Consider the following 144,179-nt stretch of genomic DNA (forward strand, 5'->3'; position numbering starts at 1 on the left):
TACACAGAAATGAGTAGATAGACTGTTTCCCCATTTCACCTGCATATGTTGATTAGCATACCAGTAAACCAGAATACGTATGATGCTTCCAGGTACACCCCTAAGCATGAGTTTAGTAATATCTATTACTCATTTTTACTAACACAAATGGCAAATAAAGTAAACTCACTCACCGAAGCACCATCACCCGAGTTGGTGGACATGGCTGATCTGTCCAGTGGAGCGTAACTTGATTGGCTGCCGTTGGATGAATTGAGACAGGGATTGATTGCTTCTCCCTGTTTACCCGGACGTTGAGTCTGGTTCTTTTTCCACTGAATTTTTTGAAGTTGAATTTTTTTCACTGAATTTTTAATGTTGAATTTTTTTTTAGATGTTGAATTTTTTTATACTGATTTTTGTTTTTAGAATTTTTCTTTTCTTTTTTACACTCTTGGTTTTTCAAATTCAAAGTCTGATTTTGATGCTGTAAAAATTCAATATTAGAAATTCGTATTCAAACTCTGATGGCACAGAAAAACTTCCATAGAAAAGAAGGTGTAATTTTCACAAAATGACCAAAGTAACTACTTGTGAAATCAATTACATTTTAAAACAGCTGTATTAATACCAAAGGGATGTAGGGAGAACATGTTGCCAATCTGTCTCAGTGTTTGAAATGCATTTTTAAGTCCTTGACTTCAAAAAAAGCAAAAACCTTAATCTGTTAAGTGCCGCATTGACTAATTTGGCGGGTTTTTGATACTGTCCCTTTAAGTGGGAGCCATTTCCAGTACGCATGCGCAGGCTGTATTTAGTTTTCACCAACCTGAGGTACTGACTAGTGTCGCTGCGCTAGCAATTCCATCGCAGCTTGTTGTGTACATGTTTTGTCGGAAACTGAAATGTTTTCTTTTTTCCCACTTGAGTTGTAAGGAGTCAACAACACACACTGCCGCCAATGAAGTCTACATCTGAAGATGCTTAAATCGCTGTGGAGAAAGACCGTTTTGACCAACAACAGTTGAAAGTGTTCGCTCAATACCCCCCAGTCGGCAGGAATAGCCCTCCAGTTCCCACTTCACACCACATCCATGTTGACTGCGGCAGCCTGCTCTCTGGGTCCGTGGCCGAAAACGCCACAGCCTCTTTGTTCGTGTGTGGATAAGATCCGGTTAAATCATAGCAGCTTGTGGAAAAGGACCTTCGCCTGTTCAAGTGTTCATCCCAGTTTCAGTATGAAGGATTGTTAACGCATTAAAATGGCTGCTGAAATGGCATTTGTGGGAGAATGGTCTCGAATCAATGCAGTAATGTACCCAGCAGAGGCCAAACTGCAAATAAGCTACATTTGCTAACAAATTGTGCGTTCTCTAGTGACTAGTTTGCTGTTCAAGAAGCTTTAATCGATGCCCGTTTTTTTAGGAAGGTTCTTCCAACAAGAGGTAGGGTGAAGGGAATTCCTCCCACTCCAAATCTATGCATGCGGTTAACCGAGCAGCTTTTGTAAACACTTAAGCTAACATTGTATCGTTTTTTTTTTTAGCCATATTTTCTTCTTCAAAGCTTCGTACGCAGGCTTAGCTAAGCCTTAACCAGAGTATGACCAATACTTGGCGAATATGCAGGACTTCTTTGTTATAATTGAAACATCCTGAGTAACCGAGGCTTTCTCCGAAAGTAGACCTCGAGGCCCCGGTCTTCTCGGTTTGGTGAGCAGGAGAAAAGGCAACAAACAAACAACAACACGACAAAACGATGGATCCTGGGGGGAAATGTGAGACTAAACTCTTTATTTTCGGAGCTAAATCAACCGCCCACAGTGACCCTCGGGGAATCAACAAATACTTGGTGGTCTACGTGTTGTTTTACTTTCTACTGTACACTCACGCCTCCCCGGCGAAGCCGTGTGACAAGAACTGTCTCTCGGGGAAATGCATCAACGGGTCCTGCGTCTGTGACCGAGGCTGGGTTGGAGATCTGTGCCAGCACTGCCAGGGAAGGTTCAAGTAAGTGGCCTGAATCATCCGATCCGCTGTTTAATGTGAGCGCCTCTCCTCCCTCGGTCTTGATAATGTCACACCAATGATCTGAACCAATCAAAGCGGGTTAGCACACAGTACTGCTGTTCACCATTCAACAGAAGGGCCAGTAAAGATGAGTGACATTCAGTTAACGCAGCTGTTGTACATCTTGATAATTGATTTCTTTGATGAATTTGTGAATACTTGTGAGCATACATTTACAGATTGAAAACCAGTGTGATATGTAATTTCCATAGCAACCTTGTGATAATTTCTTTTAGCTAATCGTTTGATCTTTAAAATGCCAGATAAATTGTGACATCTGGACTTGGACAGTCCGAAACTCCAAGAGATCCAGATAAGGACATAGCCTTTGTGAAAAAAGAAGCATCAAGTGGATGCGGTTCATAAGCTGCCGCCAGCTAGTGTTGGCTTTTTTGAAGAATAGTTTTCATAATCTTAATATATTTACTGTGCGTGTTGATGAGTTACAGTTTAATGCACACAGATCTATTTTGTTTATTCTATCTTTGCAAGGTTGTGTCTGTTCACCACACCTGTTCAGACTGTTTACATCAGACCTTTGAGAACAGGCAGTAATATTAAGGACATCTGAGGTGCAGTTTTGCACATTTCTACAGTATATATCATGCTTTTAAACAGTCTTACAAAGACAGAAGAAAAGTGTTTTGGTGGATGAATCGGTGTCATTGCATGACACTCATTTGGCAGATGCTTCCATCTGGAGATACTTACCAGTGAGGAACACGTTAGTTGGCAATGTGAGGGTTCAGTGTTTTGTCTACAGACACTTTGACATGTGAGCTGGGGAATAATCCAGCCACCATCCAACTGAAAGACACCTCTTGAGCTACAGCAGACCTTGAATGTCTTTACTGTAGAAGTTTACAAGGATTGCTTCATGTAGGATGGTTATTCTCTTGATCAGATTTAGCTTTAGTGTGACGGTGTCTTCCACACAAGAGGAGAAAGTGGTCAGTCAATGAGAGCCATTGCTGTATTCCTTTCTAGTTTGCGCATGAGCTTTTATTCCAGGCAAATTGCACCACACTGCTCCGGCGTATTGACTTATGGTCCATTTGCAAAAATTCTAGATAAAATCCCTAAAAAAATAAATTGAGTGCACTTTTGTGGAAAGAGAAAGCCCACTGTAGCTTTGTGGAATTATCTGTAATCCTCTTGATTTTACATAAATGCTTCAACCCCTGTTAACAGAGTTTAATGGCTTATTCCTCAAAAGGGGGAACAAATGTCAATCAGCCGAGGCACACACCATGACAACACAGTAACGGTGAGTTGACGCCCCTGAGCGAAGCACTAATTGAAAAGGCGGGGATGCAAAGGCGAAATTGGTAAATCGCTTCAAGTCGCATCGTAACGGTGTCCATCTTGACGGGAGCTTATAACGTCCTTTCAGTGCACCTGAGCAGCACTTTGTGGCACAGAATTACCGCAATCACAGTAATTCCCAAAGCTTCATATGTGTCTGAGGTTTGGTGTTCGGTGGTTGCCATAAGGCTTGTTGTTGGTATCAAGAGGCAAACGGCTGAACTGCTCTGAGAAATGATACACAAACATCTCTGGAGTGGAAATGTGTACATAGCTGGGTGTAAATTCTATCTTGATTAAATAATTACCTGGAGAAGGTGTCTCATAGTAAGGTAGAACACACAGACTCCTGAACAGGGTAGTGTTTCTCTGTGAAGGCCAATGTGCCACATGAAAAATTAATTTTTTTCCTGGGTGTCTGTACATCCCTGACGTGTCGCCGCTCAACTAAAGCAGTTAGTGGAAAGGGTAACGATGCTTGAATCAGAGAACAACCCGATGTATCATTTTCTTAAAATCCCATTTTTTGCTGTTGCACAGTTATGCAATTACAGCCCTCTTTAATCCCTTATCCTATTCAATCCTCTGACATGAATGCAGTTTTATGTCACATTATTCATCTTAATGATGAACACTGAGGGACACAAAGTGAGCACAGGTCACTTCCTGTGTTTCTCAGACCACCTCTAAGGGACCTAGCGCGTATTTGCAATGTTCCCAAAACAGTTGACTGTTGTCAAGTCTTACGGGTACAGATTTGTATACATTTCACTGAGTCACTCCGCTTTGACACCAAAGTTAATTTTAACAAGGAAAAATGTGTTGCAAACGAGTTAAATGCATCTCAGTGTCACCAAAACATTCTTACGTCTGGGTGGGAATCGTTTAGCTCCGATTGTTGTGATATGATGGGATGTCTGTTGAAAAGCCATTTATCTTTCTAACACTCTGCTGGAGTCTTTCGTGTGAAGAATACTTTTTAGTGAGTGGAGGAACCTTTTTCAGGAGGTCAAATCTTTTGTGTGCATTGGTCTAATCTTAAATTCATTGGCTGTTTTTTTTTTTTTTTTTTTTTTTGGCACGTTTTTTACAAACAAGTTATTCTTTGTTTACTTGAATGCACTCGAAAATTGTTTGGTCAAGTTATAAAGCGATTTCACCGAGCAGTCTAATAAAAGTTTTTACGACTTCACGCTCATAATGCTGTTCGGAACAACGGCACGGCTCTCGTCTCTTTTTCATTTTATGGTTTGAATGCTCTTAGCATCACTCAACCTCATGCTTTACTAATAGAAATTGATGCCATATGACAGTCTGACAGTCGAAGTAGTGTTCGATAATTTGCAGATGACATTGAATTTCTGGTGATTGTCACTTGGTGATCTTGCACACAGTACATAAAGATGGGCAAGACATAAAAGGACAAGCTAAGCTAAGCGTTGAGGTCAGCTTCTGCGGGCCTAGAACAGAGAGCAGTCCCAGCATAAAAAGGGATCATTCACATCTTGCATTGACTTGCGGCGACTATTGCTTCAAAGGAAGCAAATAGATCTAAATCTAGACAACAAACCCCTCCCCCTCCTCCTTATCATAACAGTCAGCAGATCCCCTCACTGTAGGGGGTCGAGGAGTTTTTTTTTATTCGTCACTTGTGTTTATGTACCAGCCCACGAACGGCCAATTAAATTACTCTTTTTGTTTCCGTCTTTCAGGTTGACAGAACCCTCAGGATACCTCACCGACGGTCCCATCAATTACAAGTACAAGACAAAGTGCACCTGGCTCATTGAGGGCTAGTAAGTACTAATGATGATTCTTAGTTCTGCCGAAGCCGAGCATTCACAGCCAAATGTAGTTATCTAGTGGTAACTGAGTAATGTCATTAAATCAAGCTGATAATCATCTGTGTTCAAGAGGGCCCGCTTACGCAGTGCAGCTTAAACCGTGCGTTGTAAAGCAGGGTCTGGCACTTTGAAGGCTCAGTATTTCACTTTAATAAGCATCATCAGACACATCAAGAATCCTCTTATGTGTAGATGCTTTCAGTTGCCGTGGCAACCAACACCTCCAAGCGTAAAGACTTGTTTGAAAAGTTTTTTTTTTTTTTCCAGCCAGAGTGGTAATTAACAAAGGGCAGCCTGTCACTTCCAGGTCTTTTCACATTTTGGTAAAATGATATTTTAAGGCCACAACGAGATGGAAACATACATAACTTGCATAACTTAGTTACTATGTTGTTGCGTTCTGCTGGTCAGCAATCTGAGGATCTGATCAGTCTGAGAGTTTATATGGTCAAATGTTCATCCATGTTTGTTCTTCAGCCCAAATGCGGTTCTTCGGTTACGATTCAACCACTTTGCCACAGAATGTAGTTGGGACCACATGTACATCTACGACGGAGACTCGGTGTATGCTCCCCTGGTTGCTGTTTTCAGGTAAGAAACTGAGAGACTGGCTTTTGTTGTTATACCATAAGTGGGTACATGTGTTGGTGGTAATGCAAATCTAAAGCCACTGTCTGTTAGGACAGTCATTGAATATTTTTAAAATATCAAAATCCAAGATACAGAAGCAGTTTGTGTCCACCCTTACTGCTTGTGTGTGTGTTAATGCTAAGGACGAAAGATGGCAGCAGTGGCAGGTGGGGTTTACAAAGGCATTTCCAGACCATTTGGAGTCTGTGAGATTATTCACAAGTGGCAAATATTCAGGACAGTTACCAGTCTCGCCAGGAGTGGATGTCCCATTAAGTTCACCCAAAAGTCAGACTGTGCAATGTTGAGAGAAACTGCGAAAAACCAAAGAGCTCCATCTCAGACTCTACCAGCCTGAGTTAAGCACAAACACCCCACACCATCTGTCAATCATGGTGGTAGAGGGGTGATGACTTGTGCTTGTTTTGCAGCCACAGGACCTTTGCATCTTACAGTTGGTTGACCACAAAGTATTTTGAATACCAAAGCATTTTAGAGTCAAATGTGAGGCCACCGGTCTGACAGCTAAAGCTTGACCCAAAGTGGGTCATGCAGCAGGACAATGATCTCAAACACGGCAGCAAATCTGCAACAGAATATCCGAGAAAATAAGAAAAGAATCAAGGTTTTTTCCCAAAGCTGAAGTCAAGTCCACACATCAACTTGATTGAAAGGCTGAGGTGGAACCTTAAGAGAGCTGTGCATGTACTAATGCCAACAAACCTCAAAAGACCGCTGTAAAGAAGAGATGACCAATATTCTGCAATGTTGTGAGAGTGACGACATACAGAATATGATTGCTGCAAGTTATTGTTGCTCAAGGTGGTTCTACACTCACATTTTGGCTTATTTTATCTGATAGCGACATGGCGTACCACGTTATGTGTTGACCAGTGTAAGGACCAGTTGATTCCTTATCACGTGTCTGTCAGAGCAGATACTGACTCGTGTGTTCTGTAGCTCTGACTGTATGTTTAAAAACGTGAGCTTAACAAGATTTTTGTAAATTGCATTTGTCATTTATTGCGGCGTCTAGACACTCTGACTTCATAAAAGGCTCTGGGTTTGTTATGGCAACTTAAGACTGTGTGTCAGTTTCGAGGCAGCGACGTCAACGCATATTCTGCACATTTCCACAGCGGCCTCATTGTGCCAGAGGTACGAGGCAACGAGACGGTTCCTGAGGTTGAGACGACTTCGGGCTATGCACTACTACACTTTTTCAGCGATGCTGCCTACAACCTGACAGGATTTGAAATATTCTACTCGTGAGTATCTCAGGTGAAACGTAAAAACGCAACACAAGATGATTTTTTTTTTTTCATGTCTCATATCATGGCAGGAAACCAGCTCCTACATACATGTCCGCCAGTGTTTTACTGTTAAGTTTACTTTTATTCCAACTTATTATTAGGCTACAAGGAGTTTCTTTTTCTGTGTTGTTTTTTTCTGGTTTTTGTAGCAAAAAGACTGATATGAGTTATTTTTCTGGCTGGCTGAATTCTGTATCGGCAGCAGCCGTTGATTGCTTGATTCAACCCAAGTAATGACCCGCCGAGCCGTTTTTCATGTACTACCAAAGTTCATATCCAGCTCACATTTGCTATAAGCAAACTGCATTTCTATCCAGGATCAACTCTTGCCCCAATAACTGCTCCGGCCATGGGAAGTGCACCCCGGGGAACTCGGCTGCCAGCAGGGTCTACTGTGAATGTGACAAGTACTGGAAGGGCGAGGCCTGTGACATCCCCTACTGCAGGAACAACTGTGGGAGCCCCGACCATGGCTACTGCGACCTCACCGGGGAAAAGCTGTGTGTCTGCAACGAGAGCTGGCAAGGTAGGAGTGAGCTTTTTCCAGATCTTTTAGGTCATTCAAGAAGATCAAGTGAGTATCCTGAAGCTTACAACACACAACGTCTCAAACCGCTGATTCATTGTTTGGAGCTTGCTTCAGCAGTGACTAGTCATAAAGTTGCGCCACTTCCTCTTGTGTCTGCAGGGGTGATTATACAGGAAGATGCGTTACCAAACAAGCACGAACAGCTGTGTTATATCACACTATTACACTTGAATGGTAACATTTTGCCGAGCTGTAAGACACCTCCTTATAATGTGGCTCCAGTTGTAGGAAAGCAAATACCTTTGCATGATGAAACTTGACAGAATCATCGGCAGAGAAATGCCCTTTTTCAGCATAGCCTCCATTCACACAACCTAACATGCTCATACCTCTTTGTCTGTTATCTCTCTTAAGGAGCAACCAGTGCTTATGTTTCAGTGTGTTGGTTTAAAAGAGGCACGTTTGCTGTTCTGAGTCACTGTGAGGAAAAATTATATTTGTAAGGAAAATGAAGCATCAGGTGGCCGTAGTTCTCTGAGATCTTGTACGGAGAATGGTTTGTTACATTGCGTTGTTGGAATTTAACCTTTTGAGTATATCCAGCTATATCGTCTTTGCTTCCTGTCCTGTTTGTCCCTGCAGGCCCAGATTGCTCGCTTACCGTACCTTCAACTGAGTCCTTCTGGGTCCTGCCCAGCGTCAAGCCTTTTGGTACCTCACTGGCCAGAGCTTCCCACAAGGCCGTGGTGCAGGAAAAGGTCATGTGGGTGGTGGGTGGATATACCTTCAATTACAGCTCATTCCAGATGATTCTTAAGTAAGTCACTTTCACCAAAGTACTGATTTTTATTTTTATTTTTTTTTATTTTTTTAAATCAAAATCAAAAGATGACCACAGAGATTTGAAACCAAATCTATCAAAGAAATGATAGAATAAGACGATTACCAAGGCTTTCTTTTCTTTTCTTCTTTTCTTTTTTTTTTTTTTTTTTTTTTTAAAAATGAACTGTGGTGGCCTGTGTCAGAAAAGTTTGAGCCGAAGCCATTTGTTTTTTTAAGTAGTTTAACAACCTGAAGGACGCATTCAGCAGCACTGACGAATGGTGGGAAAAGGAAAGCGAGACCATTTTAAACTGTCCAACAGTGAGTCCTGACCTAAATCCCACTGAAAGCCTTTTGAAGTGAGCTTAAAATCTGCAAACTCAATTCCACTATGCGGACACCTTTTTGTAAAACTTTTGGCGTTTGTTAAGAATTTCATATTCTACAAAACTGGTTCATTTGCTTCTATTTCTGAAGATATTCTGAGTTCTGGGCTGAGTCATGTCGTGTCTCAGACTTTCCGAGCCAGCTCTCTCCATCCGCTCAGTGTTTGCTCGGCGCCAGGTGCTTTGATCCCCGATGCCTCCGACAGCGTCTTGAATAAATAACAAATGAGTGTTGATGTGACCAGGTGTTCCGTCGCGTTGTAGCACACTCTGCGACCGGTGTGTCCTCATCATTGTGCAAAGCTCGTAGCTTAACAAAAGCATCATTTGTGGCTGGAAAAACTCAAATGCCACCTTTTGGCATGAAAGACGCTGCTACCATTTTTTTGCTCTGACGAAATCAGCAGACCATGAAGTAAACATCACTTTTACGTGAAGTCACAGAGGGACAAACCAAGCGTGTGCTTTAGTGTGTGCTCTGTTTATTTGCTCTTATGTGCAATTACATGATGTTTGTTGGGAATGTAGTTCAATTATGACATTCTGGTGCTTTGCTCCGCAGCTACAACCTGGAGAGTGGCATTTGGAACACGGTTCCCATCAGTAGTGGCCCTGTGCCAAGATACGGCCACTCGCTTGCTGCCGACCAGGTAAATGCGCGCACACACACACACACACACACACACACACACACACACACACACACACACACACACACACACTGAGAAACACTCGCACAGACACGGCTCAACCCATCCGGCTACAGAGGGAATAAAGTAAAACCGTAACTACAACTTGCAACAATGTTTTCTCACAGAGCAGGAAGCTTTCCCTCTCAAGAGGAAATTGCTCATTTCCAGTGTGAACACGTCAACACTGAATAACAATAAGCATCTGAGGGTGTTTTTTTTTTTTGTTTGTTTTCACACAACCTCCATTGGGATCAAAAAAAGAAAAAGAAGTGTTATAAGACTGGAAATCTGATATTGTATCCTTTTAGAAGTTGAGGAAGCTTCGTGGTATGTCGCTCTCTAAACTCAACACTAAGTTGATGGATTATGCACTACTTTTATCACAGCAAGCGTCTGCTTTTCTCCATGCTTGTCTAAATAAGGCTGTATTGGGTATACGCCACAGCAAATTTCTCCTTCCTCTGTTCAGGATGATATTTATATGTTCGGTGGGAAACTGGAGGCTGGCTGGGCCAACGTGACGGACGAGCTGTGGGCGTTCAACGTGCCCAGTCGCACGTGGCAAAGGAGGAACCCTGTTGTTGGCTCACCGGGCCAAGCTCAGATCTATGCTGTGGAGGGACACACGGCCCACTGTGTCCTGCTGGACAGTGGCGAGACTATCATGCTGGTCATCTTTGGCTACTCCCCCATCTATAGCTACATCAGCAACGTCCAGGAGTACAATCTGAGTGAGTAACATCTTGTGATCTCTGAGCAGCTTTCTATAGCATTGGGTTTCCAGTAAAATGAAAAGCTTGTGAACCTCAAGCATGGCTATATCATCTGACAATTGTTTGTTTTATGTGTTAAAAATGTGTAATTTTTCTCATGCACGAATAAATACGAGCTTAGTTTCGTTAACTGAAGTACAATAAATGGATACCTTGTCCTGCCAGACACGGCCAATATTTGATTGCATGAAAGAATAAACGCAGTGAAAAAGAAATCTTAAAGACATCCCTCCACATTTCTTTTGAAATACGATCAAAGCAAACTGGCTTTACATCTGACAGCTACTCCTATGCTGTTTATTAACCCATAGTGCAGATGACGCTGCATCTTAGTTTATGCATTCCGAGCTAGTAGATGGTTTTTTTCCGATGCTTGCTTGGAATTCACTTCTCCACTGGATGGAAACCCAGCAGATTTGATCTCAGATCGAGTTTTTGGAATATGAATTTGGAATGAGGTTTTAAGAGTGAAGATCTGATGGAACTCCAAATAACGATGGCTGGAAGTATTCTTGATTCCACACGGATTGAGGGAGATTTTTCTGTGTTTAGTAGTTCTGTGTGTGTTCTCTCTTGTTAGAGTCCAACACATGGTTGGTGCCTGAGACTAAAGGCGCCATTCCCCTGGGAGGTTACGGCCACAGCAGCACATATGACGGTGCCAGTGGCAGCATCTATGTTCACGGTGGCTATAAAGCTCTGCCAGCCAACAAGTACGGCCTCGTCGATGACCTCTACCGATACGACGCCAACACGCGGACATGGTAAATCAGCGCAAGCACTTCAATTCACCGCTTTCACCATTCAGTCTGCCCTCCAGATCGCGTGTGGCACTTTGTGCTACGCCTCATCTTGTTCCAGCTGTCTCCGACACACTTGTCATGCCTTTTGTTCCAGGTTCATTCTGAGAGAAAGCAGCTTTCCGCGGTACTTACATTCAGCTGTGCTACTCAGCGGCACTCTGCTCATCTTTGGGGGCAACACACACAATGACACATCGCTCAGCAATGGAGCCAAATGCTTCTCCGCTGACTTTCTGGCCTATGACATTGGTAAGGACTCCTGTTGATGCTGAGTCATGGTCTCTCGTTGTTTTATCAACTCAGAAAGTCAAGAGTTTTGCATGTGCTGGATTCATTTTTCTTGTGGGCTGACGCAGTTAGATTTTGCTTGCTTTGTGACATGAAAATGCATAAACAAGCTAAATATTCTTGTACATTTGGCCTGTCCTTCTCCTCAGCGTGTGATGAGTGGAGATTCCTGCCGAAGCCGGACCTGCACAGGGATGTCAACCGCTTTGGGCACTCTGCCGTGGTCAGCAACGGGTGAGTGTACTGGCACCTTCATCACTACCAACGCTGGACAGTGTTCAATGAGGTTTTAATTCATGTTTGTTGTAGTAATTACACCCCTGACGTGAGAATGCTCAGAAGCCGAAAAACGTGAAGTGGAAGTCAAGTTCCACCCGACACCAGACGGACAATTCAACAGTTTCCTCTGGATTGTTGCATTGTTGACTTGGTCATTTAGTCTAAATTAAAACTTTTTTTTTTTTTTTTTTTGTTTGAAAGAAGCCACATGAAGGCACTTTTTGCAATGATTATAGAGTAACAAAAATCTCTAGTTTCAACTAAATCCATCGTGTGGCTTGCAGTTTTGAGTAAAATAAAGTTAAACGTTTCCATAACAGAGCGGTCAGGAGTTTCTCTGTGTTGCTCCTTATTGTTCACACTCTGTTCTCATTTATTTCTTTGATTTTCATCGTCAGGTCCATGTATATTTTTGGGGGATTCTCCAGCGTGCTGCTCAATGACGTGCTCGTTTACCGACCTCCCAGCTGCCAGGCCTTCTTGGCAGAGCAGGAGTGCGTAAAGGCTGGACCGGGGGTCCGCTGCGTCTGGAGCAGAGGTCGCTGTCTCCCCTGGGAACCCAGCATGGCTAATGGCAGCCTCACTCGTGCCTCATTCTGCCCTCCTAAAGCAGGTCAGACAAATGTCCGAGTCTTTCAGTCCAAATCTTTTCTTTGAATGCTTCTATAGCTTTTATATTCTGGATGTTTCGTCACATGCGCCTGATCATTTTTAGACATTACAGAAATTGTAATTGTAATCATACAAAGTGTTTTTTTGAACTCTTACGTACTGATTCTTGTACTGTTTTCTCTCTCTCTCTCTCTCTCTCTCTCTTTATGTCTTGTTAGTCACAGTGGATGAGTGGTGCTACAGATTCTCAGACTGTGCCAGCTGCACAGCGAACACCAATGGCTGCCAGTGGTGTGACGACAAGAAGTGCATCTCTGCCTGCAGCAACTGTACCTCTGTGAGTGTTTCAGCAGGGGGCAGCAGAGCACTTCTGGTGTCACATTGAGCGCCTTAAAATACTCGCACATGCACAAAGAAGCACATTCTTTTCTCAGGATTTTCGGGGTTGTGCATATAAGGGTTTGCAGATATTTATTGTTATTCTCCAGGCTATGGTTTTATCTTTATTTGAGATTACATACTATCCTCGCATCTTGGTAGATGATCTATTGCATTATAGCACAAGCAGGATTGTGCTTTTAAATTTGTCGATTTGCAAACCTGATGTGAACTTGTTGATTTTATCTCGTAATTAGACCCTTTTATCACTCTTTACCTCCTCTCCTTGCTGTTGCAGAATGTGAAGAACTTCACACAGTGTCCAGTGCGGAATGAGCAGGTGTGCAGCAAGCTTGCCAACTGCAAGAGCTGCTCTCTGAATCTCAACTGTCAGTGGGACCAGAATCACTCACAGTGCCACGCTTTGCCCGGTAAGCTGGTCGATGGACCATGAATTACATTTTTGGGCACACGGACATCTCATTGAATGTTTTCGGTTTGGTTTTTACACGTTGGAGATGCAGGCTGGGGGTTTAAATGTTCCGGTCAAGGAAAGTAAATAAAGTTTTATGCTTTTCGCTGCGAGTGAGCCATTTACGGTTGGGAATACTCCTATTCTTGATCTAGTTTGTAGACCCTGAAGAGTGAGTCCTTTGTAACACACAACAGCCGCATAGACTGTTACGATCACTGTAATGAACAGATCCACTGACATTCGCAACGAAAGGGATTATTACAGATATTTCCTGAATTTTGTTATCATAGTTGGCTTTTGTGATGCGACCAACTTGAATAATTATATGTGATAATACGGGCTGAAAACTGCACCGGGTATTTGCAAAAATGTTGTTTTCAAACTGTCCCCTTGATGTTGTTTATCAGGTCTGCCAGTGCATTTAGTTTACCTCTCACCAGCTACATCCCACCCAGCCTTTGACGCTGGCTGAATCGGTAGAAAAAGTGCTGTCACTTTATCCGTAATTTTCAGCTTGTGAAGCTTTGTTGCCTTAGGCGAGAGCAGTGGGAGCAGCAAATAATATCTGTGCGTGTGTGTTTGTAGATTTCTCATGCCTGAAAGGGAGTTACTGATCACACACACACACAGCAAGCATCAGTCTGAGGCCAGTAGATGACAATTACGGTCCCGCAAAAGCAGAGACAACCAGACACGCGCTAAGCCCTAAATCTTCAGTTCCCTCTGTGGTTTGTTATGTTCGCTATGCTCCCTGTTTGCTTTCTTTTTTTTTTTTCTAAAGGAGCACAATACCCTGTTGAGCGGCACTTAACTTAACACCTTCAGAGAGCTATTTAATTATTTCCTTCACAATACAAGTCATATCACAGTAGGTTCTCCTGCAGAACTAAGGTTGGATGATGTCTGTCCAGAAACATAGTGGTGGGGCGAGGGCTTCCACCATCAGCCCAGCCCTGCTGCAACGCTTCCTATCAGCTCCCATCATCTTGGCTTTTCCATTTCTCTCTTCCAGCTCAGCAATGTAGTGAGGGCTGGAGCCAGGTGGGCGACGCCTGCCTCAGGATCAACTCCAGCCGGGAGAGCTATGACAACGCCCAGCATTACTGCAAGAACCTCAATGGAAACATCGCCTCGCTCACCACCTCCAAACAAGTGGATTTTGTACTGGAGGAGCTCAAGAAACTCCAGCTACAAGACAAGGTAAAAACTATTGCCAAATCAAAATGCTCTGATTTAGGCTGCATGAGAAAACTGGATGCGTGTTGGGTTTTTTTCTGAGGGACCCCTCCTGATGAATGAGACTGCGCTCCCCACTCGTGTTTGCTTTCTATAGCCAAACACGACCACGTGACACCGTCTGCAGGCACAATCATTAGCACATAGTGATATTTTAGGGCTCATGCTGTGTCTAGTCTGCTCGTTTTTCCTAGGGTCAGAATATTTGTCTCGATGTAGGGCATATTCAGAGGTGATTTTAGACATTTATTTTCTTTTTCCTGTTTTATACAATGTGATGCGACTTGACCGATTAAAAGTGATTTTGTTCAGAGTCTGGGTGGTGCCCCACAACAGCCTTATGGAATGTGCTTAATAAGCAAAAAGTGGAGTTTTACAGAGCACTAAAGCCAAATAAGGCCTGTTTTAGGCAGAGGCTCAACCGAGGGGCTGCGTAATAGGCAGTGCAAGATGCATATTAACTGTGAATAATGCAAAGCTACTGACAATATGTCGTGTCCCAGAATCAAAAGATATAACTGAAAATAAGTGTAAAAGGTTTTAAGGAGAGCATAGATTAGAGGCACAGATAAATGTAGACTGAACATGCTCGTGTTTGTAACATTCGAGCAGGTTCATGTTTAAATTTAACGAGCTGCTTTGCTTCAGTTTTTTTTCTGTCTTCATTTTGATAAGTAATAGTAAATAACTTTGGTTTTGTTTCTTGTACAAATCCTCTCCTTCCTCTACCTCACAGCTACGTATTCCTCTTGCAGTGATGGAAAACGGTGGAGTCCACTCTTAATTTTTGTCTGGTCATGCCTCTGTATTCATGAGAATATAATTTGCTGTCAGTCTGCTTGGTTTAAACTCGGTTGTTTGCTCCAAACAGAGCCCTCGACGTGTCATTCCGCATCATTTATTCCATTATATTAAATGTTGCATCCTGAAGGCAAATAAGTAATCATATCTGTGAAATTATTTTTAGTAGACTTTTAATGGGATCTTTGGTTTCTTGGTGTAAATGTAACTTTATTCATTTATTTTTTTTTGATAACATACCGTGACATGACAAAATGGGAAGTACACTTATTCATTTTTATCTTACATTTGAATACTCTGTGACATTTGCTGTGTTCCCACAGCGGCTGTCTCCCTGGGTTGGTCTCAGGAAGATCAATGTGTCATACTGGGGTTGGGAAGACATGTCTCCCTTCACCAACAGCAGCTTGCGCTGGCTACCCAGTGAGCCCAGTGACTCTGGTTTTTGCGCGTACCTGGAAAAGCCGCAGGTGTCGGGCCTGAGGGCCAACCCATGCACTGCCACAGCCCATGGCCTCATCTGTGAGAAAGCTACTGGTGAGACACACGTGCAACCTCGCACCAGCTAATAGTGTTTATCATTTGAAAAGTTTCTTTTTTTTGAGGTTTTTTTCTTTCTGTGTTTCGTGCAGGAAACCCCAATCAGAGTACCCGCACATCTTGCAAGAAGCCTTGCTCGCTACACACCAACTGTGCCAACTGTACCAGCCAGGCCATGGAGTGCATGTGGTGTGGCAGCACGCAGCGCTGCGTGGACTCCACCGCATATGTCATCTCCTTCCCCTATGGCCAGTGTCTGGAGTGGCAGACTTCAGATTGTGTGGGTAAGTGTTTTTCACTGAACCTAATCTGGACGAGGCTTCTTGGACGTCTGTTGTCTGGCATTAAGGTGGCAGACAATGAGCTCTCCTAGACTGGCTTCTGTAAGTAGTCGATATTCATCATGGAGAGGAAAGAGGTTGGGGAAGGAAAACGGCTTAAAGTGGAACGTGTTTGATTCAGAGGGAAAATCGTATTAGTGTCCTGTGACTGACTTTGGAAGCTGTTTTTGGCTTTTAATGGCCAATTAGTTTTGCATATAATCTCATGCCCAACTGCTAGATTTCCCTGCTGACTGAGCTATAGATGGGCTCTTTACTATTAGTTGGCTTTAAGTGGTTTTGCATCAGTGGACAGCGGCTGCAAGTGAATGAGGAGCAGGCACAAGGAGGAATTTCTACATTTAATGTTAAACTAAATGTTTTTGTTTCAGTTTTTTAACAATGTTGCATTTTGTGCTTACTTGGTTTTATCTTTTCGTGACATGCTCTAACTTAATGTCTCCCTTTCGTGAGTACCACAAATAAAGTGAAGCTGGTGCTTAAACTTCGTACATCAACATCATCCTGACAAACTGAGCACCGCATATACAACTTTGACATTCACTCAGTTCATCTCCCATTGTATCGACACATTCGTCTTAACCATCACAAGATTCACAGCGTTAGAAAAGAAATAAACAGGAAATACAAAAAGGGTCTTTTGAATATTATAAATGTTTACCCACCACTCGGTGATTATAGGCTCACGCTAACAAATGTGAAAAATTCCGAATTCTTGAAATAATGGCAAGCTCCCTCATGAGCTGTGGTTCTTGTCTTTGGGATGCAACTTGTTAAGAGGAGAGAAGAAACAAATGTACACCCTTTAAAACCGCTTGATTTGTCTAATTTTCACTTTTTTTTTTTTTTAGCCGTTAAATAATGCAACAAGAAGAAAAGGAACTTTGAGGTGAAAGCTTTCTGCTTCAACGATGATATAGAATATGATGATAGGTGGCAAATTGTCTTTAATTTGATATTAGAGGGTGATAAGCCCAAAGGCCTTTTGGGGGGAAAAAAACCAAAACAGAATTAAAAAGTTTGTATAAACAATCTTCATACACTGTAATGCCATTTATTTTTATTTTTTCCCCCTGCACACTTTACTGTTGCACAAGGGGATGGGAGTCGATAAGTTTTTCCTTATCCCAAAACCCCATTATCGGTTTTGCTCAAGGGGCTGATTCTCTATCAATCCCCTTGCCAATTTCTGATCAATTTGTTGTTCTGAAATGAAATCCCTCGACACAAGTTTCCAGCATCTGCTCGACTGCGCCGTTATCTGTGAGTATGAACATGCTGCAGAGACGCAAAAGAAGAAAATTTGCTTGCAATTTGCTTGCAATGGCATGAGGGGGCTTTTATTGGTGAGTTAAGGTGGTAGTGGCCTGAGCGCTAAAGTAGCAACACTGTCATGATCTTAAGATGAATGAAATGCTGGAGTACTTGCTGTAGAAGCATTGGCTTTCATTTGGATCGTCTCAGACTGGTAAACGGCTTGCACGGCGCTGGGGTTATTGTAATTGAGGTATTGTTTTTAACAAGGCAACAAGCAGTTTGCTCGGGAAGCAGCAGCAAATCATAATTTTGACAGATGCTATAATGAGACTCTCTTATCGTCTCTCTTTGCAAAATTAGAGGTACCGGCTGTACGGGTAAGGATGTAAAGATTTGTTTAAGGCCAGAATACCCTGCGAACGGGAAAATCTGAGGTGCACAGTGAACGCACGCGGAGCTGTAAAAATAAAGGCCCTGATTGTGATCACGTATTGGACACACACCAAGGTGAAGCAGCGTTTCTCACCCCGCGGTAAGTTGATTGGGGAGCTCCTTCACCTGAAGGTCGACGTCGTCGCTCAGGATCATGCTGCTGTGCCGCGTGATGTATGAATTATCCCCACGGTTGTGTCACATTGTAAAAACATCTCAGATCAGTTTAGCGGGTAACAAATTTAGGGAGCCCAAGAGTGCTGTAATTCATTTGTGTCTGCTGGTGTTGGGTAACGCAGAGATTCGGCTCACAGTGGATATTTGTCTTGACGAATTAGCCTCTGTTGGCACGAAGGACAGGAAAGGTTGTTCGGTAAATTCTTCTTTTCTTTTATTTTTTCCACGCTCTGTTTACACGGGCAAAGCCAAGAACGGCTTCAATCACCAATTAGGTTTTGAAATTTCACATCTCTTCTTAGTCCTTCCTTCCCCTGAGTGTTAATAGACGTGTGCTTTAGGCATAAATGCATTTGAAGCCACAAACCCGGGAAAATATATCCTGCAGTGGCATTGCCAGCTGGGAGGTTTGAAAGGGCTGTTTTTTGTATTCGATGCCGTCGGTGGCAAAAGAGCTCATTTTGCAGATCTGAGCTCGTACAAGTGGTTATTATTTGTTGGCTGCTGAGAGATGCTTCACTGTGGGGTTGAATTTTTCTACTACTGACGTTTCTATTAAATGTTTCTTCACTGTCTGCGCAGCCATAACTTTCCAGTTTAAATAGCCAAAATAAACACGTGGTTATCTGTGCTGCGAACGCACAGTCTGTTTCTTCACGGTGGTTAAAAAAAACAACAAAACACAAACCCCCTCAAGCTGTTTTTAGTGTTGACAGTCCATTTGAAGCCTGGGATTTGTCATGTTACATTATTTGTGAATTGAGCTATTTTTGATAGCATAGAATAGCTGAAATCAGTGATTTTTAAAGGGGAAAACTGTCTAAGTATCAGTGGTCTGATTTAAAGTATCTTTAGATCTGAGAATTTATAATGGACATTTTTCCAAATTTTTATTTAAAACTACAGAACATGTTGCAACATGGAGCAATTGGCAGATTCAATGACTAAACCAGCATCCAAACATGATATTTGTTAGCAACTTTGATGCGTTATCTTAAATAAAATGCTTACAACTTTCACACAGGAGGGAAATTAAGATGTTTGTAGGTGCTTGAAAATTACAATAATAATTATACCATATGAAAATATAGTTTTACTGGATTCCATATTTTTCTAAAGGACACATTAAAAAAAAATATATATATATATATATATATATATATATATATATATATTTCTGTACAAAAATGTTACACTTGAGGAGCAATTAATCGAAGCTGCTAGAGCATCTCCATTTAAAGGCGTTAACCTACTGACTTGCAAGGATTCTTGTTCATTAAAAACTGCATTAGTCATGTGTCAGAGTCCTTTTTAGAGGACAGTTGTGCAGTTTTCCTCACAGAACTGTTTATTTCGGTGTCACATTGATGAGTTATCGCCGCAGTCTCTGTGACATCCGGGAAGAATCATTTTGAGGGTGTGAATAATTTTTCAGGCTGAGACGGGACCGTAAAGCAGATTTGCAACAAGCTGATCTTATACAATTCGATCATCTTGAAATTGAGTAATATTTCAGAGTGATTTATAAAAACTAAAAGCATATTTACCTCAAAGCTGTAATCGGCTGATTCCATCGTGCCGGTATTTTGACGGATTCAGCTCGAGACGGAGGACTTGTACTCCTAATCACCTTCCAATTTGTCTAACATGTCTAACCATCAGATGTAGTCTTTGGTAATCCACGTGACAGATGTGAGACTTCTATTTTAACAGGCTTTTGTGTTGTGGAAAGTCAAAAGCCCTCATCCAGCTTTTTTTTTTTTTTTTCAGAAGGGCGCGTTCCACAGAAATTCACCACTTATGGCCTGTTTTCGAAACAAACTGAAATGGCTTTACTTTGCACTGATTGCTCTTGTGTTGTCATGGTTTCACATCCATTAGCAGAATAGCTGGAGATTTGTTTGACATAAACCGAAGTAAAAGCACTCAATGTTCGTCTCCTATAAGATGGTGCTGGCATTTTCTCCGCTGAAGTGTCTGTCTGGCAGGCGAGTGGTCGCTCGGAAACTTGTCAAGCAATTTAGTGGCCTTAAAGTTCATCCCTTCAGCTGACAAAACTATATTGCTCCCTTGGGTTTCTGAAGTTTGAAAGAGGTGCCACTTCACACGGCACATTTAATCCTTCTGTGAAAGTTTGGGCTCAAATCCCAAACTTTTCTGTTTTTCCTGGTATGTTATCACTCATTCCCTGCCGCCATTAACTGCTAAATGCTGGACACTTGTATTCTCTTATCTGCATTCAGATCTGTTGGCTTGACACCTCGCTAGATAACCGGTTTGTGTCTTAGTGTATAGCACATTAAGCCGCCTTAATCTGCAGCCTCTGTAAGGAATAAGAATATAGACTCCTGCAGGGAGGATTTTGCTAGCTGCAATTTGCTGTTGTTGCTGCTGCTGAGTTGTTTATGTGTCTATTTGTGTCAAATGCTATTGTGGTAAATAAACGTAAAGTTGAAAAGAATTAGACAAATGATGACTTTATGAATAAATACAAACTAACTAACAAGCTCAGATATTGAGACTGTCAGCGGGGAATCTGGAAAGATGTTTAAGCAGTGAGCTAAAAACACTTATTTTCTCCTTTTAGCCCAGAACTGTTCAGGACTGCGGACCTGTTCCCAATGTTTGGAGCAGCCCGAGTGTGGCTGGTGTGGAGATCCAAGCAGCACAGGAAAGGGCCTGTGCATGGAGGGTTCCTACCGGGGACCCATGAAGAGGCTGGCAAAACAGGGTCAGCAGAGCCAGTCCCATGACATGAGCCTGGAGCCAGGCAGCTGCCCAAAGGACAAAGGCTTTGAGTGGGCCTTCATTCACTGTCCTGGTGAGTGATAAACTTCCTGGCCATCTTACTAAAATTACAGATCATGTGTTGCATGTGTGTCTATGTCAGAGGTTGCTGTTGGATATTGACCGTTGGGAAGTTTGGAAAGATTTTCTTGGCCTGGATTCCCGTTTCAGCTTCCCAGTGCATCTAATCCCTCCCTGAGGACTCCGTGCAACCTTATACTAGTTCACCATTTAGTGCTCTCATTGGTCCACGCAGCCACATCATGTTAGATGATAATGTGCTCATTTCCAGTAGTCATGTGAAGAGTGTTGAGTGGTTCATTGGTACAGATTATTTTATGTTAAAAGGTGCTATGGACTTCATTAACTTTAGTCGAAAATTCAATACAAACAATGCTAATTTGCAAACGTTTTTCCATTTGCAGATTTAATTCAGGCTAATTAAAAGTTTGTTGCCATAAAATGATTTTTAAAGGGCTGGGCTGATTAAACAATAATTAATATGACATGGCAGACACAAGCTGCTGGCAGCTCTAATGGGTCTTTTCTGGGAAACAAGAACTATAGCTCTAAAATCATTTTGAGATACTTTAATGACATTCAGACAGGTGCAACGCAAAGCGGTAAAATAAAAGAACAATCCCCCGTCTTTTCTCATATTTTGCCACATCCACTCATTTCTTACTCACGAAGTTAAAGGCGGCTGTGGAAAACCAAAGCCGCGTAATGAACCCTGACCTTGCTGTTGCACTAACGCTAGTCGTCCATTGTTCCGTCAACGCAAGCCGTATCCAACGCATTCAGTTCATTTTCAATGAAATCCGGCCGATCGTTGTCGCCGTGCTTGCAAAGCATGCTGGGATTCCGGCACGGCGAGCGGGGGACCTGCGGCACGTCAAAAAGTTGGGCTCGCTCGAAGTTTATGCAAATTTGCCACGGCAGACGTAGTGCGTTACCCAATGACAGTAGATCATGTAGTTTTTTTCCCCCTTTGTTTATTCACCCCTGAACGTTTCGGGTATTGCTCATGTCATTACCTCCGCCAAGGAGGTTATGTGATCGCCCGAGTTTGTCTGTTGCTTTGTCTGGATGTTCGTCTGTTCGTCTGTTCGTGCTGCAATCTTGCGACCTGCCACAAGGTGGCGCGACCTCCACAAGGTGGCGCGACCTCAAGGTGCCAAAGCCAAACAGAGCCAAAGCCAGACAGAATGCATAGTGCGCGGATTGAATGCATATTGCGCGGATTTGCTGTAATTAGCGCAACAAAAGATTGCAACGGCAAGCCAGTGTGCATAACTGCATATAGCGTGCCCAAAGCCAGACAGAATGCATAGTGTGCGGATTTACTTGCACGGCAAGCCAGTGTGCATAACTGCATATAGCATAATAATAACGGCGAACACTGCTTCCCGACAGAACACTGCTTCCCAACAAAACATTATAATAATAATAATATTAATAATAATAATTAATAACGGCGAACACTGCTGTTCAATAATGAATAGGGAGAAGGGAATGGCTCTTCTGCTGACAGCGCCAAACAACAAGTAGCCCACATCAGGAACGTATGTCCATACATGGCTCGCTATCCACAGGTAGGTTGGCGGTTGGAGGAGGTCTGCACTCTCTGAGTGCATTTCTAGTTGCTATTGCGGGCAAAATGAACTCAGCAGTGGCCAGAATGGCTGTGCTAAAACGATTGCAGGCGAATAAACACACCTAAAACATCAGGCAATTGTGAGCATCTCCACTTTTGCAGTAAAGTAATGACCATCAAGGAATAGAGGTTCAATCCAGTGCATCAAATTCTTTCATGGGCAGAGGTGGAGTAGTGGATTAAATGTTATCAATAATTGTGATAGGCATTCATTTCAACAAAAGAACCAAATCACACCCATGGCCATGTTTTCACAAGATGTCTTGTTCACGTTTCATTTTCAAATCAGAGAAAAGGTGCAGGGACAGGTGATGCAGCGAGAAGGAGATCTCCTGTGTCACAGCAGCAGCACAATAGCAGCTCTCCTCGCTCGCAGATCCACATCCATGGTGCAATATGAAATAATGTTCCATTGCTGACGATTTATACACATTAATTTCCCTCCAAAACTCCGAAACTTCGGTTGTCTAAAATCACAAGTTATTTACTTTCCCCCGGAGCCATTCTACCGTATGTTCTATCTACAACTTCGTATACACGCCCACTGTAGTAGCAACACGGCGACACTAGGCATCCAATCCGGCGAGTTAAGTTGACGTGACGGAACAATGGACGACTAACGTAAGCCATCTACCCTCTGTTTCCTTTTCAGCTTGTCAGTGCAATGGCCACAGCACGTGTGTGAACGGCAGTGTGTGCGAGCAGTGCCATAACCTTACCACCGGTCCTCACTGCGAGACCTGCATGTCTGGTTACCATGGAGACCCAACCAATGGTGGCAAATGCCAGGGTGAGTACCGCATCGCTTCAGACATTAGTTATTCTGCACATATAAGACTTAATGGATCCACTTGTTGTCGTTTTGGTGAGGCAGTCATCCGATGTAGTTTAACCCTTTGCCACGTGAGCTCTTCCCCATCATCTGTATTTGCTTTCAGTGCGGGAAACCGACATTATTCATTACCATCTCTGTCTTCTTTTTGTGTAAATACTGATTAAGCTTTTCCATGAATTTGACCCTATCTGAACACTGAGCAGTAATTTTTACTGATAAACGCCGTGTCTTACAGGATCATAACCCAAAGAGGGAACTAAAGTGTATTGGTTTGAACTTGACATTTTGACTGTTCTACCCGATTTAAGTGTTGATTTATTATTTTTTTTTTCTAAGTGTTGAAAGAGAAACGATTATTAGAGGGGTAGTTTAATTTTTGTTGATTCTCAGTTGCAAAACCTCTAAAAAAAAAAACATTTAGAACATGCAGTGTGTTTTTTTTTTTTTTTTTTTTTTTTTTTTCTTCTAGGGAAATTTGTTACATTTTTCAGCAAATGCAACTCGGTATCTTCACTATTTCTCACATTTCCACAGTGTTGCGTTCGCTTTTTGTGTCCCAAAGCCTACCTTCTTTATTGAGGTTTGGATTGGACAAGATGTGACACTTATATTCTTTCTTTTTTTTTTTCTCAGTCTCCTCTCTCCCTAAAGCTAAATACATGTTCTGAAGCGAGTGCAATCCATAATTTATCCAGCACTCCTGTTTTCAAAGCACAGGCGCGTTAATGCCTGCTGAATGCAATGTGGAAACTGGTTGCAAGCACAGCAAAGGAGAAGGCGTTAAATCAAATACAAAGTGACAGCATTAGTATCTGATGACCGTGTGAGTGTCTCTCTATTGAGTGAATTTGCTGGTTGACTGAAGGCGGGTGATACGGGTTCCCCTTCAGGAGCAGATTTACCTGCTGTCTTCCCTTATGAGACATGAATAGCATTCCTGTGAAATTACATGTAGGCTGACGTTTGATTTCCCAGAAATTGGAGTCGCCCACACTCAGACGCATGCAGACGTGGGAGCTCTATGTTTTCAGACACCAATTGTTAACACGTAGGCTATAGTCATAACCTGTAAAGTGAAACTAAACAGGTGAGCACCTATGAGTATCCTTCTCAGTCCTTCAGGGCCCGGGGACAGGAATCATTATATGTCCTTATAACATGTGTTGGAATGCATCTGTGAATTAATTTGAAGTGAAAGAATAGCCTCTGGTGTTTGTTTCATGTAAAGTGGGGACTCCTTAACAAGGGGTGTTGTGTGGGAACATGGTTAAAAGCATTTCAGTCACCTGAAATATTAATATGCGTAATCCTGGAATACAAGATGGAGAGAGAGTTAGAAGGTCCAGCGGTCTTTCAGGGAGGCACCTTCCCAATGTTTTAAAACTGGGTGAACTGAAGGAAAGAGGCCTTTTTCTTTTTTTTTCCTTTTTTTTTTTTTTTATATCCTTCAAATGCGAAACCTGAAAGGCTGACGCAGTAGAAGCACTTCAGCAGCCAGTTCACTCATCTTTCACACATCTTTTCCTGCGCTTTGTACATTTCACACTCACACATACCTGGCGGCTATTGTAGCCTCCTGTCTTGTGCGCGGGGGGGGGATCTAGTATTAAATCTTTGAAGTTCAGCCAATCTTTTGGGAAATGCAGTTGTTTACCATCTCATCTAGATCAATATCAATTTCCCCTGTATGCGTTTGGTGCAGCAGAGGGGATATTTGTGGCCTAGCTTAGCACAAACACCACGAGCCGTGGGAAACTGCCGTCCAAGTCCTTAAAGCGGGAGAATCATTGTTGGGGCACACATTATGGGAGTTGAAGGACTTATCGTGCCCTCAGGTGGCCTTCAACTCAAATGTTTAAACTTAGGTTTGTCATGACTAACTGGTCACGTTTCCGTACGTTGGGCTATATGTCATTCTAATCAATAATGTCTTTGCACCTGTGTTCTCCTTTTCGCTACCCTTTCTCCTACCAATCTTCTCTCCATCTGTGCTTGTCACTCGTTCCAGCTTGTAAGTGCAACGGTCACGCAAATGTATGCCAGGTGTTAACTGGCAAGTGCTTCTGCACCACCAAGGGGATCAAAGGAGACCAGTGCCAGCTGTGAGTATATTTGCAACATTCTCTCACACACGAACCAAGACACTGCAGTCTTGTATCTTTTTTTTTTTTTTTTTTTTTTAACAAAAGAGCTCATAATCCCATTCCAGGCATAAGATGTTACTCTTGGGACATAACGAAAACATTTAATGGTTTTTCTTTTCATTGACTTCATTGTGTTACAATTCAGTGAAGGAAAAAAGAATTGTCTGCTCATTGAACTCGCTGTCGGCTTTTTACCTCACATTAACCTGGCTGCATCGTAATTGTGTCTCGTCTCAGTTCAGTAATTTTGGGAGCTGTTGACTTCCACATCTTGCACTTGACTCTCCTTTTTCCCAATTATCAATTCGTTTATAAGCGCTCCGTTTGCCTCAAAGACTCAGACAATGTACAGACGATTTTCCCACAGAAATTCATGACTTAACAGGATGTCAGTCAATTCCTCATCAGGTCAGTCATCACTTGGGATCATGGAGAGCTTGAGGCTGTTCTGAGCTCTTACTGGAGCCGCTAAGTGCTTTTCTTTTTTTCCTTTTTTTCCTTTTTTTTTTTTTTAGGATAACTCATTAGAAGCTGAATATCATTAATGCAAATTCAGGATAGTTATGATCTGTCTGCTGTGGATACAAAACAGAGCCGCTGTTATAAATCTGAATTGTAAACTCAGCCAGGAGATTTTAGAGAAAATAGAAAGTGGAAATTTGAATGAGGTCCTGGCCTCCTGCTAAGAGTTTGACCGGAATGCTTCAATCGACAAGTCGGACAAACGCGACACATAAATGAACTTGCGCTAATTTTGTTTTTGATTTTATGATGGGCGTAGTAATTTTATGATTAATTCACTGAAGTAATTCCTGTTTTTTATGAAGCTGCTCTGAGCACTGATGTCAGATTTCTGCTCATGTGGAGCCTTGGATGTGCTGCAGATGCCGTTGATTTGGTGGGGTAAAAACAGAGAGGGGTCAGTTGGCGTTATCGACCACAAAACCTTCCTCCCGGCTGATTTCTGCTGACTTGGTGGATTCCAGCGGCGTAGGAGGACCATTTTCTCCCAACTGTCTCTTTTCTCCGTTATAAGCAGAGTGCACTTTGTTTTTAATACCAGTAATGCAGGAAGAGTTATGGAGGCCACTGGCAACGCTAAACACACATTCCTACACCCACACACAATGAAATGGTTTTTCCCCTCTATTATCTCTTTTCCTATAGAATCAGCCAACAATATGTGCTCAGAATAAAATCACCTGTTCTCTAGCTTTAACATATCTGTATGTTTAGTCACACAGTTTTTTTCCACACGTCTCACAACTATATTTGAATTAATTTCAATGCTTGAGATGGAGAAATAATTTGTCATTTCATAAGATTTCACTTGTAACTGATTCAATTGAGACTTCTCCTCACTGTATGTAATAAGATGACTTCTGTCACCAATGGGATCAGACATAATCATGATGCCCGTAAAGTGCCCATTTGCATAATGTCTCGCTGATTCCTCAAGAACAGAGTAAGCAAGTGGCCTCGCTCTTTGTCGGACTACGAGTACGCTTTGCTTTTTTGGAAAGTAGACTTTAAAGAGAGGGGAGCCAATTGTTCATTTGTCTTTATTGATATTCCCTGCAACGTTTACTTGTAAACATTAGCAAAAAAGTTTTTGTTTTAAAATGCATTCATATTCTCCACAACGAATAGATGAACAAATATGGCAAAGGGCACCTTCCCTACACGCTTTAAAAGTTCAAGAACCCCGGAATGGGACTGAGAAAGAAACTCGGGGAATGGAGAGAAGTTTTAAAAATGAGTGGAAGGAAAGCAAGCTTGAGAGGGAGAGGGAGATCTCGGTAAATCCTCAGTGGTTTCTGTCAACTGTGAGAGTAAATATGTTACACGTTACACATTTGACAAAATGTCACATTGATTTCAGCTCCAGATGGAATGCAGCGCAGGGTGGTGTTGATCAGCTCGGGGGAAAGCAAGTGGCCAAAGTTGATACAAACACTTCATTTTCTACTTTATAGAAACAGCGTAAGGTATCAGAACAGGATCCCATTTACGGCCTATAATCGTGTTAGGGTTGAGAGTGTGTTTAGAGTGTAAAATGCATTTTTACATTTATATGGAATGTGACATCGAACAAGTAACCTGTGAAGTGGAGTCTCGTCACTAAGATTAAATGTTTGGTATTTGCTTTTCCCCTTTTTTGTAAATCGGGTTTCATGACATGTAGTGTTTTCTCTATCTTCACTTCTACACAAGGGTAGTCCGTGCACAACCGCACTCATAGTAACCTTTACAAGCTCTTGCACTGCGGCCACCAATGCCATTAGGACCTCGCAGTAATAGTTGCACTAATGAAATAAAGTGTGCACTGGCGCAGAATAATAATTGTTCAGAGAAAAACAAATTGAGGACTACTTTGCTGCGTCACAGCGGTGAGTATTTCTTCCCTCCTCTGCTCATTTGGATGCCCATGTTAGGCAGAAAACTTCCTATGCAGCTGGTAACGGGGTCTGGAAGGCAGTGCCTGGTGCGGCCAGCCTGATACCGTGTAGGTTCACAGCACATCTCTTTTGTTTGTTGTGTGTTTTATAGAGAGAGCACAGGCACAGGTTCAAGCCGAATGTAGATCAAATTAAGATACAGTGAAGAGGGGATTGCCTGAAGGGTAGATGTGTGCACAAATGCATGAAGGTGTAGATTATATTAAGATACAGCGCAGAGGAGCAGCATTATACAGATGAGTGTGCAGGTACTTTTGTTTTGCCCCCTCCAAATGCCAGGCTGTTGAAATACTCCAAGAGTGATGCTGTGCAAGGTTCCAAAGCCTGTGGCGGCATTTGTCCTCTGTCCTCTGTACCGTGGTAAAAGAGCACTCTCCCCTGTCCTTGCTTGTTTAACATAAAACAGAGAGTACAGCAGACACCAAGACACCACAGCTTTGTGCCTTGGCCCTATTAGGTCATTCGGTGCATTGATCCATGTTCTTTCGGATTTGTTGGTTAAATATGAAGTTTGCGTCCATCTTGATTCGGTCAGTTAGTGTTGTTACTGTATTCTGTGTCTCTGAAAAGTCAGCAGCTCCAGATAAATCAGCAACAAAGCTGTTGTCTAATTAGTAAAACACCGACTTTAGTCGTGGTTTGAATTTCTTTTTCTCTTCTCTCTTTAAATGCCGTGCCACATTTTGACGGTTTTGGCTCTTATGATGCGGACGGTGCGCGTCAGATGCATTAGCTCCACCCTCAGCGGGCCGATTTTTGACAGCAACATATCCTGACTTATTTTAAGAGTCAGAGTCATCCCCTGTCTGATGTTACATCACTAACAGCCGCCTCCTCCTCAGTGGCGTGCATGTCTCTCAGTCTGCCTCCCTCCCCCTTCACTGTCCTCTCCAACTTATGACATGTTGCACCTCTGATGTTCACATGCTAGCAAGTTTAATTGGTTGTCTGTAAGATAAAACGACTGTGAAACACAATTAGTGCGATGATAAAAGTCTAAAGTTTGAATTGCCTTGACATTTTTTGCTTTCTTTGAGCATTCCAGTGCATGTGTGATATTAGTCACCCAGTTTATCAAGTAGAGAAACTGAGCAGTGACGACAGTGCAACTCGGAGTGAATTGTTGACATTTGACCACATAAACGTTTAAGAGACGGAACAGAGAGATGCATTTAAGAGGATCGAGAGGACAGTGTAGTCCAGTGACCATTGCCACATGCTCCTTCCTCTTTGCAGGAATTGGAAATCCATCAGTCTGATTTAAAATAAACAAAAAACCAAACTCATGCAGGCTCATATTCTCAGAACAGTTGATTGCACTAATGTCAACTAATTATTTTACCAGGCACTTGCCTGTTTTGGCTGATGCCGCAATATTGCTGTTCTATGCAAAGGTCCTTGCTCTGTCAAGCTGCAGTTGTTTAGGAAGACTTTTGAAGACCATATGAACCTATTTGAATTCTTTAGTTAAGCAAACGTGCAGGAAAAGCTTGTTTAAGACTCTCACTTCAGAAATATGATTATGGAATTGCATCTTTCCCAGAGACTGCAGTTACTCTCCATCGGGGTGTGTTGATACCCAAGCTGCTGTATCCCTTGTTGCACCTGTCAGTATGTCTGTATATGAACGACGGAGAATGTGAGTGCCTGCTGTGCAGTCCACAACGGGCGAGCTTTTAGGCTTTCCTCCTCTAAATAATACATACGTGATCTGTTCTCTCTGGTCAGGTGGAGGGAAGAGTCTGTTTCATTTCAGTGTGTTGCTTTAGTAAACTAAAAAGCAAATGAACTTTTGCCAACTATCACGAGGCTTCCTCTTTGTCAGAAGTAAGAGTCTTGATGAAGCGCCAACAGCAGGAGCTAATGCGCTGGCACTTGGCACACACAGCACCTGATAAGAGGCATTTTTACTTTCAGTCTGTGAACACTCATCTTCATGTTGTTTTCTCCTCTCTGTTTTCTTCACTGCAGATGTGACTCAGAAAACCGTTACCTTGGCAATCCACTCAGAGGAACCTGTTACTGTGAGTAATTCTCCACTGGACAGCTACTTTCTGAAGCAACAGCTCATATGCGCTCGCGCACGCACGCACGCACACAGAGAGACCCAGACAAACGCCTCTCTGATTATTATTGGCTATTTGCTGTCTGTTTTTCTTTCTCGTTCCACTCCTCCACTTGCACTCTTCCTCTCAGGGCAGATGGAGCATCTTAGCGCTTTGGCACCAGGGGCGCTTGTTCGGTGACAGAATGACTTGTCGTGAAAATGTCAAGTGCATCAGAGGGAGTGAGTGATTGAGCTAATCAGAGACACGGAGGAGTAAAAATTCTCCACTTGTCCACTCACTCAATCACGCATCTACTCATTAATCCATTTAGAAAGTCGGGTAAATGATGGCGTGACTTGTAGGTAAAAAGAAATCTATCAAGGTGCGAGACGTCAGAGGTTTACACAAAGCTGACACAGAGTGCTAAGGTTTGGCACAAGTCTGCTCTACATACTGTACATCCTGATGTTTGTGCTTTGTGTGTTTGATTTGCATGATGTGGTGTCCTTCATGGTGCTGCAGTACTTAGTGATTTGTTATCTGCCTCTCTGCTACTGACAACACAGCCTTTGCCAGGGTTTTGTCCCCTCTGAAATGCCACCGCCTGACAACAGGCTCAGTGAGAGGAGCACGGGAATCTACAAGCCTGAGGCTCGTTTTAAACTCTGGACACCACTGGAACTTTGTTTTTAGACAACCTGGAAATACTACAGAATACAGTCAATCAGGAAAGCATGAGCAGTTGGATGCGATAGACTGTCAATAACAGTTAGTGGTATTGATCCTCAGGATGAGCTTACAGACCCACCTCTGGCCTAAATGTTTCTGCATATGAACAGTGAAGGGGCTAGTTCGGCAGCCAGTATTTCTGCAGCATTGTAAAAATGAATGTAAAGTCGGAAGAATCCTTCTCCTTAAAAGTGAATGACAGTATGCGCATCTGATCCGCATGTGAGGCTTGTTTGGCTTAAATTTCTACATCCAGCACTCGTCTGCGAGAGTCCATGGGCTACGTCTGTGGCTGACAGCATGCAGCCCAAATATTTGTGACTGTGTGGAGTGAGCACGCTGGCTATGTTTGCTCCAGGAACAGGCTCCATTAAAGGGAAAAAAATAAAACTAAACCATATGAAGCAGAGAAGGCAAGGAGCAGCAGAACAACAGTGATGCTCATTTTAAAGTCTCTGTTATCCACACCTTTACAATGTAGTGTAGACTGGTTTAATGCCCATCTATGTGAGGCTGTAGGTACTGCTGATCCAAAGGGAAGTATGTTTAGGGCCAAAAGCATCTACAGTACTATGCGCAAAGTGTCAAAAGAGATTTAAGTCCTTTTTTTTCCTGTCTGATTTTCTTGATAGACAATCTCCTGATCGACTACCAGTTCACGTTTAGCCTCATCCAAGAAGATGATAATCACTACACTGCCATTAACTTCATGGCCTCCCCTGAGCAGGTAACTCTCGACAACTTGCATACAAAAGCAGCGTGCCGTAACTTCCTTACATTTTCACAGTATTTTTTGGGTGTACTTTAAGAGTCTTTTTGTGTACTTTTATTTATATTTACCCACACCGATGTTGCGTTTGTGTTCTTTAATTAAAGGCAAACAAGAACTTGGACATGTCCATCAATGCATCGAACAACTTTAACCTCAACATCACGTGGTCAGTTGGATCCACAGGTAATGGTTTGAATCCTTTTGCAGTATTATTGAACAATATCCAAGGCTCTGGTTATTGATTCCAATCGTATTAGTAATAATCGGATTACTTGTTTCGCGGGAGACTTGTTTGTTGAATTCTCTGTAGGCTGCTGGTGAATTGAGTTTTAATTTCCTCTCCTCAATCACATTTTCAGCACCTTAATGGTTGAAATCACAAGTGTGAGTTGGAATTCTGAATAATTATATATATTTTTTTCACATGTTCTATTTAATTAAAATATTCATTTAGTCAGTCGGTATAAGACATCAAATATGAACAGTAATCCATCCACTCTTCTTAGTGTGCGCTGTGTCACTGTTGAGTAGATATTATTGGCCCCCTGAGAAAAGACACCCAAGGACACTGCAGTCGTCAAGTCTCCGCCGTTTATCTGCTGCCCTCTTTCCTCCCAAGTCGCTCTGGCACGCTCTCTGTCCCCACAGGACAGACATTTTTAATTTTTTTTTTTAGCTACTGAAACTATTCAACCCCACCGGTCCCTCTCTGCCACCTTAACCTTTCTGGAGCACCGTCATTAATATTTGAAGTTGGGTCCGCTTTCCTCCGCAAAGATATTTTGTCTCAGAAAGGAATGAGAGACTCTTCACAATCGACAAGAGCGCAAAGCGCCTTTAGGCGGGGGAAAAGGGGGGGTGGGTGATTTCAATTAAGATAAACCTGCTCACGTAGCTGCTCTCAAGCTGTCATTTTCACTGCTTTTGTTTCAGAGCCGTGGGTTGGAATGTCAATGATGAGGACCCACTGACATGAGGAAGAATGAGAAATTACTTGGAACATTAAGGCTGATGGAAAATAGCTTTTTTTTCTGAAAAAGGAAAAACAAACAACTTTGGTGTCATGATGGGTATAAAAAATTGTGGCCATTGTGATGTCTGATAAATGGTAGTTATTCTAAGCAGACTTTTGTTGCCCTTCTGCGGTGCAACCGCGGACATTAAATGCAAAATTCTAGGTTACAAACATGCTTTAGATGGCGTTGATATGAATTTGAATGATGGAAGTGTTCCAACATGTCATAACCTGCAGTCAGCAGCATGTCGGTCCATTTTTAAAGTGGCTCTTTTATCCCACGTCCTTTTAACAAAGAAATATGATTGGTATTTGCAATTATGCAATAAAGCCTCACACTGTTTTGGGTTTGCGGAGAAGAAGTTAAATGCAGATAGGAAATAATAATAATGATTGCACTTGAGTGCTTTCCTGTTGTTCAGAGTTGCTAAATAAATCCATTAATGCATTTATAATGATATGTTGCTGCTGAACCAGCTCCATCTCTATGGATACGCTTTCTGAGCGCCAAATGGCATTGTGCTGAAAACGAACTCTTTGTCCCAACAGCTGGAACCATCTCTGGTGAGGAGGTGCCCATTGTGTCCAAAACAAACATCAAGGAATACAGAGACAGTTTCTCCTGTGAAAAGTTCACCTTTCGAAGCAACCCCAACATTACTTTTTATGTGTACGTCAGCAACTTCTCATGGCCCATCAAGATCCAGGTAAGATCCGCTTGGGACTTTCATCTCACTCATATGCTGCAGATTTCAACAAAGATTTATCCACTTTTAAATATCCATGTGGTCCATGAGCTTGAATTGCTCAGTTTTAAGGAAATGCACAAAGATCAGTTATGTATAAGAGGTCTAAAAAGTTTGAGTTTGGAGTTGCAGCACTCCACTGTTGTTCTTCATTGTAATTCCAGATTATATGAATGGTATTTGGCATCATTAGCTGCACAGCTGTTACGACATTTCTCAGTAATGAGAAAGAGAGTTTGATCAGTGCACAGGGTGGCAATTAACTCAGGGGCTTTTAATGTTGTTGGGCTTACAGGTTAACTTCTATCACAGTGTTATTACATATACCTATGGTCAGGTCTTATTGTCAGATTCATATCAAGCTGAAAGTCACATGCACTCGCATACAAACGACTCGGGCAGTCGTTTTAAGAAATTCAAGTCTTTAAGCGTAATTTGGCGCTTAAAAGTTGGTGAACCTCGATACATTTCCAACAAATCTTCAGAAACATGAAATGGAGTACACCGGAATTCACACAGTCCCAAAAGCAGATAAAGAAAATCCTCACACAGCAATGAGACTAGAATACTACATTTGTTTTGTTTTTTTATCAATTGTGAAAAGCGATCCAATCATCTCTCGGATATCGATATTCTCAATATCTCTTGATATTGAATTTTCTGGCAAAGTTAAAGTCAGCTGTGTTGAATCAGTGCGATGACAATCAGGTGTCAATGGCTGGGAAAACATTTGATCTCTAAGGATTTCATACAAAAAAGAAAAGGGAAAAAAAAACATTTTTTCATGCCCATCAGGCTGTTAAAGTTTACAAAACCATCACCAGGATACACTTACAATGATTGAGTGCATGTCAGATTTGAAAGGAGATCTAAATGCTGATGTCATAAATCAAATTGACAAGCAAATAGGAAGGAGTGGAGGGATGGATGGATGGATGGACAGACGGACAGATGGATGCTTTGTTATTCCCACAAATGTTTTTATGTCACAGCAGCTTTAAAACGAAGCGTTTCCCACCTGTTAGACACGGTGGTGGCAGTATCACGATTTCTTTACCTGGTTCAGGATGGATTTTCATCATTTATGAAAACACCCAATTCAAAATTATACAAAAAAAGTGTTTCGGATATACTAAGGCAGGGATGGGCAACTTCCATGATAAAGAGGGCCAACATTTTTATAGCACTATCATTAGAGGGCCACATGACACGCACTTCGAATAATTGGATATGAAAGACGCTACAAATGATTCTCAATAAGAACACATTTTATATGAATTTATATCTGTATGTTTATTGCACCACCATACAACTATTTTCTGCATATAAATGCATTTAACACGTCCTTAATAAGCAACAAAGACAAAACATTTGCTTAAAAAAAGTGCAAAAAGGAATTTCAACTCCTTCATAATAAAGAACAAAACTGAAAAATGTGATTTTCTCAGTCAAGTTTTCTCTTTTTGCCACTGCTAGTGGCCATGGCACTTGACTTTCCTATTCGCTGTTGCGGAAAGCGGCCCGGGCCCCGCTATTGTTTGCGAATGGCGCTATCGGTCAACAGTATAATTACAATTTATTTATTTATTTATTTTTTGAATTATTAAATTATTATTGATCTATTTGCGGGCCGTACTGAGTGAGGACGAGGGCCGTGTGCGGCCCCTGGGCCGCCAGTTGCACATCCCTGTACTAAGGTCTTCCAATTGTTATCATGTGTAAGGTCTCACTTATAATAACATGAACCCGCTAAAAGGCAATAATTTAAGTAAGAAGCAAAAGCTTTTCTGAAGAAATATGAGACAGTGAGATAACAATGGTGATTTTTTTTTTTTTTTTTTTTAATACACACAGTATCCATTTTGCTAATCATCCCACTTCCAAATATTGATTTTTATATACTGTCCCACCTTTCCACATGGTAGATGAGTGGACCACCTTGGGGTAATAACATCTTTGGGGTTAGTCCATCTGTGGAGGTGGCCCGGTAATAGTTTTCTATTAGATTTCCCAGCCAACAGTCACTTACTTATTATGGACTGAGCTCAAGCTGTAAAAGCAAATAGCTCTGTAACAGGATAAGGTCCCTCTTTCCTTGCTCGCCTTTATGATGCTGGGCGGAGAGTGGAAGCCTGGATGAGATGAGGCAGAATTTGAGAATGCACTCAGGAAGCCTTCATATTTAAGATTCAAGCTCACAAACCAAGCATTTAAATGTGAATTAAGATAGCAAAGAGCTATCATGAGGTGAAATCTTTCTGGGACACCATCATTTGTCAGTATAATTGCAATCCATGGGACTTCTCTGTGCCATGGCAGTCCACTTGTGATAGAAGAATGCTCTCAAATGATGCCATTGATTGGTTGAGATGACGGGATTGAAATTAAATTAACCCTACACATATTGCTTTGAGCTCATATCATGTGAAAAGCTGGTTTGCACGCACAAAACAGAAATGTCCCGTTTACGAAAAAGCCTGCAAAGCATCTGCGCTTTGTGTCTTGTTAGCCACGTCAGCGAGCATCTCATTTCAGATCAGCGATTCTCATTTTTCTCGTTAATAGGGTTGAGAAAAAGTCAAAGGTGGCAGAAGTTTGGGAGGGTAATGGGGTTGTCAATGAAGGACATCAGCACAGTGTGGAGTACATCCTAAACATGTACATTCCTCTCTTCCTATTACTGACAAAGCCAAATATTTAGATGTCTGTAGCTTCTCAGTCGCTGATAATCAAGTGGTACAATTTAGGAATTCTATATTTCACCTGTAAATGTCTACATTTATAAATCACTACCTCTCTTCCACTTCAACTACCCACAGTCGCCTGTGTCTCTGCTTTTTGGCCATTTCAAATCATCTGATTAATCCACTTTTAAATTCAGCACTCATTCAGCAACAAATATGACGCAAATAATCCACCTCTAAAAGCACAATTTGTGCCCTATTACCCAACTCTACACGTTGCCAATCCGAGGCACAATACAGCTGCAGACATTCTGTTTGTGTGTTTAAATGCTTTCAGGGCAGAATGGCTTCAAAGCATCTATAGCAGATAATGACTTGTCACCGTGATGTGGCCCATCATAAGTAATTTAGCTGCCAAGCCTGTGTGTAATCTCCTCTTTAATGAAGATGAAACATATCTCTGGCCCATTATTCACCGGCCATGCTGCCTTTTGACATGTATGCACAAATCGGCTATATGTGTCGTTCCCATTGAAATAACAATGTTTGATACCATCTATGTATCTTGTATGTGCTGTGTTTATGTTTAAATTTGTGGGGATAAAAAAAATAGTCTGTGTAAGTTGGCCTTTGACCGAGTTTAAAATCTATGGGTTTAGGTTCAAGTACAGATAGATCTGGAGATGTTTGACCACTGCAAAATAAAATGCTCATTTTAGAAATTCTTTGTCTGGAGTTTGGTTTTGCATGGACGTACCTCCGTTTTTTCCTCTTTTTGTGATTTCCTGCCGGGCATTCGATGCAGCTAACCTTCGTCTTGTTGTTTGCTTTTATGACTGGACCACTGCAGAATAGTTTGCTTTTCACCTTCGTAAAGACAGGGGTTGCTGTTACAGAACGTTTCTGGGTCATTATTCATTTATACTGCGAAGTGCTGTCCGCTGAGTGCAGGCTGATTTTAGTTGAGTTTTTTTAGTTTTTTTTTTTTTTTTAATGTATTGTTTTAAAGGATCCCCTTTGCACAGATGTTGTTTCTTTTTAAGATGTTTGGTAAAGTCTGATTTAGCCTTTCTACTCTTTAGATTTCTGAGAGGTTTAATCCTCGTGTGTTTGCCCTTATGAAATCGTCCATTTACGGTGGATTTGGATAACGATATGCCCTTCTGTTGGAGAGTGTTCTCCACTTGGCTAGATGTTTTAAATGGGGCTTTTCTGTATCACGTAAAGGATGCTGTAAGCATCCGTTGCTGCCATCCTCTGGGGGCATCAAGGCCTTTTTAAGTTGCAGAGTTCATCAGTGTGGTCTTCTTTTTTCTCAGAATATACCAAACAAGCATAGATGGCCCCCACTACCTTCCATATTTTTTTTTCTTCTTCTGTTTTTGCAGTCTAAGGAATCGTCTGTTTCGCTCGCTTTGAGAGCTCCTATGGCCTGCGCTGTGGCAGCAGCTGACCTTTGACCTGCTTGTTTGATAGATAACTATAACACAGGGACTGTTCTCAAATTAAAGCCATGTTCATTACAGAGCTATGATTTGAATATGTTTCGGCAAATACCGCTGACGAGCGGGAATCCAGTAGGGTAGTCGTGGGTCGGCCCATTCCGTCAAACCACATCCATCCAGTTGATAAATGAATTCTGTTGTCTCCTGCCATAAACCGGTGCCCCTGCTCTCGTCTCGTACCAATTCATCTAAACAGACATTTTTTTCACAGACAGTTTTAGTTGCAGGGCCTCCAGTGAGTCGGTGACCTTTTAACGGGTCCTCTTGGTTTCTTCATGCTGACTTGAATTGTGGATGCCATATCACATTAACCCCTTTCCAATGTCACGTATCAAGCCGGAGAGTTCAGTCGGAATTCACAGGATGTTCCTGGTGGGCAGGTTGATTGTTTTTGAAATGGGAATCCTTTAGACATTTGTAGATGTTTTCTCACAATATGTATTTGTTTTAATCTTGAAATGTGGGTTGACGAGCAAAAACGGCATATTATGACCGACGCCCTTTTTCCTACGATAATGGCATCAAGCTTTACCCGCATTTACAGATTCACATAAAAGATTTAAAAGAAGAGTTGTCTAAATTATTTTCTTTTCCTCAAATAGATCGCCTTCTCCCAACACAACAGTATCATGGACCTCGTCCAGTTCTTTGTTACGTTTTTCAGGTAAGTGTTTCAGATGCATATATTTATATGTATACAACCTTAATATGCATGCTCAGTCATTTGTTTGAAAGTTTTCATCAATCAAGAAATATGATGCACCACCTATTCCTTCTTCGCTCTTGTCTCTCGGGGCGTATCGAGTTACTCAAACATGTTTATAAACTGAGCACATGTCAGTGCTTTTTGTCTCGAGGCAAATTTGATTATTTTTTATTTTTTTCCATTTTTCAAGTGGCAAATTAACAGCCACTAGCAATTTAAATAGGTGCACATTACCCTGCAAGCGCCATCTAAGGAGAAGGCGTGGGCGATAAAGGTATGATGGCTCTTAATGAGTTTTCACCTCGAGAGCTGCGACGGAAGTCTTTCATCGTTGTTTCAAATTAGTCCTTTGGACGGTTTCAATGCACATTAATGCCTGAGTGTGTTAAGAGAAATTTATACTTCAATTTAGATGTTGGTCTCCAAGAAAAACTGTAGAATTGGGCCCCACACGAAGGCCTGATTCCTGAAGTTATACCTGCGGGCGTCCTGAGTATCCTTGATCTCTGACAAAGAGCGGTCAGTAGGTTTGGTCTTCGTTCTTGTATCATCAGCAGGGGCACTAGCTTTGACACCAAACGCAATGCAATTTCTGCATATATGTTTATTTTACTTTAAAGGTGTTTAGCTCACAGTTGTATATGTGGTAACATAATCTGTGTAGGTGTCACATAGGGACTAGAAAACCGGTTTTGCCCGCGGCATCCGTCCATCACCCCCATCTCACAATACGTTTCCAGAAATACTGATCATATTGCAGAATGAATAGCCAAAATCAGGAGGAAAGGGGAGAAGGACGAAGCTTTTTTTTTTTCTTATTTGAAACGTGTCTGACAGCTGCCGACATCATCTGCACAGGAAGCCGTTTTGAAAAGAAGTCTTGTCCAAAATCACCCACTCACTAATCCCTACTGACTACTTACGGAGTTGTTTGCAGAGGACGATAAAGTGGACTCTTGAGGCTTGATCGTCATGCTTTTGTGTTTGGTTTTATGCTTTATGGTACATATATATTTCGTACACTGTGAGGGGCACAAGCAGACAATTCTCAACAACAACATCAACAATTTTCGGTCCTCTTTTTTTTTTTTTTCTTCTCGGGAATTTTTGTTTGAATAATAACATTAAACACTACTTGCTTAACTTTTTTCCCCCTCGTCATTAAGTCCCAGCTTTCCACACAGATTTTTCCTATTGCCTACCTAATTTTATGCATCATTTCCCATTAGTATGCATTGGCTTTTCCTTTTTTTCCCCCATTGCTTGGCAGGTTATACTCATTCTGTTTTATCTTTTTCTGCATATTTGTTGTCCAGCTCTCATTGACCCATAAACTGAGGAAAAAACTTTAGGGCTTTGATGCACTAACAAGCTGTTGTGTAAGTGTGTGTGTGTGTGTGTGTGTGTGTGTGTATGAATGTTAGTGGGGAGATTTAAAGAGGAATGAACCTGGAGGAAACATAATCAGCCTGATGACAAAATGTCAAATTGTCCCACAGGGTTTGTAGACCTCCTTGAATGAGAGATGGAGGGTAAAGACATGACATCATGACCCTTGCTCTACTATTCTTTTCTCCTTAGAATTTATTAAATAAACCTTTTTTTTTTTTTCTTCTGATAGGAGGCTTAATCATAGTTGAACGTTTAAAGAAACATGCATTTAGAAAATGCTCACCTTGTCCATTTCATACATTAAAATATAAGGTGCAGTTGATTTACTGAATTACACCATATCATAATTATTCTCAAGCACTTTGTGATTTATCTATTTTTACTTGTTAAACCCCCGTTTGAACTTTACTTGCTGATGCTACACCAAACTCCTGAAAGTCACTTCAGTAACTGGTAAAAAAATGTCTTCCAACCCTCGTTTACTATTTTAATGAGCTGCTTACGTTGTGTTTTTCATCTGTTTAGCTGCCTAGACAGCAGGTACTGGTAGATATCGATTGTTTTACCCTGGTGCAACTGTAGCCCTGTGGTTACAGAAATCACTGTGTAATTGAAGCTGCAGAGCCCAGTTCAGTTTCATTTCAGTCAATTTTCTTTTGAAGTTAAACATTGCGGGACACAATCGCCACAGATGAAATGGAATATTTGACCATGTACCATTAAAACTAAAGGTAATGATACAATGACTATCTAAGCATTGGTAGAAAGTTTAGTGCTTCGGGTGTACAAAAAGAAATCCCAGCTGCTGTTTCTTACTCTGCAGCTCAACATATCGCATAACTTTCACAGCATTAAGGTGCCAGAACCTCACTGACAGCATAAATGCTTGTACACAAGCGGCATTAGTTTCAAATTATTACCTTCTTCAAGCATCAAGCCAAATTGATCCAGCATGCGTGGCTATCTACAGTTTACATATCAAACGTATATTGGCCCGTGATATCAGAGCCGGTTGTGTGTCCCTCGTTGAACATCCTCATTATGTCCTATAGTCCATTACAGGTTTGTGGCATGTCTCTAAAGACAGGAGCCTGCTGCTCATGTTGCAGGATTAGTTTCAATTCCACACAGAGTCGTCTTTGTTCCGGGACCTAAAGGAAAAACTTCATATTCTCTTCGAATTAAGAGATGGAAGAATGATCTGAGAAATGTTCAAAATACTTTATTGTTGTGTATGAATAGATCACAGAATAGTTGCAAAGTTTAGTTACATGTTGTTTTTTTTTATTAGTTTAAATGAGAATCAACGGACATTAAAACTTTTCCTTTTGACTTGTTTTTAGATACGTGATTTCTTCCTAACCGTAATGTATTGTAAAAAAAAAAAGAAGCGTCAACCCGTTTAGGTGCTCTACATCCGCCCTCCGATCGGCTCTTTAAAGTCTGCCAAATGTCTCTTTAGCACAGAATCATCTTTACGTTCTCATCTGTCACCGGGATAATGAAGTGGAAGCTCTCAATCAGTCATATTTCTCTATCTCAGTCGTGCTTGGACCTTTCTGGATTTCCCATGACTAATGACCACGGCAGCGCTTTTGGGTTATTAAGTGAAGTAATCGGCCAAAAGTTTCGGTCTGCTGAGACGTCAGTGTGATGCCTCTTCAAATAATCTTCCCTGTTATGTGTTTTTAGAAGTTAGAAACTTTTTTTTTTCAAGTCCTCTTTCATCTTTCGATAATGTTGTGTTGATCACTGCCCCATTAAAGTTGTAAGCACAGAATTGTATAAAAATGAAAGGAATAAATAAATGAGGTTTATATGAGGAATAAATAGGTGAGCTGTTTCATTTACCAATACAACTGAAATATTGAAAGATATGATTTCTCTTTCTTCGCAGTTGCTTTTTGTCACTTCTCCTGGTGGCAGCAGTGGTGTGGAAGATCAAACAGACCTGCTGGGCGTCACGACGCAGAGAAGTAAGTCCCTGAAACAAGCCGTGTGGACGAGCTCAACACCTAACTGTTGGTGTGCGCGAGTCAACAGTCCCTACTGTTTCAAAGCTTCTCTATAAATGTAAATCGCCTACTGGAGCCCAAATTCATTTCAAAAGGTTTTTCTAACAGAGATTTTAGGCCGAGTGCTTACATTGTAGGAGTTCATGAACTTCGTTTGGCAGGGTGCTACTTGAGAAAAATTGGCAAACAGAGCGATGAATGTGTGGTGAATTGTAGCCACGGTTTCAATGATGAGAATAGAAAAAGGTGTGCGTTTATTTTTTTGTCGTATTCTTTCAAAATATACAAAAAGGTTAACAACCGTGACAATACCCAAGTAGTAGTAGTAGTAGGGGTGGAACGGTACAAAAAACTCACGGTTCGGTACGTACCTCGGTACGGACCCCACGGTTCGGTACATTTTCGGTACAGTGCCGAAGGAGGCGTGTAGCCAGGTTCGAGCACATGTAATAGATATCTGAATCCTGCCTCTTCTACGGTGGAATATGGGCGCATAGCAGATGCGATGTAAATTCCAATTGCTTCGGTAATTTTTTTTGCTCTGCATGTATTCGTATCCAGGGGTTGTTGTAATACATTTGGGAGACGTAACTGGTCGGGTCTTTTCATGGTTCTATAGCACACATACACATCTGACGTAGGTGTGTGGTGGTCGGTAGCTACGCCCCATGTCATGCTATCACGGCTGAAATGTTTCATCATACCACACAGACAGAACCGGCGCGTGTTTAATAAGTTAAACTTACACGTTGTCTCCTTTGTCTGCAGAGCTCTGCTCTCCTTTCTTCCTTCATGAAATGAAAAAGTATCTCCTGACTCTCTCTGTGAGCTCTTCCAGCCTCGATATTAGACGCCCGATGTGATTGTCCATGATTAATATCACCATCATGCAGACCATGAACATGGTGGCCTCCCCGCTCTCCATATTAGCTTCTTGGTGGTGTTTTTTCTTCTCTCATTACTTTCTGTTTTGTTTTGTTTTTGAATGTAGCGCTAAACGGCTAACACGTCACTGACGCGGACGGCTGCGCGCGGCGCATCAGTCCCGACTCATGTGCGAATGCAGACTGAAACAGTTCCGCTGGGGAAGGACAGTTATCAGAACCAAATTCGAGTAGGACAGTTCTGATAACTTCGTTCTTTCGTCGTGTCTCAGCAACTTGCGCCGGTAATAGTAACTACTCTGTCCGAAAGCGTATATCTCTACGGACCAATCAGAGCTTGCATGTGGCAGTGTTTAAATGGGTCCTAAAGGAAACTCTTGCAAAATAACAGTTCCGCGTTCAGAAAACTTCCGTACCGTGTGTATTCTGCGTGGAAATGCGCGTACCAAACCGTGACCCCCGTACCGTGACGGTTCGGTACGAATACATATACCATGCCGGCCCTAAGTAGTAGGGTACCCAATTTTTCTTTTGTCATCAGTTGCCATTTTGGCTGTATACGTATGATAAAACTTCTCTTCATCTAATGTAGAGTGAAGTAAAGTGTGCATAAATCACAAACCAACCAATTTTCTTTTTAAAGGGATAGTTCGCCTCTTTTGACATGAAGCTGTATGACATCCCATACTAGCAATATTGTGCATGAACATTTTCTTACCCCCTGCTGCGTCCTGTGAGCCGAGTTCCGGCCTCGTTTTGGTGTTGACGAAGGTAGTCCGGCTAGTTGGCTGGGGTTTAAAAAATAAAGCGTTTTGCTTCTCAAAACAATATGCGTTCAAAAGATTAATACATTTGCATCACAAAATCGTTGTCCAGGAAAACATCAGACCTCACAATCGCTTGGCGCTATTTTCTCTCCCTTCGTATCACTGCGTGCTGCCGATAGCCGCGTATCTAAAATGTTCATGCACGATATTGCTAGTATGGGATGTCATACAGCTTCATGTCAAAAGAGGCGAACTATCCCTTTAAGACTCAGTCCCACTCCGACACAAAGATCACAGCCGGGCAAAGCTAAAGTTCCAACAACAGCACAGTCCCAAATAAAAACATTCTTTATTTGATGTTTTTACTTTTATTTTTGACACTTTCCTCAAGTAGCAGTAGAATTTACAACGGGTTGCATTTGCAAAACTGTGCGTAGAAATGATACAAAGCAAATGCAGTACCATACTGCACAATCCGCCTCGAGGGCAACGGTCAATATTACTCATCAACCCTTTTGCTGCCCATACTGACTGTGCATTTGGCAAAGCCCACTGAAACGTCACCACTACTTGGGCAAAAAGAAAAAGAGGGGAAGAGGAAAGCTACGGATACAAAAATCTTTCCTTAATCATGATACGGGTGATATAATAATTCAGGTAAGAGAGTTGGTTCAAATTTATATGACCCATGGAAAAAACATTTGAAGGGAGCAAATAGAGATGGTGTGAATGAATAAGGTGAGGGGATCATTAATATTCAGTGTTGGAATGAAAGATGGGACTGGGAAATGTGTGGAGTAAAATAGGGGGAAAGATGAGATGATTGGCAGTAGAAATTATAAAAGCAGGTATGGAAAGATACAGCGTGGGAAATGGAAAAAGAGAGCAAATGCATGCAAATTTACCTCACTGCTCTTCACCCAAACTGCACTGGATGTTTTGAGGTCTTTGTAAGCAGCCATCATTTCCATCTCTTGAAGCTGACTCCTATATTATTCTGCGTGCTGTTTGATACTCAACAGCGGGACGTTTCATTTGGCCCATCTTTATGACCTGCAGTCGGCTAATAAAGCTCTCACAATTCATTTAGCCTTCAAGGATGACATTCATATAATCAGGACCAAAATTTCATATCCTCTAATTGATATATGAAAATAAACAAAAATGAATGATGCCCATCAAAGGAATTAAAGTCAATGAAAATTAATGCAAGCAGATGGGCTCATGGTGTTAACATTCTGCTCACTTTTTGTGTCTGCTCTTGCTGTTCGTATCATCTGTTTGTTGCTGTTTTACATAGTTAAATGGAAACCTTCGTGTCCTAATTGTTGTCACAGCAGGACGATTTGATCACACGTCAGGAAAAACGAGATGATTTATTTGCTGAAGACGCATTATGAAAGAATATCTAAACCTTACTGCTACGTGATGCCACTGACCTCCGCTACGACGCTCCGTCCCTGAGATTTATGTTTGGGCTCTTTTAGAAGCAGGCATATTTTTCTCTCTTTGGAACACGATGTGTTTAATAGATGAACCTTACATTCCGTATTGCTGGATTTGAATCCTTGCTACGCCATAAACTCTGCTCGCAGTCCATCTGGATTGGCGGCGAGCTTTTCTTGGCATTACAGGCGACGCTCTTCCAGGTTTTAATGGAAATGAGTTTCGACCGGCCAAGGATATAAAAATTTTGATCAAATACTTGGATATCCTGTTGAAAGCCAATGAAAGAACAGGTTTTGCACAGCTTATTTGTAATGAACACGAACGTGCATTAATGCCATTTGCTCTTAAACTGTGTTATTCAGGCACAGTGCTTCACAAACATGGGATGCGTGATACTCAAAGCTTTCTGTTGTGGCGTTTTCAGGTGCCCTACTTTTAAAGAAACAACGCAAGGAAGAAGCTGTGTGTTTGTAACCTTTTCCTGAAAGCTCTGGAAGCCTGGAGGATGTTCTTCAGTGCAGTTAGTTTTTTTTTTCAGTTTTGCAAGTAGCCTTTAAACTACGTCACATGCTTCCATCATGGCCAATTTTCCATAATATCCAGATCAGTAGAATCACTTGTAGAAATCCTCACCCAGCCAGTTAATTTCTTTTCTTTATACCCTAACACTGCAAAATGTTTTCATGTATGAAATAACCCACCTGGTGCTTAAATAAACTATTAAAAGCTCCAAAACTTCCTTTTTTCCCAATTCTGTATATTTTACAAGGCAAGGAAAGCAGACCTTTCACGCAGAGCCAGGCCTTTTTTTTTCCCTTCTTTTGACAATCATTTTTAATGATACAGTGCTTATCCACGACGGTTCACCTTAAAAATAAGCATTTTTTGTAGATTATTTGGCATTTCTCCGGCTTCCAAAAGGAGCTTTCAACAACCTTCACTTTGCACCCTCTTCGTAACTTTGTTTAATATTCTCTTGTCATCGTCTATCAGCATCAGACATAATCAGGCCCTTTTTAAATGCTGCCCCAAAATCAAGATGTTCTTTATTTAAAAACTGGCTAATCAAAAGACAATTACAAAAAAAAACCGTCCTAAAAGGGGTTGATGGGTTTTTTTTCTGATGGTTATGTACATGCTACAACTGAAATAGAAATGATAAACGGTCAGTTGTACAATGTAAGCGTAAATCCTCAATCTTAGTAAACGTATTGGTATTTTTTTTCCAAATGTTTGACCTTGTTTGTATTGGCTAAAATACATATATACTGGGCCACAGTCTTACTTGCACAAATGTTATCAACATATTCAGATATCCACCATACTTGGCCTCCATGTGATACGAAATGATCCTGACTCAAATGGGGCTTTTTTAACCCCCCTGGGCGACTGCCAGCCCTCAAAAAAATAAATCAATCGATTTTAAAAAAAAAAAAAAAAAAAGAATACACGAGCCCTTTTAATATACTTCGACCTGAGTAAAAGGGATTCGAGTGAGATTGCAGGAGTGTTATGTTTTCTGTTGCAGGCGTGCATCTCATAGACCAACCAAGGTTTTAAAGATTTTTATCGTGAATATTATTCCTAATGATTTATTTGCAACACTGCTTCTTATTTATAGATGCATTGTGTAATGTTACATGCAGCATTTTGCTTGTAACCATTATGAAGTTCTAAAAGATCATTTTAGAGTGGAATTTGTGGTCAGTCTTTTGTGCCAAGACATTGCCAGGTTTGGTAGAATATCAGATTAAAACAGATCGGGTCCGGTCAGTCTCACCGTTGAACTGATTTGCTTCTCACTGAACATTTGTGTCCAGTTATTTTGCAAGAACTTGTGAGAGCAGCCCTTTCACTCACCAGGGGTGGAAGGATTTGTGCTGGGCACCAGTTATAAGCCTCCGCTGGACATACTGTAAGTGCGTGGAATGAATGAGTTGTAATGAGGCTTTCAGAAACAGCAGGGTCAATAATGAGACTCCGATCCAGCCAAGTGCCATATGGAGATCTGATTTGAGTGTTTTTCACTGGCCTTTCTGGTGTAAAATTTGTGTCTGTAATTCTCGATGGCGTTGCATCTAAAAAGCAAAGCGTTTAGTCGAACCAGATTTTCTTCACAATTCAAGATTTTTCCTAGAAAGATATTTGAAATGAAGACTTGTATGTAACCAAGCAGTTGTTGTCTATTCAATTCTGAAAACTAGAGCTCACTTTTTCTTTTCTTTTTTGTCTGGACTTGAGAGAACACGGTCTCTCGCTGCTGTATGTGAATAATTTTGGTTGAGGTTTTGTGACCAGACTTGGATCCCGAGTGGGGGACAACGGCAGTAAATGCCACAGTGGAAGACGAGGGCTGACCTCTTTGAAGCTACCTGTGGGGGGAACAGAGGGGAGGGCGTGCTGACATTTCACAAGACTGCAACCCGAAGACGGTCCAGTCACGAACACATGGATTTATCTTTCTCACACACTCGGGCAGGTGCATGCACAGACACACCTTCTACACCCACAGCTACGCAGGGCGGTGATTCTGAAAGGACCAGAAGGACCAATGCATTATTGCATCATTACACTAACACGGCATTAGTCATTTCTGTGTCCAGTTCTTAAGGTATAAACCTGCCTTTTGTTTTGTAAGAGGACTGGATAGATGTACAAGTTAAAAGCTAAGAAATTTATCTTGTACTCGTGCCTGGGCTCAGATGTTGAATGGACTGCTGTTGTATAGATTTTGCCGTATTTTTGTGCCTCGAGGTATATACTACATTGACATTGACATTGACAATATACTACATTGACATATCACAATGAGAAGTTTGTTCAATGAATAATCAGAATACTGTTGGTAATTAGTGTGAGGATGTAATCCCAAAAAGTGCAGCCAGATGCGGCCACCCTTGTGTATAACCTGACATCATTTCTATAACCGGCTAAACGCTTAAAAGGACCAGAACTTACCACTAAGGTTGTTGCTGGGCTGTTTGGCTCTAATCATAAAAGTTAGTTAAATCAAGTCCTCCTTTGACAAAGTTAATCTTACACTAAAGTGGTTCTGGGCCATGGACAGAGTGAGAATCATTATTTCAATGATGCCTAAATTCTCTACGTGTCAGACGTTGCTGCAATCAGTCGCCCTTCTTTTTTTTATTATTATTCTAAACTCATCAGAAGCCTCCTCTCGCCTAAAATCTCTGTTTGATTTCTTAAAAAGTCTCCTTGAGTAGGCCAGTAGGCCTCTGCACTTTTTTTTGTTTGTTAGTAAACTCAAGTTCAGGGACAAAGGAGGTGAAAATGTGGATCAGCCTTTACTGATTTACTAAAAAATGTTTTTGGTTTTTTTTTGTTTAAAAGTGCAAACTAATTAGAATGTATAATTATCACTGTTACTTTAGTTTCTCGGGTTGCCTTTCATTTCTTCCAGATAATTGAGAATAATGTATCGGTGCGTTCTGAATAAGGTCCTCTGTGTCATCTAATGCGCTTTCTCTGATCCCGGCTGCACCTCCTTCTTGCAGCCTCTATCAGCCTTTCCATGACTCATGGCTATGACTCCTCCACCCAAGTTCTTCACACTTGACATGCAAACTCAGACTTAACACTTGCGCAAAGAGCTGGCCACAAAAATCCTTCTGCACACACCTGTCACGGATAGCTTTCCATGTTTTTTTTTTTTTTTTTTTTTTTACTAATAACCTTTAAGGATCATCAGACACCAAAACTGCAGAGCTTGTTATATGCCCAGAGCATTTTTGGAGAAGTTTTGGAAACATTGGAAAAGTCTGTTTTTCGTTGAAATGAACCGTCTTGGTTGTCAACTTGACTTATTTTGATTGACACATGGGAAAAGAAGACGTTACTAACCAAAGTATTTTCACATGGGCCCCTGCAGAAAGCCCCTCGCGCTGCTCTTGACGTGCACAATCAGCAGCCATCGATTGCCTCAAAAAGAAATGATCTCAATCTTAAGCCCCTTGTCACCTTGATTTTCCTTTGTTCAGGGTGAAGTTAAGCCCTCTATAAATTTAGTTACGCGCAGAGCGTCACTGCGATCAGCTCTTTCTTAAGAGGAATGAGTTGTTTTGTAATTTAACCCTATAACTTTACAGTGCAACAGCACATGCTATTCATGATTTTCTTTAGTTCTTGGTGTCTCAGCACAGTCACATCAGCCTTATATCAGCACTGTAAACAATAGCAGGACGATCAATATTATTATAACGATATATATCGATATTTCGTTTCCCGATAAAGTATCGTTTTTTTTTTTTTTTTTTCAGCCGCGAGTATTTATTTATTTATTTTTAATTAGATTTTTTTTTTTTTGTTAAAGCAAACTTTATTGAAAAGTCAGACGTTACAGTTAGTGAAAACACAGAACATTAAGGTCATACAATACCATTCCAGGGGGTCACATTATACAAAACGGTGATAAATTAGTTCATAAAAATGTTGTATAAAGTGCACAGCTCTCACGTTTGTTTCTGTTTGTCTGGCTGTGTTGTCCTTCTGGTTCAAAGGTTGGACCACCAGTCCAATCAGCGACAATTCATGTCAAATCACACTTTCCCTTTTTTTCCCCCAGAAAATGATGCAAGTGTATCGAATCGCATTGTATCGTATCGTATCGTATCGTTGGCTGAATATCGTGTCGTATCGTGAGATTGGTGTATCGCTACAGCCCTAGACTCTTGGCTGAATATCTTCACCTCCTGACCTTCATCCCATTAATCCACAGTTTCTGTACAGGTTTTTAAACAAGGACCATCAGAATAGTCTAAAAAAAAAAAAAAGGGTATTGGTCACAAGAAAAGTAAAACAGTGTTGTGTTTTTCTATTTTTTCACATGCGCATGTATTTTTTTTTTTTTTTAACTCCAGGACAGAGCATATAGATGCAGCCAGTGGGCTTTGAAAGGGACAGAGTGACCTGCTTAGGGTGAAGAGCAAGCTCAGAGGCAGGATGACACCCAACCCCTCATAGAATCCAATAAAGGGAGGAAAATGCTGTATTCCCTAGACAGATAATTCATGCCCTCACTAACCGAATTAATCAAGTTGCATAGCAATCCACTCCATGCCCACCCTTATCAAAACTGTGAAAGGCTCCAGCTTGTATTCTAGACAAAATCAGTCTGTCATTGCACAAACGTTAATTGGTTTTACTGAGTTCACTCTTGCCTTGTGTGATTAACTCGGCATTAATTTCTAGTATCTTTCAGGTATTGTGGCAGCCCTTTTGATGATTGTATTCCCAGTGCATTTTTGATGACATACGGCACAGCACAGTGCCAGCATTCCCAGGCTTTGCTTCTGCTCCCCCCTCTTGTGCTTTGATGCCTTAAAATGAATTCTCCAAACATGATAAATAACATTACAGCTATCTGACATTTAGGATGAATGTTGTTGGATTTGAAGCTTTAGTGTTGCAAACCTTAATAAGCCGTAAGCTGTTTTCTTGTTTTGCAACAACCTCGCCGGACCCTCCACCCTGCGTTTATCTTTCTGGAAAAGGGCAGCATTTTTCATTTTGACCTGCCGTGACCCAGCAGCTCAAATCTATAGGTTTTTCTATTGCCGGTTTGATGTTTAATGGTAGAGACGTTCAGCAATTTAACATTGGGCCTCACATATAAAGTTTTTTTAAAAAAGAAAAATCAATCAGGTGATCAATGTCAATTTCATGTGGCAGCTGTTTTCTTTTCTTTTTTCTCCACTTTACTTCCCCTGAGGGAATGTTTTTTTTTTTTTTTGAGAGAGAGAGAGAGAGTCAACAAAGCAGTACAACTCTGCTCTCATTCACTCTTTACCAATGAGTCTGTACGACTGTGAAGTAATGTCAGAGTCTTCAAAAGCTTCAACAAGGGCCGACCATATTTCTTATTTTTTTAACTGTTTGACAAAAACATTTGGGCCCGAATGACGAATACGTGTGTGGATTTATGGTTTGTTGACTTATCCCTGTGCAGTTATGTGTTGAATCCAGTTGGATAGTGAATATAGATTTTCCTGAACAAAATATAGTCTATTAACTTGCTTGTCAATAAGATCTTTCTGCAAAACGTGGAACATCATGACAGAATCCATCTCACTTGGTTTCATGTTGCGTGTTTTTCGCTGAGGCACAGTAGCCTCACGATTGGTGTCCTGCACTAGCAGCGATATACATACGTTTCTGGTGGAGCAATGGCCTTTATTTAGTAGGGATGGATCCTAAAGAGTAGGGCGGAGACTTGGAGAGTATTTCTTTAGTGAAAGATTGGCACGCAGCTGCTGCTGCTGCCTGTTGGTAATGGCATGCAGATTGCAAACTATCATCTGCCAAATACAGCCAGAACTGGCTCGTATTAGGTAAACATAAGTATGTAAATTGGAAAACGCACAACATAAGACACTGTACTTGAAAAATGAATGCATGGTAGAATAGTTAGAGTTGTCTAGAAAAGGTTGGAGTGCTTTACACGATGAGTGAAATATTTAAAGACGTCATCAGTTGTTTTTTTGTGAACTGATGTGAGATGTTTAATGTAATCCAAAATGCCACCAGTGATTAAAGGTTGTACACTAAGAATTATCTTCGAAATGGGTCACTGTTTTCCGGGTCCAGCCTTGACAGAATGAAAGCAATTAATGCAGAAAACTGATTTGCTCTGATGAGTCCTTCCATAACCCTGCCGTACAGATTGCTTTCGTACACACACCTAGACACTGATTCAGATTGTCTTTTCCCTTGGACCTCTCTGCAATGTCAACCTCTCCAGACCTCATATGAATTTTGCCAATTAATAGCCAGACTAATGAATAGCCAATTATATTCGGAGTGAGTGAGTGAGTGGAGGGCGGGGACGTCTGCACACAAGAATTCATGGGTTCATTTCTACTTCAAGGACAAATTTTGGTGGAGAAATGCGACCACGAGACAACCTAACTTTCCCGTACATCTGACCCAAACAAGCACACGCGCCGTTAATGCAAATGGGAGATATTTGGAAACTCCTCTTTCTTAAAGCTTTCTTTGAATTTTGACAAAATGGCAGCAAAGTCTTTTTCAGTGATCTTATCTTCTGCACTATATGGAGTGTCTTTGTTTGTTTGTGCGCACCCAGAGCTTTATTTATTAAGTACAGAAGGAGGGCAGGTTATGAGGCCGACCACTGCCACCACTTGAAATGCTCCGTAATCTGAAACCCAATTAGATCTTAATGCGGTACACTTAAGCTCATCCCAGATCCAATAGCAATCAGCGATGTCCTTGGCACTAAAATGGCTGCCTGTTTAGATATTGATCAGACGTTGCGTTGCTGATGAAAGTGTGGCAGTAGTTGTTTTACAATATTGATTAGGGGGGAACAAGAAAAGCTATTTTCTGTTTGATCTAAGCCCCTTGAAATTGTGTCACTTTGTTCCACGAACCAAACCTGGAAAAAAGGCTTTGGGATAACTTTTTGGTATTGCAGGCTGTGCTGATCAAAAGAGTGAGCATGTATTCATTTGATGATTTTTGATGAGGAATATTGATATAAAATGTTATTGTACGGTAGTTCGCACACAAATGGGCATGTTTGTACACCATAGATGGGCTCACAAAAACGGTTTATTTAAAAAAAAAAAAGTTTTTAATTATTTCATTCAGTTTTAATGCAAAACAAAAAGCAGCCTGAATTGTTGCATTGGGAACAGATGCTGTAAGTGATTGAACATTTCAAGCAAAAATCTGACCCAAAGCAAAGATAAATGACCCAAAGCAAAGTTTTGGTCATTGTTTAGGACCGATCAGCAAACGTAAGAGCTTGCAAACTTACTGTATCCAGTTAAGAATTTTTCATTTTTAGCATTTAGTGTATTTTCATCCACTTCTCCTGCAAAGACAGGACCTCCTAGTTCAGTGAGACTTTTACTACTCTCAGCTTTCTGATTGCATTTAGATGAGGGGACTGTCATCATAGCAAAACCTAAAGGTTGTGCTTCTTAAGGTAATCCATTGTGGATTTCACTGTGCCCTTTTGGATCATTATACTGATGTAGAAGGCGTCCACTTTTTATTTTCTACTGTTTGCAACACAAACCATGACCGATCCAGCCAGCAGAGTCAACAGTTCAAGCGGTGTTGTTTTGAAATATACCTTTTTACTCATCGCAGCCAAAAAGGTGTGTTACAGCTTTAATGAGTCCCCGGGGCTGGTTTTCACAATGCATGGGGCTTGATTAGATTGTCTTATTCTGACGGCGCATTGTGTGGTTTGGATGTGGGACAGACTTTCTCCTGATGAGGCATCTGATGATTTAAAGGCTTGAGACTTTATTGGGAATTGTGTGAGAGCTTAGATCCTTTAATGTGCTCATATTTTTGCATGGTACTACGTTCTTTTTTTTCACGTCAAAGATGGTACAAAAGACGAATCACACCAGTCCTGCTAAGAATGTGCCACAGAAAGAATTGTTCATCTTGAACTTGAAGCCTTTTTAGAGATCATGCAAATTTCAGCATACGTGTCTATTGTCGAGCGGAGTTTTATATGTTTGGTTCATGTGTCATCTGTGTTTGATATTACAGCAGCTGATGAGAGAGCGTCAGCAGATGGCCAGTCGTCCGTTTGCGTCAGTCGCTGTTTCGCTGGATGCCAGAGGAGAGCTAACGGAAGTGTTGCAGCCTGTGGTTGAAGTGAGTCTAAGTAGATTGCTTACTCACACACACACACACCTATTACACACGTAAGCTTTACTTTATGTGTATTTTTTAATTCAAGTTCAAATATTTTCAGCTTAAAATAACCTTGATCTCTTTCATGAAGCCATTTTTGCATCAGTGTTGGACACTTTTTGTGTTATTTTCATTCATATTCTGTATGCTACGCGCAGGTTGATATTAGAAGGTGCTTCAAAGGACGTAAACTAATATGCTTCGGTTTTTCACTGCCACATAATCAAAGGTTATCGGGCTGTGCTCAGCCTCAAGCCCTGTGTTCCCAAAACGCTTGCCTTTCATCCAGTCGTCAATAAGAAATCTGGCGGTCTTTACTCGCCATGTCTGTCATCTTTTTATGAAAATTGTCCTCTTGGCATCAATGCAGCCCTGTCAAAGATTTTTATTTTTTTATTTTTTCATAGATTTAATTTTTCAGCTGTTCTTATTTCCGAGCAAGATAAAGAAAAACAGTCACAACTTTGATAAGTGTCACTAAGAAAGGAATGTGCTCATATTATTTCTGAATGGTGATTGGTTTTGTTATCATTTTATGTCCCAAATGATGCGATTTACTTTAAAATGAGCGAAAATGTCCTTTTGGGTTGTTTGCTGTATATAATACGTTGCAGCCTTTACACTCAAAATGAGGTTTTATTTATTATTACAGTGCCCTGGATGCTCGTATGCTACTGCTCGGTAATATTCTGCATTGTCCAGTTTGTCCTACTCTTAGTTATTTTTCTCGTACAGATCAGAGTGTCTGGTACTAAGTACAGTGTAGGGCTCGGTGCCCAAGGAGGTGAAGCATATTTTAAAGAAACATGCAGCGCTACATAGAAGTACTAACAGTGATTCCTCAGCCTGGCCTGCTGTGTCACCTGCTTCTGCGAGAAATAAAATCGCTGTGGCAACGTTTGAAGAGGCACCGCATTAGCGCTGAGTGTAGTGTTGAGTGGTACTCACCGTGCATTATGGTGTTGTGAAGGGCAACGTAAAGCGCATAAGAGGAGAAAAACAATGCTTCTCAGCTCCCTGAGTGCACTATCCAGTTGCGTTTTTAAAGCAGACTAAATCAAAGCAGCGTTGCAAGCAGGGCATTGCCTTGATTAAAGTAAAGCGTTAATTGCATCCTTGTCACGGGGACGGGAGTCCACCCGGTGTGTGATGATTTATTTCAGCAGCGCTTTCCTGCACAACAATTCAAGACCGTGTTCTTTTGAGTTAAAGTGAACACGGTCTTGTGGAGACTTTGCAGAATGCTGGAGAGAAATCTGCTGTAAATGGCGTCGCGCATCTTCTGTTAATCGACTCTTTCAAGACGCAGAACAGACGTGTGAATCCGTAACTCTCATTTTTAGATTTTCATTAGGGCTGCATCACACTGAAAATAAAAACAACTAGTCTTGCAGTGCAGTGTTTTTTATTTTTTTTATTCAACATTAAAAAGAATTGGGAATTTTTCAATAGAATATTTGAATAGGTTATTGAGAAAAGAGGTCGTTATATTTAGATTGATAGTGGGGATTTTGTACGGGAGTGCACCTGTGGGCCCGGAACGGCTGTAAATACTTCCTGCGTGAGCAGCCAGCCGGTTGGCTCATATTAATGAGTAGACTCATTTCTCCCGTCAGTTATGTGTATTCCTCCTCAGCATTTTTTAATACAGAGGCTGCGTGTCGCTCATTGGCAGCAAACTGTTTTTTAACGTGGAGTTTTAAAACATCTTTATTTCTAACAGCTATGAAACCACACAAAGAATGTTTTGACAGACATCTGTAGAGTAGTCATGTCAAAATCAGGATATGTAGACTTTCCCATTTGTATCTAGCAGCAAAAAAAGTTGCTGCATGATGGGTTTGAATGAATTTGTCCCTACTTAGTATCATACATCCGGTGATGTCACTGTTACTCATGCGCACGTCACAGTGTCCACACATCCCCTATGGTACGTTCTATACAAGCACTGCTGGGAACAAAAAGCTTATATATAAGCTATATACTTTGATATCCTGCAAAAAAATGTTCCAACCGGTGGCCTAAAAGGTCAAATTTGGATAATTGATTGAAAATGTTCTTCTTTGTTTGTAAAGGAAAACGATCGTTGCAGTAATAAAGATGGCAAAGTGTTAAGTTGATGTCGCGTTCATGAATATGTGAAGGCAGCATTGATGAGATGTTAATGCCAGAAGGGCACGATCCAAATTCAACAGCAACATTTGCTACATCATTAAACGTACCTTGCAGGGAAACCAAAAAAAAAAAAGAAATGATGCTAAAAAGCTCAGGTTTTTCAGAGCTCTTGAAGCAAGTCGTGCACTTTCTTTGACAGTCTTTACAATTTGCATCTTTTGCACCAGAATACAACATCAGCCATCTTTAGCATATTGATAATTTAGTCTTTTTTTTTTTCTTTTTTTTTTTTTTAAGCTTTCATCTGTTAATTTGGCATTCACAAACTAAAACAATGAGATAAATAAAAACTGAAAATGGTTCCTGATGTGCAGATGCACGTTTTGGAGGACACACAGCTTCATTACATACCTTGGCACCAGCTGAAGGTGAGCCATAGGAAACCGCACTAATTCTGTTTCGTAAAGGTTAATTTGTCAGCATCTGCCACCACTTAGCTTTTGCAAATATTTGTTGGTGTCAAAGAGGACACGGATGCTGCGTTTTGTCGTTTCAACGGCTCTATCTGTGCTTTTTACTCTGACCCAGTTCTGACTGTAAAAGTGCAGCCCTGTAAAACTTTGACGGGGGTACTCTTTTGAATATCACAACTGCACTGAAAACAGCAGTTTGTGTAGGAAACAGGAGGACACACTCCTGTCTCTGCCTCCACCATCAGCTCCGATCGTACTGCGTTAGTTGGTTGCATTTCTCTGTTGCTACCTTTGAGACTCTTCCAGCTGGTCTTAGCGGGGAAAAAAAAAAAAAATCATCACATTCTTTCCAATTGGTTGATGTAAACCCCCAAGATGGACGTTGCTTTTAGTGACCAAGATGTCAGCAGCTGCTGGACAGAAAGACATTCACTCCCCGCGCACTGCAGACCAAGATGGCTGGCATTTAACATATGGAACTACTAACGAACAGCTAGTATGATTGATGACACCTGTCAGTGGGGAGAGGGAAGCAGATACAGTGTACGTGTGTGTGTTGGCGTGTGTGTATACAGGTTTATGAGCCTGGAGGGTTATAAATGACCATAATACAGTCACGATTGATAAATGCAAAGTAAAAAAAAATGCAGGCCGTATAATCAGAAGATCTAAGAATTGGATACGCAGTTTCAAACGTGTAGATATACATATGTATATATGTTCATATATGTATAACAAAAACAACAACCGTGTGACTGAGCTGGAATGAAAGGCTTTATTGTTTCTATTTTCTTTCTCTCATATTTAGGGAAAACTTCCACTATGTGGATTTTCCAGGTTAACAACTCTAAGTGCACAGGCATCAGTAGCCAGTGTAAGAGGTTGGACTTTGATATTACAGCTTAGTTTATGGAGGTTGGTCCGGTACGCTAACTGGATTAATCATCTGGACCAAATCCAATGCTGCATAGTTAAGAACAGCACTTTTTTTTATACATTGAAGTAAGATAAAATGATTAAGTAACTTAACAGCTGGTTAATAGTTGTTCCGGTATTTCTATTGTTGTGTAAAAACTGAGCACTTTCACATATTCCACACGGCAGTGTTTCAGTAAGTGTCACTTGACTGTGAGTCTGAAACAGCTGTAATAATGTTTGACCTCTCAGTTCAGACAAGGTTTTGCTTACAAATGATCAGAAAACCCCTTAGATAAGCTATGTGGGGCTTATGCAGCTATTCATTAGCAGAATCACTTGAAAGGTCATGAGATGGCAGGGAACTTAATGGCACCCGTTATGTCGGAGGTAGATTTATTATGTCCCTCTCAATCATGAATGTGCCTGAGCAGATGCATGAAGAAAAGAAAAAGGAAAAAAAGCCTTGTGACACAATGTACAGCAGCAATCTGTGCAATTTCATTTGAGGCTTCCTTTGCTTCCTTTTTATGGTTCTTCTGAAGTGTTTGACTCATTCAGGGTATCAGATTTGGTCTGGTTTCATGTGCGAGGCTGAAGAAGATACTCGAGGCTTCCTTGACCAATCCCAGGTTTTTACTACAGGTTACCTGTGCTCTGTGTAAATCAGTTTTGATGCTTTTAAAGACATTTATGGTTAAATGAAAAATGTTTGACTTGGCAAATGTATCTAGAATAAATGACCAGAATCTAAAATGCGTTGTCTTTATTGTACATTCTGTTTGGATGCTCTTTCTGGTCTATCCTAATTTTAATTTTTATTTGTTTTTGCTTTATATTCTCAGCCTTTGCCCACCTTCCCCTTCTCTTCTTTCCATCTCTGCGTACTAGTCCCAGATGATTAGAAATACGGGCAAATGGAAAGCAATGGGGACCAATGTTGACAGCTTTCATAACTTGAGAAAATGTATTTGAATTCTGCTTTGGGGACTCTTTTGTGATGAGGGATGAGTTTTGATGCTTCTTAGAATCCTCATTCAGCAACATATATACATGGAAAGTGTCATCATGTGGACGACAACAACATGCTCCCGATAAAGGGGGAAGCATTCAAAGCAAATAAAATGGGAAGTGTTGCCAAATCTTCTCGCCATATTCTACTTACGATTTCTTGACACGATGAACTATGTTTAGTCGTGCCACCAGTCCGCATACCTGCTAAACTACAAAACTAAGTCATCTGACGCAGATATTCTCACATTGAAAATGGACTTTTTTGTTGGGACCAAGGTGCTTCATGTGGCCACGGTGATTGGTAGTTGTGCACACTTCTGTGTATCATCGGAAACGAGGCTGTATTTTTTTGAGCTTATGATGCTCCATGTGTTTTTTCCGCTGTATGTCGAACCCACTGGATATATTGGTTATGTTATGGCGTTTGAAGGCATCGCTCGCTTCAAACGCACACATCTGCGTCAGGTTTTTGTTGGATGAAATTTACTACAAATTTCAGTGCAGAACGTTAAAACAAACGACTGCATCCCACTTGTAAAAGACCTCGTTTTTTTCTTCACATTTTGCCCCTGCTGCTTCTGTTATCTCCATTTTAAATTCGGCTACACAGGAAAAAAACCAACAACAAACAACTCCCATCTACTCAGACATGCAGTTACTCCACAATTTCTGTCCTTTCATCCACAGCATGCTGTGAAACCCTTGACAGTCATTATCAGGATGACATGTTTTTCACGCTTGGGACGAGCAGTTTTGACCATTAAGCTCGAGGGTAGGTCATTGCCTCAGCACGCGGACCGTCTGACAGGAACACTCGCGTTTTTGTTGTGTGACCATTCAAACCATTTGTCTCAGGAGGAGGGCATCTCTACTTCAATGCAGCAGCTCCAGCAGCTGATATAAGTGACTTTTAGTCTGCCAGTTCCATGAAAGGGAACTCGTCACACGTGCCATTTCAGAAAAGATGGGGCAACAGAGGGTGTTGTCGGTGTGCCTTACCGCTCCGTTATGCACTTTTACTGCAGCATCTGTCATTGCGATAATTATCATTTGTGCTGTCCTCTTTGAGTCTCAACTGTAAAATCTGATTTAAGATCTGAAAAAGTCTTTCTCAGTAGTAATGCTGCTGCACAGCTGATCTTTAGTTAGTAACTTCAGGCCTCAGGTCAAGCCTCCAAATCTGTTAATTCTTTCTTACAGGTCTCTTATTAGTACTTTGATGCTGAAAAAAAATTATTAACTTTTGTCAATAAACCTTGGGATCAAATATATCATATATCAACTTTTCCTTCTGTATTATGTATGTGCTTGATTCTTACTCTCTCGTTTGTTTTGAAAACATTTTGAACACATACACTCAGTCTCAGTGGAGCAAACTCGCACACTCTTTTTCTGCATTTCTCCAGTCTAATTTATCTGTCCCTCGTTTTACTTCTCTCCTCGGGACCATTTTCTTCCATCTTTCATTCAATTTTTTGTGACATATTTTCGAAAGTTATACACGTGTTATTCAAAGTAGCCTATATGGAAGACGTAATTGCCCAAATGCTGAAAGTAGTGAAGAAACTTCTACGCAGAACGCTGTGTTCTGTGCGCTCCACCTCTCGGTTACCCCACTTATCAAAGCATTTGTTTATTCCAAAACTTTGGGTCACACCATAAAAATACTGATTTCCCCAAACAAAGCGACCCGTATAGCACGCGCAGCCACTCGTTTTTCCCCCTTTTTATCTATGCCAACCCCAATATTGAACAGAAACCACTCGAGATCTGCTGGCGCAGTCAAATATCTTCGAGCGGCGAACCCCCCTCCACAGTTGCATGAAAATTAAAAAATCTGACCCTTAGTATCCTTCAAGTATAAATTGACTCTTGTCAACCCGACTATATTTTGGTTTTACAGACTTCTTCGACCCCCGGAATTCTCAATCCCACGTTCTAACCCTCGTCAGAGGAGAGACTTTCCCGTTCGGAATTCTAATTAGTTGACCCATTCAAGATGGGCTTTTATAAACTACTTCGTATCACTTACAAACAGTGCACGGACAAAAAATTTTTGAAGACAAGCTCCACAACTGGGATATTCATTTATAAAATGAATTTAACTTGTCTTAATTTCCGAATTGACTTGACAGGACACTTATTTACTTTCCCTGTGTGTATGTGTTTTTATACTCGACGTGTCACCATTCAATTCAAATAGACAGACAGTACATTAACACTCGAATTATCATGACCAGAGGACAACTTAATTCAGACAACTTCATTTAGGTTCTTCAATATGCAGAAATTTTACATTTAGACATTAATTGGTGTTCTGCTCACCTTTTTCTTTGGCGCCTGATTGTCTGAAAAAAGCTGTCTCTCCTATCACCTCGAGGCGTCCTCCCTCGGACGGGGTCGGTCTCACGACACGGTGGTCCTTCAGCCTTCCAACCTCGTGTCACGGCACCATTTATTAGATTCGGTTCTTTTAGTAGGAGGCTTAAGAACGGACCGCAGTAATTCAAGTGAAAATGAAGTGTTTATTGGTAGTCACACATCCAAGCATATCAGCGCTGGGCTCAGTGGAACAGAGCTCCCGCAGGAAGTCTGTCAGACTGGCCATGATTTCCGGTTATCATCTGTACTTATTGCATAGGTTGGACTCACATTCGACCGAGTATGATTGGACATGAGTAGGTTCAACATGCTTCGTCATATTCTCTGGATCAGCCCAAAACAATGTGTGTGTGTGAATCTGCCCTTGCTTTCCCAGGCTTTCCTAATTGTTTTGTCTTTCTACTCCTGGATCACTTTAGTCTAAGAACAAAGCCAATTTTAACAGTAGTCCTGAAGTTGTGGTGTTTTTTCCCGTCCCTCTTGTTTCCTCAGGGTGCACCCAAACCTGTTGCAATGGAACCGTGTTCCGGAGGAAGAGCTGCTGTGTTGACTCTCCTCGTGCGTCTGCCTTCTGGACCCTCAGGCTTACCTCCACCTGGACAGTCAGGTAACGGCACACACGGATAACATTAATATTACACAGCAGACCTGTCTTTTCTCTCTCGTTATCACGCAATACTAAAGTTGTGAAATGTATTCAGGCCTGTTGACAGTTTCAGGATGTTTGGCGGGCACCTGGGGACCTTTTACGTTGTTTCTCCAGGTTGTAGTGGACCCAGGGAGATTTCCTTTGTCGTTTCACTTTGTAGTCATGTCGTGCTTTTTCTTTAATTGTTTGTGATCGCTTTCTCTGGCTTCTTTCTCTCAAACTTGGTCATATTAGTGAGGTTAAAAGAAGCTAAAATGAGCTGGTTGCTCGTGCAGTGTGTGTGTGTGTGTGTGTGTGTGTAAATCCTGCAGCTTGAGAACAACTTAGTCTGATTGGTGCACAGTTCTTGAATGGATCCTGTGTCCGGTGGACACTGTTTTGACGTTATGTCAAAACCACATATCTGCACTACAGCAAAGATGTGGCTCTGATCTCCACATGAGAGAAGAACCGCGTCCAGTAAAACTCACTGTATGCGCGTTTAAAATGTCACACCTGGAATAGTCGTGTATTTGTTTGGTTAATTGCTTGTTACTGTGTCGTTCAACCCACCTCTATCTTCTCTCACTCTTCTCTGCCCTTCTGTAGGACTCATTGTTGCCAGTGCGCTGACAGACATTTCGCAGCAGAAGCCATACGATTTCAAGGACAAGTCGCAGGCTTTAAAGAACCGAAAAGCCCTTCCTCCAGCGCACCAAGGGACTTGCGTTTGACTCTAAACCTCTGAGTCCATCGGTCCCCTTTCGACACCATCTGAGGTCACATCGTTCCAACATGTCTCAGGTCCTGGTTGGAAGCCTCTCAACAGACATAACATGTATACATGTGGAACATTTCATTCAGCTGCTACCACTGAACTTTTCATGCTCCAAGAGCACAACACATGTTACCTTTACTTGTCTGTTTGTTTGTTTTTTTTTGTTTTTTTTGCATACTTTAACTTCAGAAATCCTTCACCAACTTCTGCTACAGCCCCCACCCACTGGGCTTCTTCCCTTTCTTCCTGGGCAGCCATTGTGACAAAGCAAAGTGTCTGCATTAAGTGGACACCCAACCCTGTGTGTGACTGGTTGTGACATCAGAGACGGATTACTTAGTCATAAATGCTTTGTGACCCCATCTCTTTGCTCACCGTGAGAGAAAAGCAAAGCTGACTCTACTTTAGGTGAAGTCGCTATTAAATGACCTCCCTCCCCTCCTTGAAATGCAGTGCAACAGATGATTGAAAATGGCTGATAGATTCCCAGTACACACACTGCCTTCACAAATGTTTGACCTTCTTTTTGCTTGCTAGAAGCGTTTCACTTTAAAGACTCGCTGTACGGGCTGATTTCATTTAGCCTTTTTGTGAGGAGGATTTGACGCTCCATAACTACATAGATCATGACAGCTTGACCATTTCGTTACACTACGCTTGTCAAATGCCGTCATTAATGATTTGTCTTAGCACCTCCTGTACATATGAATTATCCACCCAGCTAGCGCTAAAGTCTGTATTTTCTGTGGAACACGTGTACTAAAGCTGCAGAGACTGCAATCACGACTAGCGACGTGTGGCTGAAGTTGGGAGACTTGAAGAGGGCACGAACAAGTCATTCATACAAACAACTAAGGCATGTGAATCTCTTGGGAGATTTTTCTCGTGAAAAACTTGGGAGAAGTAAGACGCATTTTACTAAGCAACTGGAAGTTTCTTTTGTTTATAAAAAAAAAAAAAAAGAAAAAGTTTTGTTTTCCCAGTGCAGTTACTGTTTAATAAGTAAGGCAGAAAAACACTGAAGTTCTGGTTGGTTCTTTACTGTAGTTTTGTAATTGCATCATGTTGCAACCTGGACATTTTGACGCTTTTGAACTTGCCCTTGGATCAATGTGGTGGATGGACCTCGTTCAGGAGTCTGCTTCATAAAATCAGACCAGGGACATCATGATCCTCTGGCTGTTTACTAGTTTGTTTCTTTTCTTTTTCTTTTTCTTTTTTTTCCAAATATTCCTCTGAAGCTATGACTTTGTTTAAATCTTTGAGTACTACCTTTTTTATAATGCCTTGGCTTTTCCGTGAACTCTTATAGAGGGAAGGCGAGGATCTGAAGATTTTTTTTCCCGAAGCTGTACAGTGTCTTGCTGAACAAATGTCTTTGTCACTTTTGTTTCTTGAAATTTCATGTGTTTTTGTCAGGTTTTTATGGCAAACTGGCAAAAAAGTCTCGGTTATTTTAGGCCTTGTGCCCTGATACTATTATATCTATAATAAATTGTTTTTTTGCTACTCTTGTGAAAAGAGCATTTCTGTTAATAATTTGTTTTGATATTTAACAGATTCCTGTGTAATGGCACATTTAACTTGAGTATCTCGTGGGCTTAAACCAGTTATACTAATGTCAGCTTCTCTTGATTTGTCCATCTTTATGAACAACTTTTTGGGCATTTTCCGGATTTTTGTTGCAGAAGGGGTCGCCATGAGGATGGTATGCCTGCTAATGTGTTTTTATTTCGTCTTTGTAGGGCCATCCTTTAATATTGTCATTACACAGGAATCAAGAGTCCCACTGTACCGTGAAAAAGATAACAAACTGCATATCGGTGACTGTCGGTGTATTTTAAAAATGGACAATGTGCCAGAAAATTAAAAAGAAAGAAGAAAAAAAACAACTCTGAACTGAAAGTCTTTTCTCAAACCCTCCTCGCACTCTGGTACTGTTCTCGAAGTTCCCTTGCTTCTGTGTGGCTGCCTTGATGTCTCTGAAGCTTAAACCTTCAATCTGTGATTGCCTTCCCAGCTAAAGATAATTGCTCACTTTAAAAGTGATCAAATCTCAAAACTCAGCCTTGATGTATTTTGTGTTGGTGCAAGATAATTACTTTCATCATATTTGACAGTGCAATTTAAATTGAACTTCCCCTTTTTAAATGTGTACAGTATAAGTATATGATGTAAAGTAGGTTCTTTGTACTTTAATAAACTTTTAGTTTAAAGGGATTAATCCAAACTGTTTTATTAGACACAGCTGACTCAAAGTCGAAGACCAAATTATGCTGTCTATTAAAAGATAAAAACGTTTTGCAAATGGGAGTTGAATAAAGCTTTTTTTTTTTTTTTTTCCCATAAGCAAAGGGTCATATTAACCTTTGTATTGTAACTTTAAATTTGACACGTACAGTATACGTTTGCATTTATATTTGGTCTAAAATGACATTCCAGGCACATTAAAATCCCCTCCTTTTGTAGGTGGTTTGAAATTTCATCTTTATTATAACAGATCTGATAGGAGGCACAGCACAAATGCAAACACTGCTATTCTTACATTTAATTATTTAGCATACATGGACAAAAGAATAGGAAAAAATCTTGCTTAATTAGACACGTAATAGAAATCTAATTGTGTCACTAGACTGCGTGTGCTGTAGTCGAGACGTCAAAGATGGCAAATTCTGGTGAGGATTTTACTTTCAATCTGCATGGTGCAGCTCATGCTCGGCACGTAACCAAGAAGAAACGCACTCCGTTTGTCCTTTTTAAGTTTAGCTCCCCTATCAAGAGGTTTGTCCTCCAGGATGTTTACACCTTTTAGAGTGTTGGTGCTCCCTGTTCAATGTCATTGATGTGCATTTGAATGAGGACATCGGGAAGAGAGAGGCAGCCTGCCAAAGTGCTACTCTGGATAATCCTCACTTATTCTTGACAGTGCACTTATTAGCTGCAGGCGCTCTTGGAGAAAAGCCACGAGTGTCCTAGAGAAGTGTGCAAGAGCTAGATTAACCTAGTTGGTGTCGGCGTATGCTGCATACAAAGGGCATACAATGGAACGTTACAGTGTCTCTCAGACTTCTAAGTGGGATTCGATCCGGCTTTTTTCTGTCAACATGTCACTTTTGACTCGAGGGCCAACGATGCACCTTTTGCTGAGGCCTTTTTTAGTCTGAACAGGTCATCTCAGCTGGACAGCTGTGAGTGAATCAACATGTTGTGTTTTAAAGTGATGTGACCTGTGGGGTTAACGCTCCACTGTTCCTTGCCACTTTGTGTCACTTGTGGTTGCCGGTTTTGCACATGAAGCTGTATGACTCCTGCCGGTTTTTATAGTAACGTTGACTGTAGAAGTTATTGTCTTGTGTGCTAGAGCCAAGTTAGGTCAAGACTGCATGGTAAAGGTGTAAAAAGGAGTCACATGTTAGGACAGATGAGTAAATCCCTAACTTTAATTGTAAAACTAAAAAAAATCAATACAAAATATTCACAAGAAGGCTATTTGTAAAGTAGTAATCCTTATTATACCTTACAGTGACCATCTGAATAAATTCAGTAGAAGATTTGCTTATGTGTAACACTTCTAGTGAAATACATCAATTAAAAAGAAGTGGAAGATAATTCCATGGATGAAATGGGCCCAAAGTTATGGTGTGCAGAAAGAGAAAGAGCAGAAGGAAGCTTCAACACAGATTATTGATTCATGAAGACTGGTTCAGCAGCTGAGAGGTTTCCACATGACAAACGTGCTATTTTTGGTCTCTGTCAATTACTGATGGCTGTAAATGTTTTTGTTCCATTTCAGTTGAACAAAGACATTTCAGCGTTTCATTGATCTCTGCAGGCTGAGCAGAGGTTTCACCGAAAATGTTCATCCAAGCACTTTGTAACTCTTGCAGCAAGACTGATGAAAAACGGATCGAGATTTTCCGAACAGAAATCCAGAGTAGCTCACCTTGTGTGTTACATGCGAAGGACTGACACTTCCAAAAACAACAAGCCAAGTTCTTCCCTCCACTTACTGAAAACCACACGATCAGTGTTTGTGACTAAACTATTCTGGCAGAGAGAAAGAAGCAACCAATGACTGCTCCATGGCTGGAAGATCTGAGCACAGCAGTCTCCGAGAACAAGAACCAGTCACCATCACGGCGACAGACATCCAAGAAAGGGTCTGAAATATGACGAGTTGGACTGCACCAGGCCCAGGCATGATACACACCTTCTGGCGAAAGAGACTAACTGATCTCCACAAATGTCTAGCACCACAAATACACTGGCTGCTAATGGATGGAACAAACCCAGACTGGTTAACCCGAAGTTGGACAGTCCTGATCATGATACCCTGAAGGCGATGATTCCATCCAACTACCAGCCAATAACCTGCCTCTGTACAAAATGAAAAGTCCTCTCAGGCAGTGGATGTGGATGACTGATTAACAGAACCATCACCCAAAATGCCAGAGTGAAAAGGGAAAGCCAACCAGAATAGAAAAGCCACCAGGGCTAATTTCTACTTTCATCTGGACCACAAAACCGAAACGAAGGGTGAACACGCTCTTAAATCCACCCTTTAATTGTCACACGGTATATACACATATATAATATGTGCAATATCATGTTTGTGGCGGTTTCACATCATGAAAAATGTAAACATCTAACAATTTGCATCAGAAAACATAGACACGTCATGTTTTTGGAGTGTTGAAAATGTAGCAATTTCATCATTTTCGAGCATACAGTTTAACATCATTCAAAACCTTTGGCGCGTCACAATTCTGTAGCCCAGAAAATGTTGCAAGTTTACAAACTTTGAGCCTTTGTTGTGAAACTGCCATGCTTTGCTCTGCGGACTAACATAGCTATTTCACATTCTGGTGTGAGACTGCATTAAAAAAGATGACAAGTCACATCATCATCTAAGCCTTTCCTTGTGAAAAACATTAAACAGCTCAAACAACATTTCTAAGATCAGAGCTTATCGCAGAAAGTGAATGTGAAATTATTACTATAATATATATAAAACAAAAACAAGTATTAAAGTGAAAATGCACACTCAACAGCTGTTTCCCCTGCTGCTGTGATGGTAATTACATTTAAACAGTGATCAAATGCAACATTTATTCAACTACTAGTCATCTTTTAATTACATCACATTATGTGATTCTATTTTATGTTAATATAAATTTCCACTTTGTTTCCAAAAATAAAGAAAAATTGTTCTTTCTGCTTCACTATTAACTGAGCATCTTACTTTAAAAATATAATTGTCACCTTAGTGGACGAATAAATGAATGAAAAATGAATAAATGACTAAATAAATTAATGAGTCCCTCTCAAAATAGTGAAGTAGATGCAACATTGATTAAAGATTAAACCAGACGTCCACTTCCTTGGATAAAGACAACATATACGCACCTCTATATTGTTTTCATTGTACAAAGTGGGGTGGGGTGGGGTGGGTAGTGGCTGCCTCCAGGTAACCTAATACTTTAGTTTTGCAAGAGGAATTTGTGTCCATCCTTGGTGAATAAAAAATGACAACTGCTGAACAGTCTGTGTTTATTGTTGTCTAATTTTAATCTTTGTGATGATACATACATTGTTGTTGTAAGTCGTACAGAGTGAGGTACCAAAGCATTTAAACATTTAAAAAAAAAAAACAGCCTCACTTTAGGCTTACTGCATCGAATTTACATTTAAAATCGGTGAAACAGCAACATGAGGAGGGGAGACCATCAGTATCCTTTGCAGTGAACTGGATGTTTTACTGGCTGCGTCGTTCCCTGATCTTTTACATACGCACATATCACGCAACAGACACACCTGCAACAGGTCAAGTTAAATTAACCACCATTTTTCACCCCACTCTCAGCGACTGCAGCCGTTTGAATAACTTTCAATCTTATTTAAAGACTGTTGGACCTTTGCACGTGTGAAAACCCGCTCCCCGTATGCCAACTATGACTCCAGGACAAGTTTGTTGACAAATGTGGCGCTCCTCACCCACAGGCTTGCACTCAAAGCTGACATGTTTTCTCTGGGACTGGCAAACTTTGGGAGGTCTCTGTTGAGATGAAGATGATGTCCTTCCCTTTAGGAAGGTAAGACCTTTCCGTCAGTTTGTACAGTGAGTTAAAGTCTGCTTCTGCTCTGTTTGCGTTTGGCTATTATGAGTGTTGCGGGATGACTTGCCGTTATTAATTTCCCATCTCGGGTGTGGCTTTTGGTTTTGGGTCTATTAATGCCAACTCATTTATGCATTACATTATATATTGATGTTGCATAACATATTTTGACCAAGTTCACATTAAAAACCACACAACATATCTTCACCAGATTATCCTGCAGTTAGTAAAGTCTTTTTTTTTTTTTTTGATAGTTCAAAATTAGTTTTGTTCATAACCAGTTCATGTTCATGGTTCAGCATTTGAAATTCTGAAGTAAGTTGGCTCACAGTCCTAAAACAGACCAGGTCACGTTTCTATGGCTTCTAAATTCCATCCATCCATCCATCCATCCATCCATCCATCCATCCATCCATCCATAACTGCTTCACCTTATGCAGGGTCGCAGGGGGGCATCTTTGGATGAGAGGCTTGACAGGTTGCCAGTTTATCTCGGACACAGAGACAAAACAACAATGCACGCTAATTTTTACAGTCAGTTTCGAATAGCCAGTTAACCTAACATCCAAACTGGTGACAATGGAGTAACAGGTCAGCAATATGCTCCAGAGCAAGATGGTCAAAGTGGGCCCTGCTCATCCTAATGCATCCAAATATTAAGTGAACAAATTCAGTCTGTACCTGCCATCCTCTTTCCTCTTGTCCCACTGTCTACAACTCTACATTTTTGCACAATAATTACAGCACATTAATCAGTGGAGGTCCAATAATAAATGCTTCAGTCTCACAATTAACAACACATTAAACAGACTAGCAGCTGTGTGAGAAAATCATGTGTGAGAGCACAGCAGAATAAATCATACTCTGTGGCAGTGTATGATAGAGATGAGGACAGTCAGCGAACATACAGCTGTCTGCTAAAAGACCAAAACAAAATTTCAACTTGTATTATACAGTATGTACCTTCCTTTGGCTTTCTGATGTGCATAGTGGATCTGACCTCCTTCGGTTTCAGCTAGCAGAACTCACTAACTCTGTTATAGCTCTCTTGAACCCTGCTTTTGTTTTAGAACGCCACTGTTTGTCATTTTCTGTCTTGCTGTCTGCTATGGATATTGTTGCCACAAAGTTCTACACAGGTGTAGTGCACGTCTGTAATTGTTACAATGCTGTTGTATATAGGTATACAGTAGTTACTGTGTGGACAGGAATGTTGTTCAATCCCCAGTAGAGCTGCACTTTCACATTCACCGGATAAAAACGGCCATGTTCATATAAAAATATACAAAAAAGTATGAATGCCACTTCTGCATGAATGCATTAAAACTTTCATAAAACTGTGTGTGTTAGAGTCTTTAATATATGTAGGCTACAGATATTAAACAGATGAAAGACAAATCCAGATTTGTTGCTAATGAATTTTAAGAAGTAACCGATTTAGTTTGCTTGCTGTTATTTCACTTTGCTTGCTTGTGTCTATAGGTGAAGTTGTTGATATGCAAGTTTATAATCATAAAAAGAATACAACCATGGTCATTTCTGCATCTGCTCTACACAGTTTGTAAATCAGAGGGGATTCAAGCTGTGGTTGAATCCTGAAATAAAACCAAAAAAAAAATTGTTTACATATTCCAAACTTGACTGCTCTGCATCACAAATAATGGGAAATGCATAGTATTAAAAACTACAAAGGGTTCATCCCAATTCTATTATTTATCAGAGACTGAAATATAAGTTATAAGCATTGTTTGCCACCACAGTCCCATTTCAGACCTGCTTGCAAATAAGTTTTTTCTCATGTCAATATGCTTGGTACGTTTTTGCAAATTTTACACCAGTCTTTGAATTTGGCAGGCTTTCAAAATTTTCTCTGTTTTGCAGGCATGGTTAACAGGCACGTGCCAAATTCAGACAGATTTGTTTTTACAGTGGGGTTACATCCCACAACTGTAGAAGGAAGCTCAAAAGAAAAAATGATCAGATTTATCTGATTTGCTACTTATTAGTGCTACATAACCTTATAATCGAGCAACGGTTCAAATGAGTTCAATATGTTGAAGTCAGTAATTAGCTTTTCCTGTGTGTTTTGGGAATCAATTGGAAAAAAAGTTGATATAATATGCTATGCATACAGTATCTGATGGGTTTAAATTTGTCTCTCCATACATTAATTTCTTGGTTAACATTTGCCCATCCCAACTGACTCAACAGTAATCTATATTTCACCCTGCTGAGGAATAACGTTGCTGTTATCAGTTCTGTAACATTGCTTTGGGGACGATGCTTATTATTGCAACTTCACAATTTCTGCATTGCAGAGTTGAGGGTTTTGCTGGAAATAAGAGTCAGTGCCTGGATAGGAAAAAAATCAACTTTGTACACCTTCTGTAATCAGATGGATAATCTGTTCTACGTGCGAGTTTGCTGTCTAAACTAGTCTGCTGATATCAATAAGCCTGATGACACAAGATTTACTCAACTCAAGTCACCAAAGGTGTCATGTTTCTCCCCTCATTAGTCACCAGCTCGCTGCCATGTATACTCCCATCCACAAAGGACATGGGGACTGTAACAAGGTTTCAGAATGATCTGTTTTATGCTAAAACTTCCCTCACAATAAAATGTGTCTTTGTAAAACGCAAACAATATTTATTAATATTTTTACACTTGTAGATAATATTTGTAAAGGCTGTTTTATTTTTTTAGCCTGAATCCACAGGAACAACAGCGAGCTAAAATCCCACTATGCAGTAAGAAGGCTGATGAGTAGTTCAAAAGCAGTCTGTGACTGGTACAAGAAGATACTATTTCTAGAAAATGTATAGATCAGAGGTTGGCCACAATGGCCAGAAGGAGAAAATTGATGGACATTCCTTATTTAAAAGCGAGCAGGGACAAATCATCATGTGGGACTCATTAATTTGATTGGGAACAGCTGGTATCAGTCTCTCTGGTTTCACCTCAGGTTGCCCTTTGTTAAAATGACGCTCTCCGTGGTGCTGAAATTCAAGTTAAGTGGAATGACATTCTACAGTTTATGGTGAACTTAACAAAGCCATTTCCTCACTTTGTTCGTTTTTAAACTTAAACCTGTTCTTCTCATTCAAGACTACGCAAATTAGGATTGTTTTTGTTCATTAGAGTCATAGGTAAATCTTATCCTTAAGACGGGTCATCTTTATTTGAATGTAAGAGATATATGTATCATGCTTGAGAAAAGACCCACACAGGAATTCTGAAATCATATTTTAAGTAATTAGACATTCCCATGGACACTTTGCAGTAATGGTAAGAAAAAAAAAAGGGGTTATTATAGTAGTCAATTATTTGATTTATTAGAAAACTGTATGGGCAGTATTGAGCTGAATCATCATGTTCTTGTTTTTTTTGGCAGGCACTTTTATCCAAAGCAACTTGCACTTATATCCCAGGTAGGCATGTAGCGTAAGGGGGTCTTACTTAAGGACTACTGGAGGTAGTAGCTTTCATTCAGGGGGGGAGTTCAGAGTTTGAACTCCAGTCACCCACATGCAGGGCGGTAATCTTACCACCACACTGTCCAGTTGCTGGATCATGTTAATAAGTTACCAAATGGAGAACCCCAATATAAAAATCTTTGGCTAGCACTGAATTCTCATTGTGACAGATAATCTGAGCAAATTAACCTTTACAGATAGTCAAAGGTAATCACACTGATTTTAATATTTTGCCCAATGACAGCCGAGATGGGCTCCAGCCCCCCCTGCAACCCTGAATTGGATATAGTGGGTATAGAAAATGGATGGATGGATAAACTCCAGTTAGCCATTTTAAAGACTTTTAACTGAACAAACTTGACAAAGTAAGTGGTCTGTTCTCAACCTGTACTCTAAAAGGTTGTCATCTATTGTCTAAAGTCTATTTTCTTTATCCAACCAAACTTTCTTTTAAAGTACCATCAAAACTAAGTGAAACTAAGCGTAAGAGTTAACCTGAATTATGATCTCTCATCTTTCACCCTTTAAAAGATATGAGGGGAAACCTCTTGAAATGGCTGAAAATGTGAGGTCGTTACAGTGGAAAGTCAGGCACACACACCGTTATTTGGGCACAACAAGGAAACAAAAGTAATAAAGTGGAATTGTAACGGCTCTCTCTGTTAATGGAAAAGCTGAAGTCCAGAGTTCTTTTTAAGATGCTTAACAATGATGCTGAAGAGGTCAACGTTGCAGTAATTTGATACCAGACAGTGTTGCTGTGATTGAACTGTTTTTATCAGTGTCCACTTTAAATCATGCCAAGAGTGAATTTTCAGATTGAGTAGACCTGTGGTGGTTTTACAGTCATGGGAGGGGAGGTCTCGAAACACAAAATGCCAGTCCTCAGGGCTTTTGCAAGTTTATTGTTCTCTTGCAATAAAGCCCATATATTTATAATGAGTTTAATGACAGCTATTTGTCCGGAGGCTTGAGTTACCTACTGTGTGTGTTGCATTCTTAAAACCTCCATAGTTAAAACTGTCATTCACATCTCCGAGTGTAATAATGCTATAGTAGAATTCCGTGTAGCAGTACATGTGCTTGAAAATTGAGTTTATTATTAGTTCATTTAAAAATGGAGATAAAACATTTTATCTAGCATCACATAGCAAAACTGGATAGATCCCTTTAAGGCTACACAGACAGTACAATATAATTAATTAATGATACCTTCAGTATCAAGTATGTATGTATATATATACATATATATATATATATATATATATATATATATAAATATATAAAAAAGAAACTCATGATTTTCAAGATTAAAACACATCTTTATTATCAACATTGTGACTTATAAAACCCATTACACATGACTGTATGAAATAAACAAATCTCTGAATATTTTTGAATGTATCATAATTAATTAACTTTTAATAAACTGGCCAAAAAAGGGAGTCGGTTTATTCTGGGATCAGATTTTGGCACAATACTGGCTTATTAATTAGTAGATTGTGCATTCAGTGGCAGGACCCAATTTTTATGGTCCATCTTCTCTCTCCTCTTCCTCTCTTCCCAACTCTTTTAGATTTGGCTCTTAAGCCACACAAAATAATTGTGGCAGGATGAGCCAAGGGGAGGCCAGTCCTTACAAGACGGCGCTCCTGTCCCAGCATGCAACACAGGACTACATACCATCACATTCTCTATAGTAAAAGCAGTAAGTTCTGGTGCAGCAGTTGTCCCCATCCAGACAAAAGATAGTGCAGGACACAAAATGGCAAATGGCAGTTTTCACACTGTGGTTTTTGAATGGTTAATTTTTGTGGTTAGTTTTTGAGGTGCAGGTAGGTTGAGTGTCTTGTTCTTCTGCATCAGCCAAGGTGGACAGTTGTCTTTTCAATCTCATGCATAACATGGCCCTTCTGGTTGTGTGACATGTCTTATAAATCTTTGGCACATTCTCTAGGTGATGTACTCCATCACTATGCCAAAAGAGGTGGGGTGTATTCTTGACACATATCCCCCTCCTGTCCACTGAGGAGTCTGTCCTCAATAGGCTACGTCCTTGTCTGCCTGTGTCACTGCACAGGGACTGATATTATCTGACTGACAATAGCAGTCCGTTTGCCAGGTGCCATTTTATAATCCTGCCATACAAGACTTCCTCCTATACTGAAAGATGAGATAAACTAACCATTGGAGGGAAAGGATGATATGAGCTAGGATGCATTAACTGATCTCGACTGTGATGACCAGTATAGGTCACAGTTTTTTTTATTTTTGCTTTTAGAATATTTATCAATTGTTAGTTGTACATGAAGTGTCCTTATTCTTGCAATGTCTCATGGTTTATGCAAGTAATAACTATGTATTGAATTTGATGTTCTTTTAGTTTTTTTTTAAATTTCTTTTTGACCAAAATCATCACCCTTTAATGAAAACAGACTTCATATGCACATTGTCTTCAGTTATGCCACATTACTGGCTTTTCTTTAGACGTCAACGGGTATAAAAAAGTGTTTACAGTAGCTGCATGTTACATATTTTTAGAAATGGTAAGGATGTTTACGAACAAGCGTTCATTCAATATCTTTGATAATTGCTGCCATTAAGTGCAAACTGTTATTGTGTTTTCAACATTTCCTCCATTCATATCAGCTTCAATAGTTTGTAATTAATGACTGTTTGCTTTTGTCTTTTGGCATTTGCTTATGGGTATTGACAAATTATTTATTTGTCAAATACTTGTCCTAGTTAGAAAATATTAAAGGCAGCATTTTCAAGAATTTGGATCAAACCAAAAAACAATTATCTTTTTATTTTTTTAAGCAAATGCTTTTGTAAATTCTTAATGTTGCTGTTACAGATCATTTAATGATTTGGAGGAAATGGTGTTTAGGAAACCATTTTTCACTGTCTCCTTAAAAGATAATTGTACAATAAAGTAATTTCTGCAACCACATGAGACAGGAATTATATCTCGTCACAGAAAAAGCAGAAGGACCTAAATAAGCTGTATTAATGTAGAATCTCGTAATATGACTGACAATATATTACAAGCTAACAGCAGCATACAGTAACCGAGTGGGCACTCATGTATTATATATACAAAATGGTCTTTTAAGTAGTAATGTGATAAAGCCACAAACCACCATGACAATCAAATTTACAAAACGGATCTATACCTAGTACTGAACACATTGAAGAGACAATTATTTTCTTCCTGTGGATGCGTCTTTGTCTTTTGTGGATTCCCTGACAAATTGTACTCTTAAATGAGTTCAAATCTTTGCCGTATCACAGTCCACATAAGTCTATGAAATCTGTTGTCAATATTTTGTCCTCACATTTAGTTCCAGGCTTTTACCTTTCCAATTGCCTTTTGGTTCAACTGAATCAAGCTTATTAACAGGACGGATACACGTGCAGTTATGCAGAGAATGATTCACTTTATGCTCGAAACACTGTCGGCAGTCCATTCAGTCAAATGTGCAGTGACTGCGCACATTCCAAAGAAAAATAAGCTGAATCACATCAGATCGGAGTTTATCTCCAGAATGTGTATTTCCAAGTGCGAATCACATTTTTTGAAGTCACAAAATTCTCCCACAGGGCATGGAAGGCAAATGAGCAGATATCTCTGCAAGTCTGTTTTCCACACAGAACAGTCAACATGTAATCCACAAATATTATCCCACTATTGCCTATGATTTTACTTCTATTACTGTGCTGCGTATCTCTTTTCCATTTAAAGAAAAATGTAGGCGTTGCACTTTGGTAAATGTCAAAATTAAAATTGGTTCAATTACTTCTTTAGACAAGAATGCTGATCCACGGTCCTTGGTTCCTACAAAAGCTGGAGACTTTTGAGCTGTAGAACTGTTGACGTAAAAGCAAAGGCCAGGGCGAAGAGCATCGTTGAGGGGCGTAAGCAGGTCAGTTCCGCTGGTGAGCTTCTAGGAATGGCATTCGAAGCGCTGGACTCATCTATTTGATTGTTCTAAAGGGAGGGATCACAGTGTAGATGCACATTAGAGGAAACATCGATTTATATATATACAGTATATATATTTTTGTACCTCTTCTAAAACATGTATGTTTTTGTTTTTCAAGCTTCAATGCATCAAAGTTTTTCAGGTGCAACAAGTAAAGACAGTCAAATTGATATGTATACATTAAGCCTCCAACTTGAAATTCCACTGAAACATTTGTTATAGGGGAAGATGAATGGTAGCAACCAACAAAAAATAATTAAGAGACCGTAATACTGCTTCTACAATTATGTAGAACTACTGTATTTTCTTCAGTGGTGCTACAATATTTGTCAACTATTTTTTTTTCTTACTTCTGCATGAAAAAAAAACTACCATTTTCTTTTTTTTACATAAAATTTCTAAAAGTAGATCAAGTTCCCAAAATATTAAAAGGCTCTGAGCAGTTTTTTTTGGGAGCCATTCAATTCCTGGATGAAGGAAAAGCTGATACATATTCAATAAGAATTACAATAAAAGCTAGTGCCCAACACATCCACAAAAAAATATTACAGCTTTTTGTTGACCTTGCAGAGTACTATATGCCTTGCTTTTGTAATGGTCTTTGGTTTCTTGGTTGGTTGACCACTCGGGGAGGTTAACAGGGACCTTGAATCTTCTTGCTTTAGACAGAATCTGTCTTGATCACTTTGGACTTCACAAACGGGGGAAGAAAAAAAAAAAAAAAAGAAACTCTGCTCTAATTTCACCATTAAAATGCCTTAAAATAGATTAAATCAAAAGTAATATTTTTGTTTTAATTACCAACTTTTAGGACTTTGAAAATCTGATGTTTCAGGTGATGAATGTAATGGTGTTCAGTTTATTATAACTACAGTATGCCATTTGAATCAAAAATCTAATATAATTTAGAAGAACTATGGTCCTGGCATGCACAGGATAAAATGTGTCTTACCACACAAAGAGCCGTGTCCACCGTTTGATTTCTCACCAGTTTTTGGGCCTGCAGGAAAAATGAGAAAAAAGACAATAACTTTTATACTTTTCTTTGATTGGCTTTACCAAGAGCCAGACTGAGAGTGGTGACAAAGAATATGAAATTCTGCTTTGATTCTCATGGTTTAGAGATCCTATCTGAACTTATTTTCCTAATTGTTCTTCTCTGTGAAATTTAAGTGTGTCTAAAAACATTTTGTGTTATATTTCCAGTTTGTCATTGCTCAAGGTTATGAAATGGAAAAAAAAAATGTATTGAAACATTTCACAGATTGCTTCAAAGCTTCTTAGCCATTCATAAAATGCCTACCTGTTTTTTCTCATACAGACAAACACAGATACAGTGTTAGGGTACAGAAAATGATAAAGTGAGTCTATATGGCTTGGGAACAGAATAAACACTTCATGTGTTGCTTCTTAAGTAGAAAAAAAATCAGTGAATCAGAATTCTGGAGAGCACTTTCCACCTAAAGGATGTTTAACTGGTAATACATCATATTATCGCTATTAAAAGCCAATATGACAGATTGCCTTGGTTAAGAGTATATGATATAATCTCATTCATAAATACACCCTTAAAGTATTTGTCTGAGAGCAGCAAGTATCTAGTGTCTGTTGGTTAAGACCAATATGTCCCTGGAGCATTTACCAGGACAATGAAACGCAGCTGAACAAAACGCAAAATATTACATGACAAATATCTTTGCAAATTGAGTTTTGCATTTATTTATTTATTTTATTTTCTTTATTCAAAGTAAATGGACAAACAAACAAAATTAACCATCAGGCCTATGAGAAAAGCATGTGTCTAAATGTACAATAACACGAGTTGTTGCAGAGATGGCAACAGCAGTCTGTATTTAAATCTGACTTTTGAGGTCAAAGGATGATATGCAGAAATAAAACACTGGAATTTCACTAAGGACAATCAGTTCAAGCTCTATGTGGGACTTTTTGACTTATTTTTGTATTCTCTTCACATTTTGCAGTTTCATTTGCTGTTAGGTGTAGGTGCTAAATTAACTTTTTGTAGGAGAAAAATTATGACATGGGTTAAAATCGCCTCTTCAAATATCATTTATGAAATGTAAGTTTCAGGTAATTGAAACTCATTAAAAAAAACTATCATCTTTGCTCTTTTTTACTGAATTGACGATTTTCAAGTTGTAATTTTTTTTCTCATAGCATATTCACTCATTCATTCATTTTGTATTGTAATCCAAATAAGAGTTGTAATAAAGCTAACTTGAGAATTGTTCTAAATGATTTGCCTGGCTGAAAATATATAAAATAATAGAGCATAATGGAAACATCCTAAAACCATCTCCATCCCCCACAGTTGACTATGAAGCATTGGTAGAAAACATTTGGCTGATCCTTGCCATAATATTTTGCTCCGAGCTTGCACACCCACACCTACACACACCTACACCCACACAAAGACACACACACACGGTCATATAAATACTACCCCTGTAGGCCATTTCTGATGTTAGAGGCAACCAATTAGCTTTGACATGACAGCTTAGGAAACTCTGACTCCACACTGACATATCATCTTTCTGCCCAGGAGGGAGATCCTGTGCATACCATCAAAGAACCATCCCTGACCCATCAAGGTGAAAGAGCCAGATGTCTGCCACTAAAAAAGAAGCTGTGCTAAATAGATCTTGAATTGTAATCAGCCATTTTCTTTTGAGAGGTTTCTAAAACCTCTAAAATGCACACAAAAGGTAAACAGGATGGACATTAATCAACATAAGTTATTAACCTGAAGGGTTTTGTGTATTTCAGAGTGGACCAAAAGGCATAGCCATTAACTTCAGATAAACTACTGCATTTGAATACATAGTTTTTGTTAAAATACACACTAATTACATAACAATTTTGCAGTGCCATTTTCTTTGAGCTGGGAAGCCCTTAGAAGGCCAATAAACATTTTTGTTTTTAATGAGAAATTAGTGGAGGTATAAACTGGAAGACATTTATCACTCTGAATGTGATTGGATTTTAATTGGGTAGCTCCATTCATGGTAGATTATAACAATGAATTTTCTGTTGTCTGTACACATAAACTGCAGTTGAATAAGATACTCGGTGACATTAGAATAATAGTTTCTTCATAGAAAATATGTAGCCAAATGCAGATTTCTCTTTGTAAAACTTCACCTGCATGGTCCCACAGATGTCGAATGAGTCGCCATTAAGATCCAGTTTGGTCACATCTGTCAGTGTGTCCAGAGCATTGTTTGTTCGTGCTTTACCCCTTTGAATGATGCTCTGCTCTACAGTAGGCTGAATTGGGGGTTGGGGTTGCCATACTCCAACGTCGGTACCATTGCCAAATGCCTGGATGGCATTACCTACCAGAAAATATGCACCAAATGACAGGACTTTGAGTCAGTTGTTCAGTGTTAGTGTTATTAACATTGTTCACCAGAATGCCCTCTGTAATTTTTTAAAAGTATAACACAGAAAGCAATTGATTGCCGCATCAGTGACGAACCAAATGCTGATGTGATTGCTCTACTACAGTGTAATTGTCAAATCGCTGAAAAGAATGTCAGACACATCACAGACTATCTGATATAAATTTTTTTTAAAAGTATTGTTTCGCAGTCTACAATTTTTAAACCAGTTCAAGTTTGGAGAATAAAACTTGTCAGTCTGACCATGCAGAGAACAAAAATGCAGCGTTGGAGGGAAATGTATTTCTTTAGGAAAGCAGAATATGGGAACTCACGCAGACATCGATTGTTTGTGAAAAACTCTGCAAATTTATCACAGTCTGGCTTGCTGTTCCCACTGCTGCTGCAGTCACACCATGGTGACAGGCTAATACCAAAAGATCGCACGTAATTGGGTGTCATCACTGTACCTGCAGTATGAAAGAAAAGACTACAGTTAGTCAATGCAAGTGGAGCCCCATTATTTAAGATGAACACTTAAACGGGAAACTTTTGGTTTATTAGGTATTTTAGAGGCTCTTCAGCCTAAAATCAAGACGTTTGTCAAACAGCAGAGAAGTGAGCTTACTCCGCTTTATATGTAGCCTTTACTTCATTTATAAGTTCTAGAGAACTTACATTGAATATTAAACAATCCATTAGAGAACAGACCTTCAGGCTCTGACAGGAATTAAGTGGCTAAAGTTGTGAAACCCCCTGAGTCTGCCATGTGCACTGATGCTGACACTTAACATAAACAACCTTCTGCATTGTGACTATAAGCCTCATTGACCTGTATGATATCTTCCTGATTATGTAGCATACCTGCTGGTCTTGTTTATTTGTCAACATTGTTTAAATATATGCTAATGTAAACAAAAGTGAAAAAAGTAACTTGTGGAAAGTCTAATTAAGGCTGCTAACGCTTTACAACAGTTTCAAGTCATCAACGATGACTAAACCGAGCCACATTATACATAATTGGCAAAAAGTCGAGTGAAACAACATTTTTTTTTTTTCATTGTGGTGTAACTAAACAAAATGGCTACGTTTGTTTCGGGAGCATGCAGTTGAGTAGACTCAGTTTTTAGCTATGTGAAGCAGATTTTGGCGAGGTGATGGGGCACAAGAATGAGTGGAAAGGTATGTTGGTGGTGGTGGGGGGGGTGCCTGTGGGGAGACAAGAATGAGTGGTAGGGAGAGGGGGGGGTCCATTAGAGGGGATAAACTCTGTGAAGCCAGATACGAGTGGTGTAGATTAAAATGTCTGCCTGTTGAGATTGCAATTGGTCACTGTTGCCTTGCGTTAAAATCTCATTACAAAATCTCAGTGGGACATAACTTTTCGTCTCTACATAATGAAACCTGCTGATGAAAGGAAGACTGGAGCGGTACAATTACTACATAGTGTTGTGGTGTATGAACTGCATGACATTTTCAGTCTATATAGATCTGCAGTTTCACTCTGATCTCAGCTGTCGTCTGGTGGCTTAATTGATCTGGTGTCATAACCTCTGCTCTGTATAACACATTAAGACAAACCTGCCAGACTTGCTTGTGAACATCTGTAATTTAACTTGCAGCCTCCAGGTTAGCATGCATGCCCATGGGGAGGCATTACCATTGCAACTGTGAAATAATAATACATTAGTTCATGCTGTCATTTTGCAGGGTTAACCTCCACCTCTCTTTGTATATCTTTGACACAAATTGAAAAAACGTACGTGATTTGAAGCGTGTAAGAAATGTAGCTGTTTACTTTGAGTTATCAAAGAGGGCTTATATTCTTTGTATGAGTTTTAGAAAAAATGTTTTCATTCTGTTGCTTTTTGGTTTTGGAAAAACTAAGTCTGATAAACGCTCTAAATGTAACTTCTGACTGAGCCAAAAAAAAGTAAACTCTGCTAATAAAGAGAAATAAATACAATAGGTCAATGAAGAATGAGCAACATTCCAAATAGATGGTTAGAACAGTAATTTGTGCTGATTTTTAATTTCAGATTTTTAATCATTTTATTCTTTTATTATTCGTTGTTCTTTGCCTGCAAGTTAATTTAGATGCAATCTAGCAACAATAACATTACAACGAACATAAAACCATTAATAAATAGCATTATTAGTCCAGCTTTAAGCCTAGAATGACTTACCAATCAGGCCCGAGTATGACAGCAGACAGTCAGCATAGTTCTCTCTAAGACAGCCAGATATGGAATGAACTTCTGGCTGACAACTGCTGATGAAGTCTGCCAGTCTTGACCTATTAGCAAGAGGGATACAAGAAACATGAGCACATTTTCTCATTATCTCCGTATAAGGAATAAATGAGCTAATGATGGTCTACCAGTACTTTGACTTTGTTTTATTTCCTGACAAGGAAAACTGGCATCTGATTGGCAATCTTCAAATGTTATCAAGTTCAAAGTTAGAAATTCTATTATCCGATTGAATGCACTATTAATACATCACATATAATAGACCTTCAAAAACAAACATCAGTGAAATGTTGGCCATGTAAGCAGCAGCTTTAATGTTGGCCCGTAAAAACTTGAAAACACAAAAGGAATGGAGCAACTGAGAAGCCCAGATTTTTATTGAGCCAATATGTGAAGAACTGTGCTGCAAGTTCTCACTGGTGTTATTAACTTGTCAGTGGCTGTTGACATTCTGTTCTGCATGTTTTACCAATTTGAGCTGTTCAACAGCTGGTGATGGGATTGTGCCTTAAACTGGAAATTTTTTTAAATCAGGAATATGTTTTATTATATTTCAGTCTGGTGTAGGGTCTTAGCTCTCAGGCTGTTTTACTGTATGTTCTCTCATAATAAGGTGTCCCAAGGGTTATTGAGTATTACAGATCTCAAAAGGGGCCTCGAGGAAGAGAGGGGCAGGGCGGAATGGAGGCACTCCATTACCAAAGTATGTCGCAGACGTTTACTAAATACCTCAAGAAATTATATCAACTATTTGACTTAATCTGCTTCTTAAAAAAAATGTTTGCCATTAAAACAGTACACTGTAACCTATGATTACACTGCACAATATAGGCTATCTTTCAGTTATCATTAATGGTTACTCTTTTACTGTGAACTTGAGTGAAGGTAGTGTTAAGTTTTTACACTGCACTAGTAGCAACAGTAGTAGCTTTGGTCTTAAGAGAGGAAGGCCATCATAATCTCATAAGACAAGGTAAAAGTGTTCTTCCATTATGTATTTTTAACATCTGAGGACAGATGAGATTAATCTTGGTTCAAAACTATTTTATAAATCCTTTTATGACCAAGGAAGCAGATCTTATAACATTAGCCTGTTTGCAATTTTACCTGCAGATGTAGTTCGTCTTGCATGTGTTCTGAAGAGAAAGACAGTTAGGTTTATCTTTGTCTTCATAGGAGCAGACTGGTACAATGGTTTGTCGTCTGCGCTCTGCACACGCTGTCTGATCTCCGGCTGGACAGGAACAAAACAGCATTCCGTAGCTGTATTTGGTTGGAACCTTAATTTCAGAAGGAAGGGAAACAAGACATGCTGATGCAATTTTTCCTCTTTCACGCAATCCCAAACAAACATGAACTTTCATTACAGCCAAATTTTCTTAACTTCAGGTATAACTTACAAAGTTTAGAAACACCTTGTAGTCATGGGAACAGAAACTTTTATATCTAATGTGTCCACACTCGACATGAAAAGTATCCTTAACTGATGCACTACATGACATTATACCACATGTGAGACTTCTACAAAGAGAGGATCCAAAGTGAACTTAAAGGGACACTTTGTAATTTCTTCCCCCATCTAGTGGTGCAATTTTATTTTGCAAAGTCGAATGAATTTGCTCTCTAGCGCTTCGCGTTTTCAAATGTGCGTTGCAACTTATTGAACTACGGCAGGCGGTATGCGTCAAGATTCAAGAAGCTATAGCTTCAGACTCAAGGTCCATACAAACAAAAAGACATCGAGACACACAGTACAAAGGATTACATAACACACATACAATAACAGTATAAATACAGATGACAGATAACATGTCAGATAACATAAGTTGACATAGCCTTTGGTGTGCAAACAATGCAATTAGTCATATTCCGGGAGTTACTGGAAGTGACGTCGACGCAGCGGTAGCGTTAGCAGCAGTGTGTAGTTGCTATCTGGAAAGTGTTCTTTTAAATAAACTCCCGGTAAACTTACAAACTTTCTAATGCCTCAATTTTTGTGAGTTAAGAGCCTATGTGTACTACGGCAGAAGTTTGGTAACAATCAATGTATTATTAGTGGGATAATTTACGAGATAAAATCTATTTACCATTAGCGCCAGTAATAAGCCATTCGGCGGACGTGACGTCAAAATGACGTCAATTCCGCTTGCAGGCCTGGCGTTGGGGAAAACGCGATTCGAAGTGCTTTATGTCCCTCTCTGCACTTCGTCGTTTTTCATAGACCGGAAGGACATGGCAGCCTCCAAAGAGCTTGCCCGCTCTACGTAGATACAGACAAGTTATTCTTCACTCAGGAGGATAATTGAGATTTTTGACAGAGATAATTTTACACCAATGAGGACTAACTTATGAATGAATATGTTGATTTGAGCTAATAAAGGACTTAATTTATTACATAGTGTACCTTAATATAAGATCATTAATTTGAAAGTTTTTATTTTTTTTATTTTTGTCACCTGGTAGGCAAATTGGTTTGAGTTTCAACATTAAATTCAAACACAAAAAACCTCTCAAACTTGCCATGCTTAATTACCTTGTCAAAGAACTGTCGTAGAGCCTTATGACATTTGCGCTTGTTGCAGACCTCAGAGGCTGACACCCTGCTTGTGCAGGGGTTGATGTAAGCCGAGCGATATTTCTTACAAGTATCATTCAGGTTACAGGCCTTGGCAGCATTGAGACAGTTGTTCTCCTTCGTGGAAGCAGGCTCAACTAGGACAGAGGAGAGAGGAGCATATTGCTTCTTTTTTAATACTAAACACTTATGGATGTTCATTCACCTTATTTATTTTTGATAGATATGACACAAAACAATTTTATTTAATGGCTGAACATTCTGGCTTCGTAAAACAAAACAAAAATTAATACAACTGTACAACAAATACCAGCACATTTGTGTAAAATGCAAACGCATCAGCAGTTTAAAGAGAGCTTGCAAAGTTTATCAAGCTGTTGCACATGGTTGATTGACTGGTTTATAAAACTCTTTCAATAAGATGATTTAAATTTTAGAGTGTACAAAAAAATGGAAAGGTTGTAAATGGGAAACATACAGGTTGACTAAGGATAACAATAAAGTTTAAGGCTAGAAAACTCATAGCAGTATGCCACAGGCTGAAACAGGAGTCAGTATTTGTCACTGAACCGTAAGAACTGAAGGTAATCAGATTTCTATCCAGAAAGGCCGAACGTAAACCATCCCTAACACCTAAACAGAAGAAAACAAAGTAACAGTGAGCTAAAAAGAAGAAGCTAAAAAGAAGCAATCATGGATCGTGGATGATTAGATGGAGGTGATATTCAATGATGCATCATTAGTCTGCACTAGACAAAGAGATGTTACTAGAACTTTTGTTTGATGCAGGTCCAGCTAAACTTATAAAGATGACTGCCTGAAGTAAACCAGCACATTTCCACAATCATTGATTTTGGGTGAAAGACCTGGGAGATACGATCTACAATAAATGCACAGGTAGACATTGAAATTTTGACTCATTCCATAATTTGAAATGTGGTTTGGTGATAGTGAGGCTATTTTTCAGGATATAATGCATCTTGCCACAAAGCAAAGAGCATTCAAACGTTTCTTCAGGAAACCATAAAACCAACAACTTGGACACCAAACAGCCTGGATCTTATTATGATTGAAAGCTTGTGATGCAAATGGTCCATGACAAGGCTCCATCCTGTAAAGCTAATTAGTTAACTGCTATACAAGGAAGTTATAACCAGATTGTTGAAGATTTTTTGTTATTCATAAGTGAAGTCTATGCCCCAAAGAATTCAAGCTGTCATAAAAGCCAGAGGAGGTGAAACAGTGTTTTTTTTAATTTTTTTTTTACTCTTGATACCAAAATTGTTCTTTTCATCTGAAAGGGAAAAAAACTGGATAAAAATCCTCCAAATGAGGTGATTCCATAATTTTTCGTAGAGGTTCTATTGCATTCTTGTTTGTTACAGTGTCTAAAGGTCGAGGATTAGAGGATGAGTAATTTATGGAACTATATTATAGGAATGGTACTCTTATAATCCCATCTCCACCATTATTTTTGCTATGTGGTGCAGCCCCCGTCTCTAAGGTTGCATTTCTGGCTACTTTTTTATATACTATTTTATTTTGCAGCTCTTGGACAGAAAAGAACAAACAAAAAAACCTGCAGAATTCTAACTGTGAAATCCCCATTTCCACCCAATGAAAAACTTCCAGACAATGCCTTTGGGGAAATGTACAACACTATCTCATGTAATTCAGGTTAATGATTAAAAACTAAATAAATAAAAAGGGTTTATTGTTGTTACTAGCAATTCTGTCTCTATTATCCAAATGATGAGAAGAGAAATTATCTCAGTCACGGCTAGAGCGAAGCTTTATCTTTGAAATGGTCCCCCAGACTTCTTTTTATGTGTTTAAGAGCAATTTCTGACACATTTAGACTGGAATTGCCTCACTTATCGTATAATTGGAACCACAAAAGAGCAACTGAAAAACAGCTTTGAATCCTGTTGAGATCAACCATTGCTGTATTTGCAAACACTCTAGTGGAAATATGTCATGAATTGTTTTTGCGTAGTTTCTTGTAGTTACTTTCTTATGTTTAAACTCTAATTAGCTGACTAAATGGTGTGCTTCTAGTTGTGAAGGTGTGCTACCTCTATCAAAACCCCTTGGTCCATGGTCCCATACTGTGTGTGCACAGCACACACGTTGTACAGCACCCATCAAATTACCTTTCGCCCATCCACATAAAAATAGCTAAATGCCTTCATTTTTTCATTGTTTGTGTGCCTTCTGCAATTATGTTTGCCTCATAAGGGTGATTTTGATGTTATATGTCTACTACAAAACTAGAACTGTTGATCTTGTACATAAAAGAAAAAAATGATTATGGAAACAGTCACTCACCTTTCCTTCCATCCCAGTATGCCTTTCCTTTCATTAGAGCAACAGCACTCCATGGTCAACATAATGACTCTCACTTCTCATTATTTCTCATTTGTTGTAGCTAAAGTCCTTCCTGCTCCACTGACTTCTGCACAGTAACACAAACTGTATCCTCGGCCTTGACATGGAAGAATGAATATGATAATTTTGCCTTTTGATGTGGAATTGAAGCTCACTGCACTATTTCATGCACCACGGAATGAGCTATGATTAAATCTGAATAAAATTTTGAACCTTGGGTTAATCACATATTACAAAACCCATTACTTACATCTGACAAGTGACCAGAGATGTGAGCTGTGATCCCTGAGTGGCTGTTTGTAGCTCTTGGGCCGTAGGTGAAACAGTTTTACCTCAATTACAGTAATCTTTAGAAAATATGTTCACTTAAGTTATAAATAAGCTCAGGAAAATGTAATTTCTCTTCAAAGGTTTGTCTTTGCTTCTACAATGTTGTGTAATATGGATACAGCTGTTGGAAAATATAAGCTATGACAAATACTCTTTCTTTGTTCAGACTTTGACTCCTAAAAAAAAAAGTCTGTGTTATCGATTTTTATTTAGTATTCCATTAACGTTCCGCCATTTGCGTTTTACATTTTTGACAATAAATTAAATTGAATGCATTTCTTTTTTCTTCTGAGTTGTAATGTAAATACACTTAAGTACATTTCCAAATCATGGATTTTATGGTTTTATATATGTTCTACCAGTTCATATTTGAGTGATGATAAAAACACTCACTGAGGATAACACTGTCCACAAATCTCTCAAGATGCTCCTTTTATCTTTGAATGATTTGAAAATCCTCCCTTGTCCAAGCAATCCAGAGTATAATAATGTGTTATTGTGACCCTTGATGCCAGCCACAAATGTCTGCTACATCTAAAAGTACAGAGGCAAAAAAGTTATTTAAAAAAAAATTGTCTGGATTATTTTGTATGTTGTGAATATTCAAAACCCCAATTTCAATTCATGTCCCCACCATTTATCAGGATTTTTAATATTTTCACATTTGGACCTTTTTAAGAGAGAAGTATACATAGAAAAAAAAAAAACTCCATCAAACATTAAAAGAATGTTGTTCAATTCTAAATTTCCCAAAATGCAGTCAACATCTTTAACCATCCAAAAAGCATCTGGTATCTCTGTAAAATACAACTGAGCTTTCTTATCTATGCAGAAGATAAATAATTTCTTAATATCCAGTAATGCTGCATGTTCTGAAACTAAATACGTTTCAAATAAAGTGTGTCTGTTATGTTAATCTAATATATAAATGTAAATTTTTCTTTTAAACCCTTCTTTCCATTTAGTGCTCTCTTTATCATTTCCCATCACAGAAGGAAGTGGTCTGAGCGCTATCCCTCTTGGTTGCCCTGTCTCCTGTCAAGCTTCCTGCCAACATGACAAAATTCACACCAGTGTCTTAATATTTATGACCAGACCAAAGTCCCATTTATTAAATGCACCAATGTAATTAGTGAACTCCCACTTGGTTACTTCAGCAGTAGCTATTCTTCAATCTTTGTGTCAGACATTTATCCTAAATTGACTGAAAAGTACTGATTAATCTCTGCAGAAATGTTATGCTGTGGATGAAGGACCCTACAGACAGGGCAACAAGGACTGATTGTGGTAGCTTGAGGAACTTCCTCTTATATATATATATTTCTTTTTTTTACATAATTTGGTTGCATACAGACGAGACAACAGGTCAAAACTGAAATTTAAACCAAATTATAAGATTATGGTTCTTGCTTCAGCTTTGACTAAGTAGTTATGATGATGCAGTAGGGTAAATTTGGGTGGACATATGGCATATTACCTTGTATGACCATTTAAGTACAGATTTTTCAAATGTACATACTTGAATACACCACTACGTTCCATATTTTTGCACACACAAACTAATCAAAATTTCTGAATTTCACCCCCAAAGCACCCTGAGATCACTTTCAAAAGTGATGCAGGTGCAAAATCAGTGTTTGAGTGTTTTACGTTTTTGTGGATATTCCTTGCAAATAAATCAGTGTAAGGCAAGCAGTGCATTTGCCTGTATTTGGCTTCAAGATGCTCCTGGAAATTCCTGAATCTTGAGAGATATGCGTGTACCTGTGAATTCAGGTTGATGTACATGTGGATGTGGGTCCTCTGATGCAGTAATGCACGCATTATTAGGAATTATGTGCTTGTGTACATTAATGTTCGTGGTTGTGATGAAGGGTGTGTCTAGCTCACATGAAATATTTTGTCTGAAAATATTATCCTGTGTGCTCTACAGCCTAAAGCACTTGATTTACTTATCTCCAAACCATGATCAGCCACTTGCCTGCGTGACTTGCACCCGCATATCCACTTGGCTCCCTGCACAGAGAGTCTGTCATGGCTCAGCTATAAGGTACATTGATCTTGCTGAAGAATTACTGTTTGTCAAGCCATTTAACCGAGCCTTCATTTCTCAGTAGCATTCACTTGTGTCAGAGTGGTAGAAAGGGCATTGGTATGTAAATAGCTGAGTTGATGTCTCTGCATGTGTGAATCCATAGAAAGTTTCTGTAAAAAATATTTGCTCACTGACATTCTTGGCAGGATTCGTATAAAATATTTTTACTTGGCATAAATTAGCAAGAAACATGTCAGCTCATGGCGAAGTGTTTTTTTTATTTTTTTTTTATTTGTTATTTTAGAATGTTCTGCTTCAGTATGAAAAGTTACATGCACAGAAAAACCTGAGCTGAATACCCTACTGTCTTTTACTGGTAACTAACACTGTATACACATACAGTAAAATAAAAGTGATGATCTCAAATGAAGTGAGAAGACATAACTGAGAATTTGCTGCCTCCGTTAAATTATATTATTAACTGGCCTCAGGATGACAATAAACTTTCACTGTTAACATTGTTATGTCACATTCAGCTGCTGTAAAACTACAAAGAAGTTATGTAGTTTTCTAGCATTAAATTGTGAGTGGATTGTTCCGCTGTTACACTGATCTCTTGGTCGATATGGCAGAGTAAGTCAGAGCTTAGCTTCAGCTTAGTGATTAAAAATGCAATGAGTGTGAAAGAAGACATCTCTGCATCTTCAGATTTTATTAACTCACTGAAGAGCAAGAATTGGATAAGATGCAGTGAATGTGTTAAATCTGCCTCGCAGAAACTTACTACTTTGGAAACAACTAATCTGAGGAAACCCTACCATTTTCATCCTGACTAAATCTCTGTAATTGAAGTTATACAGCGAGTCTAACAAGTTATCCAAGAACTGAGGTGACGCTTTCAACTTTGACTTCAAACTGACTAAATCTATTAAGAGAATCACTGAATATGCACACCTTTTGAAAGGATCTATGGCTTTGTTCGGTCATAGAGAATCATCAGTGGTTTATAACAAGTGTTGAAGCATGTTGAGCTGCTCACATCATGAATTCACTAAAGAGAAATAGTTACACCTGGACCCTACTGCACACATTGCAAACAGCTTTACTGAGATTGTTTAGGATACTTACTGTTACACCTTTATTATCTGTTGTTTTGTGGGCAGCTTTGTGTTGCTCAAATGTCAGTTTATGCACAAAAGACCTATCGGGTCTAGAGTTTATTGAGATTTGTTATATAGATATTCAAAAATATAGAAAATAATATTCAGGCTAAATAAGGAAACAGTCTGTCAGAGTGACATCAAAATCAGTTGGGTACATTCCTTTTTAAAAGCAGGTAGAAAAGTTTAGAAAATGGCAAATGAGCTGGTAGAAAACCCTTAGATAAAAATAATTAATTTGGTTAAGAAAAGCCCTTGTATAACCATAAAGAAAGTCAGGAATGTTCTGTAGGTTTAATTTTGAAACCACTAAATAAAAAGGTAGCTCAATTGATGATGTGACTGCATGTATAAATGTATTAATGAAAAAATATGTACTCTCATATGGTAATTTAAGAGCTTGACTCCACTATGCTATAATAACTACATAATCAAATTTCTATTTACTTGCATCATTACCTTGATATTTGAAGTTTTCTCATGTGATTACGCATAAACCTAACTGTCAAACACCTCACTACTTATTTTCATTTGCAATAAATTCACAAGGGGAGAAATATATGATAGGGAATGGCTGCAGCTAATTTGGCAATATGGCTAAGGGCACTCTTGTGCAAAAATGATCAGCAAATTTAAAGTTTGTCATCTTCTTATAGCCACAGTGTTCAGCTGGAGAAGCTTGCTCTTATGTCCACAGGCACTCTGGGCCAGTGGCAGAAGACAAATGTTAGAGGATTAATCTGTTGCTTTAGGCAGCTAGATCAACTGTTTTATTCTTGAGATTCTTGCAATGGAGAACCATCATGCTAGGTTTAATTTCTTGTTCTCTGGACTATATCCTCTGCAAGACTACAGATGAGATAAGAGGATGGACTGGGAGAAGTTGGTAGCGATACAGGAATCAGCAGTGGGGTCAGCGCAAGTGAGATCTCTGTTGAAAATTACTGCCTATGTTTTAAATTGGATATTTTGCTTGAGGTTTTTTTTTTGTCACTTTGAAACTGGGAATAAGTTTTAAGAGAACATTTGTGGTGTTTTAGAGTGGAGGAAGATGAAACAAAAGGCTCAGTTCATTCTGTTGCTGAATCTTATTTACTATTTCTACTTATTTACTATATCCTCTACGAGCTACTAATGAGTTCAGAATGTCACGATACATTGCAACAATCTCGCTTTCTTCACTTCCTCCTATGCAAAATCAAGAAAACGCAGGTTCATTCAAAATCACCAACTTGATTTTAGCTCATTGATTTACTTCCTACAAGCCCAGTTGCAAAAAGGTTGAGACACTGTAAAATGTAAAAAAAAATAATACAAAAACCAAGATTTTATTCACATGGGAAAACAGATTAAATGTTGAAAGTGAGATATTTTACGATTTAAAGAAAATGATAAAAGATTGTCTGAAATCTGATTGCAGCAACAACACTTCCTAAAATTTTAGATCCGACCATGTTTACCACCATGTAGCATCTCCTCTTCTTTTAACAACAGTCTGTAAATGTCTGTGAACTGAGGAGACCAGTAGCAGGGCGTTAAGGTCGGTTTATGGTCGGTGACGCAAGACGCAACGCAAGATGCAACGCAAGCCCTTGCGCGGTTGCAAGCCCCCCTTGCGTGCTCAATTTTCTAAACTTCACACAAGACGCGAGCGCAAGCCACTATCTACATCACATCCGGCGGCGTGTTCATCTTCCGGTTTCATCCCCTAATAAAAGACCGCTGTTTTCAAACGCCAAGGTAGAAAGCGAAGAAGAAGAAGAAGAAGAAGAAGAAGAAGAAGAAGAAGAAGAAGAAGAAGAAGAAGAAGAAGAAGAAGAAGAAGAAGAAGAAGAAGAAGCATGAATCCACTCGAAGAGAGACTTGCCGAAGAGCAAGTCCTGTCTGTCCTGGCGGTGAATTTCCTTTCATCGTAGTAGGCTTCTCTAAGGTCGTCATTGAAAAAACCCGCTGCTCCACCTACTGTCCTGGCGGTGAATCGCCACGCAGCACACGCAACCGCCGACAAAGCAAAATGAAGCATAAACGTCTCGAGCCATTAACGCAAGCGCAAGACGCAAGCGCAAGGGCAGTTAAAAGAGGTATAAATTAAGCTTTAGGGAGTGGAATGTTGTCCCACTCTTGGCTGATATAGGATTCTAGCTGCTCCACAGTCCTGGATTGTTTTTGTCATATTTTGTATTACATGATGAGGCAAATTATTTCAATCATTAAAAGGCCAAGATTATTGGAAGCCATGCAAGCACCCTGACTCATCTACCATGAAGCTATGCTTTTGTACTAGATGCAGTATACAGTTTAGAATTGTCTTGCTAAAATATGCCTTCCCTGGAGAAAAAAAAAAAAATTATGGGAGCATTTGTTGGTCTAAAACCTGTCTATACCTTTGAGCATTGTTGTTGCCTCTCCAGGTTTGCAAGTTGTCAGTTTCTTGGGCACTAATGCACCCCCACACTGCACAAGTTTCAATTCCTGATTTGTCTGACCCAACAGTTTTAGACTTTCCCTCAGTTCATGATAAATGTGATTTGGCCCAGTGAAGACGCTGGCATGTCTGGATTATGTCCTCATTAGGCTTCTTCTTTGCGCAATAGAGCTTTAACCTAATTTGTTGCAACATGTTCCTCCAGCTGTTTCTTTTTAGTACCACTTATTTTTCAGGCCTTTTGGCACCTCCATCCCAACTTTCTTGAGACACGCTGCTGCCATCGTATTCAAGATGAGCTAATATTTGTCAAAAAAATGGTAAAATGTACTTTTGACATTTGATTTGTTTTATCAATCCTTTTCTGAATAAGATCTTAGTTTACGAGATGACTGAAAAACTGAAAAATCTATAATATGCTAGCATTACCTGGAAAAGTTTGTACTGAACAGCATTCTCGTTTGTGTTTTTTTGACAGAGTTCCACACTTGAAGGAGTGTGCTGCCGTCTTTAGCTTCATATGTTTCTCCTCTTGGAGCACCATTAGCATTAGGCTTATAGTGTCAGATCTGTTTGATTTCTTGTATCTATGACTATTTGAAAAGTTGAAAATCCTAGCCCATCCTAAAGCTAAACTCCCCAGCTGTAGCTGTTCTGTATGGAACTTGCGATCCGTACAATTCTGTTAAACCATTAGTGCTGAACCAAAGCAGCAACGCGATTAATGATCGTTAAGGACAAAGATGTTTAATGTTGCACTCCTGCTACCAAATGTCTCTTACTCAGGTGTTTATCATTATAACATTGGTTTGTGCAAAGAGGAGCTCACAAGTGTCTCAGAGCTGATGTGAGTCATCATTTGTATTAATGTGGTGTTTTCTTGGTATGGGGACTAGAGCTGTGGCACTTGCATTCTTGTGCATGCAAGTAAAAAAACGATGGCTTAAAAAAGGGAAAATAAAAACTAGGTTTAAAAGATGAATTATAAAAATGGTTGTTGGTTTGCTAAAATTCCCAACCCTGTGACCTAACAGCAGGTCAAGAAGGCTCTCTAGGATTCTTACTTGCCAACAATCCGATTAAGGGAAAGAAAAAAAGAAGAAAAAAAAACTTTGTGGGTTAGGTTTTTTTTTAGGGTTATAATTGTGTACAACTGTCCAAACTACTGGCTTGATTTATTTATTTATTTTTTTTTTTTTTGGACATTCAGAATATTGAGCACCACCCCCTCGCAGTTGACCCATGGGATACAGTAAAGGCCATTCTATCCTGAGTTGTGTTCATTATTTTACACTGCTGATTGCCCCAGGCCTGGCTTGGTTTCAGTCAGGAATGAGGTCACTTATGGTAAATGGATTCCTGATATGTTGTCCATTAAGTGATTTCTCTTCTTTCTTGGAAGCTCCTGTGGCTGTTTACACATTGGTTTACATTAAAATGGCTACTCAGCTTCATATTCTATATCCTCATCCTAATTTATCTTTCTCACGTAATCAAGATGATTTCTTATGACAATAGCAGCTAATACTGATGAGTTATCCTGCCAAGTTTCCTTATTCTGAGTCATTGACTTTGATAGAAGAGGACATTAGGGATGAATCAGATTTTTAAACGTATCTTAGTCAAGATTGAATTATTTTCCCACTTTCCTTTTTTTTTTTTTTTTTTTAGAATTATTACATTCTTTATGGTGTCTGCTGCCTCGTCTAAGCTACATTAATCATCAGACCTTGCAGTGAGAAAATGATTTGAGTTCTTCAAGTTGATTTTTCCTCTTGGCTTTTTAATATAATTTTTGTTTTGTTTACATCAATGTTCCTGATATCTGAAAAGCCTTGTTAAGTCTTAACCACTTCTGAAATTTGAATTTTCTTTGAGTTCTTCATAATGTCCCATTGCTAGACTTATATCCCACTGGACCATATTTATAATCCAATAATGTGGTTTTTTTTCTCTGTGTTTGAAATACAGTTAAGCATTATGTCATCCTATGTGGAACAGAGCCACTGCGATATGCTAAGTAGATTTAATCAAAGTGAGAGCCAGACACCGACAAGGCCTGGGTAGGAGGACAAACAAATGACCTTTTTTCACTGAAATGGTTGGTAGCCAGTTCAGCAGACGCCCATATCCAGCCAGAAAGCCCAAGATTCAGGAGTGCCAGATAGCTCTGCACTTGTCACACCACTCTTGTTCTATCAGAGCCATTGAACGCAGACAGATGGTTAATTGCTCCTCTGTGTGAATGTGTCTGCACACCTAAATATGGGCCTGCCTAAGTGTATGCTCCTAGGTCCACCTTTGATGTTTGTAAACGTGTATGGCATTTAGAATAACAATGGAAAACCAATCCAGTTTTTTTATTTTATTTATTCATTTATTTTTTAAAGGCTTTCGGCCCAACAGGCTCAGAGAGCTCAGACGAAAAAGATTCTACTCTAAAGTATGATTAATTCAAAACTAGCACATAAATGCTATGTTTGGCATTAGTACTATAACAGCGGAAAAACATGCAGACCGCTTATCATTGCTCTGAGGGCTAAAAGTGAAATATACCAAATTACTCTGCTTTGTGTAATGTGGGTCACATTGGCAGATAAAAGCTTTTGTGATGGATCATGGGCGTTGAAAGCTGCAGCCTGAAACCAGACGGCGATAGAAGAGAGTGGTTGTCGGATATAGTGGCGATTTGTTGATATGGTGAATTGTGTTAAGTACAGCTGAGCAATATCGGCAATATGGTAACCTAACGCTGCACAGTGTCCAAACTAAAAACTTTAAGAACATAAACTCAGACTCTTACCAGCTATGATGGGAGCCAGGCGGAAGATGTCTGAGAGCCGGCTATTGACTGGTTCATATGGAGAGTATTCCAGTAAATCATTACCTGCAGGGAAAAACAGATGGTCAACAATGTGTTCTTGAAATGGTGTGTGTGAGCCCTACATCTAATCATGTTTGAATGAGTAGAGGCTGTCTAATATTCCTTAATATCGTATATTACGTATACTGATGTCAGTGATTAGTACTATAACTCCATAATGCATCAACACAAATGGATTTGTGTTGTTTTTTTAAGGTTGCTTTGGTCACATGCATTCAATGAGCTCACATTGGTTTAAAACTGCTTTGATGGTCATGCACAAAATCTGAGAACTGCATGGATTGTGATGTTAGTCACTGTAATGAATGTGTGACATATTGGGAATGAAGCAGAGGAGTTAAAAGTCACTAAAACTAGAATGACTTGGATTATAGTGCATGCATTTGCTCAGAGAACATGATGCATGCATTACATTTGGATAGACCTGCAGAATGCTAAAGTTTGCTTGCTGCAGTATGGCATAAGATCTGGATGATATCAAGTTCAATGATGATAAAGTGCACTTACTCAAGAATAAAGTATAAATATTAGGTATTAGCTTACTTCTATTTAATTTTCAAACTACTTGAAACAGAGATTCCATTATACTTAAATACAAAGACGGTACTTGTTACTGCATTTTTTTTTTTACATGTATTGAATATGAATATGAATACAGTTTAATCTTAAGAAGCAATACATCATTACAGATTAAAATAACTGTTGGTATATAAAACAATATTTCTTCACTTGGCAGCTACAGTACAACAAAATGACTGTCTGCATAACTTTAGCAGTTCTACATTTGATGCTTTGATCCATTTTGTACGAAAAGTTAGATTCAAGCAGTAGTTAAAACTATCATATTGTTTCTTTTTCTTCGGCATATTCCTCCCAGCACCATGAATACATCCAATAGCCCAATCCAGTTGCTTCCCACTGAATCCGCGCATACCTTGTAAACTCTGAAAAATGCTCCAAAAGATCCGCAGACAGTTCTTCTCCTTCTTCATGGCTCTCCTACACCTGCAGTTGTAAAGGGGGCTTTGCTTCATGGATTCTATGGCGCTGCGGCACTCGCCCTGTGCCTCCGGACCAGTGACCGCGCTGAAGTTGCTCTCCCGCCCCGCCACACACTGTCTCATTGTCCGGTACTTGGTGCTGCAGGAGTACTCCTTCAGACATTGTTCACTGGCCTTCACGCAGTCCAGTCGGACGGGACGGGAGGCTGAGCTGCTGTCACCCTTCATGGGGAACACTGAATCTGCGAGTTACAATAACTGATTATTTGTGTGATGCGTGTTATCCAATTTGGAACATTCTTTTATGCACAACTTTGCCATCTGCTTACAAACACTGTCAAAAAGGAGACTGGGAGCATTTTGTGCTGGCAAAAAATACTCAAATATGCAGCAAGCATGAAACCTTATAAACCTCAAATGCTCCTCATTCCTCAATAATCAGAACAATTCAAGATAATGCCTGACTGTCTGTTTGGTGGGTGCGCTTTGTTTATCATCGCTGCCACTGCTTCAGATGAATGGTTCAGTAACAAAGTCCCATTTTAAAAATGTGTATATAAACGCATTGTTTGCTAGACTAAGCAAAACGTCAACATGTGAAGATGTCACTTACCCAGGGAGGACAATATAATGACAAAAGTTAAAATCATTTCGCCAAAGAGGGTTTCCAAGATTTAAAAAGGTCTTTCTGCAGTTGAAATTAAATGTCAAGAGGACTTGTCAGACTGGTCCACTTTTCGTTGGGTTGCACATTGTGTGGGATGAAATGGTGATGCATTCTGTAGATCCAACAGTCAGAATTCCACTTCTCGAGTCCGGCAACCACGCCGTGCTAACCTGCACGACTTTTGGACGACCGACAAACAAGTCGGACTGATCTCCACTTCGGCGTCCTGTTATTCCGTCTGCTCTGTTAGTCTGCGCCGGTTTGTGATCCAGTTGGTCGAGTTAAGGACAAAAACTTTTAAAAAAGATAGCCGCAAAAGAGTAATTGGGAATCAACTCATAGACCAAACACTTTAACTTAATGAAGGAGTGACATTTCTGTTCATTGCAGCCCAGGGTGGAGTGAAAGCTTAAATTGTATCCAAATAGCAGGAGAAATGCATTCCGTGTGGCAGGTAAAGACAAAATGACACCGTTTGATCCAGCCAGTCCTCCACTCTGATTTTATAAAAAAGAAAAAAAGAAAACCGAAGCTCGGGATGCAGCGCGTGAAGGTGTGACGTCATGTGGCAGTGCGCACAATGATCTTACTAAGCCTATTAAGAGTCTTAGTTTACATCAAACTCATAAAACGGTCTAAACAAATGTATGGTTGGCGGCTGGTTAAGTCGTCATATAATGACATTCCAGTCGGAGAGTCCACTTATTAACTCCGTGGAAAATCAACATTTCAAGCCCATAATGGCTCATTATGTTACCTGCAGGCCTGTGTGACACCACTTAACAGATATGTAGTAAATCTATCAACATCTCAATTGCAACAATTTCTAAGACTCAATGTCTCACTTTCTCATTTAAGTCCATTTATTTGTCCTCTAAAGGCTGTTAAGGGTCTGTCCTTTTATTTGAGAGAAGAAGCCTGCAGAATTTTTTCCATTAAAGTTTGTTTCTGCACTAGAGGGGGAGAATCGGTGAATGAATAAACAAGTAAACAAACAAATGAGTAGATTCAGAGAGTAGATGGAAATTTGCTGGGTGTTGGTTAAGAATCTACAGAGTATACAAATTGTGTACCTTGCAACTATTCTCACTCCTTATACTTTTTATTTCATGAAGACTGTGTACAATGATGTTCTTAAATATCAACTTTTATTGTAACAACACGATAGAATATCGTCAGAAATAATTGCATATCAGTGTTTTGATCCCGACAAAAATTGCTTCCATATTGGAATACAAACATTTTATCATGACATAATTGTTGGCAATTACTGATTATTATTAATAGTTCCTCAAACGAAACTAGACTAGACTTATCAGTCTAATTTCAATGTTTTACATAAACTGAATTAACAAATGAACGACAATGTTGTCCTTTAAACATGGGTTGGATGTCTCCTTACTTTGGTAATACAAAGAGTTGTGAGAGCATTAGGAATTCTGTTACCAAACCAGGACCGTTCCAAAGATTACAAGGCCAAAGATCTCGAAATTCCTGTTTGAACGGCTTTTAATGCCTCCAGAACATCGCTTTAAAAGGAAAAAGAAAAAAGAAAAAAACAGAATGAGACATGACTATGAAGCCTGGTACAGATTGTGGGGGGAAAAACACGACATCTTGAGAGCTTGAGGCTGTCCTGGAACATGTGGTTTCAGTCCATATCATGAGCTGCACAAGTATATGGAATGATGGCTAAAAAGAGCAGTACCATTGAAAGAAGAGCACAAAACACAATAGTTATATTTAAATATTAATAAGAATGGCACAGTGTCTCTGAGGGGATATTCTTTTGACAGCTGAAAGCACTGCACTGTAGAGCTCTTTGGGAATGCAGTGCATCAGTTTGTTTGCAGGCGAATGAGTTAAGCCCATAAAGAGAAAATCCTATCCATGGTAAAACATGTTGGAGGAACAAACAAGCTGTGGACTGCTTTGCTGCCTCTGGTACCAGAGGTCTTATAGTAGGACCACCTAGAGCACTCATTCAGCACCCCCCCCCCCCGCAAAAAAAAGGTTGCATGGATGGGAACAGATGGAAATGCAGAAAATATGTTTTACACTGGCCAGCAATCGTGACCTAAATCCATTGATTTTTATTCTTTTATTTAATTTTTCTTGTAGATAGCAGAAATATGCCATTGCAAAAAAGACTACTGCAAACTTTAAATAGCTTATAAATTGGCAGCAATACTAACAAATTTAATGGAGATGGTAACTTAAAGCTGGTTCCAGACGCAACTGTTGAGCTTGCAGAGGGTGCAAAGGCAAATTTGTAATTACTTGTATTCACCTATGGCTTTGGTTATCATTTTCTATGTTGACACTGCCTGTACTATCTATCTGCTATCTTACATTTTTTTAATTTAAAATGTAAAAGATTTGGAAAAAGTATGATTTGAGATGATATTGTTTATGGTTTAAAAGAAGGGGAAATACCTTAAACTAAATGAATATCCTGCATGATGGCAAACAGTCCGACAGAGGGTTTGCCACAGGTTTAAATCAATTGGAGCTTGTCTAATTAATCATTTTGGAGTGCTTGCTGGATCACATCCCACTAGATGTAAGTCATGGCACATTTCCTGCCTTAAGTAAAAGGCCGACATTAAAGACATTGATTTGTGTATTTATGACAGGATAGAAAATGATGCAGAGATGAAGACCTCTGTTTAGCCTCGGAACTGCTGAATGAACTGAACTATTAGACCAATAAGTCTATATCTGTCTGTAGAGCCTGAACTATCTGAGTACTTTGGCTCATATACAGTAGTCATCATTAAGTGTATTTTCTTTGTTAAAAAAAGAATATCAGATGTCAATCAAATCTTTGGCATTTTAAAAGTCAAAACAAAAGGATTTATGACTGGGTGGAGCAAAGTAAACCATACATATGATGCAAACGGTAAGTCTGTTAAGGTGTTATCTCCTGGTGTTGTCACGAAGCTAAAGCAATTTTATATCATATTTAAATGATTTTGCTACAATATAGTATTGCCATGTTACTGAGAGATTAAATGCTATTAACTAAAGCACCACTTGAGGTGAAAAAGCCATCAGATGTAGAGTTTTCAGTGATGGCAGCTAATGTTGTATTTCTTTCATATGATGCATCATTCTTAAACAAATGGAAAATCCATTCAGAATCAGCAACAGGAAGAAGCTCAATCACTGAAGTCCTTTGCTCATGGAAGGTTCTTTATTACCTTGCAAAAGCTCTTTCAGCATTTTCCATCTCCTATCCTTTATGGAGATCATTCATTTGATGTGCCCCCAAGATCACATAAGCCTTTGCCACACTAGAACATTTGCGAGGTGAGATTTATTGGGGAGTAATCAATATCATTGTCCTATGTATATCACAAGATCAACACTAACCTATTATTGGGTCCCCGAGTCAGTCTCTGGGCCTTTGAAAAAGATTTGTGTATGATTTGAGTTATTACACCTGTCAAAAGTGCAGTTAGTTAGTTTGTTGATCATTTATATGATTAGAGTTTCACTTATTCAGTAGATGAAGTGTGCATTCCTTCCCTTGTCACCTTTTTAAGCTTTAGAAAATAAATAAAAGAAAAATGCCAAATGCAAAACCGATCTTTTAAAGTATGAAATTCTCTCCCCCTGCAGGTTTAAAGGATTGATTGTGAACGTTTTCTCTGTGCATTTTAAACTGTTGCATATTCTACCCCTCTGCTGTTCATCTGTATACTCACTATACTTCAAATGCTCACGATTATGAGGAAAAACACAGATACAGTCATTGCTGAGAATGTGAACAACATAGATATTCATTAATAAAAGTACATTTTGGCCTGGCATGGACACTAAATGGTTTCTGGTTATAAATCCAGAGATCTCAAAATATGCACAAAAAAAGATGGATACATCTTGTTAATTGTAGGTTTATTGACATTGTGAGATTTATTTCCTTCATTGTGAAAATACTGCACAGCTCTTCATAAAATTAGACTTGTTTTTACATATAACACAAATTGGGAAAATGATCCCTTTTACATTGCTCAAATAGATTCAAGCCATGTTGAATAGCAATTATGTTATTTTTCTAATGTTCATACTGCTCTCTGTATTAAATAGATCCACCATTTCCTAAAATATTGGGTTTGTTAAAGCAAAGTCATGTCTACTCGCCAGGATTTTCCAAGAGTTGCTTGTAAATAGACCACACAATGTCCATTCTAAAGTTGTTTCATTGTTTTCTTTTAAAGCTTGGAGTAGGATGGCGATCTGGTAAGCCACAAAGAAACAGCACATTTTTACAGGAAATAACCATTGTCATCCATAGTTTCCTGTCTTGATAGTAATTTTGCAACCCTCCGGGTTTATATTGTAACCCCAGCAGCCAAATCCTAATGAAGGGATAACATTGTGCTGCCTTGTTGTAGCCTTTTTTTTTTTTAAGATAAGATAATAACTAATTTAAATGTATTTTCCTCTTGAATCAATAGGGCATCTCAGACCTATGGGTTATCTATGAATACCTGACATGACTTTTTCTTGAGAGCATCAAGTTTTTATATGTAGAATGAGTTTCAATATATAAAGAGGCTATTTGTGAAGTAGAGATGTCATATTTGGAAGGTGATTAGTACATCTCTAAGTCCCCAGTGAAATAAAAAGCTACACTCCCATCTAGTGGAAAATACAAGCATCTACATGCTTTTTGATCTATTGAATAATTAGCTTTTTTTTAACTGTATAAAATTCGTTCTATTTGATTTCAAACATACTAATAGAGACATCCTTTGTTTGGATCGTCATCACTGGAATAAAATCAGGTGTGCTGAGTTGAGCTCTCATGTTTAACAAAAAAAAAAAAAAAAATATGTTTAGCCATATATTTAGATGCAAACCATAGATCTAGAGATATTTTCTCAAGGTTATCTTGAATAATGAGCGTGTTGTTGCAAGAGGTATGCTGCTTGATAGGTTGGCTCCTTGCTGGCTCACAATCAACACATACAATCCAAAGTAAATGCTACAATATAGTATTGCCACGTTACTGTGAGATTAAATGCTATTAACTAAAGCACCACTTGAGGTGAAAAAGTCATAAGATGTAGAGTTTCCAGTGATGGCAGCTAATGTTGTATTTCTTTGATATGATAAATGAAAATCCAAAATAAATGACCCCACACTCTATCATGTAACAGTTGCCAGTTGATGTACATCAGTTTGTTTTATCTTTCGCTTTGCTGATACTTCACAGAACCATCAAAAAAAAAAAAAAAAGTTTTCTAATTTGTGTCCCTTTTAACCAGTGCACGTTTTGTGCATAAAAAAGAATATCAGTCTAGAGTTGGATTTATACTAAAAACTGATAATTTTTGTACTACGTTCCTATGAACAGCATCAAGTTCATAGGAACATAGTACCAGTTCAAAGTAGAAACCTCATCCTTTCATTACGGTCTCTTCTTGGTAGGCAAATAATCTGATTAGATTTTGGGAGTACTTTGCTGCATTAATTTGCATATCATAGTTGCATATAGGGAGAAAGGTAGGTCATTAGGCAGCCCAAATCCCTCATGTGTAATTCACAGCATCCCTGAAACAAAATCAAGGTCAGTTTGGTTGTGATAGCATCTGTAAAAGTTACTATGATTATGCTAAAATAATTTCAGTATCAGACAGGATGGGGTTTGGACACAATAAATACACTTGTCTAAACTGAGCAAGTCCAGAAATGTGTCTTAAAGCTCTAAAACTCATCCTCTGTCACCCAGAAAAAGGATGTTTGTGGTGCTATGTTTTCCTGCTGTGGTGGTAATGGAAGTTGATGCACTTGTCTCACTTATGTGGGACTAAAAGGGAAAATATGACATCAGTGATAAAACAGCAGGGAAAGTGGAAAAAAGCCACCAGTTTTCTGGGCTTATTCTGAGCTCGGCTCTCTTATATGGTAAGTAAGGGGCTTGTGTCAGTACATACACATCCATCTCCTCAGTGGAAGATAAAAGGCTTTACCTGCGTTCCTTCACTCCAAGCTAGTTTATATTTGGGGAAAGAAGTGGATTTTATGCAAGGAAGCAAAAGGGAAAAACCTTTCAGATGCAACCAAGATTTGGTTTGGTTTACCTTTGCTATTCCAGCTTAAGGTGAGGTTTTGAAATGATAAACATTGACAGGTATAACAATTTTTTCAAATGTAATTAAAAAAAAAAAAACCCGGACATAAGATTATTAATTAATTTATCTCCTATTTTGCTAAAACTCAAGCAGAGAGAACATGCAAAGTCTACACAAAAAGGCACCCACCTGAGTGGCACCCTATGTTCTTTAGATAAATCCAAAAATAAGTAACTTATGCTGGCACTTAGAGCCTACTATTTGCATTGTCCCACTTTAAAAAAAAAAGATGCACGTGTGCTTAATGAAGCTCTGTCAACCTTTTATTTACACCTTCAAACAACTTGATAGTTCACATGTAATTCAGGCTGTTCTTGCTTGCTCTTAGAAAAGTGTTTTAGGATCGTCTATGATTTACAACAAATTACCTTATGACCAGTCAACATATGGGAACATACAAAGACAAGCCCAAAATGGAGCACACAGCCAGCTGGCTTTTAGAAAAGCCAAAATGATGGATTTATGACACAGCTTTGCTTGTTTGACACAAATCTTCTTGTGTCAGCTCACAGAAAAGTGTATTCAGCAGCAGAACAGCAGCATACATAAACACTTATACGTAACATAATAAATGTAATCTGTAGTGCATGGTAAGACCAGAAGGGGGCAATGTTGTTATATCAATAGAGGGAATGTAAAGACTTCACAAGAAGATGGCCCTGTATTTCAGAACACCACTGAGATCATCTTAAAAATAGTGCTGAGTGTTGCACAGGCATCGTCTGATCATCCCAAATTCTCGGGTAGAATTTAGCCATCGTGCAATGATCTTGCAGGCTTTGTCTTGTGGACCCCCCCCCCCCCACATAGGTTTAGTATTTATGGATTCCTTTAAACTCCCCACGTATGTAATGCATGCAGACTGTGTGTGGGCAGGGTTACAGTCCCAGAGGAACATGACTACCATCTTTCATGATCGCAAAACATAGCTCCGCTGGTATTTTATCATATTCTTTATCATATTCTATATGTAGATGGTCAGGTTTGAGATTTCTGCTTCACCGTAGCAATACTGCTGTTGTTATAGCTTTCCACATTAATACTGCTGTGTGATTCTGATAGAGTAGGAATCTGTATACGATGCAAGGCTTTGGGCAGTGGCTTCCAACTCACTTACCTTCCTAATCTTCTGCTATCTGGGATATTTTGGCCTTCAGTTGATTTAAGAGATCTAGACATATTCAGGCTTATTGCGTTCTTGTAGCGCAATTGAAACAAGTTGCTAGCAGTTGCTCCCATTTGGGAAGCTCTCAGAGTGTATATACGAGGCGGTGGTCTTGGATGGATAGTACAATACTGTATTAGATATAACGACTGAAAGTGTCAGCACTAACAAATTAGTTTTACGACAGCTTTGATCAGCTCAACAACAAAAACTGATGATGATTAAAGTTGTTGTAAAACTTAGTTGTAAGTGCTGACAGTTTTAGTCATTATATTGGATTTTGGTGTCGGCTCCTATGAAAGGTTTAAGTAATTAGTTTTGAGCTTACTGAATTTCTTGTTGTTTAACCGTGCAATTTTCAATCTGAGTTCATCCATGCTAGAAATCTGCTTTTCAAGAGCACATAAAGGCCTCAGAGGTTGTATGGATTTTCACAGGCACTAAATGAGCACATAGCTGTGTAGGAACTTTTAGATATTTAAGTTAGCACTTGCTTTTTTTCTCCAGGCTGGCAAAACACATGAGAAAACAAATGATATCTTCATTTTAACACCCAAAATTGTTAAAATGTCCAAGCTACAGCTAATAAGCCTGGGACTCCCCACCAGCCTTTTGGATGAGAGGTAAAACATCTACAAGAACAGAAGTCCAGTTGCCTTCTATTTAAGCTGTTAGGATTACCATTACCTGGATGATTGACAATCTACACCAGCTCTGTTAACTGTTTTTAACACATTTCCCAACTTTAATTACAAATCCCATTATATATTTAAACTATAGTGCCTTGAAATGATGGTTTACTATATTGTTTTAAATCAGTGCAGACAGCTTCTATATAATTCTTGGCTTCCCCTTTTTTTTCTGGCATTATTTTGTCCTCAGTATTTGTACTTGGTATTCCGTCCCACACTTCCAATTATCCTTGTCGTGGTCACGGCTATAATGTGACACACAAGGGTAGACGACTACTTTAGAAACAGATCTACCCCGGACCAACTGCTCCCTCTTGCATCTTAGTAAAGAATGAGTGTTGTCCTCCTCGAACATAATTTACCAACATCCACATTATTGTTATTTAGAAACCTCACACAACAATCGCTAAAAAGTATTCATTCAGCACTACTTCACAGCTCTAAGGATGACCCATTACAAACTGATTGATGCCAAGTGATTTACCAAGCTACATATAAACCCGACAGTATAAAGCATTATATTGTGCTGAATTATGAGAATCAAGCAAATCTAAAGGTCCAGGTGAATTGTCAGTACTGACAAAATAAAAAAAACAATACATTACAAGAAGCAACCTTTATAATTAAAATAGAAATACTGTTCTTGCAAACATGCTCATTACAAATCTGTTGTCTCTGATGTAGTTTGAGATGTTTCATCTGAAAAACACCTCCATGTCCACATCAATTTTTATGATAAAATAGTTGAAAAAGAAATAATTCTTTTGGTCCTTAAATTCACAACCTTGATTGCTGAGTAATAAACTTTGTCAAAGTAAAATTAGTTGAATCCGCCCAGACAATGTTTTTTGGTGGGGATGTCAATTTAAATCCTACAACAACACGACTTTCCTTGAAACTGATTATATGGGCTAATTTAAGCCTGACATTTCAAATAACATTTAGAAATTCATTAAATATTTGTGAATGTCTGAAACTGCAGATCCAAACAATACAATGTGGGTTTTATTAAAGGCACTCAAAGTTGATGGGGTGACTAACTATTAAAGGTGGGGTCTGAGATCTTGGAAAAACGGTTCCTGCAAGCTATATTTTTGAAAATACACAACCTTGCCTCTCCCTTCATCCCACCCCTCGAAACCACGCCTTCAAAACACATGAACGAGTCACGAGTCTGTGAACGCGCAGGGGTGAGGGGTGAGGGGGGCTGACGGTTGATTGGTATGTCAGAATCCAATAGAAGTAACTCTCATCATTACTTCTATTGGTCAGACATTTCCTCTTGCTACACCCTCTACAATGGACTAAAATATTATTTTTTTTCCTCCAAACATTCTATTTTAGTGGGTGCAATGGGGTCGTGAGGAGGTTTTCAGACAATATGATAAAAAATGCTCCAGAAAACCTCTCATACCCCACCTTTAAACAACAGGGATGAGTTTCAAAACCCAGTGTGATATTGGTACCAGTTTCTGACAAGGAGATAACTAAGTATCAATAAGCCCCAGTGTCCCTTTTGATATTGTTGGAGAAATGCACTAAATGTTGTTGCATTTCATAGAGTAACATAATCCTTATAAATACAAACACAGTGGCTACTGCTACATCCACAGTACAGCTAACTGGCTGTAGTGCTGAGATTTACTAACATAGACATATTGGCCATCCCGATCTTGTTTAAATCATGTTAAGATGATTTTATTTTTTATGTGGAAAAAAGGTCTGCGTAAATTAAAGAGGACGCAGCGTTGGTTTTAAGCACTTTTAACTTGATTTCCTAAATAAACACACAGACAACGTCAGTCACTTTGCAACTACAGCTCCGTAAGTGGACATCACAAGACACCCGAGTCCAACCATACTGCTCGTTTGTATAGCTTATCATTCACATTTACAAGTGCAAGTAGATCATGTGAATTAAATTTTTTATTGTGCTTAATGTTGGCCTACAGATCCCTCACCTGTATGGCTTTGGGATTATGCCTCGTCCATCTGTAACTACAGAAAAAGATGACGAGCAGAGCACTAAGGTTTCAAACACTAGTAGGGGTTTAAATAATGGATTCAGTTCATATAAAGAGAAAAAACGTTGAGCAACACAGTCAATGCAGACAGTGCATTAAAAGCTACTAAAGACAGTGTTCAGCAGTAAATGTGTCTGTTATCATGGATTACAAGTTAGGTAATGTGATTACATCGGGTGGTATGGAATGTTTTTAGTTCTTGTCTTTTGGTATTTGTCCTGATGTACTAATAATTGCAATACAAATAACAGAAAAAGCATTTAGACACAATCTTTGTTTTGCTCAAAGTTTATAGAGTAGTATTGATACGCATTGCTCTCGATGCGAAGTCATCCTTATGACACCCATCCATACAATTACTTTTAAGGCAGGACCAAGACTGAACTTCTGATTTGTCACACCAAATTGACTTTGTTTTCATTTCAGAATCCTTAAAGTTTTAGGTTTCCTGTTATAGTTTGTTCCAAGAGCGACCATTGTGTGTTTACTTTTATTCTTTTGGTTGTACAAGTGTTAATGGTCTTTAATGGGGTATTTAAATTTCTAACACATTGTAAGCAATGAACTCTGAACCATAATAGTTATGATACTGCAGCCCACTTGCCAGCTGAGCTGAATAGGCTCCCAGTTATATGCTAATGTAGTGTTTTCTGTGGTGCTGCTTCAGCAAGTATAAAGAGTAGCTCATACAGTAAGCCTAAATTACTTTCTTAAAGAGGATCTTTACATTTTAGATAATTTCATTTTATCTTTGAATATGTTTGAGATGGAGGGAATGTTTGGCAACCAATCGTGGCTTGAGGCTGCAGCTCATTAGCACAATATTTTACATACACCTATTAAAGTGAGCTTTTGGCAGGTAAATTAAGAAAGACAGTGCAGTCACAGCACTTTTAAAAGTAATACATGAATTTCACTACAATCCTGTCTGATAAATCACAAAGCCTATAATGCAATTTCATCACCACATTACTCATAGCAACAGAAAGTATCACCAATCAGAATCTAATCAGGATAACACTTTACCATAGACTAAAGGAGAAAGTGAATGGAACAAACTAGAAGAGCTCATATGGGCTGTTGCCATGCCAGTGGTTGTTGTTTCCAGAGGGAGTGTGAAAACAGGAACATTCACTCTACTCACACCTTGCATCATAATGTGTATATCATGTTCTCATGGTAAGGCCTTTTATGGGTTCATCAAAAGAAAAAAAAAAGCCAGCAAGTGCAACCGAGTTTCTGCTCATTCCCTGCCTCCACGCAAAGCTTTTATTACAGTTAGTTTGTACAATTTGATGCCAAAGATGCTTTTTAAAGTAATTATATAAATACTATCAAAATTACAAGGTATAAAATCTGTTTATTTCCATACTGTGATAAGCATGAGGAAAACCTAGGATTACGAGATTATAAACCAGTAATTAATAACAAATCCAAAAGGAAATCCGAGCAAAGAGGGGATCTACAGTAAAGCTCTCCGTACTATCACACTTTTCAATGAAAGAAAGGATGAATGGATTGATGTGTTGATAGTTGCTATCTGAGTGGGGTTGAGCTCTGATTTGATCTGATAATCTGAGTGGACCTTAAGTTTTTGGCCAGATTATGGTTGTGATGTAAATTTGAAAAACAAAAAAGTGATCTGTGTCCTCAGGTCCCCTTTGATGGATTGCTTTGACCAATTGAATTAGATATCTTCTGAGGTGTATTATTTTGCTGTGTATGAGCTGTTTAAATGTCTGTACAGATTGTATTATGCTGTTGGTCACCGTGTACTTGTGCAAATATGTAACAATTGACTTTATCAAGAAAAAGTGAGAAATCAGCAGAAAGTTATTTTACAGTGGAACTGACCTTATACTGTATATACCTGAATATAGCCTGTAGCTATGAGACCTCTTTTTCTCCCCAGTGAAATGTCTGGCTCACTGATTGTGTGTGAACTCAACTGTGCTGCTTGTGCTGCTGTGCAGATGTTCTGCAACATATTCACGCGGTGATGCTCCGCTAAAAGCCTCTTTCGGTCACTTGTCTTACTCCTCAGAGTCTTTCCACTTTCTTAAGCACTCCTCAAACTGAGTTACATTGTTATTTCTACAAAAGGGTTGTAAAAGTTGCATAACCAGTAAAAGGGTTCACTTCTCAGCCCTTTATAACTTTTCTTATGCGGGCGTATTGTTAAGATTTGCATCATGGATTGTAAGACATTTACTTTGTGAATCATTTTGCTAGATGGCTCTCATACTCAAGTGAAGAATTAAAGCAACAGTACACAAACTTAAGAAGCCTCATTGAATCAAACCAAGGCCTACTGCAATGTATGTTCAAACTAGGCCTCGGGCAGGGAAAAAAAAAAAATCATTGTTTGATTGTATTTTTTTTTGCTGCCAATATAATCAATCAATGAATCAATCAATCAATCAATCAATCAATTTTATTTATAAAGCACATTTTAAATAAACGCAAAGGTTACCAAAGTGCTGTACATTAAAATAAACACAATAAAAACATCATAAAACAAAACTGTGCACATAAAATAAACAACCTAGACGGTGGTAAAAGCCAAAGAAAAGAGGTGTGTTTTAAGACGACTTTTAAAACAGGACAAGGAAGGGGCCTGCCTAATGTGCAGCGGCAGCTCATTCCAGAGCCTAGGGGCAGCAACAGAAAATGCTCGGTACCCCCGAGCTTCCGCCTTGTTTTAGGAACCCTCAGGAGCAGCTGATCAGCTGACCTGAGGGATCGACTGGGTGCGTAGGGCTGCAGAAGCTCAGAGAGGTACACTGGTGCAAGGCCATTCATGGCTTTAAAAGCAAATAAAAGAATTTTAAAATTAATTCTAAAATGGACAGGAAGGCCATGGAGAGATGCTAAAATCGGCGTAATGTGCTCAAATTTCCTAGTGCCAGTTAAAAGTCGTGCAGCTGCGTTTTGTACCAGTTGAAGGCGTGCGATGGAGGACCCACTAACCCCCATAAAAAGTGCATTGCAGTAATCAAGCCTAGTCGTTACAAAGGCGTGGATTACTGTTTCTAAGTGCTGTCTTGGAAGAAAGGGTTTTATTTTTGCCAACTGTCTATAGTTTAAATATAGTTTATATATATTTATATAGTTTAAATAATTATTATGAAAAATACTGCCTGACTCATGTTCACTGAGAACCAATGTCATCTGAATGCCATTTATCTCCTTTTGTGACTAAGGGCGTATTCACACCTACCTCGTTTGGTCCGGACCAAACGACCAAACGGACCAGATTTTCGTTGGTTCGGACCTTTTGGGATGGTCTGAACAGAGGCGCAGCTTGTCAACAGGCAAGGCAGGCAACTGCTTGGAGCCCCGAGCCACTAGGGGGCCCCCGAGAGCTGAGGTGCCAGGGTCTCCGCGGATCCTTAAAAAGTATTAAAAAGTCTTAAATAAAAAATACGTTTTTTAAGGTCTTAAAATGTCCGATTTTTGAAGAGTGGCATTAAATTTCATCTGGGCGGAATGAAAGAAAGATATGTCTGGAGAGAAGTTCGAACTTTTGTGTGTGCGCCAGTACTTCCGGTGATTTGAGCGCGTCTGGTTAGTAACCTGACTCAGGTCATCTGGCTGCATTCACCAACTACACGCGGGGGCGTTCCCTTTCCTCAACAAAGGTTAACTTATAGCCGAGAAGAAAGATGATAATATAACGTAGCTAAAAAGACTAGCTTTCTTCAGTAGCCTAATGCTTACCGATTTAGCAAGCCTAGCAGCCTCGTTGCTAATGCTAGCCGCAGTAACGTTACCAACCATACCCGAAGTCAAGGAGTTGGCTGAGCAGGAGCAAGATTATGGAGGATCTGGCAGAGTTAACTTCATAATGGGTGAGTGCAGGTTTCATTCACTTGTTTTCATTCTTTCACAGGATTGATTCACTTCGTTGGTTTATCCGATTGCTGGCCGCCGAGCCATTATGTGTCTGGGTTTGTGTAGGTTACTGATCATGGTTGTTAGCAGCCGATAGTCAGGTTGTGTGATGTGTGGGTGAGTGTGTATTTTTTCTATGGGTACGTGCCATTGACTGTATGAGCGGTCTGTGCGTGTTTTTTAATTTAATTAATTTTTATTCTTAGAGGTCTTAAAAAGGTCTTAAAAGTCATTAAATATGTTGATAAAAAATGTGCAGATACCCTGGGTGCATTCAATCAGAAATTTTCTAGTTACTTTATAAACTGTCTCAAACAGTGGCGAACGTTCGTGGTGAACATGTTTTCTTTGAACAGTTCAATTTAAATTATTTAGTCAAAGGTTGTCTAGTTAACATGCCATTCTATAATTCCATAGTTGCATTGTTGACTTCGTCAAAGTCACATAGAGTTCCACTGTAGGCTATGTTCGCGGAGAACTAGCCCCTCAGAGTGTTTGCGATTGTTGGCAACGTTCAACAGAAATTCAAGGCTAGTGGAAAATAAAAACCATACTTATGAAATCGATATCATGAATAGCTTTACTTGTCACAAAGAATCTTTAAATTAACACAATTATTTTTGGATGGCCAGCTACACCCGGTAGATAAATAGCAACAGGCGAATATCAAGTGCCAACGTAGACAACGTAGTCTTTTTTAGTTATTTATTTATTCTTTACATGTATATTTTAAAAATAACAATGTTTCTCATGTTTGGAACATGTTTGTAATAAAAAGAGGTTTTATTTCATACACTTTTCGTTGGTGTCAGATGTTTTGGTGACGAACACTGGTCGGTAGGGCCCCCTCGGATTTTTTTGCTTGGGGCCCCCACAGACTCTAGAATCGCCACTGGGTCTGAATACAAACCACCGAACTCTGGTCCGGACCAAACAAGCGGACCGAGACCGAGCTGAAAGGTCGGACTCGGTCCGGATCAAACGAACCATGGTGCGGATCTTTTGGAGGTGTGAAAGCAGACCGGACCTAATCCCAGACTTTTGCTTTTTTGTACCTCGGAAGCATCCGTCGTTTGTCTGCTGCTAGGTAACAGAACATTAGTTCTTCTAATTACTAGACCGGCTGTGGTAAAGCTAACGAAAGACCGAATCAGCGTTCTCCTCCGTAGCCGCCTTGCCATTTGTCGTCGTTGTTGATAAATTACTTGTACAGCAGCATAGTAATTACACAGTTGTGAAAATAGCAAAACGTTGAAAAACATATAGTTTTGATTATATTAAAAGCAATAACGGCACGGAAAGCGTCCATGGCTACATTCACTTTTGGACTTAGCATTTTGTGTTGCGCGTGTCGATTCTGACCAATAGCCGAACGACTTCAGGGCGCGAGGCTTTGTTGACATATTTTGGTCCGTTTACTGAAATGTACAGTCTGAAAGCAAACCGCACCAAAATGAAAAAAAAAAGGTTCGGACCAAAGCAAGTGAACTATCGGACTTTCCTGGTCTGAATACGCCCTAAGTGACTAAGACAAAACTCTTCTGATATTCACACTGCCTTTTTTAGAACTGCTCTTGGGTAATTTCCAATACGTTATCAAAGTCCACGTATCTATCTTAATGCTTCTTCCACTCCCTGCTGCAATGCTTTTATTTTATGTAAAGCACTTTGAATTGTTTGTACATGAAATGTGCTATACAAATAAATTTGATTTGATTTGGTATCTGGAATCATTCATTGTATTTTAATTATTTTTCATTATTCATTTCTGTATGTGTGTACATATATTTATTTATTTTTTCTTCTTCTTATATATTCACTGTATAATTACTCAATTGTTTTTGTTTTGTTTTTATGGGTGAGGTTATTTATATAAGCCCCTTCGGGTTTCATACCACACTTTCGCACATCTCAATCATAATAATTGTTTACATTATTTCAAATGATATGCTTGTGCATAAATAATAATAAAAAAGAATAATAATGAAAAAATGACCAACCTCTTACATGTTTTTTCTTCCTTCGCATAAATAAACATGACAAAGCAACAGGTTCTTCTTCATTAGTCAATAATGGTATCATATCAAACATGTCGTGGGAGCCACTTACTGCAATATGTTGTCTGCTACTACATTGAATGTACTATGGGTGCTATAGGCTTTACAGGGTTTTTCATATTTGTATGATGGTTTTATTTTCATCAGATTGTATAAAATACTTTTAATGTTATTTTTTCTCACTGTATTTCAGACTTTAAGGTCCATCTTTAGGTCATATTGATGCTCAGCCCAACCTGTATCCTTGCCCTCCTCACCTATCCAGATGCCCTACACTGAGCTCCATTGCCACAGTGAAGGCTAAAGGCAAATTGAGCTGCTTGGACGAATTCAATTTGCATGTTATGCCGTAGTATAGCTGACAATCTACTCAAAGAAAATATGAGAAATGTTTGGAGCAAGCCCGGTGATGGACTGGAGACCTGTCCATAGGCTAGGGATAGGCTCCAGCATCCCTGCAACCTTGAACAGGATAAAACATGTAGTGAGAATACATTAATTGATGTCAGGATTCTTGCTGATTCTTCCTGTGCCACCATACTGAATAGTCTGAGAATTGTTGAGCTTTCTTGAAACATCATTTATTAAATGGGTGTAGACCCAATCAACTGATGTGCATTGGGATAAGGGGTACATGCAAAATTCTAATCTTAGAAAAGTACATAGAAAAGCCTGCAATAAGCAACTATTTAATATGAAAATGTGTTCTTTATTCTTCATCCTTTTTATAACTTGAACAAATGAAATCATTTTTTCCAATAATACTTCAAGCATATTTGATTTAGTGACTTAAAGGTTGCTTATTTGCATTATATCATGCAAATTCAGCAGTAGTCAGATTGACACACAGGATATACTGCCACTCTGTGAAACTGGGCTGGTGATACTTTAGTAGGATTAGAATGCGCATTTCTTCCCCGTCCGTTTTCAGTGAGATTCATCCACTGCCTTATTAGAAGGCAGTATAAATAAGTAGAAAAATCATCACCTCGATATGGTCGACTGTATGTATTTGTCGTGTTTTTAATGTACATTTATTTATTTATTTATTTAGATGACAGTTTGATCCAGTTTTAGTTTTTACTAAATTCTTGGTGGCAGTGTGTTGGTAACAACCATTATCAACACAGTCATGAAATACTGTCTGGCTGAACAGATTTCTTTTCTCAGAGAAACACTCATCTATCAGCATGCTAGCTGAAGCCATTTAAGTTCAGGTTGTATAATGCATTTTGTGATCTCTGATTACACAGTGAAAATGCTTTGGGCAACTTATCACATTCATCATTCAACATTTAAGTATCCTTTCTCTGACTGCAATCTCTTCTTCTAAAAGCTCCCCTTCCCATAAATACTGGAATATCCAGAGATGTTCATATTATAACATATGGAACAATTTAGGCTTTTTATTTTAATCATTAAATTTTGTGTAAACGGCATATTGCACATTTTATATTTCACTTATGTGCTGTGCATACATACTAGGCCTGCATTCTTACGTAGAGAGCTCTAGAGTCACAAAGCAAATAAAGCATCTCCAATGATGTCCACCATTTGCATCTTGGTGTCAACAGGAATTTTAACTGCTCGACAGAAATGGAGCTCCGGCTGAGATGGATGTTTTTCTTTTCTCCTTCTTTTCCCATTTATAACCTACAGCACGTTGTGAAAATGGCGATTTAGTGAATTTTATGGCTCTACATTTAGCCCACTTCATAAATGGCAGAGTTTTTTCTGCTTCTATCACTTCTTTGGATTAATAGAATGAAATTGTTTAAAATATTAACATTACTTCCAGTTTAATGCAAAAATAATGATGCTAAGATTAAATGATGCACAACATTGAGTCACATTGAGTGGACTGTGGGTGAACCATAACATAGATCTTTGCTTGTCTTGCATGTTGCTTATGGATATTCCCATGCTGATTTTACAGATAGCGGTGAGTTCAGCCTCAGGCAATGCACTTTATAGGAATGACTGACAAGTACTATGAAAGAGCTTTACCTGCTGAAGAGGAAGCTTCGGAGACTAGACGGGTCAAGCATAGGAAACTACGTCAACTACATTAATCTTCACTGAGACTTCACTGGGTAGTTTCAAGTGCTTTTGGTTTTGGCTGAGAGACGGTGATAATATCTCACGCTTTTGTTTGCAGCAAGAGGCGGTTGTTGACTCTACAGAATTGAAAGAGGGATGCTCTGCCTGTACACATCTCTGCTATTCCACCCAAGTATTCTGACAGGATGAAATAACAGCAAGTGAGGAGCTGTGCCTTGTTCTTCAAGCTGTTGAGTTTTGCAGGCCTCACATTGTTCCTAAAGCAAAATGTTGCAAAATGTGTTTTTATTTCAGATTAAAGCAAGAATCCGAAGAGTTGGATGAGTAGTGGAGAGGAAAATAAAAACTGTTTAGGCTTCTCCACAGTTAGGTAAAATATTTTTTTCCCTCAAATTTCCTTGGTTCAAAGTATCCTTTGCAGCCTTTTATATTGGTGCAAATGAAAATAAGTACAAAATAAAGTGATCTACCAAGTAAAATATAAGCATTTTTAATAATGAAATTTAATCAACACGATCTGACTTGTGTACAATCTGAGCATGCTGGGAATTCAACATAACTTTTTCCAAAGATCCATCTTAGAATTCAAACGAATGTGTCTGGCACCACACATGCCAACATCCACTCATTATATGATCCCAGACGAATGCATAACTGATTAAATCTATTAGAGCAATCTCTATTGTTTGGGGCATCAGTGAGAGAAACCCTTCCAGACTGACTAATAGAATGCAGCACGATGTCATTTAGGAGTGGGAGTCAGGTGAGGCATTGTGTGCATGTAAGAGTAAAGTGTTAAAATGAATAGTTACGATCTCAGTGAAAGTATTAGGATCAGTAGCTTGTTATTATTTGAACCACTGGAGGAAGTCTGTGATGTGTTTTGTTAGAAGATAAGACCCACGGTGCACAAGTGTAGTTCGCACATAAATCAAAAGACAGATAAGCGATGTGAGATACTGCCAGTTCAGCAGATGACACTTGCTATTTGTTTAGACCACACTGCACCAGATACAATATCGTTACACGGTGGCATGTTGACTATTTGTACGCACAGTTTCATTGTACACAAGTTTTCCTTTGATTAAAGACTTGACACTAAAATTGATAAATTTATGAAAATAAAAACTCTCTCATACCCAGAGGATGCTGCTCAAGCTGCTTCAAAGCATTGGCATTATTTTTAAATTATGCTAATTAAATTAAACAAATGCAACTGCCAAACAAAGTTCAATGGTTTCTACACACCTGTTCAGTTTGGATGGGACATTTGGTTAATTTTGAAGCTATTTGGCTTCATAGGCATATCTGTCAATGGTGTTTTTCTTTCTCTTAAAAGCTAAACAGCCGTTTTGTCATATTTTGTATACAGCCAAATTTCTCCTGAAAATGGGCTGTGCTCTACAAAAGCTGGACTGAGTAATTCCAAATCATTTAAAGTATGTATCCACTCAACGATAGCTCAAAGAGAAAATATATCATTGTTCCATAAGAAATACAGGAAATACATTTTTCCATTCAATATAACTCAAACCTCAAGAATGTCATGGCAAATTCGAACAAACATTATCTATAAATCGTTTTACCCCATGACACTTTTGCATTAGACTGTTGTTTACTAAGTCTCTATTTTCTCATTCAAAGAACGTCCACGCTGCTCTGTGTCATTACCCGCACTGCAGCTCTGAGCTGTATCTGAGCATTAAAATTAGATTCTAAGGGGTTTGGACCAAGCATCTATATGTGATGAGTTGGGAGTGGGGATTCGTTGACTTAACATTCAAAATGCACGTCTATTCATAGCCTTAATATGTGCCAGTGCTTCCTGGAAATACGAGGGCAAATAGTAATAAATTTATGACGCATGATTATCTGTTTCTTAGCACACTGAACATAAAACACCTTCTCACATCAAAGGCATAATAGAGATATAAGCTGGGTCATATCAGACAGCCAGAGCCCAGTCAAGGCCTTTTCATTTCTCTTGTAGACCACATCTGAATGACACGTTGAGGTGTCGGCTGCAGATTCAAACAAGTGACGGCCTGGTCTCCTGCAGTGTATTTACTCTTAATTTCGGTCTCTGTGCATTTGCTTCTGCATAATCTGCACATGCTTCACCAGTCACTGTCTCTTCATTTGTCATGGCAAATCTTTCCCTAGAGAGACTGCTCGACTTGGAGCAGCAGATCCTTTTGCTTTCTTTGCAGAATCTCCCTGGCACTGTGTTCATACGGCAATGCCTAAAGTGAGGGTGCAGATAAAAAGGGGGGGTCTGTCATCATCTATTACATCTTTGATAGTGGGATGAATCCTATCACCAGCAGCTGTGGTGCAGTACAATAGATACAGTAGCTTGTTTTAATTAAATGAACGGAAAGCTAAGGAGCAGCTTAATTTATTTGATTTAGTCTAACCAATCAAGGCTTGAGTCTTTTAGCACTTAACTTGCAAATGCATTAACTCGCAAATTATCATGCAGGGTAATGGTAAATGGGAATGTAGTATGTATTGGTAAGTCAGTGAAATCCAGAGCTAGACTATGACAGAGCTAACAGAGTTTAGAGTCACCAGGGGCTCACTTTCCAGAACGTAGATGGACTCATCTTTGACATCTTCACCCATGATGCCTCTCTGATTTAGATTTGTGATGAAATCATGTGAAAACTAGAACTCAGATTTTGAAGCATAGTCACAATCTCTACTAATTGTTGTTGATAAATTCTTTCTTAAGGGGAACATTTTAATGACTTTTGGCCATCATTCCAGTTTCTTGTGATATGTCATTTCTCAGCTTGGGACCAATGAAATATATCTCTATCCATCTATCTATGTCATAGTTTGTCTTCTAACATTTAACTCTGTTTTCACCAATCAGGTCAAGATATGCAGTTAGAACAGCTATTCGGTTATCTGTACTTAGAGAAGGCACATAACAATTTGGGATTCACCTCAGGAATGTGGTTATTTATGTGGTTTGCTATATCTCTTCAGACTTTCTCATGCTGTTAAACTGTTTGTACATAAACACATTTGTTAATTGGAATATTACCAAGGAGGAGGTTGATTGTTAAAACAGCAGATTAAAAAAACAACTTTGCAGCTGTGCAGGGTGTCTGTAAAATGATCTCACTGTTACAATGAGCCCATTTTGCCTATCCACATTTTTCACTGCCCCGCTCGTCTTTTGATCATAAAGATTCACAGGGTGATACGTGGGGGGCTTTTAGGTGTGCTTTAATAACATCATCACACAGCAAAAACCTCATGTGCATGACAAGAGCTAGAATTCAAAATCTCATGATGAACAACAATGCGGCAAATTGAAAGATGAAGACCTCTGCAGTTTAAGTTAAAAGTGAGCAGTTTTTAAAGCTGTTAGATTTAAAAACACATTTGACTGATATTCAGCCTATGTAATTTCAGCTGGTTTGTCATAAAGCTCAAACTTTTTATGGATGGAACAATTCTGCACCTCTGTCTGCTGCACATCAAATGCTAGTCTCAACAATAAGCAGGCTGTTTAAGATTCAAATGATGTTTATCCTTGGATCTGATACAATCTAATCATTACTTGGTGGAGAAGATTAGCCTCAGAACAATCAGAAGATAAAAACTTTCACCGACAGGACTTCATCTACTTATTACAAGCAATAATGAACGACTTTACAAAGTGTAAAAGATATTTTCTGAGCTCATAATGTGAAATTTACAAGAATATATCACTTGGGATTTGTCAAATTTTCCTATGGAATATTCATCTATTTATAGTGTCATAAAACCAAAAGGTAGTACGAATATAACATAAAGTTACACTGACACGTTTTTGGCCTTGTGACTAGTAAGACGTGTTTGACTTTTGTTTCTCAGGCTCCCCACAGTTGCAGGTTAACACTGACCTACATGTGCAGAGAAAGAAAACGATGAACACAGACAGTCGTAAGGACAAAAAGATGCTCACCGAAAGAGCCAAACTGTGACAGATGTGTGCAGACCGAAAAAAAGAAAACAACAAAAACATGGAGACGGATAAAGTCTGACCTGACCAGATTCTCAAGGACAGCCACTGGAGACAAAGAAAGGGCAATCTGTCAAGCTGCAGCTACAGTAAATCTTTGAGAGGTCTTGGATTTGGAGAGGTATCAGTTGGTGTTATTCCATCCTCTGTGGGATGAGTTATACTGCTCATCTCCCATGCCTTCTGAAAACTGCAAACCCTTACACAAAACATTCTCCTTATGACTGTGCCAAGTTTAAAATTTTAGTATTTAACGTAGTTGTTTTTGACTAAGTGTGTTTGTATTTTCAGTTTATTATGCATTCACTGCTACGTGTTCCCCTGACGGCTACTGTGTGCTGTCAGTTTCCTACTCCTGCTATTCATGCAGAATTTTAAACGCTCCACCTCTGTCCCAGGAATCCACCTGTAGGCTCTGAACCTACGCTGCTTTGCACTCCTACTGTGCTGAGTTCTGTAATTTCTCTTGGAGTGAGACATTTTCAGAGAGTAGCTGAGAAACACTAGTTCTGTGCTCATCCCACATTCACAAAGTAATGCAAATTCCATGTAAGTTTGCCAAGTGAATTTGAGAAACTAGAGTAAAATGCCAACGCTAGCAAAATGACTAAATCGGTACTTCCCAATCGGCCTGAAATCTTTGTTCTCTCGTAACATAAAATTGAAATGGAGAAGAACAACTGAGTCTAAAATCTTGATAAACTAAAGGCAGTTACAGGAGGGCAAACAACTATCTAAAAAAAAAAAAGAGTATGAAAAGCAGTCCTGGCAATTCATCGATTCAGTACTTTAACTTTTTATTTTCTGTGCTTGGTTTAAAACAAAGAAGGTTTTTTTGATATCAGATTGAACAGTTATGACCCTGTAATGTTACTGTTTTGGAAAATTTAGGTTTATATACTATACCAACATTTACATAGACTACTCTGTAATACATTTGGAATCTGAACCATAGCACCAGCAAGTTGCAGCAGCTTTAATCATATTGTATTTGGTTGAGATTTTTATTTTTTTGTATTTTTATTTTCTTTCTTATTTTCCCCTGGTGCTTCTGATTATTATTATTTTTTTAATGTTACCATGCCTACAGAAGGGTATTTTATAATGGGACTAGTTGATTGAGCTCTCCAAACACTAACTAATGCTCAGAAAAAGACCTCTAATCTGTGATGAGTTGAAGAGGGAAAGCCCTGGGTGTTGAACGAGGCAGACGCCTCTTCTCGATCATTCTTAGGAAAATTACAAACAAATAAAATACATGCTTTGAGCACCAATGAAGACACAGTTTCCCTCTTATTGATATCCATTTACTAACTTTGTACCATGTTAACATGTTCATAAGATTTAGTTTTATGTAGTACAAGACGAATCGCAAGCAAAATCTGCCAAAACTAACACTACGGCTAAGATTATAAGATGGATCTACAGAGCACCACCTTTATCCTCAAAGTGAAACCAGACAGCCTGAATGTTCTACATCGACTATTAAGAGGAACCAGAACCAATAAATCCTGATGACTAGGGCTCCAGCAAGTTATAGGAAAAACTAGCACATGCAGGGTGGAGAAACGAGGTGGTTTGTTTTCCTCTGTTTGCTAAAAAATGGCAGACGTGACCTGTTCTGTTTATGCCTGTGATAGCATGAAATAAGGTTCTGTAAGCCTTCATGTGTTATCCAAAGATGTTAAACTACAGCAGAAGTGTATTCAATTAATTTGGAGACATTGAGGTAGCTCATTTAAAGAAAATACCAGATAGGACACAAGTCTGCAGCATTCATTTTCAGGAAACCCGTTTGATAAATTCAATCCATGAACAGCTTGTTTTTTTAAATTTTTTTTTACAATGAATCCCATATAATGTCACTGTTCCAACCATGAGTACGAGAAAGGATGTCCAATAAGTCAATTTCTTTTCATGTATTATCATTTAAGACACTGGGGCAGATCGTCATCCACTGGCTGAGGTTCCATTATGTCATGGCCAGTTCTGGCTGGCCGGGGCAAAGCGAGACAGACCGGTGTGTTCTTTTGGGAGAGATGGCTCTTGTGTAGGCAGTGACCCCTCTCAACCCCCGTTCACAAATTTCACCTAAAAAAAAAAATACTGGGTAAACTTTTTATGAGTGGGATTTATCTTGGAGATATGAGGGCGAATATGAGAGAGCATGTTGGTACTTTTTTCTTTTTTTTTTTAGCCCCAGATCTGTTTTCTCTCTGTCCCACTCTTTTCAGTTCATGTAAAACCCATGAGCAATCCTGCTAGCAGCCTGGCGACAAACCGGCTGTACTTCAAGGATGTGTTCAGTTTCCACAGAAAAAGGCAGTATGTCTGTGGCACAGAGTTCAGAAAGCCTACGGAGAAGCAGGCTTTTCCCAAGGAGGCAGCCACATACTGTCAGGTTTCTCAACCATCTCTTGAGCAACAATACCTGGGCAGACTGTCTCCTTTTCCCTTAGCAGACGGACCAGTGCAGTGACTTTAGTGCTCAGATGTGCGTGGAGCTAGTATGATTATTATTGTTTAATGAATCATAACTGCTGGATGATGTAACCCTGGGCATGTCACTTTGAAGGACATTAAACAGTTAGCTGTGAGTTTCTGTCCTTGCTCTACCAATAGAATTAACCTGTGTTACTCTAGTAACAGTGTATATTTAAACCTATGCCACTGCTGTCTGATTTCATCAATTCAGCTGTTGCCAGGCTACAAACACAACACCCCAACACATTCATGGCCATCTCTGGAGGTTTTTACCTTGTCTCTCACTCTGTTATACTTTGACTTTCCAACAGGTTGTCAACCTTCCACCAGAGAAAAAGAAATAAAAATTTGATTTGTTCTATGTAAATATAATGGATGCATACAGCTCCTCTGCCCGTCCTGTATTAGGAAAATCAGAACATAAAATTGTTCTCCTCACCTCCATGCATACACTTACCTGTGATCAGAAAACTGAGGTTGATACCTGAATTATTGACTACCTGAAAAACAGACTAGACTAAGGGGTTATGAGACCCTTTTCAACCATCCGAACACCCTGCAATATTGTTCAGTTTCAAAATAAAGAATTTTGGAACAGCTGTGTCCTGATACTTACAGCAAATAATTTGCATTCCAGGATTTTTTGCCAAAGGGCTTGGTAAATGTTGCGAAAAAGTCTATTTGTACCCAAAGCTACACTATACCTAATTTTGGTAACTAATTATGAAAAATAAAAAGAAGTTTTGTGAGGCAAAAATTAGTTTTGAGTTTATGAAGATGATACAGGGTAAAAAGTAATGTGTTTTATCCAGTCATCACTCTGCCATTACAATCGTCCGTTGCTCCACATATCTCCTGACTTCAAAGCATGAGTAAAAGATTCTTCCACAACCTTGTAGCCCACACTGCCTTTCACTGGCACAGCTGCAGCCACAACCACTACCCAACCCAGCAATGTCATGCTGAAAATCACTGAATGCTGACACCGAGAAGTGTGTTGGCTGTAGGCTACTGAGGCCCACTGCGGGCAGAGCAGTACACAAACTGACAGTGAGCCTGTGAGCCAGAGCTCAGGGCAAATAAAAACCTTTAGTCACAGACAAATCTCTCCCCACTTTGCAAATTGAGACACACATTTACAGATGTGCTACAGCAGGAATGCAGCAAAAATAATCTGTGGAAAGACCAAAAAGTTTAAACAGATTTCTTTGGTCTATATTTTCAGCACAATACACATTTTTCATCCCTTAAAATGTATATGTGTGTTTACAGATTTGTCTACAGTCACAGGTCTGAATTCACTCGCGAATCTGAATACAGATTTATTTTTTTCCACATATTTAGAGATCTGATTACACAATTAGATATGCATATTTCTAAATGTATTTTGCAATTACAATTCAGATTACCCACATGTTAGATTTCTGCACATTTTAGCAAGTAGTTCTAAAACAGTATTTCCTTGTATAAACAGTTCATATCGTACTGAGAGAATGGCGCATGGTGAGTTTAGATATTTGTCTTAAAGTATACTGCTAAGTAAAACTAGAGGAGAAGCATCGAAACACCATTTGTCCTCTCAACAAAATGTTTAATAGCATTTCTCAGTTGGACCTCGCTGTGTGGTATAGCATGTGCTTCTCAATGATAAAAAAGCATTTAGATTTGTGACGATATATTATGCAAAAAGTAAAAAAATATCTCAGTGAGTGGCGCTGTAACCATCTCCACTCAGCAGGGGGGGACATCTTGGAGATGGAGACCCTTGGCTGTAGACTTAATTGCTGCAGCGCTGAAACATAATTCAGACCCAAGCTGCCAACATTGAGAGATAAGCCCTATAGTGAATGAATTGAGATTAAAGAGGGGATTAAAAGAAAGTGTAGGTAACTGCTAGTCACCGCTTTCCAGTAGAAAATGTAACTGTTCGTAGTTTTGTTTCTTGAATTTGCACATGTAATTAACAGAGAACTCAGTTTCTATAACACATGGCATTTCATTTTCTATTTGTACAATTATAATAAGATGTATATATATGAAATATTGCATCAAGACAAATGCCTGCTGTCATATATAGCTATATAGTGGAACTAATGTTGCCACAGTAACAGTTACTTAACGCAGAATGTTCGAGTGGAAGTGAATGTGTTGTTGCCGGGGGTAACGGGACGTTTTCCTATGCCGGTATGTGTTGATGTTTTGGTAAATATAAGGTACATATAATATAAGGTAAATATAAACGGGTCAAGCCGACCCTACACCTGCTCTTAAATTATTGCAAACTGAACCCCCCCCCCCACACACACACACACAGTAATTATACCCTCTAAAGTTCAAAGAGCCCAGTGACAAGCCCCACCCCAGACTACAGTAACTGCTATTATCAATAGACTTGAGATTGACACTTGAAATGAAATAACCATTGGGCAAGTACAGAAGGAGCCAATTTTCGTCTTTGTAGAAGCATCTGTACTTGTTGAGTGTTGGACAACAAAGAGCCACAGGGGGCCCTCTTGGGTGCCGATGGGTGTTTCTGTGGTGTGGAGGAGTATGACGCCGTGCTGGGAAATGTCACTTCGTGATTGTGTCTGGTGTTTAACACCACAGATGCTGCCTCCCTGTCTTAGAGTGCAGTCAGCAGATGAGATTCCTCAAGTTGTCTTGTCGACGTGTTTAGCTCTCTGTAGCAGAGGAGTGTTGTGCGAGATGCCAAATTGCAGGGACAACAATGCTTGACAGATTTACAGGATAATAAATTAGAGCTGTACAGATGAAACCATAATTTGTGGTCCTTAGATACAGTTGCAACTAAAAATAATGACCCATCAAGTCCTCATACTATGGCCACTGATCTTAAGACATCACACTGCACCATCTCATCCTGTTTTCTTACCAGCATACAGTTAACAACCCTTACTTGTTAAGACAGAGGGTCCTTTTTCGATCTCGCATAATGGTATTCTTGTCATAAATACAACATCTCCATCTTTGTAAAAGTGCATTGGTTGTTTCCTGTTACTTTGGTGGAAAGGTGACTGCAGGATATTTACACCACACACTGTCATGAGCAAATTCAATCTGCAGCCAACTGATTGAGCAATTTGCTCCGCAATTGAGCACAATAGGCCATTGGTATGCAGGAATACTAATGTATCACAGACCTAAGAGTAACAAGAGGTTGCTAGAAAATAAAACTGAAGTGAGAAATGTTTTTTTTTTTTTTTTAAATGTATTTTTTTTTTGTAGCAGTGATGATATAAACAGCTGGTAAACACTGTTGAGGGGCACCAGGGGCTTGATCTGTTGAATTACTAATGCATAACGTGTTTGTTATACTGCTTTCTATTGATTGTTCTTGCTATAAAATGATTTGCAAAGAAAAAAAAAAGTATCTCGGGTTCTGTAAATTAATTAACCCGAAGGTAGTTTTTATTTCTGCCCATGACATGTGATCACATAGATCACAGACCTGGCATTAAAAAAAAAAGGGTAAACTAAGCGCCTTAAGAGGCTAGGAGGCAGAACCTGATTATATGAATATTTAGAAGTGGGAGAAAAGATGGCATAAAATGACAATTATAAGTGTTGTTGACATGACCATTTGTTGTTCATCATGTGCAGCGAACAACTCTTGTATTCTCAACGAGTTATCTTTTCTTCCTTTTACTTTTGTTTTTTTCTTAGTCAACACGTCACAATCCTAGCATTGCATTTGTTCTTGCATGTTCAAATGTGCTTCTGATAATGGGATTCAGTGTTTTTCAGTGGAACATTTTTCAGTCAACATCTACGATACCCTAACCTCTTGTGGAAGATTGTTTAAACTGTGGGAATATGTATGAGGTATTGCTGAAGAAACATGAGCTTGACTTTTGCTGGAATGCATTTTTCAAAGTAATTTGGAATTTCAGCTAAATGTATGAAAGCAGATCTTTTTGATCTTTTTTTGTGACTGTTTAACAGGATTGTTGAAAAGAGAAGATGGCATTTTACATTACGATTCAAATCCTAAATATATGCAGTGTTTTCCAAAATCTCAGGGAAGTTTCTTTGCAAAATATGCTTTGTGGTTCTTTATTTCTAAAGGATAACTGAGGTGTTACAGTGAAATTGGATACCGTGTACACAGACGTACATAAAGAACAGAATTTGCGGGCAAAGTCAGTGAAAGGGCACAAATAACTTTACTTGTGCTGTATGTACACTGGGAGGGGAAAGATTTTTGACATGAATACTTGGTAGAAAAACAAGGAAAAAAACATTCTGAACTCAAACGCTGTGTTAAAATAGGTTATTAGGCATACCCACACCCACTAAAGGGATGAATAATGTAAAATTAGCTGGTTGGTTGTCAAAAGAAACTCCTCATAGATTTTGAGTTACTGTGATCTGCTTCTTAGAACGGACTCTCTGTTCATCAAGAGCTCAAGACAAACTACCTATTAATGAGCAACATAAATTTTAAACAGGGCCTTTTTTCAATTTCTGTATTAATTTCAGATGGACAGAAAAAAAGACAATATTCTTTGCATGAAGCCTAACCCACATGACAAGAGAGACTAAATAAACTAGGTTAGGCTTTAAAGCAGAGAGATACTGGGTCAGCTCCATGTTATTGTATTATTAAACTGTTTTGAACATCTGGTGAAGTGACCAGTGATAGGGAGTGGTGGGTTATGCTCTTGGCAGAAATATGTGCTCATAAATATATGCAAAGCATGAGACGGTTTACAAATGCATCCTACATCAGTGTAGCCTCTCAGAGATGGGGAACAGACATTGCTAGATGAATAGTTTAAAGGTAAAGACATGTGAAACACATAGTTTGTTCACACTACTGGAAAATGGTCTAGCACTGAATTAGATTTAAAAAAAAGTAGAAACATCCGTTTAGTAAATCTTAAAGCTTTTGATATATTTTTTGCATGGAAAAACAACATTTCAAACATGAATTTGAATTTTAAAGAAGAAGATATTTGATTGTACACTGTTAACAGATGTCTTCAGCTAAAGAGACCAGGACCCCTGGGTTATAATTGTAGTGAAATCAACCTGATAGGGGGGGGGGGTGTTCTCACTGGCCTCCCATAACACACCATTGCTCTATATCAAAATTAAGAATTGAGTTCTCCCTCCTGAGTGTCACCTCCTCTTGTCAAAACCTAACAAGTAATTTGCTGAAAGTTATTGTTATCGTCTGACATTAAATCCAACTCATTATATTAGCATAATTTCCTGACCCATCCTCATAACCTCAAGTCGCCTTTAGTTAGCCAGAGCTTCTGAATGCCAATGTTTCACACTTCACTGCGCAGAATTCTCATAATTGTCGAGGCAGCTTGAAATGGCTGCTGAGCTTTTGATAAAGACCCAGGATCATTGAAAAGGAAATAACCAACCTGCTCTTCCCACAACAGGACAACACACAAATATCATATTTGCATCATGTCTGTGTGAAATTTCCACGCGAAAACACCAAGCTACATGTAAGTGTTTTCCTGACAGAGTAATCAAAAGTTGAGGGTGGATGTTTCAGAATATTCCCTTGTGTTTAACTTGAATGCAGAAGGCTGGGAGTCCTGCTATTTGATGCTGTTATTTTTTTTTAAACTACTTCTTATTTTTTTAAAGTTTTGGTGTCTAAACTACTTAGTTAGGTTTAGAAAAAGATCATGGTCAAAAAAATAAAAAATAACTAAATGTAACACAGAAGTGAATGAGCAGTTGTCGCATCTGTCACACTGAACTTGAGTTCCTTGGCTCTAAGCTAGTTAAAGTACTGCACATTATCTTACCATCTAACCACCCTCCTTCATCCATTAGAGAACCTTGTGACTTTGTTATAAAAAACACTTGAAAATTACATTTGCGCCAGTGTGGAAACATTTCCCTCCTGCTGCCTGCTTGTCTTTATACTTATTCCTGCCCACTGCAGGACGTGATTCTTGAAAAGCAGCACTGGTTAGTTTGCACATTGCCGTAACCCACAGACAGAAAAATGGGCCATGAAGTGTATAGCCAACCAGGTTGTCTTTGTGATGAGCGGACGTGAGTGACAGATATGTGGACACTGCTGCACCTTGCTGTGTGTGAGTCATGTGCCTCCTGTCTTCTCTTAAAAAGTGTGTTGTGGAGATGACCCCAGGTGGCATAGCCATTGACAACCGTGGCAGCTAGCAGCCCAGACATCAATCACTTAAAGCTAAACAAGCATCTATCCCAGTCCAAATTATTGCTGCTGACTTGACCTATACAGACCCAATCAGGATTCAGGGCACCGCTTAAAGGTAGGGTAGGAGATCCTGGACTTTGAGTCCAGCGAAGCTGCATTTTGAAAATACACCGGTAAAAAGTCCCAACCCTTTTCTTCACTTTCCCCCCGAAGGCACGCCTCTAGAGTACATGAACGCGCACGAGCACGAAGGTGCACGAGCGCTGTTCTGACAGCAAGCATCGATCGTTGCCGTATTTAGTATTTAGTTTATGCTAACTATACGTTTAATAATGCTAGGTGCTAGCCAAGCTGGCTCTAGTTTAGCTTCCTGCCAAGCTTCGTTCACGGAGCAGGGTACGCGCACAGGGGGAAGGAGGGGGAGGGAGGGGGAGGGAGGAGCAGATTGCAGTTTGATAGACGGCATCAGAATCCAATCATTGTGAACGGACCGTTCACAATGATTGGATAGTGTTTTTCCTAGATTGTACGTTCTAGAGGCCACTAAAACTTTTCATATTTGTATCAAAACTTTTAATTAATTGGTTGCAATGGGGGTGTGAAGAGTATTTCAAGCAATATGTAAAAAAATGTTCCAGAAAAAGATCCCCTACCCTGCCTTTAATGTCAATAACATAATTTACAATATCCTCAGCAAAAAAAGGACATTAACAGATTAATTAGATTCAAACTTCTTTGAGACGCAATTAGCATTCCCCTAAATCAGTACAGTTACATGCACAGTTGAGTCAAGCTGTGGTTAAAAATCAATCTGGTCATTTAATTGGACCAATGTTTGCACAAAAAAAGGAATTGAGTTTTAAACTAAAGTATGTCCAATGCTGCAATACTGTGGACTGTGTGTGAGTAAACATTCATGACATTCTGCTCCTTTAACTATCTCTATAGGAGATCCTTGTGCATGTAAGTCGGTTCACTGTACAGACTCATTTGAATCTAGAGTGAACACCTGCAGGAGTGATTGATTCCCAACTACATTATCTGGCTGATTTAAGTCAGAATAACATGTTTACATACATTTTTATTCTAATTTTGGTGTAATGCCAAACTTTTTTTTTTCTAGTGTCATGTAAACATTCTGCAAGTTTTTCAGTCATCTAGATGCTTCTTGCATCCGTCTCCTGGAAATCTTTTCCAGTCTTTCGCTGATATGCATTCAAGTTCTTTTAAGTTTTCATGAGTTCTCTTTGAAATGTCAGTTTTCAGCTCTCTCCAAAGGTTTTCAAAGGGATTTAGGTCAAGACTAATTCTTTGAGTTTTAAACAGTCTATCATTTTCTTTTCAGGAATTCATCTGTGCTGTTGAATGGTCATTTTGGGTAGTTATCTAGCCTTCATTTCTCACCAGCCAAGCTTTTGCAATCTGTGCAGAATGTAGGTCTGTGTTGTCTTATTTAAAAATACATAATAAAGGCAGCAAATGTTACTCAAAAATCTCAATGAATTTTTCTGCATTAATGCTGCCATCAGTAAATGAGCTTATGGGCAATGATCCGACATAATACCATCGTGGAGCCAGGCCTTTGGACTTATTGCTGATAAAAGTTTGGATGGTCCTTTCTTCTTTGGTCTAGAGGTCTTGGTGTCCATTTTTAATAGAAAAGAATACTGATTGGTCTCACCACAATATACGTTTCCAAAGTGTGGTGGTCTCTCTCAGGTGCCTCCAAGCCAAAGACGGAGACGGTTAACATAAGTCATCTTTATTGCACACACAGTATAGTTTTGAGTAATTCTTTGTGCTTGTGGTTGTATTAATGAATAATGGTTCTTTAAGCAGTACCGTCTGAGACATCAGAGTTTTCATATTGGGCTTGCTCCCTTGCCCTTTAACTCAAAGCTCACACATATTTTTGAAAAGTTTTATTTTGTGAGGACATGACCAAAGCCAACAGCACCGCGTTGACCTAAAGGTTACATCACAACATTGTCAAGCCTGTGGGTCTGGTCTGAATCTTCAGATTGAGAAAAAAGCCTGTACATATTTCATTGTGAAAATTTTAAACAACAAAGAATTTGTGAGGCACTTATAATGTTTCCTGCATCTGCAAAACCTTTTATACTGAACACCATGCATTACATTTGCTAAAGGCGTTACTGTTGAGCAACCCAGTGTCCAAACAAATATCTAACTACACGTGTATAGTGGCTTTATATCTGAAAAATGTATTTTTTCCATCTTCCCTGCATGCAGGTTACTGACATCCTCATTAATCAATTCTTCAATCAGAGTCCTTTTGGCAAGGATCCCCATTTTTTTTAATTTGCCAGCCAGCCTGCAGACATCTGGCATACACAGAAAACAGCAGCACTTCTGCTGCTGCTTTTTTTTTTTTTTGTCTAGCAGGAGTTGACAAAGTGTTCATATTATGCTGGAAGCGTATTGTGATCTCATCCAGTACTGTCAAAAATTACAGTAACCTAAGTATACCTTTTTTATTTTTGCTTTTGAAAACAAACAAAATTTGAGTGATAATCAGTGATCCTGTAATTAACGCCAAACAGATTAACATTAGAATTATGCACTTGCAGATTTACTCTAACAGATTTAATTAAACTGTCTCCGCTTCTGTATGAAGGCCCCATATATTTTCTGCATCTTATAGAGTGGGTCATGTTCCATTGGATGCACACAATTTCAATTAAACAAATTACAAAGTAGTGGAAAACAAACAAACAAATACATAAATAAAACAAATGTAAGCTTGAAGGCCCAAGGCTTTGCATTTCAAACTGAGAACAACAGAAAAGTTATACAGTCCTATCTCGGTTTACTGACAGTAGATGATATGCAGTGATTGCACTTTTATGTTTGATCTGCAATAGATGTGTCTAAAAAGTCGGAGTATGGTTTAGAATTTCAAATACTGAAGTATAAATTGAAGGTTTTTTTTTCTTTTTGAAATATATGCCATGAATGAAAGCAGGTTTCATTCTGAAAGGGATGTTTAACCTCTGCTGACAGGAAATCCCCGCTGGCCATAAAAAGAAAGATGGCACATTTAGATAAACAACTCTCTGTATGAGTCCTCTTGTGATGGAACAGCTACACTCACCAAAAATCAGAAAATGTGAACTGTTTTCTGTCTTGGAAATCTGGTTTTGTGCTGCAGTTGAAGACCCTGCATCTATAAATGAGTTGTTCATTTATTGGAGGCGACACTCTATTAATGATCATTAGGTTGTAAGTGATTGTGTAATTTTTTTTAGATATTGGTGTAAAAGAACACTGATCTTTTCATGAAATTGGCCCTATTCACTTATTCTGTTTTTCTTAGATGCCATAGTATAAAGCACCTTCTTAGTGCCCTGAGACTGATTAAAATTCAGTTGCTAAAGTTGGGCAGTCCTGTGACTTGATGTTGAAAGGGTGTAAAATTTACTCCGCCAAAATGTATCTGCAGTGTGCCAGTAAGTGGTCTGTTAAAATAGCCTCCACTAGGTCTGTCCTGTGCGATAACAGCAGCTAAGTTACCTTGAAATTGCTCTGAAATTAGTCATCATTTGGCCTTAAGTGACAAGAATAAGTGACTCCAGCCGCTCTAGTTCAACACATGCAGGCATACAGGTGAGCTGTGCTGTTGTAACCACAAAAAAAAAAAAAAAAAATCACTTGACTGATTGACATTAACATGAATGAAAGTCTACTCTGTTTGTTCAAGACAGCCATACATGGCAAGGCAAGGCATCTTTATTTATATAGCGCATTTCAAACCACAGGCAACTCAATGTGATTTACATAAAGACAAGGAATTTGAAAGAACAGCATAGAGCAGCATAAAAAAAGCAATTTAAAGAGAATAAAAACAATAGAATAAAAACTAAAACACACAGTTAAAAGCAATCAAAGAAGAGGGGAAAAAAGAAAAATATAAAACAGTTAAGAGGATTTATTAGCCTGGCTGACGCGTCCACAATCTCGATGAGATGGTGGTCTGGGAACTAGGTGTGCATTTTCTCGTATTTGAGGCGTGGTTTACGAATGCCTAGAGCCGTTTATTGGGCGCTACGAATGTCTATCAAATGACGTCAGGTTCTTCCCATGCTGCTTTGCGCGCGATTCATAGCCAATTGTATCACTTATACCACATGACGACAGAAATTCGACGAGGAAGAAGAAAAAAATGGAAAATAAAACTAAACTTGCGCTCTAAGCTACTCAAATTGACAACAAAGTAGGCCTATATGCTATATTCTACATGAATTTTTATGTTGTAGAGTTGTGAATTTATTTTAATAATGGAGAAATTGAGCAGCCTTGCTTTGTTGTCTACAGTAGTAGATCAACCCTCATCTTACTTTGAAGCTCCCAGCTCCCAGAAGTGCCGTCAACGAAGCTTTAGCAGCAGAAAAGCTATCAGGCTTGTGTTGATGATAATAATAAACTCCTGGACTATGTACAAACTTCCAAATGCATCGTTTGGTGAGTAAGACCATATTTGTGCTACTGTAGAAGTTTGGTGTCATGACATGTGATTTTAGTTTGGTAATTTTGGAGATACTGCCAGGGTCCGTTAGCGCTTGTAGCCTACTAAGCTATTCGGGATAACTCGGTAACTCAGCTGATGTTCAGCCAATATCGGAAAAACTTCGGGTGGGCTACTTGGCTGGATATCACGGTTCAAATGACCCTAGGGTGAATCTACTCCGAAACACTTTCTAAGGCTGCATTGAACGGTAACGTTGTGTCCGCTGTCATGTTAGATTAACGCTCTACAAGCTTCGGTGTAGCGCATGGACGTCGTCATCGTCTTGCTCCCCCCGTCGTTCTGTGATTGGTTCCCAAACTCTAGCAAAAATAAGGGCGGTGGTTTCCAGGCTGACTTTGCAGTGAGAATGAAATCGAGCGCAAAGCAGCATGGGAATTCCCAGGCTAAGGATTTATAGCATTAGGCTTTAAAATTATTTAAAGGAACTCAACCATAAGCACACCGAAAGAGAAATGTTTTTAACCTGGATTTAAAAGTGCTTACATTTGAGGCTGATTTCAGTTCTGCTGGTAGTTTGTTCAGTTGTGTGCAGCATCACAGCTAAAAGCTGCTTCACCGTGTCTAGTTTGAACTCTCGGCTCCACTATCTGACCTGAGTCAGCAGATCTCAGAGCTCTACTGGGTTTATACTCTACTAGCATGTTATTCATGTATTCTGGACCTAAACCATTCCGTGATTTGTAGACGAGTAGCAGAACATTAAAATCTATTCTGTATCTGACCGGGAGCCAATGTAAAGACTTGAGAACTGGGGTGATGTGATCTCTTTGTTCTGGTTACATGTGTGTGTTTGTAATGTAAATGATACATTTCCTCAAGATCTTCTCATTATAAGTGCTTTAGATGCATTACTACCACAATCTGGAATAGACTTAATCTAATGACCATTTTCTTGGGAAAGTGAAGACAAGCTGTCTTTACTTTCAACAACATCAAATTTAAACACCCTGTCAGGTAAAGGCAGTAACACTGCTTATCTTGTTACAATGCAATGTTCTGCTGAGAAAGCGTGCCTCTTGGTATTCACATGGATGTTACTTTGATACTTGCCACTTATCTAAACATTTCTGCAGACCAGTCAGACCCCATATGATGACAGCCTCTCACAGAACTGCTCATTTTGGACTATCTATTAAAACACAGAGAAGACTGAGAAGCGATGGGATTCAGTGACATCTGTGGGAAGCAAGCCCAATCCACAGAGACCCCACCCCATAACCCAAAGGATCGATTACTGAAGTTCTGGTACCTGAACTCCAGGACACCTTTAGATTTTCTTTGTCCACGCACTTACTGGTCACAGCTTTCATGGCGGCATGAGGAGAATTTTCTGAAATGAGGCAGGTGGTCGTGACGTTATGGCTGGTCATTCTTTTTGAAGCATTGGAGCACTGGTGCCAAAATAAATCTGAATTGAATTGATTCTGGCAATTAAAATATATATATATATTTTACTTTTACTATCCACTGTGAAGCAACACCAAACTATCTGCCAAATGTTGCCTCTGTCATAGTGCAACTCTAGTTGAGTTATGCATATAAATATTAAATAATATTAAATATGGCATGGTAAGCTCCTGCATATGTGACTCAAATGTCATGTAAGACTTGCAAAAAAGTGTGCAGTTTAAATTAAACAACCTACACTGCTGCAGGGCCTTTCGGAAGGTACAGCTTCTGATTCTGGGTCTGGGTGAAAAATAATAGGCCTTGATAACTTTGCACAAAGCAATACAAGGAATACCAATGAGTGACCTCAAAGACATTTGTCATTGGTGAGAGAAAGCCCATCTGTTAGCTAAGTGGGTGTAAAGACTCCTGTAGCAGATTTGCTCCTATTCATAGTTTCAGAGGCAGAATATTTGACATGCACCTTGTTGTACGGAGTCATTTTCTTACAGAATTCCTAGCTGCCCAGTTGTCTGTGCTACTGTTGTAATACGACTTGAATGATTTCACAAGGGCCATTTCATCAGTCGTGTATATGTGCAATGTGGCGGCAAAATAATCATTTAGTTATCATTACCTTTTTGCAGAGGCATAAGGGCATTAACGCCTCATGATACCCATCCAATGCTGCTGTAATGGAACTCAGCCATAACAATGGTTCTTTTTTGTTTTGACTAAAAGTGATATTATTTCTGTTTCTTGAGCTTTTTTACCTGGAGAAGCGTGTATATTTGTGAGACAGGAGAAAAGAGACGTGACTGAGTCGTGCTGGAAGGTCTTTAGGGGATTTTGAAGCTGGTTATTGACTGAAGAGGTCAGCGAACCCTGTGCACAGGTCATGCAAGCTCATTTGAGATGTCTTCATTATACTTGTTGTGTATGGTTGCTCTCTGAGGCTGCCTTGTCTGTGCTGTCATTCACAGCTGAGCCAACATGCATTCAGTGTGCATCCTGTTTCTTTCCTACAGCTTTGCCTCTGTCCTCCCACACAGCCTCTCATCTCCTCCCAGGAAGTATAGTTCTAATTAGGAGTAGAAACATAGAGAGATTCGTGCAGAACAAGAGATGAGATGTGAGATGACAAAAAAAAAAAAAAAGACAGACTATGTCATCTGAAGCTCTGGTGGTAGGCCAGTAAAGGCTTTAATCATCTTTAATCATGGCCAGCTAATTTAAATTGTGAAGAATGACAGATTTTTAAACAGTGCGTCATTCAATTTAGCTTGAACTGGCATTTTTTATGAAGTGTTATAGTGATTTAAAAAAAGCCTGCATACATTTCAAAAGGTTCATGAAGAACCGCATAGCCTCTCCTACTTATTTGTTTTCTAGAACACTGTTATGTAATATTCAAAAACTCACTTTCAAAAAAAATGTTGTCTGGCAGCTATGGATCTTAGTTTCACAAGTGTCCCTTTAAACCAGTATGCTTTATGTAGGTCAGCTGTTTGTGTAGTGTGTGGTGAGCGGCATCAAATGGGAAAATACTTCCCGACAAATTTTTTTCATGTTTCTACTGTCAAAACTGTCATGATGGATGTCAAAATATTAGAACAATTTGTAAACATCAGTCTGAGTCACAAAGGAAAGATGGAGGGACAGATGAGATAGAAGAACGCTAGAGAGCAGTGTCGGTGTTTGTTGTTGCTGAAATTAAAAATGGCAAAAATGGATACCATGGTAAATATTTACTCTTCTCAAGCGACAGTGCTATCTAAGTACACAAGCACAGCATGGGTATCTGCAGCTTGGGATTTATGTGTACTGTGCATGCCATTATAATCGCATATGTCTGAAGACTGAAGATTTAGGTACCAGCACAGGATGCGTCTTCACAAGAAATCCCTCAACAGAGATAAGCCCCCACTAGGGGTGTTAATATTTCCATTTGCTCTTGATTCAGCCATACGAACACTGTTTTTTATTAAAATTTTAAATGTTGGTTTGACTTCCCATTTGATTGCCACATGCAGCCCCAATGCGTGTAGCTTCTCTTTTTCTTTTAACTCATACTGAAAGCTGTCAGCGTACTCTTGAGTTCAGCTGGGATAATGCAGAGATTTAAGAGAGGTGTCGAAATTGAAAAAAAACCCCAAAGAATAACATAAGAGGTGGTAACTTTTGCTCGGCCTGAATTGGTAAGAAGCTTGGAAATGGTTCTCCGATGAGTTGCTGTGCTAAGCTTTGCTTTCTGTGTCTAAATCCCAGTTGCTCCCCAATCAAATGGAACACATCGATTTGTATCGATTGTAATATGTAAAACAGCAATGACATTTCATCCTGCCATGATAAACCAGAAACCGAAGCCAAAAGAAATGAATTCTTCTACATGAGGAATGATACTGTTTATTCTCTTCAAAATTTAGACTGTTGGTGTTCTATTGCCTGTACCTGAACTGAGGCGTTGAATTACTTTTCGAAAAATACATTATGTGTTCTTACTCAACCCTTTTATGGTTTCAAATTTTTAAAAGAAGAAAAATGGTACAAGTATACATTTTTTCTACCTGAAACTCAACAGCCTTAGCTTATTTTCTGTGATAAACATGTACAAACAAAAAAAAAGTTTTGAGCATACATGCTAATACCCACACATTTACATCCTTCATATGGTCTTCGGGTCAGTTTGACCGGCATACACAGAGACGCACAGAAACACACAATGTTACATTATTATCATCAAAGCATAGAGAAGTTGTTTGTTCTCACTTTCTTTTTTAGATGTTATTCCATGAGATGTTATTTTCTCGCACTATCCTCTAAATCACAGTGCAGTCTTCCACCATCAGTATGACCAAACTATTTAGTTGCCAGAGGGCTTTGGAGCTCATATTTGAAGAGAGTCAGGCACATAGCGATGTGGAAGAGGAAGATGTCTCCGAATATGAGGATAATTTAGATGTCAATTCAGAGTCTTCTGATTCTGAAAGTGAATTTGAAGATGGTCTTCACTCGGAATATGCACTACAAGAAGCACCACAGGTGGCCGCTGGAGCAGCCCAAGAGCCAGCCACTGGAAGAGCCTCACAAGATATATTTGTCTAAGAATGGACAAATTGAATGGTCTTCGTCCCCAGTGAGAGAGCTTCCATATATCGATGTATTCTCCAAGATGAGCATGATTTATGACACCCAAGTCTTGAGTATAGTGGATTATTAACATCAATTATAACCTTATGACAAAAAGAGTAGTCACGCTTCCATTGTTAATTGTGTTCTAGTAGAGACTGATTGTATTCATTAAACATATATGTTATCTCAGTTGTTTGAAATTGAGATAAAGACGATATATGTTAATGTTTTATGAAGTAAAATTTTATGTTAGAATTGTTTTTGAAGCCCCGAATATGTCCCGGGTCAATTTGGCCCGAGGGACAGAGTGTCCCAAAAGTGAAGACCATACAAGGGTTAATTAATCCAATATAGGGTTTAAACAGTTTTCTAATCATTGTACAAAGTTTTTGTCTACATGTAGTCGTAATTTATTTTGAAATTAGATTGTATTATCATTCTTATTTGTATAGTTATGTTTGTAAGAGGGGCAACTCACATTTTCCTCCAGAGAGGATGTGGGGGCTCAGACCCTCCCAGCCACCCACATAATTTGTACCCATTACATCAAAGTGCTATTAATGTTGGAAATATCACATAGGTACTCAAAAACTGTGAATTGATGCTCACTTTATTCCAATTCATATTTGTGTTGCACTAAGGAAGCACCATCTTGGTTAAAACAAATAGAATCAAACCTGAAAAGTTAAATCTAACTTGGATCCCCTCAATCAGATTGTAGATCATTCTAATAAAAAATATTAATGAGGGCTCTAGTCTTATTCCTCTCTTTTTTTTTTTGTTTTTTGATTGAGTTTTTTCTAGCCACAGAACATTGTTTATTCAGTGGGGAAAAAGCCAGCTTGAATGTGCAACAGGACTGAGAGGTACTAAAAACAGAAAAGCTGGATTTATGACACAGAGACAGAGAGTGACTTCTTAAAACACAATTTGTTCAGAGAACATAGTTGCTGTTGATTTTCAGGATCAAATACTTGAAAATTTAACCTTGTAAGGAAAAGCAAAATCAAGAGATAGAGATTGCAAAGAGATGAATAACGATTCTGACACAATAGCTAATCAAACTCTTCCTCTAACTGGATGAATGCACATTTGGCAGCGAGTGAAGACTCTGCAGACCTTCTGGTTTGTTGCTGAATACAAAATAATCCAGCACAGAGTGAAGTCTGTAACGGTAATTACAGAATTTCAGCCATCAAAGATATAGCTTGATGTTTAACATAGGGCATGTACCAAGAGAGGCATATTGGTGTATACACTTAGCTTTTACATGTGTATATATTTAAATTTATGGTGATTTAATTTATTGGCATTTTCTCTGTTCTGAGGGCTTATATGTACATCCATACACACTTTGGCTTTCAGCCCTTTTACGTGGGTGGTATGTTGGTCCAGCAGTCAGCATTGTACCCTCACAGCAAGATGTTTTGGGTTTTGAGTTGTGGCCTTTCTCCTACTTGTTTAGAGGCCGGTTCACCTTTGGTTTGTGTGGGATCCCTTTTCCTGCTGTGGTTTCTTGGCACCATTCAAACCCATGCAGCTCAGGTCGATATAAATGTCTGAATTGAACATAGGAGTGAATATATTGTTTATCAGTTTCCTTATGTTCAGTACAAGTAGCATTACAAAGCCCAAGGACCTAAATAGAAACTGGCAGCCATTTAAAAGTCTTAATAGAAGGGCTTAGTAATGTTTTCAAAGAAGATTCACACAAAAATAGTGGTTGAATTTAAAGGACTGCATCTTAATTAATTGTTTTATGATGGTCTTTTGAGATATTCATTAAAAGTTCAAGTGGTGTGTGATATGATTTATGTTGGCAAATCAACCTTGTAAAGCTGTATTTGAAACTTTTGTCTGAACTGTTCATTGCCACGGTTCATTGCATGGTGTTACTACTACTACTCAAAGATTTTCAACAAATTGTTTTTTCCATGCCCCAGTTTTGTTTCATATGGATGTAATGCTGCATTGATGTAGATATGACATAAGATTGGATGTCATGATGATCTCTAAACAACATCTACTGCATACATAAAACCTCATGCATCTATTTGAAAGATAAAAATGTGGTTGCGCTTCAAAATCAGCTCATTGTGAGAGTGAAATATTGAGGCCTTGCTCACTGGGACCCTTTTTATGGTTCATCTGATATACACATTGATCAGTTTTAGAAAATGTCATTGAACTTCTACTTAGATAAATACTTTTGTGGACTGAATTATGAACGAATTACATAAGCAATGTTCAGATGCATTTTCCTGTTCTCTTATGTCACTTCAAAAATATGCTTAAATTTGGATTATACATAATTAATCAACTGAAACAAATGAGATCTGGGTTTTCCATCTCTGGCAAAGCTTTTCATTTACAAAGGCTGGTGTGGATGGACTAGATAGAATTTTTAAGCTATCTTTGTCATTCAACATTTCTTTGCTGTAGTCCAAGTCTATCCACATGCTCACAAAGCCAGTCATCCGCTCCCCTTCACAACTTTCACATGTATTGCTTCACGAAATGTTCATGTGCAAATGCTTAAAATAGCCTTGAATCAGCAACACTAGGATGCAAATTTGTAGATTAGTTCTTCATCACACTGAGTCCCCAGGGTGCAATCATGTCATTCACAGTGGCTCTAATAAATACCAAGCTCATTTCACAGCACGTTTCACTTTGATGTTGATGATATTTGGAAGCATTATCCATTCCTGCCATGAGCTGTTTGAGCAGGAAGATGAGGCAGGGGTTAGTTGATCCATCAGCTTGGTCTTTTACTGCATATCTGAGAGGAGGGACAGGGTGGAGGCTGCAGTCATGATAAACTGAGTGTGACAAATAGATGAGAAATTGCGTGATGTCACACTTAAAATACATTAGTATAAAAGAGAGAGACATAGAAATTCATTGCAGATGTAGTTTATTATTTAATGAGGGGTTTGGTTTTGTGTATTGTTCAAAGAAATCAATCGGCTGTTGGAGATAATCACTTGGACTTTTGCTCATTTACATTTTTCTTGTTACTGACAATTGAACTATTTATGCCTGATTATCGAGAAGCCAGTCAAGTCGAAATGATTGCTATGTAATTAAGCTTAACCCCTAAAGTAATGATTGAGCTTGATTAGTTTATATGGTAGCTTTGGTCTCATCCAGATCAATACAGAATTATCATCGAAAAGTTGACTTTGATAAGCCAAATCACCACGGCTACATTTTGGGTTGTTTTTTCTTTTATGTCAAACCATCAAAGCAGATGCTTGCACAGAAAGTCACATGGTAATAGTAAGAAAAAATCATTGACTGAACTGCTTCAAAGTAATTACAAAGTAAACTGTGGGTCAGGGTTGGCAACGTTTATCTCGTTCAGGACCACACATGGCAATTAGAAAGCAATTAAAATCTTTCTCCAACCTGAAATTATGTTTTGAAGTCTTACCACAAAGGTGTTATTTTGTTTTGGGTAGATTTTCACTGGTCTCAAATAGGATCCATATTGCCTCAGAACATGATTTACAGGGGGATCAGTTTACAGGTCAAAAGGTCTATTAAAGAAAATGTGGCAATTTTTGGCATTTTTGAATACAGTGCAGTACATTGCACCAACAAATGTCTGAGTGAGCTATTAGATCAAGAGCTATAGACAGCAGCTGCACATCTTTCATTTTCAACTCTTTTAAGTAACTTAGTGAAGTGCCTTCTGAAGAGAAAACTGAATGGAAACGGTTGCATTTCTGTAAGTAAATGTACATATTTCTGTATTTCTAACACATTACAATAAATTTCCAATGTGTAACAAATTAGGCAATCTGTTGACAAAAATGCAAAATAATAATCACAACTAATGATTCAATTTTTGTGCAAATGTGTGTAAAAAAAAAAAAAAACAAGAATAGTTGTATTTCACTGCCTGAAAGCAATGTATATCTAGAGGGATGTTCAAATCAATCAGCTGTATTGTGGCTTTAGAGAGGGCCTTTAACATTTTCCTTGTCGCCACTTCACTTTTTTCTAAATGCTTGTAAGAAAGAGTGAAGAGGGGATTATTTAATGATCTTTTTAAGTCCCTCAAACTGGGATATGCAGAATTGATGGCTTGCAGAACAAATTTGCTGAAGCAGAATTGTAAGGTTTCTTGTAAAAACAAATTTTTTACAAGAATATTTTTAAAACCTAAAAGATTAGGCCTAAATTTAAAATGATCAATTTATCTATCCATTTATTTATTTATTTATGTATTTGTTTCGGAAATTATCCACAAAATGCAACAAAACAAAAAATTTGTTGATTTAAATTTGATTTAAGTTGAATCTTCAGGGGTCAATGAACGCTAATGAGAACTTGCCTTTTTTCAGACTTCATTAATTGCATTTTACAGTGAAATATAAATGCTCCTTGCAGCAGTGTTATTGGCTGTTGGGCCACAGCCATTGATCAGATTTGGAAGGCTCATATATTTACATAGTTGCTCGATTCTTCTGCTCTTTGTTCTCCTTGTGTTTGAAATTGTGACTTTTCCAGTTGCCTTTGATTTATAAAGCACTTTTTATTGTCATAAAAAGGGCTTCCTGGTGGCTTAAAAAAAACAAGCTAAATGGCAAATAAATGATGGGTTATTAAGTGCAATGTCTTCCTCAACATGTCCTTTCCCCGCATATACCTGTAACGATGTAATGATAAGAAAAAGGCTATTAATCGTCTTTATATTCTTTCTAATCTTTAAAATGTAGTTAAATGAATGCCTACTTGTGAAATGCAAGCAGTTTTATTTCAATTTCAATGTCGACTGAACACAATTGCTCACGGTATAATGAAAATTGTATGAAGCCATAGTATGACAGGTGGCTAATGGGAGATTGTATACTCTCTTTGTATTGGTGGTTCAACATAAAATGCCACATGCCTCAAAAAATAACACATCTCAAAACTCTGATCACAAAAACAAGGGCAGCTCAACAGCAACGTAATGGGTGCTCCAAACTGTCTGGACTTGATTTTTGTAACATGCTGTTACCAGCTTGTTCTCTGAGATTGCATGAAATTGTTCTCCCAGACAATGCTCAAATCAAGTGTGAGACAATCTGCTTCAAAGAATTGCCATGTCTATCTGAAATACATCAAATGTGGGTGAAATGTTCCTGATTTATCCACTAATAAAAGACTTATAACCCTGCCTCATGCATCATTTTAAAACATTTCATAACTTACGACTGTTAACTCAAGTAATTCAATGATTTTAATGTGCATCAGAATCAATTCCGAATGCTGAGGCTTCTGCTGCTCAGCCTATTGTATGTTTCTGTTTTCAGATGGTATCATGTATGTAATTACTGTTGCTGTTCTCTTGCTCATCACCTGTGTCTCTAGGCTAAGCTTATTAAGCCCCTTGATAGCATTTTAACAAGAGACCTGTGGCTATCTGTCTGTCCTTCTGCCCCCAGATATCATTGCAGCTACATGATTAAAAAAGGTGATGGCCATTTTTTGCTTCAGCTTCTGTTACAGTTTTAACTGTATTTTACCTTGCAGCCATCTCAGTTTACATGTGATACACATTCCATGTCCCAGAATACTTCTCCCTTAATATCCTGTCAAGGAAGTCTGACTTGTAAATGGCGTTTTTTGTCGGAAGTTGCAAGTTCTGATTTCTCATTCGTTAATAAGTGCACCAACTGTACAGCATGGTAACCGTCATTACAGAAGATAAATGTTGAAAAAAATTTGCCATTTAAGCAACTTTTTCTTAACAATGACTCCTACAAACTTAAATGATACACAGAGGAATGGAGAGGCGGTGACATCTAGATTTTATGAGCAGATATGTGGCAGAGGGATAATGACTAGAGGTCAATAATTACATTATTAACTAGCCAGCAGCTGTTATGTGCTGTGATGCCTGTTTTAACAACTTAGGTTAGTTTAACAAGGCGATCTGCTAGAATCAATATTTATTCACTACTGCATTGTTCACTGCCCATGCAGTGGAGCAAAAAACAATGCTGACAAATGCATTTCAAAATGTTTGAAATGTACCCAGTGAGCCTGAAGCTACGTGTTCAAATTGCAAGCAGTCGGACAGAACAGTGCTGTAAATGACATACAAAATTCCATTTCCTTTTGATTGTGCTTTATCAACATATTCATAGTATCATCAATCAGGCATGTTGAAAATGTCACCGTTTCTGCATTTACAGAATTTCTTGCTGAATTAACTTGCTGTATGCTTTTTTTTTTTCCAACTGTGAGCAATCTATATTTTTGGCTTCCAACACAATGCATTGTACATCAAAATATTTGGGGTCTGAGTTTAGATGGACATTAAACATACAGACAGAGCAACCAGAGTGTTTTAACAGACAAACTTGACTCCAGCCATGCACTTGATTTGCTGAAAATGTCTGGATTGAAAGCAGAGAGCTCCTGGAACATGAAATAAGAGATATGGTGGTAGGGCAGGCCATGTGGGACATTAGCAAAAATGATAGCAATGGCTATTAGTGTTTGTAGAAGGATTAGCAGGATTTGTGTACTTGTTCCATTACTTCCTGTCCCTTAAAAGACAAGAAAACAAATCAAAAGGTTACAATTTAACCATTGCTATGGTATAAGGCTTGGGCTATTGTATATGCTCAAAATCTAAAGGTTTATGTAGGTCCCAGTCTTAAACTGCTGGAGCATGTATGCTGTGACTGTATTCACACTCTAATCTTTTAATGTGTGGAGCAGAAGAATGGGACAACATTCCTCCCTGCTTTCTTGCCCCGATTACAGCAGATTTAAAACCTAAAACTGGTCTGAGCATTTGTACTTTTATCAACGACATCTGACTGTGATCTCCTCTTAAAATAAACTTGACTCCAGCCATGCATGTGATTTGCTGAAAATTTCTGGATTGAAAGCCCTGTGACATCACCACTCTTTTTAATTTCATCGGTTGCCTAGCAAAGCTTTCCGGTTCCCTAAAGAGCAAAGGGAAGGTGGCGACTGATGATAAGACAAGTACAATAGCTTAGAAATTACATGCTTTATATTGAAACCCTTTACTTTTGAATATATTCCTGCCACTTGTAGACCCCAGCTGAACCCTTTCCAATGAGATGGTAGGAGTGTTTCAATGACATCTAAATGTTGACCGGAGAAAGTAGAGGAAGCACACAGTTATGTCTGTACTGTTTTAGGTCTCCTTTACTTGTCCAGGCCGATCCAATTAAGATAATAAATTCAAGATTTATTCAGGGAGAAACTGCATGACAGCAGCTTCAAGTTCAGTCACAGAGCAGAAATATATAGACGAATAAGTTCATTAAAAAACATCTGCAATAGCCTAGAGGAAAAGTTTAAGTTAAGGAAGAGATTTTGAAGTGGAAGAGAAAAGTCAACCAAATTGTTGAGAAATGTTGGAGATGTTCAAAATGCCCATGAGAAGAAATTAAATTAGAAAAGGGAAAGGATTGTTTAAACATTCAATTATTTTAGTCAAAAATATTTAGATTCCAAACAGACAGAAGTCTAATGAATTAAAATGTACATGAGAAACAGTGCTGTTTTTGTCATCCATAAAAATAACAGTTGATTTGTTGGTCTGTTCTTGTGAAGCACTCAGAGGAACATTGCACATTGTGATAATCTGCATGTCTATGTGCAGCTTTAAAACTACACGTGGTTTTCTGCTTGTTACCATGACATTTAGCCTGAAATACAATGCCATGCAGCTGCCCTTTTATAACCAACTCTCATTGCTTAATACTGTAGAACTGTAAACCTTTAAATTGCTCCTCTGTCTTTTGTATTTAGAATAATGTGCAGGATGTGCAGCTGCACCTGGGTCTAGTTCTCCGCAAGTAGTAAACTTGATGCTACTTCAGCTGCTCATGTTTACATCAAACCTGAATAAAATCCAAAAGATTTGAATAAACGACGAACAAAAAAAGCTAAGAAAAACATACCCTCCTGTTACAGCACAAATCTTCCACCGATTCTATTTGAGTGAAGATTTACTCTTTTCCAGGAGGCAGCAAAAGCCTGAGCTACTGCAGCTCATCCTTATGCTGCTTCATTACCAGTTTGATAGCTGGGGGATACAGGTTGGAATCTTCAGTTTGGTTGTCCACATATGGCAGAGTTCATTTTTCAATTGGCTTGCTTGGTT

General features: G+C 39.2%; 2 protein-coding genes across 2 annotated transcripts; one reads left to right on the plus strand and one right to left on the minus strand.

The window, feature by feature from the left end:
- The first annotated feature begins 808 nt into the window (after nt 1-808).
- atrnl1b (attractin-like 1b) lies at nt 809-63,449 on the plus strand. Its single transcript, XM_075456835.1, has 29 exons — nt 809-1,988; nt 5,066-5,149; nt 5,675-5,788; nt 6,967-7,095; nt 7,458-7,666; nt 8,312-8,486; nt 9,440-9,527; nt 10,039-10,300; nt 10,923-11,106; nt 11,240-11,394; nt 11,583-11,667; nt 12,111-12,325; nt 12,543-12,661; nt 13,001-13,133; nt 14,190-14,377; nt 15,538-15,751; nt 15,847-16,038; nt 20,549-20,782; nt 23,058-23,195; nt 25,249-25,342; nt 29,815-29,867; nt 31,253-31,347; nt 31,497-31,575; nt 32,957-33,114; nt 37,945-38,006; nt 41,338-41,416; nt 53,106-53,213; nt 60,644-60,758; nt 61,389-63,449. The coding sequence occupies exons 1-29, from the start codon at nt 1,738-1,740 to the stop codon at nt 61,511-61,513; spliced, it is 4,137 nt and encodes a 1,378-aa protein (XP_075312950.1). The 5' UTR covers nt 809-1,737; the 3' UTR covers nt 61,514-63,449.
- A 9,056-nt stretch (nt 63,450-72,505) lies between these two features.
- gfra1b (gdnf family receptor alpha 1b) lies at nt 72,506-96,737 on the minus strand. Its single transcript, XM_075457940.1, has 10 exons — nt 96,200-96,737; nt 95,520-95,828; nt 94,505-94,588; nt 83,322-83,500; nt 81,896-82,068; nt 80,723-80,832; nt 78,872-79,006; nt 78,298-78,491; nt 76,088-76,135; nt 72,506-75,140 (listed from the first exon to the last, which is right to left on the minus strand). Exons 1-10 carry the CDS (start codon nt 96,234-96,236, stop codon nt 74,988-74,990), a joined length of 1,422 nt encoding a protein of 473 aa, XP_075314055.1. The 5' UTR covers nt 96,237-96,737; the 3' UTR covers nt 72,506-74,987.
- Nucleotides 96,738-144,179: the final 47,442 nt, after the last annotated feature.

Source organism: Odontesthes bonariensis, chromosome 23 (assembly GCF_027942865.1).
Source record: "Odontesthes bonariensis isolate fOdoBon6 chromosome 23, fOdoBon6.hap1, whole genome shotgun sequence".
Taxonomy (NCBI): Eukaryota; Metazoa; Chordata; class Actinopteri; order Atheriniformes; family Atherinopsidae; genus Odontesthes; species Odontesthes bonariensis.

Coding starts and splice junctions, on each gene's coding strand:
- atrnl1b (XM_075456835.1), top strand. CDS start 1,738: ATGGATCCTGGGGGGAAATGTGAGACTAAACTCTTTATTTTCGGAGCT. Junction 7,667..8,311: donor CTGCAACGAGAGCTGGCAAG/GTAGGAGTGAGC, acceptor TTGTCCCTGCAG/GCCCAGATTGCTCGCTTACC. Junction 31,576..32,956: donor GTGGTCAGTTGGATCCACAG/GTAATGGTTTGA, acceptor TTGTCCCAACAG/CTGGAACCATCTCTGGTGAG.
- gfra1b (XM_075457940.1), bottom strand. CDS start 96,236: ATGATTTTAACTTTTGTCATTATATTGTCCTCCCTGG. Junction 80,833..81,895: donor AAGACGAACTACATCTGCAG/GTAAAATTGCAA, acceptor TCTTGCTAATAG/GTCAAGACTGGCAGACTTCA. Junction 75,141..76,087: donor TGGACACGGCTCTTTGTGTG/GTAAGACACATT, acceptor CCCTCCCTTTAG/AACAATCAAATAGATGAGTC.